This window comes from Pipistrellus hanaki, assembly GCF_964339955.1.
Source record: "Pipistrellus hanaki genome assembly, chromosome: 7".
Taxonomy (NCBI): domain Eukaryota; kingdom Metazoa; phylum Chordata; class Mammalia; order Chiroptera; family Vespertilionidae; genus Pipistrellus; species Pipistrellus hanaki.
Window position 1 is genome coordinate 46596379 of NC_140509.1, and position 144179 is coordinate 46740557.

The 144179-nt window shown below is 37.6% G+C and overlaps 2 protein-coding genes across 2 annotated transcripts; both read left to right on the top strand.

The window, feature by feature from the left end:
- Positions 1-36543: 36543 nt before the first annotated feature.
- Positions 36544-63826, top strand: UFL1 (UFM1 specific ligase 1). Its single transcript, XM_084890804.1, has 19 exons — positions 36544-36701; positions 37825-37970; positions 39262-39290; positions 39967-40064; positions 40603-40717; positions 41478-41608; positions 41927-41985; positions 44611-44757; positions 46748-46923; positions 48069-48248; positions 50507-50627; positions 53159-53275; positions 56898-57015; positions 58266-58429; positions 58514-58644; positions 59368-59448; positions 59774-59859; positions 61128-61308; positions 61924-63826. The coding sequence occupies exons 1-19, from the start codon at positions 36625-36627 to the stop codon at positions 62140-62142; spliced, it is 2376 nt and encodes a 791-aa protein (XP_084746930.1). The 5' UTR covers positions 36544-36624; the 3' UTR covers positions 62143-63826.
- A 1866-nt stretch (positions 63827-65692) lies between these two features.
- On the top strand, positions 65693-97890 carry FHL5 (four and a half LIM domains 5). Its single transcript, XM_084890805.1, has 6 exons — positions 65693-65926; positions 86152-86322; positions 87534-87708; positions 88566-88735; positions 92776-92962; positions 97255-97890. The coding sequence occupies exons 2-6, from the start codon at positions 86164-86166 to the stop codon at positions 97416-97418; spliced, it is 855 nt and encodes a 284-aa protein (XP_084746931.1). The 5' UTR covers positions 65693-65926; positions 86152-86163; the 3' UTR covers positions 97419-97890.
- Positions 97891-144179: the final 46289 nt, after the last annotated feature.

The following is a 144179-nucleotide window of genomic DNA, read 5'->3' on the forward strand; positions in this document are numbered from 1 at the left end:
AACAATATCTGAGGAAAAGGTACACAGATGGATGTGGTGTCCATGAAAATGCATTCCTCAGCTCTCCTGCTTTAGGAAACGTAGTTGACTGACCAATCAAGCTATTGGTCTTCTGGATCCACCACTATATTTTTGTCCAGGCCACAAGTCCAATGGGCTGCACCAACCCAATGCCTTTGCAGATGAATTTATTGATGCAGATCCATTCCTGCAGACATAGACTTTTCCAGTAGAATATTTTGACTTGAGGACTTCCCATCAGCTTGGGAAAACTATCCTGTAATTATATTGCAGCCTGAAACACTTCATACATTGCCCTTCCAGCAGCCCCCAGAACTACATTGAAGGCTTTCCTCATCATCTCTCATTCACTCCCCATTTTTCTTCACAGGTATTCTCCCAATAAATCTTGTACATGTTGTGAGAGGCAATATTTTAATATACAATGATATCAGGTCATAGTTTCTAAAATCCATAAATGTACCTTATTTGGACAATGGATCTTTCCAGATGTAGTTGGTTAAGGATATGGGGATGAAGAGATTATCCTGGATTTCCTAAATGCTATCATTAATGCCCTTATGAGAGGCTGAGCAAAATTTGATTTAAACACAGCAGAGGAGAGGGCAGTGTGAAAACCAGCAGCGAGAGAGACATTTGAAGATGGTGATGTGAAGGTAAGCCAGCAGCTCCCAGAAGCTGGAAGAGGCAAATAACAGATTCTACCCTAAAGCATCTGGAGGGAGTGAGGTCCTGCCAATAGCTGATTTCAGCTCACTGAAACTGATTTTGGAACTACCGGCCTCTAGATCTTTAAGAGAAAAAAATGTGTGTTGCTGTTTGAAACTACTACATTTATGTAATTTGTTGGAGCCACCTTAGAACCTGCAGTAAGATAAATGGTGACACTTGCCCAAGAAAAGAGGCAATGAGATAGGTTTGAGGATGCGTTCACTCCAACAGACTAGGATGATCCCATTCTGAGTGATATATGGGGCATGGATAGTCCTTGCTCCATACATCACAAGGCAGCCCACTTGCTAAGGTCATCAATGGTGACCGGGAAAGCATTTGGAAGACAAAAAGGAACAGTACCCACAAAGGACAGCAGAGTTGGCTGGTTACCGATAAATTGTATTGCTAACTACAAAGGAACAACAAGAAACCCAGTGCTCCTAAAAAGCTATTAAAGGTTCAGTGTGAGAGCACTGGGAAGTTTAATAGCTTACAAAGTGGAAAAGACACAGCTGAGCAGCAAATGAAAGGCCTGAAAGTTAAAGTTGCAGAGTTCCAGATGATTCAATACTTAGTCAAGGAAGGTCTGTGGTCCTAAGGTCAGAGCCCTGGGAGGAAAATCCTGGAGCCCTGAGCCACACATTCCCATGCTGGAAGATGTTGCAGAGGCCTTTCTTATGTAAAGCAAGACACTCCTCTCAGAAGCTGCTGCAGTTCCTCTCCTGGTCGTCAGCCTGATGACCAGTATTAAATCCCAGCATTAACTGCATGGGGCTGTGCTGTGCCCAACAAAGGAGGAAGGAGACTAAATAACCAAGGAGTTGCACAAATACCTACCTCACAACAGCAGGAGCTGGGGAAGTGTATTGGATTTAAAGAGAACTTCATCAAAGGGACAAGAATATACAGTTTGATGAACAAGGATTTATTGACGTAGGCTGGAATACCCATCAGATTATGTTCCTCCGAAAGAAGAGGCCAACAATTAAGGTCCCATTCAGCATGGTCATGAGAGAGGAGCACTAGCATCACTGGGAAGTTCTATAGTGGCCTTTTCCTCAGGCCAGGGCTGACTATGGGAGAGGTGACCACGGTGCTGAGTGTGTTAATATCAACGGAGATGAGAGTGCTGGTGGTGTTGTTTAGCACCAGAAGCCACGAGCCAACATTACCTCAACAACTGGCAAGGCCAGATGGGCAACCCAAGAGCTTTGACTTGGTTGGAGTTAATAGAGCTTGACACTTCTAGGGGTCAAACAGACATGCAGCCAACTTTGATGCTACTTAACCTGTACAACCAGGTAATAACTCAAAACGCAAAAAGCAGGAAGGTGAGAGTGGTCACTTCATTAAGAAGTCACAATCCCACTCAGTCCCCAAATATAAGCCATTTTTCAGACTCAGAACACATTAACTAAACAGATGAACTGGGTCATTTCAACTTTAAAGAAACTGAGACACAGCCAAGATAAACATGTTGTCCAAGATGACACATCTAGTGTCAAGCAATAAGCTCAAGAAAATATATTTGTAAAATCTGTGGCAAAATGTTATTATGTAGAATGAATTAATAAAGTATATGAAGATGCATGCAAAATGTGCAAAGGACTAGAGGTGATTAATAAATATACAAAAATTTTAGTAAACAAAAGAACAAATGAAAACAATGTGCTATCATATTAAGCTTGATTAATATATATTTTAAAACAATAATATGCTTAGCTAAAATTCAAGAGTATATCAACTGCCATAATCATGTCTGGAGGTAATTTTTATTGCATTTATAAAACAGTTAAATTTGGAGAATCATTTGACCTATTAATTATACATTTAGGAAATTTATTATACATGCACCATCAGATTTGGAAGAGGAGTTTATTTACAAAGACAATAATTGAGCATAAAAAATAACATAAAATTAGGGGAAAAAAGCCTTAATTAAAAAAAAAATTCGTCAAATCTTTGATATAATCATATAATAGAATAATATATGCCATTAAAAGCATATTATTGAATAATATTTAAATGACACATAAATGTTCACAAAACATTGTTAGGTATGAAATAAGGGTTTCAAAATAATTTTTATATTGGTATGTGTGAGTTTTCATACAAAGAATAAATGAAATTTTAATAAAATTTCAAAGATTTAAGGGAGCCAGATCTCAGAGATCAATTACAGCAACACCCTCATTTTTTATGAATTACAAAAACCCCCAAAAGTTAATATTTAAAGTAGAAACAAAAGAAATAGATGAGAGCAATTTTGAATCCAGAAAAAAAAGTTTGTGTGCATAAAAGAATTATGAAAGTGTATGGCAAAACATTATTGAAATTTATCTACTTGTGGTATAAGTATAGATAAATATTTCATATATTAAGTTTTCCTCTATTTTCATTACTTTCACAATGAACAAGTAGGAACAAACAAGAAATGTTATTTTTAAAATGCTTTCCAAAGAACCAGTTTGTGATTAACCCTCTATTCCAAACTTCTCAAGATCTGTCTGTGGTGGGGGCAATGGTATATGTACAAAGATAATTTTAAAAATTTTTTTAAAAAAGAAAAAAGATCTTCCTGTGGAGATCAGGTGGGCACAAATTCTTTAAGCTCAAAATCACCTTGGTCAGGGTGCAATTTATTTATTTATTTGTTTATTTGTTTATTTGTTTATTTATTTATTTATTTTACATCTGAAGCAACAATCCCATCACATGAGTATAGGGCTAGACTATATGAGCAATGGTGAATACATTAGTAAAATGAAATATTAGAATCAATAAAACTTAGAGTTTATGTGATGCATTTAGCTATGTGCATAATTGTTATTTTGGTGCTCAATAAATAAACCAAAGTTAAAATTAGATTACAAAAGTATTGTAAGTCAGGTTGTTGGTTTGTTTTTCATAAACTAAAATTTGAAATTTCCCTCCTTATGTTGTCTCTATGAGTACAGATATATAGTTTTTCCCAATGGCATTTACTATTTAGTTTTCTTCAGCATCATCGTCAGTATGATTACCCTTACACTGCACTAACATGGCACATTTGGAAAGCCTGGATCTGGGAATCCAGCCCCACTGGCTCCCATCTCAAACCCCATCAGTGCACTCCCAGTCTTATCACCACAATCTAAGAAGTCTTTGGGCAGGAACTGGACCGCCCCTGACATACCCAAGAACAACATGGAACTTTAAGGCTCTACCAGGGGTCCTCAAACTTTTTAAAGTGGGGGCCAGATCACGGTCCCTCAGAGAGCTGGAGGGCCGGACTATATGAACTACTAATTCCTACTGTAACACCTTGGCTGCGCTCACTGCCCAAAAAACCTGGCGGGCCGGATCAGACTCCTCTGTGGGCCGCATGTGGCCCGCGGGCCGTAGTTTGAAGACCCCTGCGTAGCCTGTAGATTATCTAACCACTTCTGCTTAAATCATAATGGCACCAAAGTTGGAGAGTGAGCCTGTAGATTATCCAGAGTATCAGTTCAGGGAGGCATGTGTAATGGGAGAAGATAGAATGAGGAATAGCTCTCCATCTCTGGCACCTGCAAATCGGAAGACTGAGAGATCAGAAACAAGAGACTTGCATTGAAGAACATGAAAGACAGAGGCTAGCTCAGTAACCATACTTCTAATGCAAACAACAGAGGCTTTACCTTCAGGGTCATTCTTAAACATAATTTAATTTAAGGATTAAGAGGCCACTTGCCAAAAAATATTTCTAACCACTCATGCTCAGTATTATTTTACATACACAGAGAAACGCAATGAAATACAAATACCCAGAAGAGTTCATCAGAAGAATAAATGGAAATTGTATGTAGATTAATAGCATTTTAAGGCCAGACTATAGAGATTAATTATAGCAACATCCTCATTGTATAACAAGCCTACTGGAACTCAGAAAAGTTATATTATGAACATTATAAGTAAATCTCACAATAATGTAGTAAATTCCCAAGCACTGGAACTAGAAATAAGCTTGAAATGTTAAAGAGATTGTTCTAAGACAAAAATAAAAATGCAAATTTTGTGTAGTGGTACATTAATCTAATTGAACTTGTAATCATGCAAATGTCTTTGGAAAACAGGGTTTACATAACTTAAAAAAAAAATAGACCTCCAGTGGATTATTAGGAAAGTTTGGTGCTACTATGATATAATCTAAAGACATCTGGACAGAGGTGAGAAGATATGCACTTTCTTCCTATTCCACTCACCCACTATATGGTCCTCAACAGGATAATGGACCTCTTAGGGGCTCCTCCAGGCACTCAAGTGTAAGAGACCAGGAGAAATGCATGATCTGTAAAGCCCAAATTCCACACAATACTATGAAAATCACACCTTCTGATAATTTCTTGAAGACTGTGTCAAGAAATACTACACCTTTGCATTTATTCACTATGAATCTCTCATGAATCCCACATAAACAAAAAACTTATATCATTCAATCAATAGACCAGTGCTATTCCTTTTTATTAAAATTGCCTTGATCTCCTATAGCATATCCTAAAATGATGCATAGTCCAAATATCTGACACCAACTTAATAAATACTAGAATGATAAAATTCTAAGAAAAATGTTAAAATGTGTCCCACAAAAAAAGAGACAACAAAAAAACACAATAACCATGTACCCCAATGAATGATGAGCTTATAAAGTATAGAACAGGCCTGATAAAGCCTATGAACATTTTCATAATTAAAGATTAAAAATAATAAAAAAGTAATTCTCTCTGTTATTATAACTGATAAGAAAAGCTTCTAAGTCAACACCAACTTCAAGTAAGTACTATGTATTGGTTCTTCAGATATCCAGTCAATTAAAGCATTTCTTTAAAATCACTACTTCTGCTTAAATTCTATGACTATCTCAAGACTTAGAAGATGATTTTTTAAATATATTTTATTGATTTTTTACAGAGAGGAAGGGAGAGAGATAGAGAGCTAGAAACATCGATGAGAGAGAAACATCGACCAGCTGCCTCTTACACATCCCCTACCAGAGATGTGCCCGCAACCAATGTACATGCTCTTGACCGGAATCGAACCTGAGACCTTTCAGTCCCCAGACCGACGCTCTACCACTGAACCAAACCGGTTCGGGAAGATGATTTTTAATTACTCCTTGTCTCTTCATGTAAAAATACTTTATAAATGGTTTTAAAAAGCTTAACATTGCTAAATGTCTCACCTCCCTTCCTCACCCTCTTCTAAGTCATGGAGAGAAGTACAGTGGTTGGTGTAGTGCTTGTTAAACTACTCCTCATACTCCAGAAACAGGAGTGCTCAGAAGTTAACCTCTGACACACAGGTTAAATGTAAGCCTAACAGGAAAAAAATGTTTTTCTAAAATTATTGGAATAGAAAAAGAGTCCAGTCTGATACCATTTTTTCAAGAAGTATTTTTCATTAAAATACTCAACCATCTGGAAAAATAAAAACTGAACAACTTCTGAGGGCAATTTAAAATTATCTCATGTTTATAGAAAGATAGTAAATAAAATTCTCTCTTTTTTGTTAATTTATCCAGCAATATTAGAGTCTCGGGCACATTCATTCCCATCAAATGCCTAACCTCCCTGAGGGGCTGGCGCACTCCCAGACATTTATCAAGAAAGGATTCAGATTTTTGAGCTTGCCTCATTTACAGTGTCAGGGAAAGATCCTGACATAGATTTTGTGGTCACTCTGATTGACTCCAGTTGAAGTCCTGCACACAATGCGGTAGTATAACCTGATCCCTCACTTAGCAGTCTCTCCCATAGAGGTATTTTATAGTTTCCATTCCTAAGTTTCTATTTTCTGAATCCTTTGCTCAGATCTACAGTGTTTTCTCCCTAACCCCTCTAATATCATAAAGCATGAAGTTCAAAATTTGGGCAAACCACTTTTAGTTTAATCTTAATTTAATATTTACTACACAGTCTCCATGCACTCAAGTGCCTACAAAGTTCAAACACTGTTACTGGCACTATCTTTCCAAAAGAAAAATTATCAATTATAATAATCTGAAGACTAACTTAGTTTATAGCACTACTATTAATAGCAGTTGTATATTTTTATTTTGTTGCTAATAGGAATAAACATTTTGTTTTCCACAGGAATTTGTCATTTAGAAAAAGTTCTGCTTCATGTAACAAAATGTATGAATTAATATGGCTTGTATTTTAAGGGCATTTTAGTATCAAGATTCCTTGAAATTTCAAAGTTGGCTACTTTAGCTGCTCAAACATGTCAGGGATCTGGGTTGGCACTTGCCTCATGGTGACAAATGGCTGCAGCACCTCCAAGCATCTTGCTCTCACACCACATCTTCCAATGCATGAAAGAAGATTGTGAGCTTCACATTATAATTTATTTCCCAGAGCTAATGGGCACGAATAAAATTTCATCTCACCTGCTCGCATTTCTGTCATACACTGAAACAAACTCATGGTTTTGCTTTCAATGAAGTGGAAAGAAGAAACCTAGGACAGCCGGTCAGTAATGTCTCTAGCTGGAACTTCTTGCTCTAATGCCACATTATCAGTTAATCTGTGTGAATTCTCTTGGGGTAGTCATATATGTACAGGAAGTTCCCAATAAACATACAGAGTATATACCGTATTTTTCGGACCATAAGAGGCACTTTTTTCCCCCCAGAAGTGGGGGGAAAAAGTCCCTGCGTCTTATGGTCCAAATATAGCCTACACATATACTTTTAAAAAAAAGTTTTTTTACTTGCCCGGCACTGTGTGGTCTCTGTGTGCTTGCCCGGCTCTGTGTGCTTGCTGCAGCCACTGTCCATTCCTCCGTGCCCAGAGTGTCTGCCCCGCTCTGTAAACCCCGAGTGGTAGAGGAGTTCCCATGTATGGTAGTCAGCCTCCATGCCCTCGCTGCAGCCATATCTCCATGTCAGCCCAGGTGCGGTGTACGGTAACTGCGTAATCCAAACCGTAATCATCGCCTGTACCCCTTGCTGGCCCGTACTCTGTGCCCGGAAGAATGCCGCGTCTATTCCCCCAATCATTCCTCTCCGCCCTCTGTTGCTGTGCTTGACTACTGGGTAGGCGTACTGTAGATCTCAGCAGAACCTTTACCATAAATCTTCAACTTTATTCTAATTTATTACTGAAGTCTCTCGTTATTGTGTTTTACAGTACATTTTGTCTTTTGCTGACTGTATTTGTTAATGATGGTTCTAAATGGTTCTAAATGCTGCTGTTTACTTTACAGGGTTGATTACATGTGTTTATGACTGTGATGTTGGGTTTTAATGCACATAAAATATTTTAGGACACTATTTGTTTCAGAATCTTTTTTTCTTCATTTCCCTTCTCAAAAAACTGGTGCGTCTTATGGTCCGGTGCGTCTTATGGTCCGAAAAATATGGTATGTAGAGTGGGGTGGTGCTCAGCCACTCAACATACTTTTTTGCCAATCAAGGACCCCATTTTTAGATAAAGCACCATAGTCAGAGATGTTGAGATAAGTTACCAATTCAAAAATACCTAATTACCTTTACTGTGTCATTAACCATTAGCATATATTTTATTTAACTGTGCATCCATTCATACGAGTAATAAAGGTATAGACTTTGAAAAATATTTAATACACTTGCAATGAGCAAATTATAGAGTGTGTAAGTTGTAACTTTATAAAACTCTAAAAAGGTAATGAAGTTTTTGTGTTGGTGTCTCTCTTTGGAATATGTGCCTTAGGAGCCAGTCACCATATTGTAAGAAAGCCCAGGACTGATGGAGAGGCTACATATATAGATGGCCCAACCACAGCCCCAGGTAGGCCCTCAGCTGACAGCCAACATCAACTGCCAGAGAATGAGCAAGCCGGCTGATAATTGCAGCCCAACTGAGGCTTAAGGCAACCTAGAGCTCTATCTTAATTCCTGAGCCATGGAAACCATGAGAGATAATAAGTTATGATTGCCGCATTAAGCCACAGAGCTTTGAAGTAATTTGTTACATCAATAGATAGCTAACACTGACACTAATTAAACCACAACACAAATGAGTGCAAAGTGATGACTATGGCAAGTTGTAAAAATGAAAAGGTGAAAGTGTATGATTGGGGGATGAATTTATTTCTCACAGTAAATTTTTAAAATTTAGGAAGTCAGGAAGGGCTTACATCTGTGATATGCTGAATGACTAGGCACCAACTGAATTCATTAAGTAAAATGGCTGTTAGAGAGTACATGAAACTTAGCATAGTACCACACTTAATAAATGTTGGTTATTTTTGTTAATATCATGAAATACCTGGGGTGCCACCAATAGAATGGCCTCAAATTATCTCTACCTACAAAGTTGCTATGTAACCCATGGATTTCAGAGACATGGAAATAATAACTCTCTGAAGTCTTTCTGGACATATTACTTGTTAGTTTAAGAATCTTCACATTTTCTAATTCCAATTAATTGATTAAAGTCCCTTGTAGAGCCGAAACCGGTTTGGCTCAATGGATAGAGTGTCGGCTTGGGGACTGAAGGGACCCGGGTTCGATTCCGGTCGAGGGCATGTACCTTGGTTGCGGGCATATCCCCAGTAGGGGGTGTGCAAGAGGCAGCTGATTGATGACTCTCTCTCATCGATGTTTCTAACTCTCTATCTCTCTCCCTTTCTCTCTGTACAAAATCAATAAAATAAAATAAAATAAAATAAAAAAAACTATTGAAAAAAAATAGAGTCACTTGTAGAAAATAATCATGGGATCAAGAATTGCAGCTGTTGCTAAACAGCTGAAGAATGAGCTTTCCACATATTTATTGTATGTAATTCATGGAATCAGATGGTAGTAAACATAACTTCAGATGATGACTTCATTGATAGAGAGGCAGTATTGCCACTTCAGTGTTTGCATGACTATTCTATCATGTGATGCCTTTCTCTACATGCTAGTTATGCTATTTAAGAGAACAAGTGAAGTCAGGAGCCTAAACAAAGATCGCTAAACTGTGTCAATCCACTTCTTCAAGGACATCAGCAGGAAGGACTTGCTCTCTGAGGACATTTATAAAATAAAGAACATTTTTCTATGATTTAGTGTAGTCTTACTGTCTTCTGCCTGTCTTTCTGCCCCTGCACCTTATATGCTATCTAGATAATAAGAAGTACTCAGTAAATGTTGCTGACCTGAATTCAAGTACCAGGCAAAAAGTAGACTCAAAGCTTCAGAAGGATACCCCACAAAGCCTTCAGCATAAAGAAGTGATATTTCCCCTCAGCCCCGTAAAGCTGCACTAGACCTTCTGCTGGACTTATCTCACTCTCTCCATGCTTTTCTCTGGCTAGGACTATAGACTAGTACAGGGGTCTGCAACCTTTAAGACATAAAGAGCCACTTGGACCCGTTTCCGAAGGAAAAAAAAACCTGGGAGCTGCAAAACCATTGCGACATTTAAAACAAATATAACACTGCATATATTGTTTCTTACCTTAATGCTATATACCAGATTGTGCAGTTAGCTGTCAATCTGAAGAAAAAAAGGACTTTTTCACTTAACAATGTAAAATATATTTTTGCAAATTAATAGCTAATTAAAATATTTAATTTACCTGGTTAATGGGATTTTTGCTCCTGAACCTCAGTGCACAGTGTCAGCACATCAGGGCTGTAAGATGTTACCTTCATTTTCACACAGGCTTGCAAGTTGTCGGAGCCACAGTAAAGCTTCAAAAGAGCCGCATGGGGCTCTGGAGCCACAGGTTGCCGACACCTGGGCTAGTAGATAAGTGCAGAATCTCTGGAGCATGATGGATGAATTCAAGTCGCAGTTCTGCCACTTTTTTAGTTCTGTTACCTTAGACCACGTCACTTACCCTCTCTAAATCAAGAGGCCTGTGGTGGTTTGCAGGCCAGCCATGCCCCCCGGCGATCCAAGTGGAGGCTCTGGTATCTGACGTATATTTACTTCTACAATTGAAACTTTGTAGTCTGGAGTGGAGCCAAGCCTTCTGCTGGCTCCATGGCAGCAGACATTTCTGTTGGGGTTTATTCACCTTCTATAATTGAAACTTTGTAGCCTGGAGTGGAGGCCTAGGTTGGCTAGGGCAGGTGGAAAGCTTGGCTTCCTTCAGATGCAAAATGGAGAATAGCAGTGCCATCGGTTAGGGTTGTTGTGAGGAATAAATCCATAAGCATATGTTATGTAAATAGATTCAAACTGACCCATAAACAGTCAATAAATGTTTGTTGCAACGAATAGGCATCCAATCTGGTATTGTCTGGTGCATGCCTTAACTCCTTCCCTTTGCTAGACTGGTCAGGGAGCCACTCAGATGCTGCAGGAGAGATGCTCTTTGCACTCTCACACTCTAAGAAGGATGGCTAGGAGAGTTTTCTTCCCACCAGTGCTCTAGTGAGCATGATGGATGGGGAATCATACTGATGACCCTTGGAAAGCCCAACTCTGAGTAAAAACATTCTTATTTTATTTTGTGGTCAAGCACTTTCCTTTCTGTACCATTTCAATTAATGCCAAATATGTCTTGAAAATTCAACAAGTCCTTGATTTTTCTCAGCATATTAGGGAGCCTTATCAAGCTTCCTCCAAATCATTACTAGTCACATTCAAGTAGGACACCTATCATAAAGGCTTGAAATGCTGCCACCTACAGACAACTATTTCAAAAAGAAAATCAAGGCAGTGAAAGACTGCTAAAATAGAACTCAGACATGCATTGTAACTGTCATTTTAAAATTCTATAATGCAAACTGGTAATTTACCTGTTCTATATAAAATAAATAGGATCCAGTTAGATGGATTGTCTACAGTATAATAAGAATGGAATAAAACAGAACCATGGAAATATGAGATGTATTTTTTGATCATTAGATAGAAAAATACCACAGTTAGAAAAACATATGAATAATTTGAATTTCCAAGCAATGTTCTAGCGTTAGTCCAACAGATACTGAAAGAATAAAAGCCAGCATGCCTTTTATTAGACACTTGGCCAAGTAACAACCAAATTTACCAATTATCCATACTCACTGCTTAGTGGCTGAAATCTCATATAATACATAATGCATTCAGATGTGAGATATAAACTTAGATTTCACTGTGCACAACAGGATAGGGTTTGATTGCACATCTTAGTGCAGCCACAATAAAAATTATAGATCAGTTGAGAACAGGCAATACAATAAGATGATACTATATCACATTTGTCTGGAACCCTAGATCAAGGATTAAAAAATAATGTATGTAATGAGAGGTTCAGCTAATGTTTTTTCTACCAATCTTATCATGGTTTTGCTTGTTACAGTCAATCTTGAGACTATTCCACTCATTTGAAGAGAATGCAAATTAGGTTCTGGTTTCCATGCAAACTCCATGCTGAATAGATTACTTGAAACTACTTTATAATATCTTTTTTTTAAAAAAATATATTTTATTGATTTTTTACAGAGAGGAAGGGAGAGAGATAGAGAGCCAGAAACGTCAATGAGAGAGAAACATCGACCAGCTGCCTCTTGCACACCCCCACAACCAACGTACATGCCCCTGACCAAAATCGAACCTGGGACCCTTAAGTCCGCAGACCGACGCTCTACCACTGAACCAAACCAGTTTTGGCTATAATATCTTTTATAAGTAATGCTTTTGAATGCCTTTTGTTAATATTTTACTTCTAATATGCATGAGGAAAGGATTCGTAAACCATGGAAATTACAAAAAGGGAGAAAACATATGAAAGCACACCAAAGCATTCCTGAGATAAAAAAAACCCTGACACATATACACTCTCTCTTTCTCTTAATATTACTCTAACTCAACTCCCAAAAATACAAGTGAATGTAATCAGAAATAGAGAGGCATGAAAGTAAGACATCTCTAAGCCACTGAGAGATGCAGATAAAAGTCAACATGCCTGCCATATTCATTCCTCATATTCCTAAGTGAGAGGCTTCTATTGTACTTTGTAGAAATTAATACTTTACTGATGTGAAATTTCAGAACAAGAAGAGATAGAGGATGGAGTAAAACTTTTTCCTCTCCACACTCCTTAAAGGTTAGCAGATATTAATTATCCCAGAGTTTATTAATAGTGAGAATGTCCTGGCCAAGTATTTGTCCATATTCTAACAAGAAGGATACTCATATGACAGATTTTTTTTTCTGATTTATTTTAACTGTTCCTTTAAAACTAGATCTTGGGAGATGGAAAATAATTCAAAAGCTATGCTTGAAAATTAGTGAATGTTCTTCAGGTAAAAGCACTTTGAAGCATACAATGATTTGTTCATTAAACAGTCAGGGATTCTGACCATCTACAATTAATCTAATATATTGGGCTTGTATAATAGAATTCTGGACAATATTAAATGATCTCCACATTCACCAAATCCTAATGACACATGTGAGTCAAACAATATATAAATGCTAGAAATTAAAATAAGTCAGAATTCACTGTTTTCCTAGTATTTTCTTCCATCATAAACAAAAAATCATATCCAGCCTAATTATTACCAAATTTTTCCTGAAATAACCTAATGTGTAGTGTCATTATGCTATCAAATTGAGAAGTCCTATTCCATCTTGCTCCCAGGCCCTGCTTTGATAAATATAGCTTCCTTGATATACCAGGGTGACTTAAGGAAGGCAGAGTAGAATTTAAGGAAATGTCATTGACTTTGCTGCCCACCAACATCATGGGTGCAGATGCTAGTATCACACAAAAAATAGCTCAAAAGAATGCATTTTTCTCTAAAGTTTTTTTCCACGTTAAAATATCTTCTCCAATCCCCTCCCAATTCAGTCCCTAACTCAATTCCCAACATTTTATAATAAAGAAAGAAAAGCACCTGAGATACTTTTTTATAAAGGTTCCATCTGATGCGCTTATCTGGTGGTGCACCATTTTGCCAACTAGTATATAGAGTTTCCAGACTCATGCAGGTGCTCCAGATATTTTGGTGCCTGAGTTACATACATCTTTCATAGCAAATAAGTAAAGATTAAAATGTGCTTCCACTTTATCAGAAAGAGGATTGAAACAAGCCTGAAGCTAAAATGAAATGCAGAATGAAAGCCCTTATGGATGCATTATTAATTCGTTTTTATTAATAAAAAAGTAAGTTGTTTTTTTTTTATAGAAAGCTTCTATCCCCAAGAGCAAAGGAGAGCTAATAAAGTCATGCCAAGATTCATTTTTAAATTCTGAGCCACTCCTCCTGGGGACTCACAGCTATTCATCCAACTTGAGTTCTAATCTATTAGGAAAAACAACTATATGATTACTAAAATGTCACAACTGGGGTCACATACATTTTCTTGAGCAACATTTCACAGATGCTCAGTAACATGTAATCTTCTCATTGAAATAGTTACACAATTAATAATATTAGCATTTATCTGCTTTATAAAGTTGGACTAGAGTAAATACGCCTATTCTTTCTCACATACAACTCTGCTTTCCTCAAGTCCTTCTCTGACTGTTCTAAAGGCAAAATGAAAGGAATTTTTATGATTAAAAATTATTTAATTGGCTTTATTCAGTCATTCAATTGGGAAGCATCCAATATAGAAGGCAGAAAGAAGCTCCAATGAATTGTACAATTATTGTTTTATAGATCAAATGAGCAAAAAGTAGGAAGTTACATAGTTTTGGTTTTCTGGTGTGGAGCTTAGCATAAACAAACCCATTTTGGGCTTAATCTGGTTACTTAACACTCCAAGTAGGCTGATAATTTTAAAATGATCCAATCAAAGTAATTTTATAAGAAATAAATGAATATTGGATTTTATTCTAAAAGTTAAAAATAGCATGAGTCCCCTCCTTTTTTTTTTTTATTTTTTTTTATTTTTAGGTTGTATTCATGCAAATAGTAAACAAATAGTTGATGGAATAAAACCTTTATTCAGAGTATGGTCCAGCCACTGAAGACAACTGTTAGCACTTTGCTTGAAAAACCTTCATATTCAGCCTGTTTGGGGTCTGAAATGATAGGTAGTATATTATTTTATTTAAAAAGTTGGACTATGGCTCGACCAGGGTGTTCAGTGGTTGAGTGGCAACCTATGAACCATCAAGGGCTCCTTGATCATCATAGCTGACACAACCCTGAATTCACAGCTTCCCATAATCTTGGCCCCGCCTGCTTTTCCTGTCTTAGGCACTGGTGTGTGGCCACTCAAACCCTCTGCGCCAGTTGGGCTCGTCAGCCCTTCGTTTTCAAGCACAATAATTTACTGGGCACAACAGTGTCCCCAGTTTCCTTCCCTTGGAAGGAGCTCTCATCCATTTCTCTACCAGAGCTCTCATCCATTTCTCTACCAGTCTGAGCCTTAGCCTTCCAGGCGCAGGGAAAGTCTCACGTTCTCTGCAGAGTTGTTCCCGATCAGTCCATCTCACAGTGGTCTATACTTCCTAGGGGCTTGTATTGCATTTATGGTCTTTGCTAGCTAATTAATATGTATCATATTCCCCGTGTTTTTTTTATTAACTACTTGAATTGTTATGTATCTCTTTCCACACGTTTAAATTTAATAAGGATGGACACTTCTTAATGCTGTTTTGCCTTTAATTATCCTCCTCCAGTGTACTGCATATTGCAAGTGTCCAACAAATTTTGAATTGATTTAGATAAACACTAAAAGCAACACAAGTGAGTCATGCTAATAAATAACATTCCTTTCCAGAGAAACCTGCTAAACATTGCTCTAAGTTGCCAAGAAGAATCTTATCTCCTGGGTGTCATTAAAAATAGATGCACACTATTGTGCTGAATGATATAGAGGAAAGCAATAACTTGGGGGAAAAATAACCAGGCTGTATCGGCCCCAGTTCTCTTGTTTCATTATTTTTTAGATATTTCAATGCCTTCCAGACTGTAAACATCCAAAAAAAGGTAATTTAGTACCTGGATAGGTGCTGCAGTCCCCAGTGGATGGAGAAAATGCAGTAACCCTTTGATGGTGAGTCCTATTTTTGACTCTAAAGTTAAGCCTGACAAATCTATGAAAGTTCTAGAATAAGCTATGTAGCAATATCACATTATATCAGATAATTTTCACAATATATAGCTTCTACTGAATAACATTAGTCAGAATCTACTATCAATGCATCTCTGTTTCATCCTTTTAAATCCATCTCTGTTGTCATCAATCTTGCCTTTGATTGGTCAGCTAGACCATTTAAATTTAATGTCATTATTGATTAGGATCCTTTTAAATACATCAGTTTGCTGCTTGAATTTATTTGTCCCATTTTTTTTTTCACTTCCTCCTTCCCTGCCTTTACTTGGGGGAGAAGGTTAACCAAATAAGTTTTAGAATTTCATTTTAATTCACATGTTTTCTTTTGAGCTATACTTTTTTAAAAAATTATTTTGGGTGGCCATCCTATAGATTAATTTACCACAGTGTAGTTAGACTTAATAATGTATTAATTCATGTAAAATCAAGAATCTTGCAACAGCCAAAACTGGTTTGGCTCAGTGGTAGAGCGTCGGCCTGCGGACTGAAGGGTCCCAGGTTCGATTCCAGTCAAGGGCATGTACATTGGTTGCGGGCACATCCCTGGCAGGGGCTGTGCAAGAGGCAGCTGGTCGATGTTTCTCTCTCACCGACGTTTCTAGCTCTCTATCTTTCTCCCTTCCTCTCTGTAAAAAAATCAATAAAAATATATTTTTTAAAAAAAAGAATCTTGCAACAGTAAAATTCCATTTAACTACCTCTTATTCGTTTGTTATTATTGTCATATATTTTACTTGTGTTATAAATGTTCTATAAACCTTAGTCAGGTTGTTTTTTTTTTAAAAAAAGACAAGAAAAAAATAACATTTTATGTTTATGTACATGTTTTGCCATTTCTTGTGCTTTTTTTTTTTTTTTTTTTTTTTTTTGCAGTAGCTCCAGTTTTCAGCAGGTGCTTTTTCTTCTGGCCTGAAGAACACCCTGCAGTATTTCTTGAAAGCACATATACTTTCAGTTTCCATTTATCTGAAATTATCTTTCTTTTGCCCTCATTTTTAAAAAATATTTTCACTGACTATAGAATCCCAGATTTATGATTGTTTGTGGGCTTTCTTCAATACCTTGATGATGCCATTCTACTGTCTTCAGTCCTCCCATGTTTCTGATGAACATTTCATATCTCTAGTCCCCTGTATGTTATATGTCTTGTTTCTCTGACTACTTTCAAAATTTAAACTTATGTTTCCTTCAGCATCACAGAGAGGTGCCAAAGATGTGGTTCCCTTTGTATTTATCCTGTTTGGAATATACTGAGCTTCATAAATTTGTAAGTTGATGTTTTTCACTTAATTTAGGCCATTGCTTCTTTAAATATTTTTATTTCCCATTCCATCTTTTTTTAAAATTTAAATTAGACATATATTACACCATTTGATATCATCCCATAGGCCATTAAAGCTGTGCTAATTTTCCCCCCAGTCTTAATATTCCTTTCTCCTTCAGACTGGATAATTTTCATTGCCCTGTCTCCTGCTTCATTTAATCTACTATTTAGCCCATTCAGTGATTTTTATCATTAGAGACACTGCACTACTCAATTCGACAATTTCTAGGTTTTTGGGTTTTTGTTTTTGTTTTTTTTTGAGATTTCCTTTTTTTTACTATTGCAGGAGGTTACCAAGAGGACATGACTGCCAGTTGACCTGCCAACTGGACACAAACAATCAGTGGTTCTTATCCCTTCCCTGTCCTTAGAATACATGTCCCACCCACCATTCTGCACTAGGAACCCTTTCAAGGATGCAGCCTTCAGAGAGCAATGTGTTGTTGAGACCATCTGAACTGTATACCCTGAGTGGCAGATTATTATGATCTCTGAATGCATAATAATCTGGCCACTCAATATATATATTTCCCCCTCGACCAGAAGTTATATGTATATTAGAGGCCCAGTGCATGGGTGGGGTTTGGCCAGCCTGGCCAGGGAGAAGGGATATGGACAATTGGCCAGTACTTCCTGCTGGTCGAAATTCTGGTTGAGGGAGAAATTTGCATATTAGCCTTTTATTATATAGGATATACACTGAGTGGCCAGATTGTTATGTGTTCAGAGATCATAATAATCTGGCCACTCAGTGTATGTGACTGAATTCCATTAAAGCCTCCATGTAAGATTTTGGCAAGTAGGTTTATAAATTTATGTGTGTTGCGGCCGCCCAACACTTATCAACTCATAGGTAATTTCCCTTGCTTATTAAAACTGACACCTACCAATCCAGAGAGGTCTGCCTCTTACTTTGGATTCACTTTGCCTTCCACAGACAAGAGCCCATTTTGAATTTCATCTGGGAAACTTGCTAGGTTGAAAACTAACATTTACTGAAATTTTTCATCTGTTTACTCTTTATAACCATTATTTCATTTAAGTCATTTAACATATTTATAAAATTTAAAGTTCTTATATGCTATTTTTGATATGTGATTCATCTTTTTAGTCTTAATTATGGACCACATCCTTTTGACTTTGCATATCTAGAAACTTGTATTATATGTCAGATACTGTGTTTTATTGTACAAATGCTGGAATCTATTATCTTCCCCCCAAAAAAGTGGTGTTTTTTTTCTGGAAAAGAATTAAATTACCTATGACTTGTGGAGACTTGATAGAGGGCATGAGTGGAAAACCCATGAGATTTACAAAGTCCCCAATTTAAAAGGACTCAAACTCCAAACAGCCTTCTTTGCCTTGTGAAGTATCTAAAACCCTATTCAATTTTCCATCCTTTCAATTATTACTTTTTAAGGGACTTTTTGGAGTTTCCCCATACATAATAAAAAGTCAGCCAAGAATTTGAAAAAAATTCATCTTCATATTTTGATTCTTGGTTTTCATCTCTCTTTCTATGAGTCCTCCTTTATGGAGTGTCCTAAATTTTCAATCACTCTGGCATCTTTGAGCTCCATCCTCTAATTTCAAGCCAATTAAGATTCTGACTTTTAGTCAGCTTTCAGCATCTTACTCTGAAATGTGAGCAGATTATCAGGGACCACCAGACTATTGACAAATGAGACTGGAATGAAGGAAAGAGAGCAAAATACCCTGTAAAAAGAAATTTGCAGGAAACAAGAATTCCAGATTTATTTTAAAAAATACTTTTTAAAGCCTCTGTAATTAATATCTCATAGAGCTAAGCTACACTTCTATAACAGTATTTAATAGAAAATTTAACTGAGGCACAAATATAGGTTGAATACTGAATATTAAAATGAGTTGAAAAACATTCAGTAAAATTTAAACATTTTAAAGGGGTGTGGTTGAGAACTAGACAACTCTACAATCCACACAGAGAGTATTAACAGGTTAACAGAGAAAGGATTTGGGAGGAGGGTTATGCTGGGGATGGTTACTGGGGAAACAGAGAATCTTCAGTAGAAGCACTAAGAAAGCCTGATCTCTGTCCCAGAATTAGGAGGACTCAGTGGCTATTGACTGACTCTTGCCCAAGAACTCTGGGGCCAGAGCATGCTGGCAGGTTGCTTTGGAGGTGGCCAGAAGGAAAAATATAACTGCTTTAGGCTTAGCTTCATGAAGATCATGTCTGATTTCTTTGGACAGATGTGGCCACATTAGAAAGGACAAGCTGGGAGCTATCCTAGGTGCCGTACAAAAATGTTATCTAAGAGGGAAAACAGGCCTCAGCAGAAGAGAAGTTGGGGATGGATAGTTAAACCTCTAGAGGTTGACTATTTTATTTGAAGGTGTGACAGCTCGAATGCAATATATTAATTAGTCTAAACCAAGAGAGAGCCACACCAAAAACTTTGTCTTCAAATAATCCGTTAAATTATTGGGTGTGTTGGGGAAGCAACATTAAATATCTTCCAGGTCCACTTAGGACAGGACCAGCAGTAAAATGATTGCCTATTGCACAGCAAATACAGCCAAGGGGCTGGTAATCTTAGATGTGTTGGTGATGCGTATTTGAAGCAATTAGAGACTCTGCAGTTTGTAAATAATGATTAAAGTTCTGTGTTACTTACTAGTATTGGAAAGGATAGCACTAATTATATCCCAAGCACTTTTTTTTTAACTTTATATTAATTCATTTGATCTTCTCAACATCTGTATTAAATAGATAATATTATTACCACCATTTTACAGATGAACAGTCTAAATCCAAGAAAGATTAAGTATTACTAAAGTCATACAGATGCTAAATAGCCTGGCATTAAGCACCTTAGTCTGGCTCCAGAGTTTGTGCTCCTAATCCATATGTTTGATGGACAGCCTTCTCATTCTAGGTAAATGGATTATTCCCTGTCACATTCCTGATTATAACACATACAAAAATATTATCCTGACATGTTTTCAAATTCATTTTAAACCACATTCTACGGGAGTAGCTTTCTATTGTTTTCAGTTGCCTTGATATTTTTTTTCATTTTTCTTCAGAAATAGAAGCAGAGGAATCTACTCAAGGACTTTTGCTGCATGGGATTAGCCACTGAATGCAGAAACACCAGCCAATAAGTACTTTGTTACTTTGATCAAACATTTCTTGGTTGAGACAATATTTAGATTATATGCATAATAATTTAGAGTTAATTTTGATAAGGGCTGTGTTTTAAACATGTGAACACATTAAAAATAAGCCTGGCTTAAAAAAAAAAAAAGCAAGCAAATAAAGGATATCAATTTTCTACTTGGAGTTCATATTTTTAATATGGCTGAGTTTGTTTTCAATCCAAGTAGTTGATAACTTTCTCAGTAATAAATTTCACAGTTCAAGTCATTCAAGACAAAGCTAACAGACCTCAGAATAAAAGTGAAATAGTTTCTAATCTTCAATTATCTCTAAAAGACAACACAGCATCACAACTGGGATTTTCAGGTTTCTCGGGATATTACATATCTGGTCCCTAGGAAAAAGATCTAGGTTTTCTGACAACCCTAATTAATTTTCATTCACTCATTTATTCAACAAACATGTCTTGTGCTTCTCCCATATGGTAGCATATGCTGGTCACTGGGAATGAAAATTTAAAAAGATCAACATGGTCTCTGCCCTTGTGGAGACTGCAGTCTAGTGGATTTCTCAGAGTTCGCTAGATTCGCCCGTTCCAAATACCTCTTGTAAGTTGAAAAAGTAGATAGTCAGGCATGTAGGAATGTTATATAAAATGCAGTAAGTAGCTTCTGAATGAGCACCCGAGAGGATTTCCTAGAAAATAAAGCACATGAGCTTTATGACATGAAGTTTAAATCCTGAAGTGCTTATTTTCTTTTCTCTTCAGAGTCTCTATTTTTATTTTATACCATTATCATTTTGTAAGAAGCAGTAACATTTGTCACACTCATAAATTAAAAACTTTCTGTAGCCATATTTTCAGCGAGCGGGTTTCTATTGATTTTGTTACCTGGCACTAGGTGCTTCCTTTGCCCCCGGCACAAACAGAAGCAGGGCATAGATGAACTGAAGCAGCAGGCGCTCAAGGGATTAGCATGTAACAACTGGGTGGGTTGGAATTGCTACCTTCCTTGAGCTTCCTAGATTGAGTCAAAATAATGAGTTTCAAAGATTTTTGGTAAGAAGTGTATTAATCCTAAAAATACTTTAGTCTGAAATACATCTAAATTTGGCCTGAAATTCATTTCTTCTAATTCTCCCTGTCTTTTAAAACAAACATCACAATGTTAAGATAACAGAAAGGAAATATTGGCAACCTATGAAACCCCTTAGTAACAAAACTGATTGTAGCTACTAAGTTATACAGGACTCTGTATTACCTAATGTTTTTCATGAACCTCCAGAGACTTGCTTGCCAAGAGCTGTGAGTTGCCCAAACCACTGGCATTAGATCAATTCCTTCCTTCCTTACTTCCTTTCATTCTGGGTACTTCCTATGTCTAACTCCTTCACCAAACCATATTGGAGGGGCTCTCTCTTCTTATTATCTTTGAATTTTACATTTTTAAAAAAACTTTTATCTTGTTTACTTTTTCCAATTCATTTTTTCCTTTTGTTGTTTCAGATCCCCTCCTTTTTCTTATTTTATGTTATTTCAGAATCTCCTGAACCAAAGTTTTGTTTCTGTTTTTTGTTGTTTTTTTGTGTTTGTTGTTGTTGTTGTTGTTTTCATGCGGAACATGCTAGGAGTGAAATCAACAAGGATCTGTCATCCATGCCTCATTTTCTTCACAGCAGGTACTGTGGTGGAGAGCATTCTGCATAGAAATGTGGTAAGGCTTTTGTGGCAGCTGCCGTGCTAGTTACCACAAAATCAATAAATGATTAGAACATCTAGCACAGTAAATGACTCCAGGGGCAGCATTGAAATGATGATACAGGAAACACCTAAAATCCACACAGGCACTGTTCTCTGGTTGTCAAGATTTCAAACTTGGCATGCAGTTCCTGCATATATTATTTGAAGGAGTTTTAATGTTGATTTTTCGTGTTCCCAGCCTTTCTATACACATTTAGAGAAAGAGGAAAAGCTATTTCAATATTCTGACAATCAATTTAATTAGGTAAAAAGGTAAAGAAATTCGGCAGAGTTATTTGTCCAGTATTTGTCTATGTAAGGAAATTTTCTACGTAGCTAATGTTTACTCTTTCTAGCACAAAAACTTTAAAATTTATAATCATTTCAACTTCAACGAAAGCTTTCAAAATGCCTATACTCAATTCCTTTCTTTCTTGAGATTTGAATATTGAATAGAATTTCATCTTTTTCTTGATGCACGATTCCAATTACTCATTTTCCCATGCTCTAAATGTGCCTTTAGTTTTAATCGTGATTTTTACAGTTTTTCCATCTTTCTATGCCTGAAAGAAAATGCCACAACCCCACAAAATAAATATGGTTCACATTGTCATCCACACTAAGGCTCTCAACACTGATTAGCATTCCTTGTTTTTCTTGATTACCTTCCTCTCTTTTTCCATGCAAAACCTAAAGTTTTACCCATGTCCTCAACTTCCAATTTCACTATCTTCTCTTCTTACCTCTTTGGTCTTCCTATTACATTGAAAAAATTGAACCACGAATTTGTCACAACCTTGTCCATTCTGAATTCAACATTTCAACATCAGCTTTCCTTCCTCAGGGGATAAATGGGCCTTTTCCCTCAACCTCTGCTCTTTTTGTTGTTGTTGTTGTTGTTAAATATATTTTTATTGATTTCAGAGGAAAGGAGAGGGAGACGGAGAGAGATAGAAAAATTATGATGAGAGAGAATCATTGATTAGCTGCCTCCCGTATGCCCCACACTTGGTATAGAGCCTGAAACCCAGGCATGTGTCCTGACCAGAAATTGAGCTGTGACCTCCTGGTTCACAGGTCAACTCTCAACCACTGAGCCATGCCAGGTTCAACCTCTGCTCTTGATCTTCCTTTTGATGTACTCCTGAATTTCCATCAGTTACATTCCCTTACCTTTCCAAATTAGATCTGCTTTTTCTCTTGACCTAGAAACATACTTGAAATGAATAAAACAAACCAACAAAGCAAAACAAAAACTCCCATTGATGCTGTACCACATTTTAAATTCTATTGTTTGGTGTCCATACCGATTCACTCATCGTGGTGGCTTATTTCTTGAGTATTCTGTAATTTTGAATTTTGATCCTAGTTAATTTAAATTTATGAAAATACTGGGCATCTGAGTTAAATATGGATTTTTCTAGAGTAATTTTATTTGCTTCTGCCACACACCCTGAGCATTATTTTAACCCTTAAAATTGGGATTATATAAGTCCAAGTACCAATTCCATATGAGGTCAAGGTTATATTTAGGAATTCTTAAGAAATACATTATTTTTTTTTATCGCTTCTCGGCCTTTTGGCTAAGATCAAGTGAAGAAATACATTATTTTTGCCTTGCCAAGTGTCAAAGCCAAGGACAAACAAGTAACCTCATCATATATGTTTGCTGGTGGGAAGATATTTTTCCCCTTAGCTTGTCTTTTCGCTGAGAAAACACCACTGAAGAAACTGGTAGTAGGAATCACTTTGCACAGGAACAAGGTATTATTAAGTCTTGAAAATACAAGTCTCCCTGTATCAGATAATACCTTCACCCATCCACAAATCTGTTATTTGCTTATCACACAAGATTCCTGATACTTCTTTATTTTTGGAAAAATTAGGAATTCTTCTTGTAAACTTTTAAAAAGTTGTGAGATTATATCCAACTCCTTCTCCTTCTGTTAGTGGTGATCTAGCCCTTTACTTTGCTGAAAGCAAAATCCTCAAGTTTCTCTAGCAGTAAAGATCTGAGTCCTGTTTGTCAAGGGGGTGCTACACTGAATCATTGTGATTACAGGAAGCTCCAAAATACCAGATTTGGTATACCTACAAAACAAAACATTTATATTATAACATTTTTTAATCGAATGCAAAAAAATTAGCCCAAGCTTCCTCACCTTTATATTACCGGGATAGGTAACACTAAAAATCTACATTGCACTACTAACCATGGAAATTGTATCTGACATAATTTCCATCTCAAACAGATAAGAAAAAATGAAACCTTAAAAATTAGCAAAGTGCCTCAAGTCTTACAACAATTAAGAAATAAATCTACAATAGTATGCCAATCCAGAGTTCCTCTTTTAAAAATTCATAACGAGCAAAAAGATTACATCATAAGAACTTCTACAATAATATTGCAGTAATTAAATAAACACTGTAAAACCATCTCTAGAATAAAAATAAAAGGATTATGACATACTAAAAAGTCTTTATAGAAAAATTTTAAATGTAGCCAAATTTTACAAAGAATAAAATAGAACTCATAAAAATGAAAAACCCAGTACTTGCTTCTGGTTTTCATATCCAGTAACTCCAAGCAAAGTTCTAACCTCATTCTAAAAATAACTTTTAAAGCTGGCAAATATTTTTTTAATCTGCTTGATTTCATTTGAGGATTAAAGAGACAGGAATGACTTAAATGACAAGACCTAGAATGATGTAGACAAGAAGAGCTCTGCATGTGGGGCCACTTTGCCTTGATGGGGTTAGAACATGATGCCATAGTGTATGTTTAGGATATTTACTTGTTTAAGATGACAACATATCAAATTTCTGAAACCAAACCACATACATAAGTAGTAATACCTTATGGACTTCTTAACATGTTTTTTATGTTGTTTTTCTCTACCAATTATCCAAAAGAAAGCTATCATAGACAGAAGTAAAATGTGCGATGCCTCCATATGGCTATTCTGGCTTTCCAAAGTATAGCTATAGAGTTGGATCTCAATTCTGCCTTTAGTGTTAGAATCATGGTCTCGAGTAGAACTACTGAATTTTTTCCCCTCCCGTATCTCCATCTATTCTAGTGTGTATCATTTGTGTGAAAGATAAATATCTCATATAGCAAGGAGCACAGATGTGCCTCTCCTTCTAGGATATAATGATGAAAAACTCCAGTAAGTAATCAGTTTGGGAATGGATTTTACAGAATACCAACTCATATTGAAAAACTAACATATTCTTCTGTGAACAGCAAACATTCACCCAAATTTTCCCCCGTGCGAGGATATATATTGTAACAAATGTAATATTTTAGAAAAACATGTATTTACCAAGTTCTGGAGCAATGTTCAATCATAGCAATACTATGGATTTTTTATGAGGAAAATCCATTACTTTAATGTGTTGCAGTATCTCCTAATCTAGAACATTGGACTGCTACAGCATTTCAAAGAAGCAATCTTGTTATGAAATTTGTTTTGGCCTCAGGGAAGCAATAGGAAACCTCTAACCTAACTTATGAGACATTATCCATACCTGTGGTGCTGGGTATTTCATTTCTGACCTTTGGCTTATTGTTTGCTTTTGTTTATTTGTAATTAAGTACTTACAGAAGAAATTTAAGCTTTACTGTTTGTCAGTGTAAAAGATTAAAACATTTGGAAAAAAAGCCTCCATTATATGTTTCCCATTATATTTGGGGTTTGATCTAATTTCTGGGTTCTTTCCAAATTAAAAAAAAAAAAAATCATTGCAAACGGGAGAGTCTCTAAATGCTTCACATACTGCATCACCTCACCTCCAAGATAATCAGCTTGTAAACAGCCTGACTTTTGTAACTCCCATCTGAAAACATCCCTTTTGGTTCCAAGTTTACCATCTTTATTAGTTTTCTGTGGCTGCTTTAAGACTAATGTGTGGCTTACAGGAACAGCAATTTGTCTTCCCCAGTCTCTTCCAAGGTCTGGTAGCTCCAGGTCTTTGACTTGAGGTTGTATCACATTACCTTCTTTTCTTGGAGTCTGCCTCTCTCTCAATAAGGATACATGGGATTGTGGTGAAGGCCCCCAACGTCAACTTTTCATCTGAAGAGCTTTATTTTTATCACATCTTTTGTCGTGCGAAGTAATATGCACAGGTTTCAGGAAACTGAGATGTCTATCTTTGGTGCTATTTTTCAGCCCAGCACACCTCATCTGTGATTTTAATCTCATTCTTTCCTGCCACTTCGGAGATTTTTCTCCCTCTGATAGCCATCCTTCCCACTGCCTCCTCCCTCTCCCTCTTTCATGACGCCTTATTCAGTGATTCCTTCCTCTCATCCTACAATCATAATGTATTCATTTTCTAGAGTTGCCATGACACAGTACCAGAGATTTGAGTGGTTTAAAAAACAGATATTTATTTTCTCACAATTCTGGAGGCTAAAAGTCTGAGATCCAAGTGTTGGCATGCTTGGTTCTTTTGTGGCCTCTCCTCTTGGCTTGTAGGTGGCTGGCTTTTCTCTGTACTCATACGATCTTCTCTCTGTGCATGTCTGCCCCTAATTCCCTTCTCTTATAAGGACACCAGTTATACTGGATGAAGGTCCACCCTCCTGACCTCATTTTATCTTAACTACCTCTTTACAGACCTTACCTCCAAGGACAGTCACATTCTGAGGTCCTGGGGATTAAGACTTCCACACATAAATATGAGGAACACAGTTTACCCCAGACACAGACCATCCCTTCCCGTTCTGAAAAAACCAAAAACCTTCCACCTAAAGAACTACTCCCTCTAAGTACCAGCTGTAGCAGGCATTTACTTCCCATCAAATCCGCTATGCTCCTCCACACTCCCTGTTCCTCCTGCTGTCGGGAGGAGCCTTGGGACTAATTTCCGGGAGGCAGTGCTACAGTTCTAATGGACCATCGGGACTAGGACTATGAAAATGTGGCTATAAAAAAAGAAAAGTAATTTCATTCTAGAGCCACAGTCTTGTAAGACTGGCAGCAAATGGATTCTAATGTTTGCTTCACAAAAACCATTTCTGTGGTAGTCTCAGTTGCATTTTGTTCTCCTGTCTTCAGTTTTTATCAATGGAGGCTATAAGAAACAGTCTTATGACATCCATTATGCCATTTGGTTTGGGGAAACTATTCAATGCATCTGCAAATTTCTTTGCTGCCCCCGAGGGTCCCTTTTCATCTTTTGGTCAATGGTAGTCTTTGTAAATGGGGTGTTTGTTTATTTTTTGTTTGTATGTTTGTTTGTTTTTGTTTTGCTTAAAAGCCATATTTGGGATGCCAGTTATAGAATGTTAAGTTCAATGAGGGTAACAACTAGGGCTGTCTTGGCCATTCATGTATCCCCGATGCCCAGACAGGTGCTCAATAAACATTTATTGAGTAAGTGAACGAGCCAACTTTATAAGGCAATGTGGTCTCAATATCTGCAGTTATTTTGTCCCCAAATCTGCACTTTTTTAGAGAGAGATTCTTTTTTAAATTATCTTTTTATTGATTTCAGAGAAGAAGGAAGAGGGAGAGAGAGAGAGAGAAACATTAGTGATGAGAGAGAATCATTGATCAGCTGCCTCCTGCACTCCCCACACTGGGGATTGGGGGGATTGAGCCACAACCTGGGCATATGCCCTGACCATGAATAGAACCCTGACCTCCTGGTTCATAGGTTGACGGTCAACCACTGAGCAACAGTGGCCAGGCCAGATGTGCACTTTCTATTCTTACTTGTGTTTCTTGGCACATAATTATTTTGTTTATCCTTGATACAACAATGATTTCTGTATCAATAATTCTGGCATGTACTTTCTTTCAATTACAAATGTATTTATTGCAAATGTTATAAAATATATTTAATAAACATTTAATTGACTGAAACATTTAATGGTTTGATATATATTATTTCCACAAACTGGATGCTTTTTGAATGCTGCAATGCTGAGGATAGTGCTAAGAAGAGACTTTCTGCATTCATTTTACAGCAGACATCCCAGCATGGGTTAAGGAAGAGGTTCTGAAAGTGTCAGTCAGAAACCTCCCCAAAATCTTCCAAGGGGGACTGTGAGATCAAAGCTATTTTTAAAATAGTACTAAGACATTATTTGCCTTTTTCACACTTATTTTCTCCTGACATATAGTGAAGTTTTCCAGAGACTACATTATGTGTGATAACATAATAAGTTGAATCAAGAAGGTAACTCTATTCTATTAAGCCTGTGGGGGGAAAAAACCAAGATGAAACCACAATTTGAATGTGCCCCCTAAACCAAACAGAGACACATAATTACATTTTAAAATTGTCCTGATTTCCATGAAATGCTCTGTCCTTAAACAAAACTTAAGCTTTCTCCATATTAGCATGAACTTATAGCTCCCTTGCCAATCAAGTACGGGTATTTACAAACAATTCAGTTTATACAGTGCCACTGCTGTAACAATCACAATAGAAGCAATGCACTTCTGCATTCATGCTTTATAACCTACACTTTAACTGCTGAAAACCCAGCTTCCACCACTTTCAACTTGAAAGTTTCTTTCTTGCTGAATAAAATATTCATATCAAGGGAAGTTCTCTGTGTTTCCTTTAGACAAATCTATTGTTAAAAAGATTTGCAAAAACCTGAAACAATGCCAGTCTTCTCACTAAAAATTGTTTTTGTTCTAGATTAATTTAACCAAAAAAAAATGTTATTTATGCTAACAGGCTCTTACTATAGTCATTTTCAATAGCTATTTTAATTTATTCATTTTAATTTTTAAAATATTGATAGATATAGCCTATATACAAAAGCTTTTTGGGAGATCCTCAAAATGTTTAAGACCACAAAGTTTCCTGAGACCAAGATGTGAGGATCACCGAGTTAAAAGAAGTAGCTCCTTCCTCGATGTTGTAGGAAAACAAAACAAAAAACAAGTTTCCTCTTTCACTCCTCCTTTGGACCACTACCTCCATGGAACACCTATGATGTCACAAAAAGGCAACATCTTGAAACAAGAGGAATCTAAGTGAAGGATACACAATAGACAATCGATGGGTCTACAGATACACCCCAAAGTGTTTTTTATTTTCACTTCCACCCTACATTTACTCCAAATTTAAACCAGAATTATCTTCTCTCAATTCCTGAGAAATTAAAATATTTACCTGATTCTCCTGGTACAATTCCCTATTCAAAAAGGTTTCTGACATACTCCTTTGTGAACCTTATATTTTTGATGCCGCAACCTAGAGATATTTTTTTATTTTTAATATATTTTTATTGATTTTAGAGAAGAAGGGAGAGGGAGAGAGAGAGAAAAACATCAATGATGAGAAATAATTATTTATCAGCTGCTTCCTGCATACCCTTCACCAAGGATCAAGCCTGCAACCTGGCCATGTCCCCTGACCAGAAATGGAACTATGACCTTCTGGTTCATAAGTCGATGCTCAACTACTGAGTCACTGTGGCCGGGCTCACAGATCTTTTTACATATGGCTTATTTCTTAGCAGTATGGCCTTTCTCCGGAATGACAAATATATTTTCTAGAAATGCCAACTCTGATATATTATTAGTGGTTAGCTGAAACATTGTTTGAAAAGGATTCTCAGGCATTTCCAGGCTTAGCAAGATAAATACCATAATTGATTACTCTGGGTAGACTGCGGGTGCTAGAAAAAAGAGTGTTAACTTATGTTCTGTGTATTTATTTACCGTGTGAAGTCAATTGGAATTGCTATAGTCAAACAGATATAGAGTGAAACAATTTTTAGTCCAAGTAAAAATTACACAGAAATATAGTTACTATGACCAGGTAAAACCAATAATGTCACCTGCATAAGCAAACTCAATCCACTTAAAATATAAGCATAGATTTTAAGATTCAAAGAAACAAATTGATAAGAATATAAGAATTGCCTTAAAGGTTTGCAATAACATAGCATGTGCATCTATATAACAGAATTTTTTTTTTTTTTACCTTTCTATTAGGATAGATGCCAACTACCCTTGACTTTGGCACTTTTACAACTTTGACCAGAACTTACATTCAGAAACAATCTCCTCAGAATGAAATTTCAGAAGGTGAATTTTAGAGATGCCAGCTATGGCTCTTTACAACTTCCAGATGTTGTGACTGCTGCTGCTAAGTGTGGCACCTGCTACAAGTTCTTGCTTTCTTTACACTGTATCATCTTGTTGGTATAATTAATTAATACGTGGAGAACAAAAACCCCATACTTACAGAGAACAGGCTGGTGGTGATCAGAGGTGAGGGGGTGTAGGTGGGCAAAATGGGTGAAGGTAGGCGAAAGATACAAAAAGAAAACAGAATAAGAGGAAAAAGAAAGATCAAGTTGTTGCTGGAGATTTGAGCCAGTCTGACTTTTCCCTTGCTTGGAAGGAAGCACAGATAACTATATATTTCTTTAGAATATGTTTCTATGAGTATTAATTCTACACACCACTGCCTTAGCGATGATACAAGCTGGCAATATATTCTTTTAAATCACATTCTGTTGATAAAATAGAAGAATTTTCAGCTTCTTTGAGAACAAGGCCCAAGCACTGACAAGAACACTAAGTTGCTCCTTTGCGGATTTGCCTTCTTGTCATTATGCCTGGGGATTATACTGTGAAGAAGTATACACAGGGAAGCAAGTGAAGCCTGGAGCTAATAAATCTGGCTCTAAATATAGCATTGTGAAGAAATTGGGGGGAGGGAGACCTGAAAAGACTAATGTAGAGTTTGTTCCCTTGGAAACAAGAATACTTATTGCTTTAGAAATATATATATATTTGTAGCACAGTTTTCCCAATGAGGCGGCTCCATAATAAATTTCTGACAATATAATCACAAAGAACACCAGTGAGAAGTAAATTGGGGGCATAAACATATACATAATTTTATAGTTTACATTTGTAGGCATTAACTCCATAGGTCAGACAACAGAGATTATGTACCAAAGATAAAGTGATGTGAACCAGAAGCAATGCCAGTTATTACTTCACTGATGAATGTGGAAGGTCACAATGAGTAGAAATTTGCTCTTTCAATTTCCAACAAAACATACAAATAATGTCAAAATGGAGTTTTAAACCTCATTTTGGAATAAAAATAAATAAAAATATATATATATATATATATATATATATGTGTGTGTGTGTGTGTGTGTGTGTGTGTGTGTGTGTGTGTGTATACACACAGTATATATGAAAACAGGAACATTACAAAATAGATAATAAATAGATGAACCTGTAGGATTTAAATAAAGAAGATGGTGATTATTAGGAGATAGCATGAGTTCCTTAAGAGTAAGTCTTGAAAAAATTTACTTCTTCTAGGAGCAATAAATTTGAATTCTGAAATTCCATAAATAAGGTAGCATTCCATGATTCCTCTTAAACAAGTGGAGAAATGTGGTATTTAAGCCAATCATATTCAAAGGTATGTTAAGCCTCTTTTATAAAACAAATTAATTAGACATAGATGTCCCTAAAGTCCCCTCTAAATATTTTAAATCTAGGATCCTAAAGGAAAAATAGGATCATCAGCTTATCAAAGGAACATATCCTTTATTCTCTCTTAATCAATTTTGTTAACTTGAATAAAATCTTGTTTGTTCTGTTTTGTTAATCCTCACCTGAGAATATTTTTCCATTGATTTTTAGAGAGAATGGAAAGGAGGTAGAGAGGGAGAAAGGGGGAGGGAGAGAGAGAGAAACACTGATGAGAGAGAGACAACTTGGTTGGTTGCCTCCTACACACATTCCTGCCAGGGTCTAAGATGGAGGCTGCAACCAAGGTGCATGCTTTTGACTGGAATCAAACCTAGGACCCTTCAGTCCATGGGCAGCCCCTCTACCCACTGAGCCCAACTGGTTAGAGCAATAAAGTCTTAACCATATTTTTCAAACTGATAGATGACAGGTAATCACAGAAATAACATTGTTTAATTACGCATTTAATTTTTTAAATAATCTCAACCGGTTAGGACATTTTGTACTTCTTGATATTCTCAGGGCATATCACCAAGGCTGGCATATAGTAGACCTCAAACACTATTTGCTGAAAGAATAATGAATAAATGAATAAATGGGTCAAACTAACAAGGTGAAATTTATCAAATAAAATTAATTTGTTCAGGTACAGAATAGACTAAACCGGGTTTGATAGCAATTTAGATAAATACCAGTCAGATGCAGTTCATTACCAGCTCAATTTAAGCCAAGAGTCCAATTAACAGAAGTATAATACCTAGGGAAATTAATCTCACTGTCATCTGCTCTAGTCAGACTAAGTGTAAAATACTAAATTCCTTCTGGGCATCACTTTCTAAGGCTGACCTTGGCAAACTAGAGTTCAATGAGAGAGGATAGCCAGGCTCTTTAGAGGTCCAGGAATCTTGTCAGAAGATATAATTGAAGGATCTGAGATGTTTAATGTGGAAAAGAAAAACAGGAGAGATATGCTTTGAATATTTGGAGAGTTGTCATGAGAAAGATATATTAGAGTCATTCTGTGGATCACCCAAGGAAAGAATATGAAAGCCACAGGGAACCAGATCTTGCTTTAGTATAAAGAAGGAATTTCTAACAGATCTGTCCAAAAACAAATTAATCTACCTTGCAAGGAAGGGAACACTTCATCATTTTAAGTGTTCAAGCAAAACGTATAGTCTACCAGGACCTTGCAGAAAAATTATTGCTGCGGATGAATATTACCATGAATGATCTGAAGAGGCTTTCCTGAGTTGATGTTCTGTGTGATTTGCTGCCTACCTCTTCAACATTATCATAATCTCCCTTTTCACTGACTACCTTCCTTTTATTTAATACCTTATCAGGTCTCTCTTTGTACCATCTATCATTATTCTTACTTATTCAGGAGGTAGTCTTACAATCTGACTTCCTTTGCAAAGATAGAGGAGAGATGACTTCTTAAAATCACAACATCTTTGCTCAAATAACTAATGGGCTTACAGTTATTTTCATTCTCTTTGACTGTTGAAGTATTGTTAATTATTCTATCCTATACCTTCTTATATCCCTTAGTGTTCTTTTTTTCCCCCCCTCTTCTTCTACCCATGAATAATAGTGATTTCTTAAGGAATTGATATTTTCTAGGTATAGGATTTACTGCCATTTTTTTGAGGTGGGATTAAGGTACTGTTAAATCTCTCACCACAATAACATGAGCAATATAATTTACATGGTCTCTGATTTGTAATTTCTTTACAATGACAAATAGTAAAGACAATTGCAAATAGTAAAGAGTTTCCCCACTTATCTGTGGTATATACCTTCCAATACTACCAGTTGACGCTTGAAACCATGGATAGTACCTGACCTTACATAAATACTATGTTTTTTTCTATACATGCATACCTATGACAAAGTTTAATTTATAAACAATGCACAGTAAGAGATTAACAACAATAACCAATGATAATATAGACCAATAATAACATACTATATAAAAGTTATGAATGTGATCTCTTTCTGAAATTATCTTATATACTGTACTCACCATTCTCCTTGTGGTCTGTTGGTGGAACCATTCCATAAATAAGATGGCTGTCATCCATGTTTTCTTACTATGTTGCCAGAGCACAGGCAAATAATTTTGTCTTTATTTTTGAGAGGACATGGTCTCTTCATTCTGTGTACTGCACTTGGCTTTATCATGTGCCCTACAGCATTGCCACATAGTGCCAGAATTCATCTGTCCTTCCATGTTTTATGCCCTGGTGCCTCCTTTGCACTTATGAATGTAGGTTCTATTGGGCATCTTCTTCCAGAAGAGCCTGGTTTCCTTGTAACTGAAGACTTGCTTTGAATGGTATCTTTTCTCCTTGATCAACTTCAACTCTCCTAGAAATGTGACAGCTTCTCCATTAGCAGATGCAGTTCTTCAGTCATTTTTATATTTTTTTAGTCCAAACCTACTCCTGAATCTGTGTAACCATCCCTTACTTGCAGTACATGGTTTGGTGTCACTCGTTTCAGAAAATCCCTTGTGGAAGTCTTCCGTTTATGCTCAATGCTTTCTGGTCCAACACATTGCCATCAGTCAGGACACATTTTCTGTGTTATGTTTTCCACCCACATATATAATGCCTTTTCCATTTTAACTAAGCACTTATCATGCACTGTGGCTATAATTTTTGCAGGTTGGGGTGAAACAGCAAAACTGAATTTACTTTTCCTCTTTTATAATTTCACGGATAAAGGATTCTTTCTTACCTTAGATCTTAGCAACCTCAGCATAAATTTTTTTGCCACATCAAGTTGAGAAAGTTCTTTTCACTTGAAGAAAGAATTTATGGCTTCTCTTTGACATATCTGAACTGCAGCACAACTACTCTTGTGCTCTGGGGCCATTTTAAGAAAAGTAAGGTTGCCTGAAAAGAAACACTGTGATAGCCCAACCGTCCATCAGGTGACCTTAAGTGATGCCAGCTCCATCTCGAGATGGCGGGAAAATGCAAGATTTCATCACTCTTTTAACAACCCAAAATTTAAAACTTATAAATGGTTTCTTTCTGGAATTTCCCATTTAATATTTTCGTTCTGCAGATGACCGCTGTAACTGAAACCACAGAAAGCAAAACTGCAGATAAGGAGGACTAGTATATTGACTTGTTGGACAATACCTATTTTACAGTCGTTTAGTTTTAAATTCCCAGTTGAGCTGAAAAAAAAAATACTTCAAATTTTATTGTTTAATTTTCCTGGTAAACAAGAGAAAATGCTTCAAATTTCATTAAAAGAAAGGTTTATCTTGGAGAAACTTTACAGGATCACACATCTTATATCGGTGAAACCATCAATCCACATTATAGATGTTAGAATATTAACCTTTGAATTTAAAATATACCTAAGGATACCCTGTGGAACCACACCACCTGCCTTCAACCAAATCACCTCTGTGACTTGATTTCTGCTGTTCCCCCTCCTGGCTGCCAATCACATTGCCTGTGGCAGTCCTTAGTTACAGGTTTTATGACTATGTTCTTTGCATTTTAAATAAAGTTGGGAACTTTACCTGGAAAGTGCATTTGTGGTATTGGGTTACAGTCATCCAGAATAAGATATTTTGATTGAAAAGAACCTGAAATTGCCCTCTTCACAAACATTATAGGGCTGGGGTTAAAAGGATTTTTTTTTTTTCCAGTGAAGAGTCAGTTCTAAAAGTAAAAGAGAATGAGAAAGGTACTGCTGAGTAAGTATCTATTGATTTCAGAGTAAAGTAAAGCACATAAAACATGCCCCCTTCTTGCCTCCATTTCATCCATAGCCATATACACTTATTTTTTTTTTTTAAATTCTCAGAAATGTTTAATATATTTTATATGTATCAGAGAGGAAGGGAGAGGTAAAGAGAGATAGAACATCAATAATGAGTGAGAATCATTTATCAGCTGCCTCCTGCACGCCTCCTACTGGGGATGAGCCCACACCCTGGACATGTGCCCTTGACCCTAATCCAACCTGGGTCCCTTCAGAGCGCAAGCGGAGGTTCTATCCACTGAGCCATTACCTCTATCCACTGGTTTGGCTTAGTGGATAGAGGTAATAAATGTATGTGGATAAGGTAATAAATGTATGTGGCCCCAATGCAATGTAGGGCCACATACATTTATTACCTTATGTTTATATTTCTTCATCATTTGATGGGACTAATCAACTCCACTGGAGAAATAGGAAAGGCTCTAGAATTAGAATGCATGGAAGTAATTCCCAGCCTTTATGGTATCCGAATTATTCATCCTTGTGCAAACAAATTATCTCCAGTAGTGTCTCCTAAATATATATACCGTGTTTCCCCGAAAATAAGACATCCTTCGAAAATAAGACCTACTTACAGGTTTTCTTCTGAGTGAAATATAAGGCATCCCCCCGAAAATAAGGCCCCCCCTAGGCTAAACATGAGAGATTTGGTCCACTGATTCTGAAAGAAATGGACAAGAAATTCACCAGGAAATTCAGGAATTGGATTGTTATTGATGATGTTCCAGAAGATGATGACATGATTGTCATTGAATAAATGAGTAAATTCTTGATACTGTAGGATTCACAGTTTGTCTGGTTTGTGTTGACAACTACCGTACTGCCGTACCGTATACAGGTAATAAATTTCCTTTATTTTCATTTAACAATAAATGTGTACTGTATTCTTCTTCATGGAAAAATAAGACATCCCCTGAAAATAAGACCTAGCGCATCTTTGGGAGCAAAAATTAATATAAGACACTGTCTTATTTTCAGGGAAACAGGATATATATATATATATATATATATATATATATAATCTGAGCCCATATGAAAATTAAACACGACTCCCTATAGAGAAGATGCTAATACGGCCCCGGGCAGAAGAAAAAGAAAAGGGTTAATTTGATTATCACTGCCCGGGAATATTAGGGATGATGCAAACCCAGACTGAAGTAACACCTAACCCTGTTGGCCCCTCCATCCCGCTTCTGCAATTTACAGAATCCCGGGCAGGCGGCCCCGGGGGACACGCCCCCGCGCGGGGTGGGCGGGGCCGCGGCTCTCGGCCAGTCCCTCCCCCGCCGGCGCGCGCGTTCGGTAATTGCTTGGGCGGCGGAGCCTCTTGTCCCTCCGTGCGGCCCGTTCCGCAGGCTCCCGCCGCCCGCCCTGGGCTGACGTGTCTGCTGTGTCCCGGCGGCTCCACCAGGAGGGCCGTGATGGCGGATGCCTGGGAGGAGATCAGGCGGTTGGCGGCCGACTTCCAGCGGGCGCAGTTCGCCGAGGCCACGCAGAGGTGCCCGACCCTCCCTCTCCTTTGGGGGGCGTCCAAAATAGCCCCTGGGCAGCCACCCCCACGATCCGAGGCCACTGGCCCCCGGTCTTCCCCAGGCTCCGTCGCCATCCCTGCCTCACCCCCCACTCCTCCGGCCGGGATGGTGGCTCCGAGTGTAGTTCTTGGCTCCGGGTTCCATACAAACCCGGCCTAGTGCGAGCGCGCCCCGCTCCACGAGGGCCTGGCTGCCGGCGGGCGGGGGGCTTGCTTCGCGCCCTGTCCACCCTCCCCGCCATCCGGCCCCTGTCATCGTTGCCTTTGGTGCAGCTCCCCGCCTAGAATGGGCGTGAGAGACGAGGGAACCCCCTCGCACAGTACTTTGCAAATACTGTGTTGACTCTTTAACGTGTTGCTTTTCTGCCCATCAGACCAGACGTGCCCCTAGGCCAGACCCATGGTCCCATCTGTCATTTTGAGGGACTCCTGGATACTCACATTTCCTACCAAGCCCCTAATTTTTTTTTTTGGGGGGGGATATGTCCAGAGCTCCCTAACTGTGCTTGTCTAACAGAACACACGTATAATGCTCATAGAATCCTTGTCTGTTTCTTGCCATTGATGTTTTTGTTCCTTCTGGGGAACAAAATCCCTTGATGCTGTGTTTTGTAGCACAAAGCAAACGAGTGCGCCTACTGTGTGCTTCAGTGCTTGGGTAGCAAAGGGTTGCAGTTCTGGTTTCCCTAGGCCAGATCTGCCTGCAGACCAATTAATTGTATGAAGTGCCACAGTTTGGTTTTTTCCTACCTAAATTATGGGTCCTCATCTTCCTATTCATTTGCACATTAGAAGCTGGCCTAAGAGAGAGAAAACTTGAAATCCATACTGGAGTGATTTGTACCAATTAAGTACATGATTTAAGTGCATGTGAACCTGCTTACGCCCAAGTGTTGTTTTTTTTAACTCATTGAATTAGAATTATTATACTAGTAAAAGGTAGATATAATATAGAGCCTAATGATTCTTTACCCAAATGTTAGTTTTGTGTTTTTTTTTTACTTTTAAAAAGCCCCTATTCATACATTAATTTAATTTTATTGAGCACCAACTGTAACAAGTGATTTTAAAAACTTCTTGTTTCCCTCAGGTTGTCAGAGCGGAACTGCATTGAGATTGTAACTAAATTGATTGCTCAGAAACAGCTAGAAGTAGTTCATACACTTGATGGGAAGGAATATGTTACTCCAGCCCAAATTAGTAAAGAAATGAGAGATGAGCTACATATCCGAGGTGGTAAGTAATTCCTTAGTGGTGTTGTGTGTGGTTTTTTTTTCCTTTTGGTTTTTTGGAAGAGAAGGAAAAAAACAAAAAACAAAAAAAAACACACCTTAAAACTATGAATAATACATTATTCCGAGGTTTTAAGACACCCATCTCAATAGTCAATATGGTGATATCTTTAATATTTTAATTCAATCAGGTAACATGATCATATAATTAAGTCAGATATTGTCATTTTACAAAATAATATTTTGAGTTATTTTTCTGTATGTGACTTAATAAGTTGTTTCTTTTCACAGTTCCTGAATTTATTGCATGACTGAGGGGAGGGTACTTAGCTGCCTAGTAGAGTGGTAATTATCAGGGGGAAACAGATTTTAAAGGATTATAGATAGTTGAAAACCAAAGCTGTGCTACCATGCCTTTTTATTAAAACTTACCTTTAAGTAGTTGCAAATTAGGAAACAATTCAATATGATGCTACACATATTGTATTGTAGGAAATGCTTTTACAAGCACACACAGAAAGTTTTTGTTTTCCTTTGTCTTTAAAAATTTGAACAAACTACACAGAGCTAACTTGAATGCGGATTAAAATAGAAAAAAAGCTAAGAACAACTCTTCATTGGATATTATAGTATACCCTCCTTGTTTGTTTTCTTTATTTTCCTACATAGTTCTCATAAAGTATTAGCCATTATTTAGAACTAGAGGCCCAATGCATGAAAATTCGTGCAAGAGTAGACCTCCCTTTACCCTGCAGGCACCTGGGACCCAGGCTGCTTCCCTCCTCCAGCCACCTACAGGAACCGGGGACCAGGCTGTCTTCCCCCTGGCCCCAGCTTGGTCAGGAAGGACATCCGGAACAATTAGCATATTATCCTTTTATTATTATAGATACTTAACAGATTTTTTTTTTCTAATGGGTGGGAGTCTACCAATTTTAAATAATTGAAAAAAGTTCATCTAAATTTACTGTAATTGTCAATATCTCTTTGGTCATAGTAGATAATTGTGAAGGGAGATAAATAGCCTCCTTAGGTCTGGTCAACTTGTGTATCAGTTGGTGCTCATAATTGGCCTCATGTGACAAATGATACATTGAAAATAAATTATAAGCATGAAGACTTACACATATGGTTTAAGACTTACAGCTAATGGTTTATTATTATTGCAGCCATATGTCTTTTGTAGGAGGACTTCTTCTGTCCAAAATGTAAATCTGTTGGAATTTACAGTTTCTGGCTAGTGTGTAGTTCTACATAATTAAGAATAAATGAATGTGTTGTGTGTTTTTTTAAAGGTCGGGTAAACATTGTTGATCTGCAACAGGTAAATTTTTAATTCATGAAATTTTTTCCTATGATTTGTCCATTTTTTGATACTGTGAATTTTTTCAATGTTTAAAGTATTTACTAGTTACAGGTATCAGATTTAGTATAATGTTATGAAGAATTAATGATATTTCTCACTAATACATGGAATCAGTTTAATAAGTCCAGATATATTTAATCAATTTAATAAGTTCTTTCTCAGTTCACTTACTTATTCTTTATTTTTACCAAATAAACTCAAAATTGTCATTTTATATAATTACAGGATTTATGTAATTTGGGGAGAAAAACTCACCAGTTTCATGTTTTTAGTATGTGTAAGTAATAGACATATTTAAAAAAGTAGAAGATGTTTTTAGAAAATGTAAGTGCACACACGTCATCACCAAGGTATACTGTATACAAAAAGCTGGTGAATCTTGTGTGAAATGATGCCTATTATATGAAAATGTCACTTCTTAACACAGACTTCCCTAGCAAGTATCAGTGTAATTGTTCAGAAATAAAAATAAATAAGCCATAAGCCTCTGCTTTTTTATTTGACTAAGACTTTTACAATATTTCAAATAAATTTAAAATCTAAGGCTAAGTTTTTAAAAAGGTAGTTCTAAATATATAATTTTGAACTTAAGAAACAATATGAACTTATCACTAATAGAATTTATATTTTCCAGGTAATTAATGTGGATCTGACTCATATTGAAAATAGAATTAGTGACATTGTTAAATCAGAAAAGCATGTTCAGCTAGTGTTGGGTCAGCTGATAGATGAGTAAGTACGATATTTAAGAGCACTCTGTTGTGTGTGTGTTTTTTTAATAGTGTTAATATTTAAATTTAGAATAATTGTGGCTAATTCAGTATTTTGTTTAGAACTCTTATAATGCTAATTTTCACTGTAAGGATCATTGTACTTGAAAAGTAAGTGCTTAATAATGTGGAGTACTTGGAATAAAGATAAACCTTAATTTTTTTTTCCTAATTAAAGCAACACAAAACATAATTTTTACAATCTTCCTGTATGTAAAGCAAATTTGTTCCAAAAATATTAATGAAAAATGACTGCAGAATTTCCATTGTTTAAAGAAATCCCAGCATTTATCATTTGATTAATTTTATATTTAGCTACATTGATAAGGAAAAAAAATTTCCAAATATGAGTAATGAATAGTTTTTACCTAAACATACTCTATTAATTTGGTGCATACATTCTTGCAACAGAAATTAAACATAAAAGATAGGAAAAGACCATTTCATTATTCCTAATTGTGTGTTTTTGTTTGTTTGTTTTGCTTGTTTTTATTGTTTAGAAACTATCTGGATCGGTTAGCAGAAGAGGTAAATGATAAATTGCAAGAAAGTGGTCAGATAACCATATCAGAACTGTGTAAAACCTATGATCTTCCTGGGAACTTTCTCACACAGGTAACTTTTCCTAGTAGTAAATTGTGTCTTTAGAAAAATAAAGAATCTTAATGTTTTTCAGTTCTAATTTTTCTGAATATCTCAAACAGTATTATGAAAGCTTGTTAAGAAATTGATTGAAACGTATTTTTCTATAACATAAAAATATCAGCTAGGCTGACTTGAGTAGATGTAACTTATCTTGGGATGTGAAATATATCCAGACTTATTTCCAGACTCCAGTCATATGCTCGCTGTGGAAAAATACTCTCGGGGGGCTACTAAGAAATCAGGGTTCCTGCCAGTGGAGATTTCTGGGCACAGATAAATTGTTAATACTTGCATCAAAGAAGATAACTTTTCAGGTCTTGGGTTTGCCTAGCTTGTAAATTTTTGTAATATTTCTCTCTTCTCTGTTAGTGTTAGAAGCTGCAGAGAAGGTATTTTCTAAGACTCATGTATTTGTCTTGGCTGTATATCTTTCACATTGCCTATAACTAGAAAAAGTGGTTAATTATTTTTATGTTACATTAGAAATAGCCCTTATTAGCATGTAACTAAGCCTTTTAACATATCAGCCACTTGACTCATTCAATTCTTATGATATTTCCTAAAGCCTGAATCTTGACTTTGACTTATATACCTGTTTATGTTTGTTGGAATTTCTCAATTATATGATTTATCCAATGTCAGCATGCAGCATGACTTTAAGACTATAAAAATGTGTTTGTATGATTTTTTTCTCTCAAATTTATAAAAAAATTTGCATTTTTATTCTCAGGCACTAACTCAGCGACTAGGTAGAATTATTAATGGACACATTGATCTTGATAATAGAGGAGTAATATTTACTGAAGCTTTTGTAGCTCGACATAAAGCACGCATCCGTGGACTGTTCAGTGCTATTACCCGGTAAGCATGTATAAAGTCTGAATATTTCTTTAATCATGGTTTGCATCAAACACAATACAGGCAGGGCAGATAGTTAAGTATTACTAAAACTGAGGTAAGAATTTTGGTGGGAAGGTAAATTGATCCTGAATTGGGGAGGCAAATCCATTCCCTTGCTATTTCAGTGGTATAATTCTTATTAAGGGTATAGAACTTGATGCAGTTTTTGCCCAATTATTTTAAATTAATTGATATTTTTCATAAACTATCCTACTTATTTTTAATTTATAAATATGTATATCAAGTAAGACTTTTTTTGTTTGCTTTCTTTCCCTAAAGGCCTACAGCAGTGAATTCTTTGATATCAAAATATGGATTTCAGGAGCAGCTTCTTTACTGTAAGTTTTGTTTATAAATTTTGTCAGTTAATTAGCTGCTGAATAGACTGTTAATATAAAACTTACTAATTATAATTTTACCTCTTTTAATCTTAAAACTTATATAACTAAAATACTATATCTGGCTGGAAAATTTATTTGTACCAGTTTTCATGTATGTGTCTGTTACATCCATGAAACATTTATTGTTGGCTGCCACCAAGAGAATAGGATGGAAAAAATGTGTGTGTGTGTGCTCGCGCACATGTGTGCACTCTGGTACACGTATACATATATAGAGAGATTTTGAATTGTAGTATTAAGAATAATTTTTACTATGTTTGTTACAGATTTTTGCTACATTTTCTAATATTGGAGTAAACAGTGTTTGTCTAAAAGTTTATAGTGGTTAAAAATACATTCTTAGCCTTCAAACAGACTTGGAATATCTCCAAAATCATCGTGGTTCATTATCTATTTTGTGTGTGTTTATGAAGCTTTGCAGGGTTTGAGAATTTTTTTAAAGCTTTGCTGGAATAATTTTAAAAAGCAATGGCTTTATCTTTTGCATCAGATATCTGTGCAAATATAAGAATTAAACTGAAGAATGGAAAATCAAGTATAGTACCAAAAATTAATTTTTATTCCCTATATTTTTCAGAATATGGAGTTAAATTTAAATTTTTAAATATTTATTTAAAGTTAAAATGACATACTTAGGAGTCTACGTAAATGGGGATTGGTGGGGTTCCATTATAATACATAGTTCTTGAAGTAATTCTTGGCAGTTAGATAACTTTGGTCTGAATTTAGCATTTAAAATTATATGCTGCAGTCTATTGAGAAGTCTAGACTTTTCTGATGAATTCTAGTTTATTCAGTTTTAAATTCTGAATTCATATGTAAACTGATGTTTATTTCTGTTAAAGGCTAATTTTCATAAACCTTTGTGCAAGGTATCTTTTGAATGTGCTTGTTGATTCACTTAGAAATAATTCCTTCATAACTGTTTTTGTTTTTTGTTTTTTTTTTGTTTTTTTAGGGAATGTTGATATTTAGTCTATTTAATGTTATTAAGTAAAAACTATAAATTTGGTGTTAGTTATAGCACTACCCACTTCTCAGACTGGCATCAGTCTTTTGATGTTGATGATTGTAGTGATGGAGGTGGGGGTAATCATATACAGTTAACATTTATTGAGTGCTTATAATATACTAGAGGCCCAGTGCATGAAAAATGAAAATACATGCACTAGAGGGGGGTCCCTCACCCCATCCTGCCCCCTTCACAGTCCAGGAGCCCTCAGAGGTGGGAGGCGACGCGGTGATCAGTGGAAGGCAACGCCCCCATTACACCTCTGCTGCTGTCACTGCCGGCAGCGCAAGCCTCAGCCGGCCCTGGTTACCTGCACCTCAGGCCCATCCTGAGTCACTGGGCAGCTAACATCCAAGGCTTGCCTGCGCCTCAGACCAGCCCTGGGCATCTAGGGGGCTGAGGAAAATGGAAGACTCCAAAGGCAGGTGCATGGAGTAGCCAGACCCACCTGAGGGCAGGCTCAGCCATGCCGCGCACCTGCCACCCCAGTGGAGCTGAGGGGACTGGATGCCGCCATCATGTGGCTGTGGGCACCACCATCTTTGAGGGCATGGCAGTCAAGTACATATTCCCTCCTATTGGCTGTGGGCACCGCCATCTTTGTGAGGGTGTGACAGTCAATTAGCATATCCTGTCTTTATTAGATAGGACTAGTGATGGATCCAAGAATTTTATGTGAATACAACTACTGTATGAAATAGATGTTATTATTATCCCCATTTCACACATGAGAAAATGAAAACAGTAAAATGACTTGCCCAGTTTTTGTCAGCTAGTGGGTGTCAGAATTGAGATTTGGACTTAAGCTGTCTGCATCTGGAACCATCCTCTTAACCATGGCATTATACTTCTCTTTATAGATAGGGTTAAAATGTGTTGCTTCAATTTAAACAGTAAAAATGTAATAATTTATAATTTTTTTTAAAAGAGAGGAAGGGAGAGAGAGAGGGAGAGAAACATTGATGTGATAGTGACACATTGATGTGATAGTGTGTGTCTCCTGCACACTCCACACCAGGGATCCGATACACCCACCTGGGAATCCAACCAGCAACCCCTTGGGGAGAGGACAACACCTCAACCAACTGAGCCACACTGGCCAGGGCACTTATAAAAATGTTTATAGCTTAATTTTACACTGTTGTTTATAATATGATCTAGGTATCTTGACTTTTCTAAATACGAGAAAATTGAATTTGGTAACATCTATTCTCAAAGTATTTAGTCATTTCCTTTTAAGCAAATCATGAGATTAAATAATGGCATGTTTTTCCCCCCAAAAAATCACTCAAACTAAAAACTTAGTGTTATTGACTAGTTTTTACAAGTTGTGGATCTTTACCTACTTGCAAATTTTTCTGAATTTATGACCTGAATAGTCTCATAAATGTCAGGAAAATTTTGTCTGAAACATAAGTTAGTCAATTTAAACTTTAAATTGTGTTTTTAAATGGTAAGAATAACTAAATTGTAAAATAGTGAAGTTTTGGGGTTTTATTGAGATCTATACCTGCTCTCATTTATTTCTATTTGTTTTGTTTTGTTTTAAGCTGTCCTTGAAGAACTTGTCAATAGTGGACGCTTACGAGGCACTGTGGTTGGTGGGAGACAAGATAAGGCCGTGTTTCTACCTGACATTTATTCCAGAACACAGAGTACTTGGGTGGATTCCTTTTTCAGGCAGAATGGCTATCTAGGTAACATTTTTTTTCTTTGAAACTGAAACTTCTTTCTAATACTATCCACTGTAGAGAGGGATTCCTTTTCCAAGTCCAGCATGGATAGAAGGCGATCCAGTTCCTGAGTAGGGGTGATGGGGGATTGAGAAAATGAAAGGAAGAAACAGACACAGATACACTAGGGAAAACTGGGACCAGGTGGGAGCACTTTTCTCTGATGGAGAGACAGGGACCAGAGCCAATACAGAGTGTTTATTTTATACCCCAAAATACCAGAAAGTTTTATCAAAGGCAAGACAAAGAGATTATGCACATTCTTGGTAAATCCTCACTTCTTTGTAAATCCTCATTCCAGGTATCTGGCTGGATTTACATAATAAAACCTACTTTCCAGCACCTGGGCTGAAGGTCCAGCTGAAAACACCCTTGCCTTTTGGCAAAATGTGTCTCCAGGATGAGGCTCTGCTGCCGTCACTGGACTCAGCTGGCAATAATTAAGAAATGCCCAATGTGCCTACCCAGGTGCTCTCCACAGTCCACATTCTTATAACTTTTGAATTAGCCTTGGGTGTACAAACATACTTTACTGTTGACCAGCAAATTATAACGGTTCTCTTTGTGTGTGAAAGTAGCCATACTGCAGGTTTTTGTGGGTCTTAGAAACTGAGTATTGAACTATTGTAGAAAGACCAAAAGCTGGCACTTATTACCATCCTTCCAGTGATATACTATTATAGCTTCAATATTTTTTAATACATAGAAAGGAATTATATTTATTATTGTGTATGAAGTTGCCCAGTTTTTCAGGTTATTATACCTGATAATATTAGAAATATTTTTATTGGCTGTTAACTTTATAATGTTCATTTTTATTAGTTTTTTAATACTTCAGAAACATAGATGTTACTCTAAATTTGGTTTCTTAGGTTATGTCATTTTGATAAAATAAATTGATCGAATTTAATCATTAAAGCAATTAACAAAAATATATATCTCACTTTAATTTTATAACCCAAGTCAGACCACGTAAGAGATCAGTTTCATTCTCAGTAATAAACTTGTATGTAAGTCATTAGTTTTCAAACACTTTAAATGCATTCTAGAAATAGGGTTTAGCTTATGTTTTCTTGACTTTCTGTAATATACTTCCCAGTTTCTTCAACCATGGACTTTGATTAGAATGTTGTTATAATTAGTTTTCTTAAACATCATTACTTGAGGATGGAGAAAGGATAGTAGATATGATACTTTCACTAACTTTAATGGTTTAAGTCTTCATTTTTTATTTTTGTTTTATATGCTCCCATACTAGTTTAAATTAGACTGGAGAATTACTCTGTCCTAATTTGTCTAATGAAACATTTGAAAAATAGCCGAAACCGGTTTGGCTCAATGGATAGAGCGTCGGTTTGGGGACTGAGAGGTCCCGGGTTCGATTCCGGTCAAGGGCATGTACCTTGGTTGTGGGCATATCCCTGGTAGGGGATGTGCAAAAGGCAGCTGATCGATGACTCTCTCTCATCGATGTTTCTAGCTCTCTATCTCTCTCCCTTCCTCTCTGTACAAAATCAATAAAAATATATTTTAAAAAAAAAGAAACATTTGAAAAATATATTCCACTCCTTTATTTAACTATAATAAGCAAAAGAAATTTCTTATTATACTTAAATCATTACATTTTCCTTTATTCTCCCTTTCTACTTTAATTTCTCTACAGTTCTCATGTTTCCCTTTGACCCCCTCAGTTAAAGAGAGAGTAAAGCAGCTGGAATTGGGGAAGTACTTGAACTCATTTTTCTACAAATATGTTTAGTAGTAAAAATTTGGGAAAGTGACATAAGCAGGGAATATGCTGTGGTACATATTTGTGCTTTAATCTTTACAAAAAAAGATATAAGAATACAGTGCATTCACAAAGAATAGGGTTTGGTAGAAGTTAACTTTTTCTAAGATTTCTGAAAAGTGTGAAGATTGACAGTTCTGTTCCAACTTTGGAATGTATTTCTAGAATTCGATGCTTTGTCCAGACTGGGAATTCCAGATGCTGTGAGCTACATAAGGAAAAGATACAAGACTACACAACTCCTATTTTTGAAAGCAGCTTGTGTTGGTCAAGGACTTGTGGATCAGGTGGAAGCATCGGTAGAGGAAGCCATCAGCTCTGGAACTTGGGTTGATATTGCAGTATGTTGTTTTCTTAATTTTTCTTTAAACCAATGATACTGATATTTCACTAGTATATGGCCATTTTAAGAATTAGGATGCATAAAGTTCTTGGCCTTAGAGTCAAACTATAACAGTCATTGTTTCAATAAAAACAATCTTAATTATTTTACGCTTAAAGATTTTCTAGCTTTTGTAGTAAGGTAACTTCTTTATATGGATAGTTAACATCCAGAATTCTGTAAATCTCAAACAAACAATATAATCCTCTTATAAGTCCTGCCATACAGAAACTAATAAGACTTATCTGAGCATTTACAACTTCACTGGCATCAGGAATCATGTTGCTTTCGTTTATCACTTATCCGTTAATCTCTGCTAATATATTAACACAAGCTGCTTTAGCACTGATAGTCTTTTACTTAAGTTTTCAGTATTGACTTGCCCTTATTATGCCAAGAAGGTGAGTGTGGGTATAAAGAATAAATTTTTCATGTATCTAAAAAATTCCTTGTTTTAGATACATAAGCTCCCAGAGATTCTAGATATAAGTATTTGTTTAGTGAACAAATTTTATTAAATGCCTTCTGTGTGCCAGGCACCATTTTACTTGCCGGGAATGTGGTATTCAAATAAGTTTCCTGCTCTCAGGTAGGGGTACTTTCATTGGGGGCAAATAGTTAATGAAAATGATATTAACTAAGATACTAAAAAGAGCTAAAATGAAATATATTTTGGAGGTAAAGTTATCAAGACTTGTTAGAGGATTGTTTGTAGGTTTATAAGAGGAACTGAGTGTGACTTGTAGGTTTGGGACCTGATCAACTGAGTGGAGAATGGTGCCATTTATTAATTTGGGGAAGCAGTTGGGAGGGGTAGATGGAGCTGGGAGTCTGGAACTGGTGCTGCAAGTCAGTGTTTTGGACATGTGAAATTTGCAATTTCTTTTAGGCATAGGAATGGGAAGGTTAGGGAAGCGGTAGGATATACAATTCCAGAACTCAGAGGGATGTTGAAAGCAGAAATGTAACTTGGGAGGTTATCAGCATATAGATGGTTCCAAAGCCATTGCACTTAATGAGATCTAGAGAGAGCACATATAAAACAAATGGTTTATCTGGATTATATTACATTTATGCATTGTTCATTTTGTTTTGTAATTCCAGCCTCTGCTACCCAGTTCTTTATCAGTTGAAGATGCTGCAATGTTGCTTCAACAAGTGATGAGAAGATTCAGCAAACAGCCTTCAGCTGTAGTCTTTAGTGACACTGTTGCAGTCAGTGAAAAATTTATAAATGACTGTACAGAACTCTTCAGTGAACTGATGCACCAAAAAGCTGAAAAGGTATGCCAGGTTTCCTTTTACCTAGTATTAATAGTATTTCACATTAGAATCATCTGGTTATCTTTTTAAAAAGTGAAGTAACTTTTATACCCAAAAAGGAACACTGTTTTATACATTACTAGAATCCCAGTGCATGAAAATTCATGGGGGGGGGGGGGGAGGTGAGGGGTGTCCCTCAGCCCGGCCTGCCCCTTCTCACAATCAGGGAACCCTCAGGGGCGGAAGGCAACCTGACAGTTGGGAAGGCGATGCCCCCATCACACCTCTGCTGCTGCCACTGCCAGCAGCACAAGCCTTGGCTAGCCCTGGTTACCTGGGCAGCCGCCATCCAAGGCTTGCCTGTGCCTAGGGCTGGGCCTGGGTGGTTGCGGGGGCTTAGGGTACTGGGGGACTCCCTGGTTGGGCTGAGGGGACCGGGTACCGCTATCTTGTGGCTGTGGGCACCACCATCTTGAGGGCGTGACAGTCAATTAGTATTTCCCCCTTATTGGCTGTGTGTGCCACCATCTTTGAGGGAGGGGCAGTCAATTAGCATATTCCCTCCTTATTGGCTGAGGGCCACCATCTTTTTGACAGCATGAAGGTCAATTAGCATATCCCTTTTTTATTAGATAGGATTTTCTCTTATTGCATCATTCTTTTTATTTTCTCTCCTGGATTTGTTTTTCTCCTTCTTTATTCCCATTAGCACATAGAAATTAGAATTTAGGGAGCTGATTTTATGAATTAAAATCATATAAATGAAATTATACACTTCACAATTAAGTTTTATGAGGGTATTGGTCCAACATTAGAATCCATAAATATATAGTGGTTTTTATCTATTACTACACAGTATATTTACTAAATCTGTTAGAGCCTCATTAATTTTACCTATTTGGGTGCACAAACTGGAAAAGTTAACTGAGGAAAGAAAGTGTTTGCTATTATTAAAATTGATTAGTTCCTCAGAGCAATTGCTGTCAAAGTGTTTAGAAGTAGAGATCATGCCATGGCTGTTTTAAGGATATTCAATTCATGTTTCTAGTTAGCAGCACCATCTACCTATAAAACCTACTCACAAATAGGTAGAACAAATCCATTTATCTTAGACTGTTAATTTATGAGAGCTTATTAAATATTTAAATAATTTGTATTTATCTATATTCCTTTTAAACTCTTTAATAATCTAAAAAAAATGAGATAATTTTCTACAATCGGCCTGCTAAGCATTAGAGAGGTGTAACCTACTCTCAAAAGGATAAATGGATGGTGGCTGAATCATTTGGAGTATTCCATGCATCAGAAAATTGTGGGTTCAATTCCCAGTCAGGGTGCATACCGAGGTTAGGAGTTCAGTCCCCAGTTAGAACATGTACAAGAGGAAAGTGATCAATGTTTCTCTCACATCAATGTTTCTCTCTCAAATCAATAAAAACATATCCTTGGGAGAGAATTTAAAAAAAAAGATAAATGTAAATGTAAATAAAGGAAGGATGCTATATAAAATGTTTGCTACGTGTTAGCAGTTACTAAATGCTTATATTATTATTTTTTTATTTGTGAACTTTTGCTAAAATAAAAACTTAATGTGGTCATCACTGTTTTCTTTGTGTTCTGCCTCTAAACACAAATTCAGAAAAAATGGTGATTCTATCATTTGAACTGTTAGCATTTAGACATTTTTCTTGGAAAACCAAAAGGGAAATATTTTTAACATGAAAATGGACTTTTGTCACTACAGATTTACAATTCTTTTTCATAATAAAGAATCAGTTCATTGGAATAGTTAATTATTCTTAACATAAAAATTTTAAAAGCAGAAATCAAGAATGAGTCCAGGAGGAGTTTATATGATAAGTGTGCAATTCATTTATATATGCTTATTCATTATGGTGGAGGGGGATAGGGGGAGATTTTTTAAATCTTTCTAGTAATCCTAGGTCTCCAAGTATGGGATTGGACTTGGGAGTCTCAAAAAGAAAGGGAGTAAGAGTCAATAACAGCTAAAGAAGATTGTATTTGATGCTGTATCATCACTTGTTCAGAGACCAGATAGGATTTCTCATTAGCTGGTAATAGATAGAAAAATCCAAGAATAGCAAAGAAAGAGACTGATTTTTTGACTAAGAAAAACAGTCTTAGTGGCAACTGTCAAACAGATCTCTGTAATCCGCAGAAATGAAACCAAACAAGAATAATTATGAGTATATAAACAACTTTTGTTTTGTGCTATACTGTATATTTTTGCCTACCAAAAAAAGCATGTTTTATTTTAGGAAATGAAAAATAACCCAGTTCATTTAATCACTGAAGAAGATCTGAAACAAGCCTCCATTTTAGAAAGTAGTAATACAAGTAAGAAGGATAAAAAAGATGAACGAAGAAGGAAAGCAACAGGTAATAAATTATTAACAGAAGATTCAAAGATGAGATTTTTATTTGTTGCAATAAATTCTGTTTTTGCTGGGCACATTGAAATGCCTTTTATTTGTTCAATTCACCTTTGATTGCAAATACTAACTAAGTTTTCTGCTAATGAATTAAATATTGATTATAAAAATGGAAATATTGGAGATGATTTATTCTGTGTTTTATTTGTGAGAGCTAAGTTATTTTATGCTTGGTCCATATCCTGTTCTCCCCTCATCTTTTATGTTTCAGCCCAATAGCCTTTCTTTTTATTCTGAGTTGGCAAGTTCATGTTTGCCTCAAGGTCTTTGTACTAGTTATTCTTTCTGTCTGGAATGTTCTCTCCTGAATTTTCAGTAACAGGTTCCTTTTTGTCATTTAGAGATCAACTTTAAATGTAAGTTCCTGAGAGAGGCCTCCCTAATTACCCAGAATAGTGGACACAGTCACTCTCCATCATATTATCTTGCCATTTTTCCCCCTTCACTTTTATCGTTGTTTGGAAAACTTGTCCATCTCATTTTTTTGTCTTTTATCCCTAGTACTTAGAGCCCTCCTTGACATATTTTAGGTGGTCTGTAAATACTTATTGAATGAATGTATTTTCCAAGGAGATATTACTTTTTTAGATTTTTCTTTTTTAATTTAAAGTCACTGGAAATTATAATAGGTAGCACCACTATACTAGTAACTTGCTTTCGGAAACTAGCATGTATTTTCTACAACTTTTATTTTATGTGGAAATTCACTCATATTTCTTTGAGGTTGTTTTCTTTCCTCTTCAAAAGCCTTTTTCCTCAATTTTTCAAAAATGATATTTTGAAATTTTTCTCTATTCTTCTAGGAAAACTATATATATAGTAAATTACTCCAATAAATCATAGTAGTATTCACAGCCATGGATATTTTATCATATGTGAAGATATAGTTATAAATTCACCTTAATTAATTGGTTGCACTGTGTCAATATAAGTAGTCTATTTTTCTCCTAAAAACTCAGTCTTTTGATGTTTTCTCTCTGGTAGTATTATTGTATTGTAATAGTTGAATTACAGTGCATGGAATAATACCAGATATGAATGTCTTCCCATAAAACAACTTATTACCAATGCAATAAAAAGTACATTCACTTTAGATTGGTGCTTTTTAAAAAATTGTATTTTTCTATCATAAAAGTAAGGAAAAATAAATTATAACTTAGAAGTATCTGATATGATGAAATTTAAGGTAATTTTACTTAGAATTAAAAAAAATCTATATAAATTATTTAATTTTATTGAAAAATGAATTTTTATGAAGAAATATATTTTCAGTAGTTTTCAATGTTTCAGTCCCACTATTATATAAGCATTACATTTTGTTGAATACATATTTTAAGTGTAAATATCTAATAAACACCTCAATAACATTTTTTACTTTTATTTACAGTGTTTTAGTTTGTTTCATAATTTGTGTTTTTTTAGTCTTTATTTAACTAGTAGATGATTGGAATCTATATTTTTCTACTAAATCAATTTAATATTAATGGTCCATATTTTTAGGTGCTCTATAAATACAGGAGTGGGCAAAAGTAGGTTTATATATATACTATATGTAAATAATACAACGATAAATCCTATATAATAAAAGGCTAATATGCAAATCTACTGAACTGACCACCAGGCGGCAGATGCTTCAATGCAGGCGCACCGCTCAGCCAGAAGCCAGGATCATGGGTGGCTAACACAGCAGCAGTGGTGGGAGCCTCTCCCGCCTCTGTGGCAGTGCTAAGGATGTCTGACTGGTGACTCCTAGACTGCAAGAGAGTGCAGTCCGGGCTGAGAGACACCCTCCTCCTCTCCCTCCCTCCCAGTGCACGAATTCCTGCTCTGGGCCAGTAGTAATAATATAAGAGTACACCCTGCAGTTTGCATACTCACAATTGCAAACCTACATTTTCCAACTGCTGTTTTATTGAGTAGTTATATGTGAAATATTGCTTTAACCCCAAGATACAAATATTAGTGAGAGATACTTTAAGAAGTTTATCTTGTTGGATTGTGGAAGAATCAGAATGTCTCCTGTAAATATGGATAATGATTTTTCAACTAAGAAGACAAAACCAAGTATAATTAAATTGTGAAGTACTATAATAGGGAATATTCATGAGGCTGTGGTAACAGAGGGTCAAAATGAGGGCACATTTCTTTTGGGCATGATAAGAAAGGAGGTAAATGAATGGGTTTGGCAAAGGAAAAGCTACAGAAAAGTGTCATTAAGAGAAGAAGGAAGAGACTGCATTTAGAGCACGGGGACTATCTAATATCTGAATTGCTCAAATTCAAGAAATTTTACATTTTTATTTATTGAATTTATAAAACTTTTGTTTTAATAAAGACATTTGGGCATTAAAAAGTGACTAAAAGTTTAATTATTTGACTTTTATCTTTCTGCTGTAAAGTATGATAACATAGTGTCATTATTTTCTTAAAATGGTAATTAAGTTATTAGGGAATACTAACTAATGTCATTTCCACCAGAGGGCAGTGGAAGTGTGAGAGGAGGAGGTGGGAGCAATGCCAGAGAGTACAAAATTAAAAAAACCAAGAAGAAAGGAAGAAAAGATGATGATAGTGACGATGAGTCATCTCACACTGGTTTGTAGCATTGTTTCACTCTTTCTTTGTATATGCATGCTTTTTTTTTTTTTTTTTTTAACATTTTCTTAAGGTGCATACAGTTAGGTGAATATCCTTATACAGGAAGCCCTTGCTATGCACAATGTCAGTGGTCATAAATTTCAGTTACAACTGTTTAGTAAAATGACATTAGTCCCCCAACAAATGTGGTTCAAGGTATGAGAAATCAACATGGTTCAGTGGCCAAGGTATATTAGCTGTGAGTAATTGCATAAAGTACTAACTTTACCGCTAGCTCCTGAACCCACAGATCAGCACATGAATAACAGATGTGTCATGATCTATGACAGTCACATCACATTTCAGTTTATTAGCAATTGATTACTACCCTGTTCCCCCGAAAATATACAGTGTCTTATATTAATTTTTGCTCCCAAAGATGTGCTAGGTCTTATTTTCAGGGGATGTCTTATTTTTCCATGAAGAAGAATACAGTACACATTTATTGTTAAATGAAAATAAAGGAAATTTATTACCTGTATACGGTACGGTAGTACGGTAGTTGTCAACACAAACCAGACAAACTATGAATCAATCCTACAGTATCAAGAATTTACTCATTTATTCGATGACAATCATGTCATCATCTTCTGGAACATCATCATACCAACCCAATTCCTGAATTTCCTGGTGAATTTCTTGTGACTCCATTTCTTTCAGAATCAGTGGACCAAATCTCTCATGTTTAGCAATAGCATTCTGAGACAGAGCCTAGGGGGAGGGGGGCCTTATTTTCGGGGGATACCTTATATTTCACTCAGAAGGAAACCTGTAAGTAGGTCTTATTTTCGGAGGATGTCTTATTTTCGGGGAAAGACAGTATGTGTCTCTATTCACTTTATGCACAAAGCATGTAGTTGTGTTGCCTCATTGTTTCCCAGTGATAAATCCATGTGACATTTTTCAAAAATGGATAATCAAAAGAGAATTGGCTGTCAGAGATGAAAGTGCAGCAAATAAATAAAAAGTGATAACACTGGAAATAAACTGTGAATCAAGAATAAATGAAGTTGTAGAAAAAGTAGCTGGCTATGGGAATTGACAGTGCCACTGTTCAAGGGACTCCAGCTATGCAGCCAGAAGAACTTGGTAAAGGTGCACTTGACATAAATAAAGAAAGTGGAAAAACCTTTACATTAAAGAAATTCTCAGAGATGTTTCACAATGTTGAAAGGGCAAAGTATAAAATGTTGTAAAGTTAAAAATGGAATTGGGCAGTGGATAGCAAACTCTGGTCAACAGAGCCAAAAAACAATTGAAATTTCTTTTGAGAGACAAATTTTTTAAACTTAAACTTCTTCTATTGCCACTTCTTCAAAATAGACTCTCCCAGGCTGTGGTATTTTGTGGAAGAGCCACATTCAAGGGGCCCAAGAGCCTCATGTGGCTCGCGAGCCACAGTTTGCCTACCACTGGGATTGGGCAACTTGCCAAAGCATAGTAAAGATATTTGATTGGTATTACAAATTACAGATGAGAGGGAGCAAATGTTTAAACTATTCTTGATTTGTTTGTTTTTTTCTGAGAAATAAAACTTCCATTCTCAGTGTTTGTAATGAGTTAAATTACAGTGTACTAAATTAGTTTTGTTTTTCTCTTCCCTATACGCCAATAAGAACTTTTAATATTTTCACAAACATTTTTAAAAGGTCACAGAACAATTGTAAATTTTCCCATTTTTTATTAAGAACACTTTGCATAGTTTTGGTTAGCATAGTCATTTTTATGGTCTTGCATTGCTTTGCAAAACCAATTATGCTATTTTGTGGACAATGTATTTCTGCAAATTTAAGTAAGAATCTAATTGGTTAGTTGCTTCTACCTAAGGGGGAGAATTAAGTATATGTATCTTTCTTTCCCTACAATTCTTGGTGTTTGATGTGGTTAAGTTAGCAAGCGACATCTTACTTTATTTTTCTAAATAAAATTAAGATACTTTGTTTCTGTTTAAAAAAAATAAACTATGATACCGCACATCTCTTTCCAAATAAAAAGAGAATAAAAATTGAAGTAATAATTTGAGATTTTTTATTTTAGTTCTTCCATAGAGTTCATTATGTATGGGTTAGAGCTGGGAGATATAGACATCAAGTGACATGGCTTCAGCTATTAATGTGCTACTACTTGTAACAAACAGTTGCTTAAACTGTCTTTAAAGTATCCTAAGATAGGTTAAAAAAAAAAAAAAATTTGTTGGCCTTGTTGCATAAAACAATGTTGATTAAAGGAAAAGTATCTTCATAGAAACTACTAGCTCTACCCTTATTTTTGATGTTGAGACTGTTCTATGTGGATTTTTAGTTTTCATTGTTAAATAGATTTCCCCTTTCCCCAGATGCAGTAGAAGTAGGAGTGAAAGTGCATTTAAGAAAAAATTTCTCTAATATCTGTGGGCTTAAATAATTATTAAATGAGGCATGTGATATGCCTTTTAAATGTAGATTATGAAAAGGGTCTATAAAGTATAGATAAATCATTTCTACTTAAAAAAAAGTGCTTTATTGCTTTTGGAAAAGGGTTATATTGTAATCTCTGAAATCAGGATATGATTAGGTTCTAGCTAATATATAGAGTCAATCAATGTGAAAGATTATTAGAAGGAAACACAATGTAATAACTTTAGATGCCTGCAGGAAGCAAATGAAGAAATTAGACACTATTTGGTGTGAAAAAACAAATAGCAGATCTTAGAAAGAAAGGATAGTACTCATCTATTTTAAAGTTGTGATCTCAACTACTTATATCTTGATGCATAGTAAAAATTGATTTTTGAGCTATTTTATTTTTTGCTAAGATTTTATTTTTTAGAATCAGTATCTAATTTAGCTGAAAGTAGTCACTTTTTTTACTTTCTTTAATTAATAAGGGAAATACTATTAGCTTTCTTTGTCTACAGCCTATACTTTTCCAAGTAAATGAATAAGCATGACATTTCCACAATTAACAATCATTTTCATTACAGTAGCTACATACAAATTTTCCTTGGCAGATAATTATTTTTGAGTTAAAAAATAAATTATGGGAGTAAAGTTATGAGGTTTCTTTTTAATCTATGCCTTTGGGGGGAAAAAAGACAATTTTCAGCTTAATTCAACTTCAGTTGTAGTTCACGTGATTATAAAGAGTTTTTTTCTGAAGATCTTAGGTAAATTATAAAGATGATTTGACTTTTAGTAAATATTCATTTTCATAAAAAAGGAAATTTTGTTCAGTATCCATTGTTCAACAAAGAGAATTTATCTTTTTCTAAAAGATTTCCATTCATTTATTGACTGGATTTCTAACTATTTTTTAGGTCAAGGAAAAATTATCTTTATTGTTTTCTGACTGACTTGTAGAAAACAGTCATTAAATGAAGTTAGTAAAATAATTCAAAAGAAATACCACTATATTTTTAAAGTTACTTTTGTAAGTTATTGTATTGAACATTGGCAATTGGTGACAAAAAAATATCAGAGTCTGTAGTGGGCAATGAATTAATTACCACTTTATTAAATATGTTAGTGAAAGTAATTTCCTTTATGTTGCTCATTTGTTTGTTTTGTTGTTATTCTTTTCCTTATTGCTCATTTCTTTATAGGAAAGAAGAAGCCAGAGGTCACTTTTATGTTCCAAGATGAGATTGAAGATTTTTTAAGAAAACGCATACAAGATGCGCCTGAGGAGTTTCTTTCTGAACTAGCTGAGTACTTAATAAAGCAAGTATAAAACACATTTTTTCTGTTTGATGATAGAAATTGAGTTATTAAATTAAATTTTTACCAATATGATAGAAAACATATATTTTAGGTGGGTTTTTCCCCCCAAAGCTTAGAATATAATCTAGTCACCAAATTACAGACTTTGCCTGCAGAGGAATTCAATTAACATTTAAATGCTTTGGGCAAGGCAGTGGGAAATAAAAGACAGGAACGTGGAGGTGTCCTTGTGCACTGATCTTACAGTCCTATTTGGGTGGAAACCACCAGCAGTAATCATTGGTCTCTTCCATGGCATGAAAGGTAACATCTAAAAGGAAGAAAGGACCATTTGTATCTAGATTTGACAGGAAGTACACAGTGCACTATAAGGGAGAAAATAAAGAAATAAACTGCCTTCAAAGAGAATAAATTTAGCCCTGGCTCTGTTGGTTGAGCGTTGTCCCATGCTGTGAAGGGTCACTGGTTTAAACAACCAATGTTTCTCTCTCATATTGATGTTTCTCTCCCTCTCTCTCCTTCCCTTTCTCTAAAATCAATAAAAACATATTTTTAAAAAAGAATAAATTTGACCACACTAACTTAAAATGAACTAGGCTAAATTTATATTGTTATAGAAGTCAAAGAAACTGAGGCCTACTTAACCATTAATAATTAATGTGATCTTTCCTCAGATTGGTAGTCCCAATGTGTAAGGTTATATAAATACAATCCAGGAGCCCAGTGCATCTAACTTTTTGAACTTAGAAATTCACCTTTTGTAATGAATTTTTTTTTGTTCAGGAATTTATTACATAATCTTATTTTTATGTAAAAAGCTGAAATAGATACTATTTACCATTCTTTAAATAATATTTTCTGAATTGAACATCAAAAGTTTTTTTTAGTACACGAATAAATTGGGGACTTTAAGGTATTATCTGTAAGGATGAGGAACAGATTTAGAGTCTAGTATTCTCCAAATTAAATTTGAGAAGCTGCTCTGAATTTGAATTGAAGCTTTTGTAGTTTTTATTGTCCTTAACACAATAACTTTGAGCACTTAAAAACTGAGAAAAACAAACCATTTAAGTTATAATTTCTGGGATGGAGGACAGATTCTTATAAACTATTCTCCAAATTAATCTTATTTGTTTAAAAAAAAAATAGAGATATTTTCATAAACCTTATTTCCATAGAATCAAAAATTTGTATACATGTAAACCCAGTATGTTTTTAAGAAACTGAATATATTTATCTTAAATTCACAGACCTCTTAATAAAATTTACCTTGAGGTGGTACGTTCAGTATTCATGTCTTCAACAACTGCCTCTGGAACTGGCAGAAAGCGCACAATCAAGGACTTGCAAGAAGAGGTTTCAAACCTATACAATAATATTCGATTATTTGAAAAAGGGATGAAGTTCTTTACAGGTATACTTAATGCTATATTTTCATTCATTGATTTTCATAATTTTTCTTGTACATTCATTTTAATAAAACACCTTTGTTTTTCAGATGATACCCAGACTGCCCTTACCAGGCACTTGCTAAAGACAGTCTGTACTGATGTCACCAATCTCATTTTCAACTTCTTAGCTTCGGATTTAATGATGGCAGTTGATGATCCTGCAGCCATTACAAGTGAAGTATGTTAGTGATTTTCTTGCCACTCTTGATGTGTTTTGTTTTGAAATCTGAGCATATTTTATTTTCTCATATCTGAAATAATTTAAAAAGATAATAAAATACAGGAAAAAATTTTAGGAAAAAAAAAATCGGTGAGGTTTTAGGTCAAGTTCAGTACAGTGTATATACAGTTCAGGATTGGCAATGTAACCAGTCTATTAAAAGTAATTCTGCTTAATTACTTGGGAACCAGCATTTTATTTTTTCCTAGTTATTATGCCACATTCCTTTTTCCTGCTGAGTTACAAGTTTCTTAATAATGTTCATATTAGATTCCATAAATTTGCAGTCATTTTCATTTAGGGACACCACTTATTTCAATATTTACACTGATTCTGAAGAGAATATTAGAGTCTCTAAAGAGGGTGTATGTACTCACTCACCCCCCGCTATCCCAAATCTCTCTCTGTCTTTCTCTCATTTCTCTTATCCTGCTGACACATGGAAGGAGTAAAGCTGTAGCTGCTCTCTTTGGCTGACCACTATTGGCTAGCTCTCTGATTTGAGAATATTTTTAGCATATTATTGTCCCTAGTTTGAGCTATAAAATTCAAGAACAAAGATAAATTCCTTTTTACATTGTCATAGTAATAAATGTGTGTTGTTGTTTTTTTTTCATTTTGTTTGATCTTCTATCTACCACCTGTTAAAAACACAATGCCGAAATAATTTTTCCCCCATAGGTAAGAAAAAAAATTTTGAGTAAATTAACAGAAGAAACTAAAGTAGTCCTCACAAAACTTCATAGCTCCTTGAATGAAAAGGTAAGTAAGGTTTGATTTTATTTAGATATATATTGGAGCTAGCATTTGTGATATTTGAATAAATTTTTAAAAAATATAATTATGAATTAAGTCTGAAACTAGTATTTTGCATTCAGATATCTTTTTGGGAGGTGAAGGGGGAGACCAAGCCAGGGGCAATTTACCCTCTTTAAAGTGCTAAGTCACAATTTCACATTTAATGACAAAATAACCTTTTTTTTTTAAATTGCATTTAGGGTGTAAAATTATAAAACAGTATTAAATGGCTGTATTTTCTTTAAGTAACTTATATAAAAGTTAATTATGGTACTTAACACCTTTTCAGAGCATAGAAGACTTTCTTTCTTGTCTGGATTCCGCAGCAGAAACTTGTGATATTATGGTGAAAAGGGGAGACAAAAAAAGGGAAAGGTAACACTGAATTAATCTCTTATTAATAAACTAGAGGCCTGGTGCACAAATTTGTACACAGATGGGGTTCCTCTGGGTGGCCTGTTGGGATCGGGCCTAAGTCTGCAGTCCAACACCACCTGCAGCTCCCACCTGCTGCTCTCCCTCATGCCAGCCCCACTGCGCCTGCTGTGGGCTCGTGCCCAATCAGTCCCAATCGGGAGAGCCTCGCACAGCCACAGTAGTGTTTGCCAGCCGTGAGCCCTACATTTGACACCCTTCCAAGGGAAGTGGCCTGCAGGATCAGGCCAAAACTGGCTCTCTGACATTCCCCAAGGGGTCCCGGATTGCAAGAAGGTGCAGGCCAGCCTGAGGGACCCCATCAGTGCACATCGGGGCTGAGGAGGGACTGCAGAGGGCTCCAGGGCATGTCCTGCCCCGCCTCACCCAGTCTTGATCAGGGCTGATTGGAGCCGGCTGGCCCAGAAGGGACAGGGAGGTTGGCCAGCCGGGGAGAGACCAAGAAAGGGCTCCAGAGCATGTGCAGCCCATCTTGCTCAGTTCCAATCAGCCAGACCCCAGCAGCAAGCTAGGTGGTCAGTGCATGTCATAGCAGCAAGATGGTCAGTGCATGTCATAGTGACTGGTTGACAGGTTGACTGTCTGCCCCCTGGTGGTCAGTGGACATCATAGTGAGTGGTTGAGTGGTCTTAGCATACATTAGCATATTACGCTTTGATTGGTTAAACAGTTGACCGGTCACCGGATGACCAGACACTTAGCATATTAGGCTTTTATTATATATGATTCTTAGATGTATTATATCTGAAATTGGAATTTGACTATCTGAGTCTTATATTGAGAACTGTTGTGTGTAAATTGTTGTATACCTTGAAGCATTTTGGTCTTAATAAACTTCAGTATTCCTCTGACTCATCTTGATAAGGTAGCAGAGTTGTCTAATCCCATAGTTCATCAAGCCTGGCAACTTTTTATTACGTTTGTGACTTTCTTTACAGGAAACCTATTTAAATCAGTGTTCTTTTGTTTGATCCCCTGCAACTCAAAATCATACTTTGAATAAACTAGCTATATTGTTTTTTTTCTATCTTTTTCTAACACATTAGTTTATTCATGCCATTTAGAGTTATAAGTATCTGAATCCCATATTTAAAGAGGTCCCTTCAAATATTTATTTAACTAGATAATTAAATTAGAGAAGTTAAAAATGAATACAGAAGGGAAGAACTGAAATTAGTGAGAATTTGTGTGTTTTTATTTTTGTTTAGACAGATTCTGTTCCAGCATCGACAAGCACTGGCTGAACAGCTAAAAGTCACAGAAGACCCTGCTCTTATCCTGCATCTCACATCAGTGCTTTTGTTTCAATCCTCAACCCACAGCATGCTCCATGCACCTGGAAGATGTGTCCCACAGATCATCACTCTTCTTAAGAGTAAAATTCCAGAGGTATTACATTTTCAGTGCTCTTGGAACTTTTAAAACTTTTAGATTGCAAGTATTCTTAATGGATGGATGTGAATCATTGTGACACCAAGACATATTCATCTTCCTGTTTCCACAAATGCAAACAATGAATTAGGAGATTGATTTTAAGGATACTCTTTTAGGATCCTATCTGATCCATGGTAAAGAATATTTTGAATTTGAAAATTAAGCTTTTGGAAAAGTTACAATAATGTTCAGTCTTTTATCTCAGCTTATTCAGATTTAACCTGTCCTTCAAGGGTCTCTTAAAATTCTGCATAAATTTTGCATAAATTCTTCTGAGAAACTCCTCAACTAAAAGTAATTTTGGCTTCTTTGAACTTCCATATCACTTCGATTATATCTTTGGTGATAGAACCTAGCCAAATTAACTATTAAAGTAACCTGCATTCGTGTTTTTTGTCTCCTAAAATGTAAACTCCTTGAGAGCAAGGACCTTGAAATTTAGCTTTCAATTTACATGGCCAGTGATTTGTAAAGATGAAGACCTTCAGTGTGTATTGGTTGAACAAATCCTACTTTGTTCCACAAAAATTAAATCATGTTTCTTAGCTTTTCTTCTCTCCCTTTTCACAGGACCAGCATACACTTTTGGTAAAGTATCAAGGACTGGTTGTAAAGCATTTAGTTCATCAGAATAAGAAGACTGGGCAGGAAGAGGATTCCTTGAGTGATGAATTAGACAATGAAGAAGAAGATAGCACCAGTACTACTCGTAAAGAGCTTCAAGAACTTTCTTCATCCATTAAAGACCTTGTTCTCAAATCCAGGAAATCATCTATGACAGAAGAGTAATGAACTTAATTTACTTTTGCCATGTAGTAAACATTTCCCCCCAAAGTTATTGCTGAGTTATAAATAATGTTTATTTCACAATCTCCAGCCTCCCATTTGCCCACAATTTAGTTAAAACAGTCGTGTTGTATTCATTGTAAATTTTATAAATATGTGAATTTTTGTAAATTGAGTTCTCCATAGAAGATTTCTTTAAACATTATAATTCTAAAAATTATACATTTATTTTCTTTCCCCCATGTACTGAATGAAGAATAAATTTTCTGATGTCTTTCATTTCTAGGAAAGATTTCGTTTTGTTGTGTTGTTATAGTTCGAGTGACATTATCATATTTTTACATTATAGGCAGAAATTTAAGATGTGGTCATGTTTTTTAAAAGAGAAAAATATCCCTCTGCTTTCACAAGTGAAAATTGTGTATTTTATTTTAAAGTCAATATAAAATGCTACAAAACTAACAGAAATTTGCAAAATATTATTTTATTGCTGAGCCCTTGCTCTTATTTCTGTCGGATAGAGGTTCTTCCATCTTCCCCACAGGAGAAATCTTTAGGGATGCTTTTACAGCTTCAGGACATCTGAGTGACCCATGTGTTCCTGTGTTCTATTCTAAAACAAGATGCTAACAAGAGTAAGAAAGAATAAAATTTGCTGCTAATAGGTATGTCAGAAGTTACCAATGGAATAACTAAAAGTATTATGCAAATATTTTTCCTATGTCATTTATTTAATCAGTAGTCACTCTAGAAACTAATACTTTGTTGTGGAGAGATTTCTAAGTGCATTTACATCATTGCAAACTTTAAAAAAAATAAAAATAAAAACGCTTATAAAAAAGTAGGTATTCTTGTTTTTCTAAAGATTATTAGTAATTAAAACTAATTAAATTAAGCTAATTAAAACTAAAATAGTTCCTTGGAGTAATCATTTTAATCTAAGCAACAATTTATTATATATCAAAAGGAATTTATTTTGAATATAATAGTAAATTAAATCTCAAATATTAAAAAGTACTGTTGTATATAATTCCTTGTGTGGCATTTAAAATTATATGTTTTAAAATGTTTGAATACAAAGATGAGTCTACCTACCTCTACTCTAATTCTAGATAAAGTAATAGTAACTGATTGAAAGGAATTATATATTTACAGACTAATTATTATTATTAAAGTTGATAGGAATGTAATGTAAATTTTAAAATGTTTTTCCATTGGCATTTTTTATTAATATATTTTCAGAAAAATGAAAATCAACTGACCATGAACCCCAATAAGTTTTATGTGCTTATTCAGCTTTCAAAATATTGAACACACAACATATTCTTTTATTCAATCTTTGCGTAAGGACTTTATCATTTGTTTTAGCAGATACCAAAGTAATCTTTGTTTTTGTCAAACCAGAGAGTAGTTTGTGAAAATAAAAATGAAAAAAATAATGAAGCAAATAAAAAAATCATTCTTTGTAGTCATTAAATATTTTTCATTTATCAAAATAGTTCTTATTTTTTCATAGTAAATAAGAACAGCTTTGTTTTTGTAAATAAATTATATGGCTGATTTTTTATGTAAAAATCTAATTTGTTAATTAAATTGTTCAATGTTTACTATGATCTTCATTGGCAAATTGAAGAATCTTATTTAAAATAAAATTGCCTGTTGTTTCTATTAAATATTATGGTACTTTAAAGCTTCTATTATTTTTATTATTACTAGTTCAATTAATGCATATATTATATGTATTTATATTTTTAACTGTTATTCTGAATATTTTAAACATAGTTTAATCTATTTTTTTATATAAAAAGCTTCATAGTCCTCAGTGTCCTTCATTCCTTGAAACTTTGCCATTCATGAACCATTTCACCATAGTAAACCTTTTCATTGAGCTAGATTTCAGCATCAGACTAACAGGTTACAAGTGGGAAGAAGAAGAAGAGGTTTATCTGGGACTGAGTTTGAAATGCCTGTGAATCTCTAAACAAAGATGTCCAATAGACAACAGGATACAGGCCTAGAATCTTTGAGAGTGGTAACAGTTGAGAACAAAGGGTAATAACAGTTTGGGAGTCATAATACATAATTGTTTGTTGTTGTTGTTACAACCCATAGAGGGTGTACAAAGAAGCATTCTGAACTGAGCATGAAGCTCTGGGCAATGATTAGGTGAAAAGGGGGAGGAGCCTGAGTAAGAGCTAGGAGGAAATAAAAAACAAAATAACTTAGTAAATCAAGAGAAGAGAATTTCAAAAAGAAATAAACATAGCCAGAGATGAGAAATTTCTGGCGAGATGAAAAACAGTGCTCTTTGGAGTTGTTAATATCTTTTATGAGCTTAATGAAGCATTTTTCTTTTTTTTTTCTTTTTTGTGAAGTGGTTCAATTGGAAGATAGATTGGAATATCTTGAGGAGTAACAGGAAGATCAGAAGTGGAATCAGTGAATGTAGATTACCCTCTCAGAAAGCATAGTGTAAACAAAGAGGGTAATGGCCCCATAACTAGATGGGGACTTAGGCATTTTGTATATCCTAAGCTCCACTTCCTCATTTATGAAAGGAGAAAAATAAAGCCTGGTTAGTATTATTATGAGGATTAAAATTTATTACCAATTTAATGCTCTTGGGTCCTTTTCCTAGCTCAAGTTTTTTTTGGTTTTTTTAATGTTGTATTTCTGTTTTGTTTTGTTTTTGTACATACCTGAGTTTGACCTCAGGAAATACTAACCATTCCTTTAGCGCTTAGAACAAGGACAGTTTAAGTTTGGTCTGGGAATTAATGTAATGAAGGCAAAATATTTCTTATCCCACCTTACACACTAAAGAAATGGCCGCCAATCCAGATTATAGGAGCAAATGCCACTTGCTTTGTGAGTCAGTTTGACCCACTAAGAGTTCCTGTTATGGATTACTTCAACATTTAAACATTTCTTTAAATTCAATTCTTGAAATTTCTTGCCACTTTTCATGTTTTGAATTGAAGATTTCAAAAAGCCAAATGAGCCTGTGCTTAAAAGGACATGACATAACAATCGCTGCCAGCTCATAGGGACATAGGCAGAAACAGGGAAAGCTCAGTCCACACTGCAGGTTGCAGGAAGCAGGTAACAACCTTGAGTTACTCTATCAAATTCAAGGTTTGGAGTTCCCAGATTTCCTAAGAAGACAGTGATAGAGGCCACAACCAAAGGCTCATCTCAAGTTACCAACTCTGCAGGTGAGAACAGAAAAGCTCTGTGGTTCAGCCATTTCTTCTGTGTAAAACAAGGGTTCTGTTAGTCACCAGGAAACAGAACCAACAAAACGGATTAATCAAAGAAACAGAAAATACATTATCCTCTTAGAAATTTTTAAAATTTGAATGTGCCCTTAATTTACCCTCTAGGCAGTGAGAATTTCTTGAGAGTGTATGTGCGGTTTGTATTCTAAACTTTTTGGAGCTTATCCAGATCCTACTTCACATACAAATCCAGGATTGCCCTTTAAGGATGTCCTGCACAGAACTTACTACTTGTAATTTTAAGTAAAACTTGACAAGGAGTGCTTTTTCAGCCCAGTAGGAGTCAGCTCTGTGCACGTCACCAGACTTGGAGGAAACCCTTTTAACCCTCCCATTTTCTTCTACAAAGCTGGAAAAGCTGCAGTTGGGAGGGACCCTCAGATAGCTCTGGTGGCTCCTTCTGTTCCTTTTGGAGTTGACCTATGAATGTGTTGGAAGAAAATAAAAACCCATCAGATTGTCTCCTTTCAGACTGTTTAAATTACAGGAAGAAGCAGCTTTAAGAGAAAGTAAGTTTTGTTTTCTTTCCCTTAATGTTTCCTACATGTTTTTTTATGTGGTGTTTTGGCTTCTTAAATACAAGAAATTCCTATAAACTTTTTAGTGACTGCATAAGAGAAAACTTATCCTTGGCAGATAAGTATAGATCTTAAAGTTTCTAAGAAACTTTTAAAAAGCCATTTGAGCCAACAGTTATCAAACTTTATGTGCTGAGCTGTTCAGATTTCTCATTTTGATGATATGCATGTGGAAGCAATATAGTGTCCAGCTAGCTCTGTGGAGCTGCCTCCTGAGTTCTGAAAATAGTCTTTATTCAGGAGGCATAGTTTCATAAAGGGGTGGCGGGTTTTATTTGACTTAACTTATTTGAATGACTAATTTTATCACTGAGGTTTATGGTGGATTTATGTATCCAGAGCACACTTAGAAGTCTTCTACATATTTTAAGTGCGATTCCTATTTTCAAGAAAAATCTGCCTACTTTCCAGTAGCAGGGATAGAGACAATTTCTAATTTTAGGTGTTCTAAGATTAAATTAAAATGTCTGTGTGTCTAGCCCACACATATATAATATGCTTCATGTATCTAAAGCATTGCTTCCTGGAACTGAGATAGCGTTACTTAAGCAAAAGAATGTATCCCATGTTTATGCTTCCTCCTTCACTGTTTTAATCAGACCCTCTTTTGTGTCTATCAGCCATTTGAAAACCAAATGCAACTTCGCAGTTAACAATTTGGATTTCAGGATTGTGGAAACTATTTTTAAAAAGTCATTAATAAAATGCATAATTCTCATAAGTAAAATGTGTAAGAAAACCTGCAAGTCATTTTAGCCTTCATTTCACATCAATACTATGGCATACTCGCATTTTTATTAGCCAAGTATATGGATTAAAATACAACACAAATATTGTGAGCATATGTCATACAAGAGATTTCTTAGCATATTTATTGTGATTTATGCCTAAATCCATAATCCAAATTGCTTGATGGGGAAGGTAAACGCTGATGTCTGTTTTCTACGCTTGTTCTATTTATTCCCACATGTTATCATTAGTTGCCAATTCTGGGGCCGTTCTACCTAAACAAGAGCAGCAGACTTGTGCTTTAATGTAGCATCACCTCACTGACAAGTTTACTTCTTATTTTTATTATACTTGCCAACAACATTTTGAATAACGCTGGATTAATTTGGGTTCCTTAGGCAAGACTAATAACTTTCTACTATATAACATTGAAAATAAATGGTTTTCTGGAATATGTTAGAGAAACCTTAATTTGTTTTTTGTTTTCAATCTAGGAAATGTGATCTCTTTAGAATTGAAAACCAGATACTTGGGTTCACATGGGAAGCTCTGAGTCAGATGTCAGTTAAACAATCTTGTATTTCCATGTTCTTGTAAATTGACTTTTTTTCCTGTCCTATTGTTATCATTTTTCTTTACCTTTTGGTACCCTCAGAGGGCTGGAGGAGAGGAAGAGGAAAGGGGGGGGGGGGGGACGGACCTCTTTCTGCCATAATACCTTGAATCCCTCCAAAATGATCAGCTTGAGCATTTTATCTATCCTACGTCTTTGGGATTATAGATCTCCATAATATAATAGGATCAATTGACCCTCTTCTCAGAAAAACCCATTGCAAATACGTAGATATTTCATTGACATTTCTGGGATTGAGAGACTCCTGAAATCTGTCCTTGAGTGTCCCCTGCAGTCCTTATCATGAACCACTATTCTCCATGAAGCCATACAACTCAGCTTCAAATGCATCCTGGGGCAGTGGGTTCACCAACTTGCCAAAAGGCTCGGGGAGGAAGGAAGCCTAAACTGTTTCTCTACACTTCCCTCACCTGAGGACACGTAAGGTTTAGGCAAGAATTATAGCTGAAGATGAAGTTCAGAGGTTAACTTTCAAAGCAGGTCCTTATTTAATTCATGGCCACCCTTGTTCTGGGCACGTCATGGGAAGAACAATGGAAGATTCAAGTAGCACAACAGTTTCTTTTGTGGAAACAAGGCTTAGGATGGAAGGTGAGAAAGTGTTGAGCCTCTCAAGATCCCAGAAAGTAGAAAGGATGGCTGCAGCGGACCTCCCTGTTTCTCTGGCCATCCTCCCGAATCCCTGTGCCCACCGAGCTGTGGATTGGAAGACAAAAGGGAAAAATCTAAACTAATGCCCATTATCTTATGCCCTCCACTTCAGGGGTCGCAGTCTCTCATTTTTCCCCCCTTCTGTATTGTCCCCTTCCATCAGCATTTAACCATGTTCAAAATTTCCTATCTTGAAAAATGTCCCCATTATTGAGCTTCTCCGGTGACCCTCATTCCTCAGCCTCACAGATGAATCTCCTGAAGAACCTCCACTTCCTCAGCCCATACTTCTCAATCTACTGCACTCTGGCTTTGGTCCTCATCAGTTTCCCTCCGTGCTCATTGAGGATATCAATTACTAGTGCATTGCTAAGTCCAACAGCCATTTCTTATTCTCCATCCACTTGGTGTCTCAAAAGCATTTTACCCTATTCTCTACTTTCCCCATCTTGAAACACCCTTTACCCAGGATTTCCATGATCAGCAACTCCCAGGTTTCCTCCACCTCTTGGACCACGATTCTCAGTCTGTTTTGCAGAGTCCCTTTCTCCCCCACTTTCTAGACTCCCTTTCTCTTTCTTGGCAATTGCATTGCTTATCATCCATTCCATATGCTTATGAATACAAAATTTTTTTTTTCTGAGCTACAGATCTAATTCTGCTGAGTACAGGACTGCCCAGAGCAGGATTGGACCCCAGTGAATTTGATGGGGGGGGGGGGGGGAGACACAAGACACATCAGAGACAAGCCAGGAAAATGTTCTTATTGATTTCAGAGAGAAAGGGAGAGAGAGAGAAACATTAATGATGAGAGAGAATTTGATCAGCTGCCTCCTGCATGTCCTACACTTGGTATTGACCTCACACTGGAATCAAGCCCACAACCCAGGCACATGCCCTGACTGGGAATCAAACCGTGACCTTCTGGTTTATAGGTCAACACTCAAGCGCTGAGCTACCCTGGCGTGGCCAGGTAAAATTTTTGACATGGGATTTGCCATAGGACTCCTTCCAAAATGCCCAAGTAACTTATATGGTTTCTCTGTCCCATCTCTAACTCTCAGCTGATCAGCTCTACTTGGCTGTTTCTCACTCCTCTCAAATGTTATCCTTTTTAAAATATAAAAGTAATTGTATTATTTCCCTCTCCTATTTCCACCCTGCTTCTTTCAAGCATATTATTGTATAATAAATGACACCATGATGCAACCAGAAACTTAAGAAGAATAACTCTTCTCCTTCAATCGTATATCCAAAGAATGTCTAAGTTCTGTGGTCACCCTTGTACATTCATCTACTTCTCTCCTTTGTCACTGCCATCACCCTATAAAGGTCTGCCATCTCCCTTTATTTGCCTAAGAGTAGCTTTTCACTGGCCTCCCTGCATCCAGAATTATTGCCCTCTTCTGCATCCCGGGTATTGAGGCCAGAGTGATTGACCTAAAACAAATGGTCTAAAAACACTTGATTTTTTGCCGAAACCGGTTTGGTTCAATGGATAGAGCATCAGCTTGGGGACTGAAGGGTCCCGGGTTCAATTCTAGTCAAAGGCATGTACCTTGGTTGCGGGCATATCCCCAGGAGGGGGTGTGCAAGAGGCAGCTGATCGATGACTCTCTCTATCGATGTTTCTAACTCTCTATCTCTCTCCCTTCCTCTCTGTAAAAAATCAATAAAATATATTTAAAATAAATAAATAAAAACACTTGATTTTGCCAACCTCTTACTTCAAACCTTTCCCTGACTCTCCACAGGCCTTTCGATACTAGCCAGATTCCTTCTCCAGGTTAAGAAGTAGCACAGTGAGTTATAGCCCATCTCTTCTACCTTGAAGGTGCTCAGGAACCAGCTCTGGGTCTTTGTAAAAATGCAGATTCTGGTTCTGTAGTTCTGGCTTGGGCTGGCGCCTGTGTTTTTAAATTTTAATAAGCTTTCAGATGATGCTGGTAATAGTGGACACGGACCATACTTTTTATGCCAAATTGGCTGAAGCTCAGATTTCAATTGTGTCACTCACTAGGTCTGGGAATTTAGAAAGGTCACTAGCCTCTGTGTTTAGTTTTCCTTGTATATAAAGTGATCATAATTGTGTACCTTCTTCTTAGGTTTGTTTTGAAAAAGAAACATGTTACATTAAAAGTAGAGGCCTGGTGCATGAAATTTGTGCATCGGGGAGGGGGATGTCCCTCAGCCCAGCCTGTACCTACTCCAATCTGGGATCCCTCTCACAATTAGGACTGCTGGCTCTCAGTTGCTCACCTCCCTGCCTACTTGCCTGATTGCCCCTAAGTGCTTCTGCCTGCCAGCATGATCACCCCAAATCACACCCCTGCTGGCCTGCCCCTCCCCCCAACTGCGCTCCTCTTCAGGCCTGATTGCCCACAACTTCCCTCCCCTGCCAGCCATCTTGTGTCCACATGGGGGCAGCCATCTTTGACCACATGGGAGTGGCCATCTTGTGTGTTGGAGTGATGGTCAATTTGCATATTACTTTTATTAGATTTATTAGGTAGGATACATGCAACAGAATAAGTGTTAAGTGCTAAGTATTATTACTAGTTAAAATCTTAAGTAATTTAGCCTCTATATTCTTCTCTAAGCCACACACATATACAGTCTACTAATTAATAGAAATAAATGAATGTCATTATCAAAAATCCACCTGGGAAACTGATACATGAAATCCAAAAATCTTATAAACTATAACCTAAAGAAAAAATAGATAAGTTAAATTCCTAAAAGCATTTAAAACAAGAATCAATGGTTATTTTGATCAACGTATTTATATAGAATATTGTCTTGTTTTATTAACCAAGAGCTTAGACATGATGCTGTTCATTCCTTCATTGTAAACTACAGAGCTAGCACACAGTCATTTAACATCGTGGTTAATAAAAGCTTATCTATCTATCTATCTATCTATCTATCTATCTATCTATCTATATCAGTCTCTCTTTCTTTTCCCTTCCCCCCACTTATACAGTACAACAGACTAAAGAATAAAACCACCTTGATTGGAACAGGTGTGTGATTTTGAAAGTTCCAGTTAACCATGTGCCCCCTCCTTCCAGAGTTCTAAGACAATTGCAAAATAGACACAGGTATTTTATCGGGGTCAATTTGTCATCAATTATATCACATGTGTCAAACACAAGGCCAAATCCAGCCCGCCAGGCCTTGCAATGTGGCCCGCACCGCGCTGTCATCACTGCACTCCGCTGTCAGTTTATGACATTGTCAGTTTATGACTGTTCAGTAAACCATTCGGCCCGCGATTTAGGCTGGATTTTAGATTTTGGCCCCTTCTCTGATTGAGTTCGACACCCCTAAATTATATTATTGTTAAAGCTGGATTTGAAAACAAAGCCTTTTCTAAAGACTGCACCACCCAACCTGACCCCAGCAGCTTTTTCCCAGGGGTGTGTGTGTGTGTGTGAGTGTGTGTGTGTGTGTGTGTGTGTGTGTGTGTGTGTGTGTGTGTGAAGCTGGTAGGCGTGGTAGAACATCTTGGACCCCTGCAGCACTCCTTGCGGGGTGGGGAGCTGCAGGGGACTCCCTCCAGGGAGGAGAGGAGAGTTTGGGGCCCTGCACTAGCATTTCCACTGAAAGTGAGGGGGGTAACACTTTGCGCAGTTACTTATCACTCCTCAGTGGAGTAGAACCAGTGAGCCCAAGGGAGGGGCATTGTATCCCCAATACTTTCAAAAGAGAGATAATTTTTTTTAATGACAAGTATAGAAATCTGGGAGAAATTAGAGGTTCCCCCATATAATTGTTTTAAGTATTCATCTTTAGAATTTTTTAAATTATTATTTTCAATTACAGTTTACAGTCAATATTATTTTGTATTAGTTTCGGTGTACACCATAGTGGTTAGACAATCACACACTTTACAGAGTATTTCCCCTGCTATTTCATATAATTTTTAATTTAAAAAAATCCTGGTTTCTTATAAATTTATCATCAGTATAAATTGTTGAAATGCCAAGTAGGAGAGATTTTAGTTGACAGCGTACATCACAGACCTACTTTTACAATGTGCCCTTCAGTTGGCCAAGAAGTGAACTAAATATATTCATAGCAATGTGTAGCTGAATTTTTAAGGCTCTGACAGGTAGAAGTATTATGTTCCATATGTGGCCTTCCTATTACCCATGTACGAAACGCTGCCCTCCCGGTGTGACCCCTCCAACCCCTCCAGCAATGCTCTCTGCTGTGGCCCACCCCCTTGGCATGCTGTTTGACCACTTGCACAGGTCTGTGGACTCCCCAGTGCTTAGGAACCTCCCCCCACCCTATCTTCCTTAGAGACTTTTTTCAAGTTATAGCTCCAGAGAACGCTTTACCTGAAAGTTTTCTAGAAATTTACTAAATTTTCCAGAACACCCTATGTGTATGTTCATATATGTCCGTATGTCCTCTTCCTTTCTTCCCTCACCTCCTTCCATCCACAGTATTTACTGAGTGCTCAACATATGCTAGTAATACTCGAGACACCAGCAGCCTGGAGGTAACAGCACCTGCTGTGGAAGCCTATTGTTGAGCGGGAACAATGGTTAGGGCTAATGGGCTGTATGTGTGCTCAAGTACCAAGGGCCACGAGAGTTTACAGCCACGGTCCTAATCTGGCAGAAATTACGTGTGAGTCTCTCCCGTGCTGGCATGAGTGCTTCCCATGGGTAGATAACTGGTCTCACCTGCCAACCCCCGTGATGGCCCAAAGCTGGCCTTTGAGAGCTCTTTGTGAAACCCACAGAACCACAGTCCACTGCGTTCAGAGCGCTAGCTGCTTATGCTGTTGAGATTAAAAGTAAAAAAGAGCCAGGTCCAGGCTGATGACTGCTTGTGAAAGCTAAAGAGCATGGAGCAGGTGCATCACAGAAAGTAGCATGATTCAAAGGCTGGGTGGGCCTCTATTTATAAAATGAAAAGGAAGGGACTGTTTGGCTCTAAACCTTTAATATCCTATCACCAGATATCTGACCTTCTTCCTCCTGCATTCACTCGATATTCACTTGTGCTAGGCTCGGTTTTAGGTGCCAGGGACACAGCCCTGAGCAAGGTCGGAAAGGTCTCTGCTCCCGTGTGTGTGACACGTTCCTATGCCTTAAAAATCCACACACGGAGTGATGCTTAGGGTGAACATTTAAAAAACACTAAAACGTATTTGTCAAGGCACACTGCGAACATTTGGTTTCCAAGAGAACAACAGATTGTCCCCTTTCCTTTACACGCCAAACTAGCACAAACAACCCGAGATTGACACGTTGTGTTTCCCGATAAAACACAACTATGAAAACACAACTGCTGAGTGAAAGCTGTGAGTACTCACTACAATCACTTTCCTTTGATGGATGCTGAGGACCAGCTTTGAATCTCTTGAGACTGGGAACTGATAAAAATTAAATTAAAGCTGTTTTTAAGTATCAGCATGTGACGCTTTAAATCAGTGTTTCCCAAACTTCTCTCATGATGAGAATCACCTGGTGGAGTTGTTAAAACACAGATTCCTGAATCCCAACTAAGAAGTGCTAAACTAGAATTTTTGGGAACATATAGGTAAAATTGTATACTTAACTAGTGCTCTAACACAGATGTTATATACAGAGCACTAAGTTAGGTATGCAATTTTACCTATATGTTCCCAAAAATTCTAGTTTAGCACTTCTTAGTTGGGATTCAGGAATCTGTGTTTTAACAACTCCACCAGGTGATTCTCATCATGAGAGAAGTTTGGGAAACACTGCTTTAAATGGTCACTCTCCATCACAACAAATGTGAACTAAAAAAAAAAAAAAAAAAAAAAAATGTGTAGCTGACTTTTTAAAGCCCTGTCAGGTAAAAGTATTGTGTTTCATGTGGCTTTTATTCCCCAATCCAAGGAAGGTAAACCAAGAATAACCACAGTAAACAAAATCCTATAGAAAATGAGTAGCCTTGAATGTCGCAGGGGCCATGTTCTTGCTTTTGAGGATACGTGGTTCATTTTTACAGATCATGGCCAACGGCTTCGGGCATGGAAGGACTCTCCCTGTTCATGCATGTGAGGCTGTTACCTGGTCAGCAATTAAAACCCAGAGTGCCAGTTGGTAATAAGGAGAGGGTTTCTATATATATATATATATATATATATATATATATATATATATTTTTTTTTTTTTTTAATCACTGCAGGAACTTAAGTGGTCTTCCCATACAAGTTTTTTGCCCATTTATATAAGAAAACAACATCAAGAAAAGGCCCCTGTTAGGAGCCTGGAAATCTGAATTCAGGCTGAAGCTTTTTCACTAGCCACTTTATCAGCTTACAAGAAAAGCAACAACTCAATTTGCCCTTCTTAGGTGAGAGTAACAAACAAGACAATTTCAAAAGTCCCTCCCAGCTCCTACATTTAGTGATTCTGTGAGAGTGGGCCTAGATCAGAAGCATGTTTTATTTTTTAAAATATATTTTTATTGATTTCAAAGAGAAAGGGAGAGGGAGAGAGAGGTAGAAACATCAATGAAAGAGAATCATGGATCAGCTGCCTCCTCCATGCCCCATACTAGGGATCAAGCCTGCAACCAGGGCACATGCCTTGACTGGAAGTTGAGCCATGACCTCCTGGTTCATAGGTTGCCATTCCACCATTGAACCATTCCAGCCCAGCCGGGCAGAAGCATCCTTTTATAGCAAAGAAAAATGATCAGAATGACAGCGGGACTAGGAGGCTTTATTTCTAAATAGCTTCATGTATTCATAGGAGATTCCTTTTTCTGATTTTCCCTACAAGTTTCTTCTGTGCTTCCCCTTCTACCTCCTTTCTCTCATCTTTTTTAAGATTTAATTTTTTTAGTAACCTATTACAGAAAGGGCTGACTGTGCCACCAATATATTGAAGTGCAGAAGTCAGTTCCTTCTTTCTCCTTGAGAAAATGAGATCACACAGAGCAAAGCTGAGAAACAAATTATTCAAAATATGGTAAATGTAAGATTCTTTCAATGAATCACCAAACTCGCATCCACTTTGGCCAATCTTAAAGAAAAGCTCACTTTTACTTAACATTCTGGTCCAAAATAGATCACCATTTACAAACTAGTAATCTAGTCTAAAAAGATTTTGTCACAGTTTCTTTTGATTACCAATGTGGACATTTTCTGTTAAGTAGTTACAAAATTTTATTTAGAAGATAGATTCCACTTTTCTGAATTTTTTAGGAAAGGAATTAGCTGACTAATACCCTCTTGGGAATTTAGTTTCAATCTGTGTAAAATGAAGAGTTGACACGGATACATCTCTCCTACTTCTTATGTGCTATGATCAAGAACAAGAGATTCAGGAAAATAAATTCAATCTTTTGTTTGCGTTGATGTTGTCTAACTTAGAAAATAGGCCACGCATTCATTTCGTGCACAATTCAAAAGCTATAAAAGGACACACAGTCCCACTCCCTTCCCTGTCCCTTCATCACACGCTCTGCAAGAGGAACCCGGAGGTTTTAAGCTCAATGTCAGTTCATGAGAAGCCCAGTTTAGTTTTGATCAGTACCAAATTTTACAGCACATAAAAATATTATGTACATATATTTTAAATTTTTATCACTATCCATGTACCATTGCTTTAATTTCCATGTACTCTCCCCCTCAGCAATGTTTATACATAAGTAACTCATAGTGGTTTTTTAAGATATTTCGATATGCATCATCTCATTTGCTCTAATGTACCATCTATAGAGATAATTTAAAATATTCTACCTTGCAAGGCAGAATATAAATGTCATGGGGGTTTTTTGTTTTGTTTTGTTTTATAACATACATATTTAGATGCTTCCAAAATGCTTAATGAGATGCTGATAATAGAGTGGTTTTATAAAATGTTACTGTGACCTCTCCCCAAAAACCATGAAAATGACCAACAGACATAAGAATTTGGAGACTAATTATAAATTGATGCGTATGACAGGGGTACATATGCATTATGACCAACCATTAGTGATAAGATGCTGGACCTCACAAAAGTTCCTGGGATTGCCCTCCCCACCTCCAGGTCTGTGATGGGCCAGGGAGTGCTTCTTCTATCAGAAGTCCAACTCAGCCAGTGTGGCTCAGTGGTTGAAATCAGCCTGTGAACCAGAGGTCTCAGTTGGATTCCCGGTCCAGGCACATGCCTAGGTTGCAGGTTTGATTTCCATTGGGGATCATGTAGGGGGATGGTTGATCAGTGATCAACATCATTGATGTTTCTATCTCTCTCCCTCTCCCTTCCTCTCTGAAATAAATTATATATATATATATATATATATATATATATATATATATATATATATATATATATATATGTTCCAGCTCTTCCCTCCCTAGCCCTCTACAGGCTCAGCAGATATCTAAAAGCTGCAATGAACACTAATTTTTTTCATTGATTTGAGAGAGAGGGAGAAAGAGAGAGAGAGAAAGAGAGAGAGATGAGAGAGAGAGAGGTTGATTTGTTGTTCCACTTATTTATGGATTCATTGATTGATTCTTGTATGTACCCTCTCCAGGGATCAAACCCACAACCTTAGTATATGGGGACCACATCTAACCAACTGAGCTACCTGGCCAGGGCCAATGACAACTAGTTTTGAAAATAAAATAGAAAGGTCCAAAGAGATAGGTAGCAAACACCCACTTCACACCTGCATCCAAATGCAACCTGCTGGTAAACTTGCAAAGAGAAAGGATACTTGTTATCACTTGACTTGGCCTTCCAGTTCAGGGGACAAGGAAGGGGATCTGGCATCCTCCCTAGAAATCACGGAAAGAATGCTCACCTGGAGCATGCTCAGTGGCTCCCAGTCATGTAGGGAATCATAATGATGCCTCCCAACAGGAAATCCCAAGACTAGGGGTGCTTCTGCTTATTTTCCTGGTCTTGAGCCATCATCATTTTCAATGAAATATAAATCCTTTGAAAATTATCGCCAGTTTTATTTGAGCCATTCTTCAAGGTCACCCAGTAAGTGTTTCAATTGAACTACAGAAATTAAGAAACAAAGCTTGCTCTTGTGAGCTTGCATTATGATTATAAGGAATACAACAAATCCCCAAAACATTTATAATACATCATAACACAACTTATAAACATGCCCTCAGATACCTTAAAATTAAAAAAAAAAAAAAAACTTTTAAAGGTGAAATAGAACTTGTTGACAGACTTGCTTTAGTTCAGAAAGCCCAGAAATAAGCTCTTCTTTCATTATTGTGTTTTATGGCTTTGAAGAAGATTATAAACCAACAGAATCTATAATACCCATTAACGTCAGAACACAGGAAAGTCAATATATTACACAGTTAGACTTGGCTTCGTCTCAGGAAAAGAGGATGTGGTTGACTGTGAAATCTTATTTATTGCTCTATGTTGAATGCTTGAGAGGTCTTTCTAATGAATTTGTTTAACTGGAGTTGTCATTAGGCTAGTCATGGATTTAAAAAACTACTGGATAGATTCCATTAGATAAAGAGTACATCTATCAGATTATATTGGTTACCTGCCAAATAAAGCACACTCTTCATTTTATCGGACAGTTTCTAGTACAATCTATGTGTTTTCAGAATGCAATTGATTTGTTCCTTATATTTGAAAATGTTTAAGAGAAAATTATAGAAAATAATTTTTGCTTGATTCTCCTGCATTATGAAGAGCATGTACTTTTAGTATTTCATGATTATGTAGGGTTAAGATAAGTCAACAGTACCATGATGGTTGGAGCACAGCACTTCTAAATTCCCGGATCCATGGTTAACCTGACATGCTCTCAAGCCACTGTTTGAAAATGTTTGTCATCCTCTTAAAGTAAATTAATTAAGGATTGAGTTTCCTAATCACTCCTTATGGAAGAAAATTGGACAATAAAATATGGTGGTTATAGTGATCAAGTTATAATCTTATATCATAGGATATTGAACTCAAAAATGAAAAAAAAGTTACAAAAGATATTGTCTTTTCTCTCTGATAAAGAGTATCTGCCTAGAATATGCTCCCAGACAGCATATTTTTCTTGTGATCTTGTGCACTCAGATACCTGATCTTTGTGGGTTTTCAGCTGATTAGCATGTGTTATAGATGTGGCCCAGGTTGCAGATTTAGTCCTTCCTCACTAGACTTAGTTTTCATAATGACTAAATAAGCTTGAGTTTGCTATTAGACACAAGGGAAAGCAGGTTGAAACGGTGTTAACCAGAGGGACCCATGGAGCTCCCTCTCCCTATTAAGAAAACTACTAGGGTTCAAATACTGATAGTAGTTAAGGAGCATGATGAATAAGGTGACCTTCAAATACAAAGGAAAACTGAAAATAAGCAACAAATTATACAATTACTACCCTTAAGAAATTCCATAAGGCACTTGTTGGATTTTCCAAGAATCAAGAGTCAGGAGAAATACTTTTTGATATTTATATTACATCTCCAGTGACCTCACAGACTCCATCTCTAGAAAATGGGATTGATTTGGGGTATTCATATATGAGAAACACTTACCCTGCCCCTACCATGAGCTGAACCTATCTATACTAAATAGTTTTAGATAATTTTTCTCTTTCAGTTCAGTCCTTATATGTACCAAACCCTAGCACTAAATCAGAGCCTCAAACAAGACTTTGAGGAGACCCTGAGGCAACATAGGAACTACATTTGCCCTTCCAGGATGCCTTTTACAGACAGAAGTTTTCAAGGATACACAGGAAGATTAGACTTATACCTACTGAAATGAGGGTGGTTCCTTTGGAATAAAGTTGTAGAAGGGAGCCAAAAAAAAAAAAAAAACGGTTTAAAAAATTTATATTAAAAGCCAATACTCTTTTTGTCTTGTACATTTTCATATATCCAAATGATGAAAAAAACAGAATGGTATTAAACCTACATATATTTTATTTTAAGAGTCCTGCTTTTTAAAAATGCCATAAAGTATACCATGTTTGATAAAATATGGTTATACTTACACATTACCATGAGCTGTACCTATTTCAGTACTAGCTGCCAAAATTACATGGTTCTGAATGTAATCCCTCCAAGAAAATCATACAAAGCACTTTTTTCTTTGCTTAGCATCTTCAGAACAAATTAACCACATGGAAAGCTCTAGTCAGCTGTTTCTGTTTCATGGGAGAATAATTCATCAGCTCTCAGGGGGATTCATATTTGGCCTCTCCACACAAGACATTCAGCTTCCAACAAACAGGGCTTATGAATGTGTCCCTAGAGATGAATACCAAAAATTCCACCACAATTCTACAGTGCTTGTTTTAGGTTATTTTTGATTAATGGCCTGAAGTTATGGCTTTACTTATTTTTAACATTGTTGAGTTTTTAAAATATCATGTGTAGGTTTGTTTGTTATTGGTTTTTTTTGTTTGTTTGTTTTTTTGTGGGGAGGGGGTGGAGAATAGCCTCCTTCTTTAAAATGGGAACTGCAGTTTTAATTGCACATGGCCCTCCTCAAGTCCAGTACACCAACAGCTGACTTTTCCATTCGTGCATCTCACTTGATCCTAAAGCAGGATAATAAGCAGGTGATATTGTTCTCATTTCACAGTTAGGGAAAGTAAGGGCCATAACGGTTAAACAGGTTCTATAATAGTGGCTTAGTTATATGCCAACTGGTGCTACAGTGACCAGTGCAACAATCTACAGCTCTGGTTTCTAATCCAACACTCTTCTCATCTGTTATGTCTTTGTTTACAAGCAAACAACAGATAAGGAAGTGCACACAGGTCTGCTCAACTCCACCCTCAGAACCTGGAAAAGAAATGAAAGAAAATGTAATAATAATAGAGCTTCTTTACTAGTTATTCTAACTCTTTGATAGTTTCAAAATATGTGAATTTTAAATGTTTATGCTATAAAACATATACTTATTCCATCTGGTCTAGTTTATACAGACTTGAACAATATATATATCTTAACTCCTCTACATTTTGTCAAATTCAGTCAATCAAACAAAATTTCAGTCAAACAACACTTCAGGTAAGATTATAGATCTCAGCAGATAAAGACCATTCAATCTTGGTAAAGAAATGGTTTGTCTCAAAGTGTCATGTACACAGAACCAGAAGGCTGGTATAGCTTCCAGCAGAGAACTGAAGTATGTGATCAAACAGTTGCAAAACTGTTAGTGAAAGCTTTTTGGTGCCACTAGTTTCAAGTAAAACCTTTTAATAATGTCAACAGATTAAGCATCTACTTCTGCTGTTTCTTTGATATCCTCCTCAGCTGGTTTTCAAAGGCATCTAGCTGTCTTCTACTGCTATTCTCACAGGGAAAGTAAAAGGATTCTCCATGCCATGGACAAGCCCTTAGGGCCTCACCCTCTGTTCTCTAATCTTTATTCTCAGTCCTTTAACATATCTGCCACAGATACAATAGATGCAAATTAATTCACAACTCAAGAAATCATCTAGCATACACATTCTTAACTTTCTTATACTTGAGCCTTTATCCTTAATTCTGTTGATTGAATCTTCTTTGCATGTGTTTTCATTAGGAAAAGAGATGAAAGAAAAGTGTAGTAAAAGTAGAACTTCTTAACTAGTTATTATATTCACTAGAGGCCCGGTGCATGAAATTCATGCACAGGAGGGAGGGTGTCCCTCAGCCTGTACCCTCTCCAATCTGGGACTCCTTGAGGGATGTCTGACTGCCCGTTTAGGCCCGATCCAAGTAGGATAGGGCCTAAACGGGCAGTCAGATACCCCTCTCATGATCCAGGACTGCTGGCTCCCAACTACTCGCCTGCCTTCCTCCTGATTGCCCCTAAGCTCTTCTGCCTGTCAGCCTGATCACCCTCTAACCACTTCCCTGCCAGCCTGATTGAAGCCTAACTGCTCCACTGCCAGCCTGTTTGCCCCTAACTGCCCTCCCCTGCTGACCTGGTCACCCCTAACTGCCTTTCCCTGTAGGCCTGGTCCCCACAACTGCCCTTTTCTGCAGGCCCAGTCACCCTCTACTAATCACATGTGTCAAACACAAGGCCCTCGGGCCAAATCCAGCCCGCCAGGCCTTGCAATGTGGCCCGCACCGCGCTGTCATCACTGCACTCCGCTGTCAGTTTATGACATTGTCAGTTTATGACTGTTCAGTAAACCATTCGGCCCGCGATTTAGGCTGGATTTTAGATTTTGGCCCCTTCTCTGATTGAGTTCGACACCCCTACGTCTACTTCCTTCCTCTGCCAGCCTGGTCACCCCTAACTACCCTCCCCTGCAGGCTTGATCGCCCACAACTGCCCTCCTTTGCAGGCCTGGTCTCTCCCAACTGCCCTCCCTTGCTGGCCATCTTGTGGTGGCCATCTTGTGTCCACATGGGGGCAGCCATCTTAGACCACATGGGGGCAGCCATCTTGTGTGTTGGAGTGATGGTCAATTTGCATATTACTCTTTTATTAGATAGGATTTGTTTTCTCATTTATAAAGTATGTTCTGGAGACCTGCTATGCTCAGACCTGAGACATGCAGATGAAATAAGCAACATCCTTACTCTAGAGTAGTGTTTCCCAAACTTTTGACATATGTGTACCCCTTCTATAGTTTTCGTAATGCTGAGTACCCCTCGTACTCATGAGAACATAGAATTAGGCTCAGCTAAGCACTTTGCAGTGCATATCCCCACCAAGGTTCTGGTGCAAGGCATACTCCCACCAAACTCTTCCCGTACCACTGGGGGTACACGTAGCACACTTTGGGAAAGACTGCTCTAGAGGAGCTAAAAAGTGAGGAAGACACACAAGGGCAAAGCAACTAATACAAAGCCTGGTGCAAGAGAAAACGGGCATCTGTATGAACTAATGAGAACAGCTACTTCATCCAGCTAGATATGAGAAAGTTACTGAGAGAAGGATTTTTAACTGGACTTTGACTAATGAGGAAAATCATCAAGTGGACAAACTCAGTGGAGGACAAGGAGAAGGGCATTAGAGATCAAAGAAAAGTCATGTTTCAAAGGCATGAAAAGACATAATGTTTTTAAAGAATAAGAAATCATGAGAGGTGTCTAAAGCATAGGTGGGGTGTGTGAATGTGTTGCACAGTGTAGGGTTAGGAAAGGGATAGAAAAATAGTAGGAAAAAGAGAAAAGCTAGTACAGGGTTTTTAAGCTAAGTAATAGGGTTTAGACTTTGACAAAGAAGAGCCATTGGGAGGTTTTCCATCAGGGAAAAGAGACCAAATAAGTCTGAGAAAGATTTTTCTTGAGCATTGTGGAGGACATTCTGGAACTCCCTGGGGATACTGAGCTTATCATCAGAGAACAGAAGTCATGTAGTAATGTGCTTGGTTCCACTCCAGAGAGTAAGACATCTTTAATAATATCTTCAGCTTGATATAAGCCACTGTAATCCATCAGAGATATGTGAAGAGTCTAAATTAAGACTTAAGTGTGTTGCCTTGCTGGCGTGGCTCAGTGGCTGAGCATGGACCTATGAACCAGGAGGTCACAGTTCCATTTCCAGTCAGGGCACATGCCTGAGTTTTAAGCTTGATCCCAAGTGTGAGATATGCAGGAAGCAGCCGATCAATGGTTCTTTCTCATCATTGATGTTTCTACATCTCTCTTTCCCTTCCTCTCTGAAATCAATAACAAATGTTAAGATAAAAAAAGAAAAGATTTAAGGAATGCTTCTTAAGTGGAATCAATAGGATATGCAATATCCAATAAACATGTAAGGGTGCAGGCAGTGAAGGAAGAGAAGAGAATGATGGAACAGTTACCTTAGGAGACTAGGCCAGTGGTCGGCAAACTGCGGCTGGCGAGCCACATGCGGCTTGTGAGTCGCGGTTTGCCGCTCTGTTGACTAATGAGTTTGCCGACCACTGCCTTAGGGAAAAACACTTAAAAACATTTTCATAATGTACTAATGTCTTTAACCTGAAGTCAAAACTTCTGGGTAAGGGTAATTAATGCCTGGCTTGGATAACTAAGCACTATCAATGGTTTCTGTAACTCTGTATAAAGCATAGAGCACTATACCTTGTTCAGTGAGGCTTCCAAAATGCTCTTGACTGGCCATCAACCCCTTGCCTACCCTCAGAACAGCAATCCTAATTATAATCCTGAATGGGAAAATGACCACGGGTAAATTCAGTTAAGTATAGTTCAAATTAAGATTCTGCATCCGGAGTCTGTCTCCATCCAAGTTTGGTATATCAATCAGATATGTTTCAAAGACTTCAACATTTTGCAGTAACATTTCCCAAGAGCAACTTATTATTCCTTATGCCATTTATATTTAAATTCTTTCAAGTTCTTTCCTGAAGAAAAACAGAGTCAAATTTGCTTTACAAAATCAAGGAAAGACCTGAATGGGCAATTGAAATAGTCCTGTGGCACTTTCAGATGAGCAGAGCTGTATTTATGCAGGCAGTGTGAGGCTACTGTGAGTAACCAGATGAAAATTAAGCCGGAAGTCAAACTGTGCAGAACAGTGCACTTGGGCATATGTGCAAAAGTAGTGGTTATGGCGTCACTTGCATCTACTTAGCAAAACTTACAGAGATAGAAGTAATCTTAGTTATCACTCACTGTATATCCTTTATTTTAATACATGTAAACAATGTGATGATTTTACATAGTATTATCAGCCTTATTGGGAAAAGGCTGTAATCAAATCAATGTAGTAATTTATAATTGATATTTATAATATAGGGTATATGGTCATTTAATTCCCTCAAGTAAATAAAATTCCTCTAAAGCACATTCACATAGACACATTGGAAATCAGAGTGCCCACATTATCATCTAGTACATTTCAACTCCATCTTAAGATGGTAGAGTCCTCTCATTTTTGAAACTTGCAATCTATGGCAGGAAAGTAATAGGACATGTACAGATTGTTCTTGTGCAATGCTCATGTATGAAGCTCATGTATATTGGAACCATGTCCTTGCTTTGCACATTTCCATGGTAACTGAGTACTGAGAGATAGAGAGGGAGAACTTTATTGTCTCCTTCCCTCTCCTGCATCTCAAATGGTCCCCCTCAGCAGTCGACCCTTTGCATCAGCCTACAGCCTAGATCTTCCTTTTCTGGACAACTTCCATGCCTACCATCAGCTCACAAAACCCTTCTCTGGTTATGCTACACCCATCTGGATTATTTCTCTGTTGATAAACATAAGGAAAGGACATATTACTTCTACTTATTTGTCATCCTCTTATTTTAAAAACCCTGTAGAAATTAAAACATGACATGTAGAAAACAATGTCTCTAATATATGTAAAGGATAAGAAATTACAATTTGACTTAAGAAATTAAACACTTCCTATATATTTCAAACTATTTACCAATCTTTTAATCTTTTTGTTGTTTCTTCATTTTATAATATACTAAAAGCCTTGCAAAGTGGAAGTACTTTGGGAGTTCCCAGTTCTAAGGGGCTATGCTTCAGGGTGCTATTCTATACATCTAAGGTTAAATATGTATCATGATGAAAATGACATTTTTCATATTAAGTGATAAAAGTTAGAAGTATATGCCCTATTTCACTATTAAACACTAAGAGATAAACACTTCATCATTGTGAATGAGAATAAAACTTACATTTTAAAGTCTTTCAAGGGAATCAGCTCTATTTCTTCCTGTCTCCACTCCCTCAGTAACACATTGAATGTACTTGTACTCAAGAGGAAAGGGCATTTCTGGGAAATTAATCAAATACAGAATTCAATGTTCCTTGCAGATAGATAATTTTGGGATGTTCCATTGGGAACTTCCTAGTCTGAATTTTCATATTCCTTGGGGAAAGACTCACTTGTTCCAAATCCTCAGTGTTTCCTCTATTAGTGAATAACACTATAGCAAAACTACTATATACAGAATCAGTGGATATGCAGAAAGACACTCTGCTGGAAAGGTCATCATTAAAATGAAAGAAGGCAAAATGTGTGGGAATACAATTTAAATGTAGCAAATAAAAACTAGCATATATGATACTGTAAAACGCATTATACTAATTAATTTACTTTCTGATTTAGCTAAAATTAAAAAAAAAATCTGAGGTGAAAATTTTAAAAATATTCATAGCTCTTAATCTAGTAAATCCAGAAATGACAAATCTCACTTAAGAATAAAATTGGTGCTACTGCTTTTGATGACAATGAAACACACATGTACAATGCATAATTACATCTTTTGACATCTTCAGGTTTTGTTCTTTAATGTTTTCTTAGATTTATAAAATAACTCAAATTCTTATTCTGGCTTTGGATTTATATTTCATATCAGTGTTTCATCCTGTAAGATGATGCACTGCTATTTGTTCTGTATACATGTTAGTTTAGCCCTAAAGTCTAAAGAGGGCTATGGCTCTTTCTATCATTGATGCTTCTATCTGCACTTCCGCATCTGGGCAATTGCTCAACTACAGTCACAAAGACATGGTGCTTGGACTGCATCCTCCCAGCTGAGGAGTTTTATTTGGTCATCTTGGTATTGGGGTGGGCCACTTAAATGAGATGTCCAGGAAGCAAGTCATAAACAGGCCAAAGCTATAGATTTTGGAGTCAATGGAATATTTGAAGCCACAAGTAGGTAGCATATCCCAAAGGAGAATATATGGTACAGGAAGATCTTAGGACTAATGTGTCCAAATCATTAGGTACCCAACAAAGATTTAAGAACTAAAAGAATGGCCTAGAAAATGTCCTGTACTTGATTAATGACTTCTATTGCAGTATGAGTAAAAAAGACTTCTTATTTCCATGGAACTCTGCCTCCAGACCTCTCCAGCAAAAAAAAATAAAAAAGTAAGTGATGACAGCTAGCGAAAGCCCTATCAACAGTTTCTATTTATATCCCTGAGGTGGAACCATCCTATTTCAACACATAGCACATTCTCATTGAATTCCACCTTGAGTGAATGATGAATGCAAGAGGTTTTCCACAAACTGGCTGCCCACTTGATGCACTTTGTTAGTAAAACACACAGGAGCTGCCAGCATCGGAGAGTAGCCTTTTCCAAATCCCTCTGTGTCAGCACGGCTACCGCATACATTCCTAAATTGGTGAATTTTCTCTTAAGAAAACTCAAATTCAGTTCAGTGCTTGACTCACATTGTATTGAGGCTTTACAATCTCTCTCATCAACAAAATTTGCTTTTATATATAATACATGGATCATTTTCTTATTTACAGGATTGAAGCAAAATGACAGCTTCTCAATTTGACTGTCAATACTGCTCAGTATCACTTCTTGGGAAGAAATTTATGCTGAAGGATGGCAATCCATACTGCCTCAAATGTTATGATCGTGTCATTTGTAACTATTGTGAGGAGTGCAAAGAAGCAATTGAATCAGGTTCCAAGGTAGGTTCTTCCGTCAGTTCACAGAATTATTGCATATGAGCAGACAAATGCTTTGGAATGCCTCTTTTTCCTTTAGTTAACTGTTAATACTCTACTGCTCTGCTGCTGGGTATAAGGATCTTCAAAGTTACCATCAACCAAGTTCCAGGCACTATGCTTAGCACTATTAAATATAACATATACTTTAATCCTTGCAATGATTTTAGGAGATAGTTTAGGATGCTAAATGTTAAAAAGGCTATTTGTCCAAAGTTACACCAATAAAATGTGTTATTTATGAAATCAAAAGAATATAAATGAATAAATATATAGATAATAGGATGTGTAAAGATTCAAGAATCTATTTTCTGGCTTCATCTCAGTCTCTTCTCCACACCCATTGTGCGCCGATGCCTATCTCACATGAAGCTCATTCCTCCTACAAAGCAAATTATTGCATTTTTTCTTTTTCTATTATTTTGCCTTTATTTTATCTAGGTGGTGTTGAGATTTTGTTTAGTCAAATCTCAAATAATAAATTATAATAATAAAATCATAATATGCCAATTAGACCAGGTATTCTTCCAGATGAAGCCGGGACTGCAAGAGAAGCCCGGGTCCATGTGCCAGAGGGAAGCCAGTGCTGGCAGCCACAGGAAGGAAGGCCTACTCTTGCACGAATTTTGTGCATTGGGCCTCTAGTAAGATATAACATCCTAAAAGTAAAGACTGTCTCTAGCCAGTGTAGGTCAATGGTTGGACGGCATCTATGCACTGAGAGGTTGCTGGTTTGATTCCAGGTCAGGGCACATGCCTAGGTTTTGACCTTGATCTCTGGTAGGGGGTGTACAGCAGTGACCAGTGTTTCACTCTCACATTGATGTTTCTCTTTTTCTCCCTTCTTCTCTCTCTAAAAAACAATAAAAATATTTAAAAATAAAATAAAAGTAAAGATTATTCCATGACAAGCCTCTCTTGTTTATAAAAGGAAGGTAGAGGAAATTTGAAGAAATAGGAGAGTCTCCACTTATTTTCCAACCAACAAAATCCCAGGCTCTAACTCTTAATTGCCCCAATCTCCTCTCAATGGGTAATAGTATCAATAACAACTTTCCCTCAAGCTACCAACACAACCTACTGGCACCAGAGTCCCAGGAGTGTTTAGTTTTGTCTTATAAAACGTCTTGTTTTGTTGAAGCGCATTTAATTAACTTTTATTCACTGTCTCCGAGGATCTTTGTTACAAAGGCCGGCACTGGCATGAAATATGCTTCAACTGTGCCAAATGCAATCACTCTTTGGTGGAAAAGCCTTTTGCTGCCAAGGATGAGCGCCTGCTATGCTCAGAGTGCTATTCTGATGAGTGCTCCTCCAAGTGCTTCCACTGCAAGAAGACCATCATGCCTGGTAAGATCAACAGGGAGTGCTGGTCACTAACCGAAGTCACCGTGCTTTCAACTAAACCCAAGCACAGAAGAGTATACTAGTTAACAACAAAAACATGCTTCTGAGAAAAATACCTTTCCAGCTATCCCTTGATCTCACTTAGTGTACTGTAGAAATAAGTCATTATTATTTCTGTCTTGAATGGGCAAACTAAACCTAGGTCATAGAACATTTTGAATGAGAATGTGAGCCGTAGATTAAAGATAGAATCTATACCAATAATGCTAACATTGCATTACACGCCCTGTCCTAGATATAACCAGTGGCAGTTTTGTTCTCTCTTAAGGAAGACAAGGATCCATGTAATCATTACACTTTTAGGCAAGCACTAAATTCTCTTTGATTTTGAGCCTCTTCTCAATCTGTACAGACAGCAGCATAAGAACATGACTCGCTTATTTTCTTATTATGGATTCAAATATTTTCTAGTTGATCATAACTGCACAGCATCAATCTTAATGAGTTTGTGCCCTTGGCATTCCCAATAGTCCTGTAAGGATGATTATGGCCTAATTTATCTAAACTATGTGCAGCCTCTCGGAGTCTCTGCTTATAACACCTACACATTTCAAAATTGTAGCTTCCAAAGCACAGGACTTTTCAGTGAAAGAGTGAATAACCATCATCATGTCTGAATTCTTTGCTTCCCCCCTCCCCCAGATAAATATTTTGGAAGCCATCAAAACGTTATTTTTTATAAGGATAATTAATTTATCACCTTAACTTTAAAATAGTTAAGCAATTTGACATATCTTCGCTTAAAAGGCTATAAAGTGATGCTTGATTTATACTAACAGGCTATTACTTTTGGGGTACAGGTTCCCGCAAAATGGAATTTAAAGGAAACTACTGGCATGAAACCTGTTTTGTGTGTGAGCATTGCCGACAGCCAATAGGAACTAAACCTTTGATTTCCAAAGAGAGTGGCAATTACTGTGTGCGGTGTTTTCAGAAGGAGTTTGCTCCCTCCTGCAACTTTTGTAAGAAGGTAATTATCTAAAGTAGATAAAGTTTGTGGAATCTTCCAGACCGCTGCCTTTTAGCTGTATTATATAGTGGAAGTGCACTGATACTACCAGGTAACATTTGTGTTTAGTGTGAATTCCAACATGTCCAAAGCACTACCTGTCACATTGAGGATGGCCATCTATTTCTTCTCACCATAAAATTCCACCCAGAACATTAATTTAACATTCCAACATCTCAAGTGACTCGATATTCCAGTTCCATTCACTGCTTTTAACTAATTTCATGTATTCCAGTAGAGAACACGCCCCCCCCCTTTAACAAAATATTGCAAAGAAAATAATTTTTGATCCATTTCATTTCAGAAAAATATGGGTTTGTCTCACGGAGTGATAAAGTGAACCAATTTAAGCAAGATGTTTAACTTCTCACATTATGTCTCAGCAATACCAATGTCTTCTGGCTTGAAGCTTTTATGTTTCTAAAGAGTAGATAGGAGGCTCAAGGGAGATCATTAGGGAAATTCATTGAACACAAAGACAGAAGACTAAGATCTTTGAGTGGCTGCCTTCACTTCCTTTAACTTTGATATTCATTCCAAAAATTTTTTTCCAATAGAAAAAAAAAGTCATTTTTTTCGAGTAAACTTTGCCCAATTCTTTTTTATTCTCTAAGCTTATTTTGTGAAAAAGTTGCTCATCTTTGTCACCTTTACAAAACCTGTCTATAGTCTATAAAATATATATTGATGTTCTCGAAGAAATCCTTGACCCTGAGGCATCATAAGTTTAAAATAGCACTATAAATTATGATGAGAGAGCTGAATCATGAGAATACATTGGATTACTGCAGTGATTCCTCAACACTTTTGATATATGGGCTACTTTGGCAGCTCTCTTAGGACCTTTTGTATTCTTGCATCTGGAAAGCTAGAGGTCTCATTACCACTTTCTACAAATGCATAAACAAACACACATGCATACAAACACACACAGTATTTTTTTAAATATATTTTATTGATTTTTTTGACCCCCTCCCTCTCTCCTACACATCCCCTCCCTCCCCAGAGTTTTGTGTCCATTGGTTGTACTTATATGCATGTATACAAGTCCTTCGGTTGACCTATTATCTCCCACAGATCTTCCACCCCTCCCCGCTGTAATTTGACAGTCTACTTGTTGATATACTGTCTCTATATCTATCTTTTGGTTCATCAGTTTATAATGTTCTTTATTATCCACAAATGAGTGAGGTCATGTGGTGTTTCTCTTTCATTGATTGGCTTATTTCACTCAGCATGATGTTCTCCAATTCCATCCAGGTTGCTGCAAATGATGAGAATTCCTTCTTTTTTATGGCAGCATAGTATTCCATTGCAAACACACACAGTAATTTTTTAGGCATATTTAAAATACTACTACTGCATCTGAGGTGGCATCAATAAACCCCTAAATTATCATTCTTAAATTACACTATAATGATGTCTGAAACTTACAAGTGATAGAACATGACATCCTCTACCTGGAGACTTCCATTACTCTACCAGAAACATTGACTTGAAAAATGGCTTCAAAAGATATAGACCCAATGACCCTGTAACATGTGAAGCTCCAAAGAATTATCAAAGTCAATGACATACATTTAGAAACAGATGTTGGAAATAAAAATGAATAGATCTATCTCACTATTTTGAGGGGCAACGAAGTTAGCCATTTTTTTTTTTTTTTACTGTTTCTTAAAGATTTATTTTAAAATAGTAATGAGACTTATGGGAATTATCTTAATGTCATCTGTTGGGGACACAATATAAAGTTTGTTCGAATACTGTAAAGATTCAAGAAGGGAACTACACTAGTACATCAGCTGCTGAGCACTGCCTGGGGCCAAACCTCTGGCATTTCCCAGGTTATAGGAACCTATCCTATATTTAGGACATGGCTTGAAGTCACTAAAAATTTATGGAATGTTTATATTGGATAGTAGACAGATCATGACAAGCCACATTATTTCCTGTTTAATTTTTTAAGCCATAAGTCCTTTAAGGAAAGCTGGATATAAGCATTTCTCATCAAAATGATCCTATCTGAAGAAAAACAATTTGTTTCAATCTAATCAAATATCAAGTACTTTTTTTAAAACTTAGGCAAAACTACTTGGCAATCAGGCACTTAGAAGTTTTTTTCAGAGAAATTTTATTTTGTGAAACTAAATTTTGTTTTCTACCCAACAGCAGGTAACCTCAAACCACAAGTCCTTTGAATTCAAACTTCTCAAGGTTCAAATAGAGTATTCTGCAATTTATCAGCTGTCATATACTAAATGTAAAATTATTATTGCCTCCACTTTGTCAGAGAAGAAGCATGATCTAAATCCTGGCATCTATCAGTGGCAAAAACTGAGCTTACATATTAGACTTCATTTTAGCCCACCTGCCTCTTCAAAAGGGACATGATCACAAGCAATCTGTTTTAATATCCCGGGGTGTCTTCTCCCTAATTAAACAGTCTTTGCTGTACATATCAAGTTTTACTTTGCTGTGAACACATTTTTTTTCAAGTTTGAATCTTTTAAGCATTCCCTGCTAATCATTTAACCAAACAAATCAAAGGAATCATGAATTCCACTGTGCCTGCTCTAAGGCATTTCAAGTCAGTAGGGAATATTTGAAATTGCTTGTTTTCACACACATCATCATGTATCCTGTTTACTTATTTTAGAATAGTTTTCTTTTTTTCCTTTTAGGATCAATAACTTTTCTTCATAATACCTTTAATTTTTAAGATGTTTTGTTATATTTTAAAATATCTTTAGAAAAATCATTTTAAAACCCTATATTACAGGCAAATAACATTTTAATAGCTTATCTACTTCATTGAAATACAAAGGTTATAAGAACCATCTCAGCTACAACGTTGCTTCAGTCATTTTAAGACACTTACATTAACACATGCCAAGTTCCACAGCTACTGCAGGTCAATAGCCATGGTTCTGAAAGGTGCTATGACTTAAAAATTGTTACATAGTTTTTACCTCTATTATCCCAAAGAAAGATGTCTCTGCCTTCTAAAAAGTAGAACCCAAGGAGTAAACTGGTATAGAAAAAAAACATTATGGAGGAATAATAACCATCTCTGACAAAAGCACATCACACATCAATGTACAACCAGTGCTCTTAGAGTCTTAAAGCTGAAAACTTACACTGTTGCCCACAGTATCCTATTTGTGCTAGATACAATATTGGAATTGCTTCACAAACACTCTTCCCCTTGGTGTTTATTCACTCATTCAACAAGGACTTATCAACTGATTACCATTGCAATGTTATCTTGCCTCAATATTGTATTCATGTTTAAACACATGGGTTCTGGGATCAGACTGTGCAGGCTTGAATGCTAGCTCTAGGTCTGTGTGACCCTGGCAAGGAACAACCACTCTACCCCCAAGTACTTACTCATCTCATAAGGGGGAAAGATAAAACTGCATTGGCATGTTGAGAATAGTAAGAGGATGCCACCCACTTAGCACAGGGCTGAAGAAAAAACAAAACAAAAATACTTAAGAAGTTTAGCTCGTTACTAACAGATGATGGTACTTACCCATTCCATTCAGGGCTGTTACTGCTGGATATTCTTGAGCTTGGAGGAAAGCCTTTAGGAAAGAAAGTGTCCTATTCCGCATCCTTAAAAGGCAAACATGGAAATAAGAACAGAGCATAGGAAATATGTTAGATCTACTGGCAGCTCTTTGAAGACCAACATGAAAGTCATAGGAAGATAAGCAAAGAAATCAACAACCGACTTCTTTTCATTTTTTATGGGTCCATTATAGCCCTGTTTCCTTTCTGCTCCATTATGGGAGAAAAATTAGGATGTGTATCCCCAGTTCATATCTCTATAGCCTTTTGCTTCTCATATCCATCCAAAAAAATCTTAGGAAAAGGACAGCCTGACACAACATGACCAAGTAGCCCAAAGAATCACCTGTGGACATAGAAGAGAATCACACAAGGTCTGAATTCTCACAGCTCCCACGGTCATTACTTTTTTTGTGATCCTTTGGCAGGTGATAACTTCGGGTTGGATAACATTTCATGACCAGCCGTGGCATAAAGAGTGTTTTCTGTGTAGCGGCTGCAGGAAAGAGCTCTGTGATGAAGAGTTTATGTCCAGAGATGATTATCCATTCTGCTTGGACTGCTACAACCATCTTTATGCCAAAAAGTGTGTAGCCTGCACCAAACCCATTACTGGTGAGTTCTTTAGTTGAATACAGTCCTTCCATGAGATAGTTATGGCTACATAAGTGCTATATAGTTCACTCTGGGGGGAAAAAGGGGGGGTGGGGGGTGTTAATATTTTTCTTGTGTTTTTTTTTCTAGATAGACACAAATATATAAGCATTATTATTACACAGACCCTTCCACACAAATATAGATTATAATTAGGGTAGCTATGCGCTAGAGGCCTGTGAAATTATTTGGTATAAGGCCAATGAAATCATTTGGTTTGGCCTTGTCAAGGCATTAGGGGTGAGTTAAGTATATGTTTGACCAAATATAGCAGGCTAATTTTTAAGTTGATAATTTTGTATGGCCTGTGAATGATGTTATAAATATCTAAATGGCTCTTGGCAGAAAAAAGGTTCCCCACCCTTGCTCTAGAGGATTATTAATGCTAACTGTAATGGTACTGACTCTCAATAAAAGAAAAGTTCAGAGGAAGAGGAGAACAGAATGAGCTGAGACATAGACACCTTGATGAGGAGGCCTGGTCTGAGCTGGACCTTTAAGGATTCGACTGGAAGGAAGGGATATTTGAAAATAAAAATCCTGCTTAATTCCAAACAAGGATGAAAGGGCCTTAAAAATGGGAAAAGTTTTAATTAAATGTAAGTATTGTACCGAAACCCAAAGCTGTACTAATTAGGGTAGCGTAGGTTACGAATTAATTATACTTCATTTTAAAATGTTTCTAACAAGTGTACTATTCTCTTTTCCCATGCATTAAGTTTTAATCATGAATAGATAAAATAAAACCAGATAGTATTCTGCCGCAGAAACAAAAGTACACATGGCATGATTTGAAAATAACATAAGTGGTAAACAATCTGTGTTAAATATAGGCTTTCAAGGCAACAAACAAAGCATTGCCTTTTCCTCAGAGACCCTTCTAACATGCTTACCCTGTAGTTAAAGAACTAAGGCTAGCACGGCCTCTGAGAAGACCCACCATCACTCTGCTGGGTAATTTATAGTCACTGAATGATGTGGGAGAACTCTCCATGCCTAGTATTCTTAGACAATATTTCATATTTTTGCTCAGTTTATGTAACATGGAATTAAAGTTTACTGTATCCCTCTCCCTCTCCTCCATCTTCAGATGTTTCACAAAATAAAAGTTGAATCTTCATGAATGTTTTACACATCAGACAACTCCTGAAGTTAAGAGAAAAAGCCATTATTGCCCTGATTTTATCTAGAAAATGGGTCTTATAGAAATGTAATAGTACCTGGAGCTCCAAAACCTCCTTCGTGGATTCTGCCATCACAACCCAACAGATTCAGTTGACTTATTCTAGAACACTTTTCTTGAACTAGTCAAAAAAAAAAAAAAAGGGGAGGGGGGGGAGCTTCCATGAGAAAATTAGAAAATCACACAACTCAAAATAGATTTGAAAACTTTGGGGGAACCCAACTGGCCAATACTAGTTTGTAAAGAGCCTACACAAGCCCTGAACTTGATCAGTTTCAGTTCTGATCCATAACAGATTCATGTGACTAGGAAATTTTTTTCTGATGGATTGTAGCAAGTTGATCACTGAACTCAGCTTTTTAAGGTTCAAACAGAAAAACCAGTTTTCTGGATGTCACATAAGGATGATCAGGAACCAGAGATTTGACCCAAAAGTAATCCAAGATTATCTATTTAATGTAGAATAACTCATCTTTTGATAATTATCTTAATCTCCTTTTGGCTCTGTAACTGAGAGATACTAGGTAATAAAATTCCAACTTGCTTTAATATTTTTTTTTATCTAATTCTTATACTTATTATATATGTCCTAGAGTAGTGCTTCTTTTAAATTGAGCTATTTGAACTAACATTCCATAGAGAATTCTTATACTATCATCTCTTCTGAAAGTTGCACATTCAAGCAAACAATATATCACTGTAAGGAACTATCGTATGTTAGAATGCTTTAAAAATACTATTTTATGTTAACTAAATCTCTAAGGCATCTGGTAAAAATTTTTAACCCCATCACAACAAATTTGAGCCATCTGAACAAACCCAATGTAAAAATATATTTTTTCTTCCTCTAAGATAAGAGTAACCTTTCAAACTTTTGGGGATAAATGAAGTAACTTGGTGTAGTGCAAAGTACTTTGGACTAGAGAGTAAATCACATACCTTAGTCTTGCCTCTGCTCCTGACTATTGTGTGAAAATGGGTAAACAATTCACCTCTGAGGTCCTCATTGGCCTTATTTTCAAAATAAGGAGTTGAGCAGGATTACATTTTAGCTTTCTTTCACTTCTGTTTATTTTAACTAAAAGGGGTTTCAAATATTATGATTTCTTCAGAAAGGGATGCTAATGTTTCAGATTATGTTTTTTTTTTTTTACAAAAGATAAATTCAGGCTTAATTTAGTGGGGTTAAAAGCATACATAGGCTCTGAAACCAGGGGGCCTTGGATTAAATCCAAATCTGCCACTTGCGAGCTGGGTGATTTGGGCAAAGAGTTGAACCCCTCTGTCAATTTCTGTATGCAAAGTAGGGTTGGTGATAACATCTTCCCCATAAAGGTGAGGTGAGAGTTATATGAAGTAATACATGGAAAGGGCTTAGAATATTGATGGGTTCATCTTTAAGTGTTCAATCAATGTTAGTTCTTATTTTACTGAATTTTTTGAAGTAAATGAAGCCAGATAAAAACAAGTGCTGGAGACCTGTTTCCTGTATGACTCTCTTACTGCAGACAACCCTCATGGCCTGAGGGCGTAAGCATATCTAAAATTGAAACAATTTATAAACATAACAGGATCAGTCAGGCCTTTCTTAAATTCCTGCTACCAAATGCTCCTGATTTTTCCCCTCTTTGTTAAATTCTAGAATTGTTTTTACTTTTGCCACTGTACAGGCTTACTAATAAACTCAAGAAAACCTCATGAGCATCACAATTCTAAATGTGTAATAATTAGTTTTATGAACAGAGATGATTTATATTTATAGAGAACATCATTCTTGCAATCAGCTTATCAATGTTTTGGATAACATTAAAGGAATTAATTGGTTCATTATTGATTTACTCTTATTAGAAAGTGATGATAGCATCAAAAATAGCAAGCTATAAATTTATTTAATCAAGGAAAGTAGAATAATTTTATATAAATCTATCTATGAATTAGTAAATTATATGTAAAGACATCAAATAATGTTTCTAGGGTGGAAATAGAAGTTCATTATAATATTAAGGAGAGTTTATCTGAAATAGAATGCTTATTCACTCTTTCTGCTTTACCATCCCAAATGGACTATTTAGAAATTATATGTGAATAAGCACATGGACTGTTTTAGCTTCATTCTATAATACAAATCACAGGAAGTTCACAGTTTTAAGGTCACTTGGAAAAAAAAAAAAACTTGGCAAATAAATAAAGACCCAAGCTTAGGGATATTCCAATTCCTACCTTTCTTCTTTTCTATAACTTCTCAAAACTAATTCCTTGAACTCTGTCTTGGATTCATATTAAGGATATAGAGATAGTGTCCACTGAAGACTCAAATTCTACCTTTCTTCAAACACTATGGCTCCAGAGAGGCCCAACAGGTTGAAGGATGACAAGGCACTTCTTAAAAGCTAATCATGGGATAGCATGGTTTCAGAGTGATCAGATCCACAGATCTTTGTCACAAGCTGAAGTTATCTCTGGGCAAGATAATGAGATCATCATGTTAGGCTAGCTACCTGATAATCTGGATAAAGGTCTAGATTTGGGGCATTTGGAAATTGTATCCCAAACCACAATATAAGCATAGAACTTTATCCTAAGTAAAATTTAAATGTGGAAAAAGAAGGAGGAGAACTAAAAGTCATCAAGAACTAAAGTCATCAGGCTATGAAGTACAATTTTATTTCATTTTATACAAATATTGTCTCTAAGAAAGCAAGGGCACAACAAGAGAAAAGAACAAGATATCTCTATTTGAATATTTATTCCCAGTGCACTACTGTATTTCCTTACCTGTCTTAGCAGTCCTTATCTGCTTCCAAAATTATGTGCTTTTTATATCCAAATTCTACCTACTTGTGTAGATAACGGAAAGCTTTCACTTGGAATCCGACTGGATCTCTTCTGGGGAACTTGTTGTCTGGGTGACATTCCCAGATGGATACAGAGCAATGGGAGCAGCATTCCTTTTTGGAGTTACTTGCCTCAGTGTAATCTTACTGCATCTCTAGTTCCTAAAAGAGGTCCCGATTGAATGCTCCATCTATTCATTGAAGGAATAGATTATTCTTTTTCTCTATTTTTACAGGTCTCAGAGGTGCCAAGTTTATCTGCTTTCAAGACCGTCAGTGGCACAGCGAATGCTTTAACTGTGGGAAGTGCTCGGTCTCCTTGGTGGGGGAAGGCTTCCTGACCCAGGACAAGGAAATCTTCTGCCGCAAATGTGGCTCAGGCATGGAGACCGACATCTAGACGGGGACCGTCCTTCCCTACCTAACATCCACCTTGCTTTTGTTCTCACTAAATCCGGAACTTGGTTGAAGTCGTATCTCTGACTTGAGTTTTAGGAAACATTAATGTAAACTGCAGAGCAGAAGGGTTTTGCACGCATTCTGATTGAACTGTATTATAAGAGCTCAAAAAAAAAAAAAAAGCACAGAAATGAATATATACTAAATCACAAAAGGAACCTCTGCTTGCAAAATACTGCACTCTGCTGTTAGAAGTAATAGGAGAATATTGTAACCAAGTAGAGCACCTGTACATAGAAGTCATGGATGTTGGTACTGAAGACAGATGTCATTCAAAACTACAGAATAAAAAGGAATTAAGAGATCAAATTAAAAGGCATACATAAGACTGATGTTTGTGCTCCTGGCAAGCTAGTGATAAGTATGGTGATATGAATAATAAAACAGTGATCCGGGAAAACTGATCAGCAATCAGCACATTTAAGGATTCTGTCATTTTATTATTCTTTTTCCACTCGCACATACTGGCTTTGAAAAACAAAACTGCAATTTGCCCTCATCCACACTGCTTCCGCAGCTCGTTGCTTCCCGTGGCTAATCAACGGCTCTGATACGCTATATAAATATAATGGGTTCTCTCTACCTGGGGATAGTCAAAACATGTTTTATTAAATGTATTTTCAAAGCCCACATAATTTTTCTAAAGACTTACATATTTCATGAGAGAAAATGTCTATTCTTTCAAGCTAGCTAACCAGAATAATCATTGTCCCCAAGGCAAACCTTTAAAGTAAATAGATCATTAAATCATCACTTGTGGAAATTAGTTTTAGGGAAGGGATTGGGTGTTGGAACATGACTTTCATCCAGATATCTAAAGGCATAATAGAATGCATAATTAGCTCTGAGCCTCATGCATTTTGACTTCTAAAATTACATAGATGATTAATGGAAAGACATAAAAGCAGGCTTTAAAGAAATCTAATATTAATAACTGAAAAGGAATAACTCACCGCTGGTAATTCAGGACCTGTAACTCAGTGGAGTAGAGCAATGTGGGCTACGGAGGAGCCCTTTCACTGTTCCTCCTCACCTGTGCCCCCCACCTCACCCATGCCAGCCACACCCCAGAGCTTCAGTCTCTGGCATGACCAAAGGGTGCACTCTCACCCCTAAGCAGTCATTCTACAAATAAGTCTGTTTTCTTTGGTTGGTCATAAGGGCAATAGCGGCCTTAGTGAAAAGTCTAGCTGCCCTGGACAACACTTTCCACGCCGTGTGGGACAAGTGAAAGCAAGCTCTGCTCTCTGTGATTAATTACCAACCTTTTTACGTGCACTTGCGTGGGAAGCGGGGAGGTCTGGAGAAGAAGCCCACCTAGATGTAACTTTTATGCATCTACTCCCATATTACTCCATAGCATCAGCGTCTCTGATGGAAATCTAATTATATGCTGTGGCTGATTACCATGATTAAAATGGCATCCCAGGAGATTCAATTAAAATTGTTATGGAAAGACAAGTTTTGAAATAGTTTAAAATGCAAGGACATTTGAGATGCTAACAACTTGGAGATACTAATAAAAGGTCAAGCTGCAAAGGCTATGTGAAAGTAATAATTGTCTCCCCTTTATATTAACAATGCCAAGATATTTGCTTACTTTTACATTATAAAATGTAGAAAAACCCATCCATATTTTTCCCGATTTGTTTAAAATTTCACATAACAGGTAAGGAACAAAATATGCCAATTTGTTCTAGGATCTAGAAAATAAGAGTACATTACATATTTAGAAAACCAAGTCATTCTAAGTCTGGAGAGAGATACAGCATTGTAACATTTTCTCAGTTAACCAATTACATGTAAATATGCAAAATGTAATGTTTTCTTGTTTAAACAATTGGTAATATGAAGGCATTTTGCTGGGTGTCTATGGGATTGGTGAGTGATCAGGCTTGTATTCTATCTGTACAATTAAAATTCACAGAACCATTGCTGAGGCAGAGATGTTATCATTCTCTGGTATATATACTTCTGCATATTAATAATTCTATATTTAGAATGTAGTTCAGTCATCAAATATGTATTAGGCATGTCTGTGCACAAAGGTAGAGTTTGAGCTGTTGTGGTTCTGGGATGAGGGATGGGGAGGTCAGGTTATGGAAATGTGGGAATGTCAGATAGAAAGATCCTTCCCTACAGCTTATAAAAGGTGCCATGTAGACACAACACACATATGCAAAACAACCAAGAAGGAAGGCCTCATTAGACTGATATGCATGCAATGGTAACAGTAAAAACTTTATACTATCATTGAGTTCGGATACAACATGCAATAGAAAGTTACTAACTATTCTTAATAGAGGAGAAAGCATCACAACAGTATTTGAGAAAGATCATACTGATGATTCTGTGTGGCCTGGAATTGAAGAGGACAAGGTCCAAAGGCTAGGCATCTTAATGCAATGATATGTGTGGTTAGTGGCAAAAGAAGTGAAAAGATAAAAACAGTAAGTAATGCAGGCCAAGGGATCCTCTCTCTGTCAATATAAATGTGTATGCAAGACAACAAATCAAAATATTTTATGTTGTCATGTTGAGATTAAAGATGACAAAAAAGGCAGAAAAGAATTTCTGCTTCCATGATAACTGGTAGAGTGCCCACGGATTCAATTTTTTTCTCAAACCAATGGACATTGGAACAATCCAGGCCCATTGGTTAAATGAAGTGTGATAATGCTACCATCATCAGTTCAAAACTTACATAGTCACTATAACTGTAAAAAAAAATCTTCCAACTCTGTTGTGCATTGGAGATACTGATCATAATGGTCATTGTTAAAAACCATCACAACATTTAGTACCACAAATGAAAAATCAACCCAAAAAGATGACTGATGTTAGTGACACCATTTTTTAACTTAAGGAAAAAATACTTATTATTCTAACTGACATAGTAATAACACTTCATATTTTAAATAATAAAATGATTGTTATAATATGTTTTAGATATATTTGATTGAGCACATAAATTATTCTCAAATACATTTATCAGCAGGTGTTTTTAAAAAAATATATTTTATTGATTTTTTACAGAGAGGAAGGGAGAGAGATAGTTAGAAACATCGATGAGAGAAAGTCATCGATCAGCTGCCTCTTGCACATCTCCTACTTGGGGATGTGCCCACAACCAAGGTATATGCCCTTGACCGGAATCGAACCCGGGACCCTTCAGTCAGCAGGCCGACGCTCTATCCACTGAGCCAAACTAGTTTCAGCAATCAGCAGGTGTTTGTTATTGCAATAAAACAGTTTTTACTTATTTTACATATTGTGGTTTTCAGACTATTTATGCTAAATAAATTTGCATAATACATATTTCTCAAGTTTTTAATCTATGTTTTTTTGCATTATCTGTGCAGTAAACAGGAAGGTTATGAAATAATTTATAGTGTTTTTACTTCTCTTACATAAGGGAGCCTGATGACTTTTACCTTCTTGTCCCAGCCATTTTTAAAAATATATATAACTTTTTATTGATTTCAGAGAGGACAAGAGAGGGAGAGAAAGATAGAAACATCAATGATGAGAGAGAATCATTGATCGGCTGCCTTGTACACACCTCCCACCGGGGATAGAGCCCACAACCCGGGCATATGCCCTGACCAGGAATCCAACCATAACCTCCTGGGTCATAGGTTGCTGCTCAATCACTGAGCCATTTTTACAACACCCAAATTAACTACCTGTTTAGATATTATTTCAGGGCATTAATATGAAAAAAGACATAATTGAATTCTGTCTGACCCAAACAGTAATGCTTGTCCAGTGAACCTCATCTGTGCTCTTTCTTACAGCAATCAACTTTCTAGATATTCTAAACTAAGAAGAATTATTTTATCGCTAATTATCATTCATATGAGTCTAAATATATCACAAGTAGCTCACTTCAATTGAATTTTCCTGTTTTGACTGAGATAATCTTAGCTAATTTCTTATTTGTATATTGGGGGAATTGTTAAGTCTTATTTAATCTAAAGTAAAATATGTGCCTGCAATACAAGTCTTTGTGAAACTTTAGCTAATCCACATTCAGTAGGTTATCTACAGAGTTGCATAGATTATGAATTCATTGAAGGTCAGAACATGTTTCATGAAGAAATATTTTGAAGAACATATCTCACCAAACATTTCTAGTTTATTTTTAAAATCACATGGCTTGGACATATAATGAAATTCTAATGGGTACTCAAAAGGTAAACTTTATGTCCTGGAATTAATGTTTCTTCAATGAAGGAGTCAGAAAAGCAATAGAAATTATACTTGCTCAGATAGTACTTTTATCCTGCACCTTTTCACTGGAAACATCAGACCTTTGGGTCATGATTCTACCAGAAATAGTTCAAGAGTCACCAGGGATAAGTGTAAAGGAACTTTGGAGGAACTTGAGATTCTCCTTCCAAGAGACCTATCAATATTTGGGGGAAATGTCATAAGGTAAATTTACCTTACAACTTCTCCAAAGTCAATGTATGTGGACTTTATTATCCCAACATCATACGGTACAGGGATACCAGGAGTCTTCCTTTGAACCATCCAATTCAAGAGAACTTAAGAAATCAGCCCATCCACTCAGTCACCTATGTGGCTTCCTAGATGTTCCTAAAAATGCATCATCCCAAGAGAATTAGAGAAGTTCTTTTTCAGAATTATGAACAATCTAAACTTTCCCAGATGACTAAGATTTAGGACCAGATATATTGTTAAAAATGGGGTTGGGGAAAATATTTCTCAAATGGGGAAATAAAAAAGAGGAAAAAGAAACAAAAAAGATTCATGCTCAAGTTTGAGTCTATAAAAGAAATAACAGGATTTATGTGTCTTTGGAATGACTGGATTATATATATTTGTGGTTGAGAAAAGGAACAGCTCACTGTGATAGAATTATGATCCATGTCACAGAGAGCAGAGAGTATTTGGGTCAAATATTTTCCCACGAATGGTAATAAACTTATAAAGTGGATGTCCATAAAGGGTTCTCTGAATGAGAGGCATTAATGAGCTCAACAGACATCCATTCCATGACTCAAACAGTGACATTAAATGCTATTCCCACCACACATAAAAACAAAAAATCAACTTTGATATTTATGGAAGTCCACACACAATCCAAAGGCTTATTTTTTCTTTATACACATAACAGCCTATCCCTGATTTGTCTCTGTAGCATCATTTATAAAGATGTCTATCTAAAAATTCCAACCCAAGCTTTCAAACAGGAAATAATTGAGGGAGGATAGATAGAGGAAAGATGGAAGAAAAAAAGTAGTGATGATCCCTGGATAGATAACTCACTTCGTCAGAGTACGGGTTCAGTCCTTGGTTAGGGCACATTCAAGAATCAACCAAAGAATGCAGAAATAAGTGGGACAACAATCCATCTCTCTCTCTCTCTCTCTCTCTCTCTCTCTCTCTCTCTCTCTCTCTCTCTCTCTCTCCTCTCTTTCTCTTTCTCTCTTTCTCTGTCTCTCTGGTTCTCTCTCAGAACACAAATTTTCTAAAAATTAAAGAGTGGTATAACAAAAATTGACATTGCTGAAAAGGAAGAAACAAATTGATTTTAAAAAATATTTTTCATATATATATTTTTTCAAAACTACAGGATTTTTCAAAGGAAGCAAAATAAGTGGACAAAATAAAAAATTTGATAAAATTATGGATTTAGGAACTATAACTTGGTATCTGTTACCTCCCCTCAAGGAAAATTACTTTTCAGTCACCAATGGATATGTAGTCACCAGAATCAACAATCTCCAACCTCCTATGCTGCTGTGAGGTATTTTGCTATTGTTGACTTTCCCTCGTTCCTTCAAAATTTGACTGTAGTAATCATTTTACTATGATACATATATCAAATCATCATGTTGTACACCTTAAGTATACACAATTTTCATTTTTTAAAATAATTTTAAAATTAAAAATAGCAAAGTGCTCACAGGCAATTGCAATTGGGTGGTTGTCAAAGCAATCTTAAAAAACAGATCCTCTCCGATAGTTATGATGTTCAATTTTTTCCTTACGTTTATAAAAAAAATTATGTTCAGTATATATGTCTCATTATTTTCATACACTGCTGGGTAGAGAAAAGTATTTCTAAAAGGCAATTTGAGAGCCTTAAATTTTTTTCCTGCACTTTGACCAAGAAAATTCAATTTATAGGAATTTATACTGGGAAAATCATTGGTAAGCCATACAATTTATTTCAGTACTGGAATGTTTATTGAAGTACTGTGCGTGTTTTTAAAACTCCAAACAAGAAATCAACTTAAAAATCCAAAATAAAAGAAAATAAATTCATTCTGGCACCTATTTACGATGCAATATTTTAAAAGCAGCCATTATTTTTTTTTTAACCTTACTCAGTTTTACTCAGTGGATGGAGCATTGGTCTGCGGACTGAAGGGTGCGAGGTTCAATTCCAGTCAAGGGTACATGCCTGGGTTGCAGGTCCATCCCCAATGTGGGGTGGGCAGGAGCCAATGATTCTCTCTCATCACTGATATTTCTATCTCTATCTTCCTTTTTCTTCTTCTCTGAAATTAATAAAAATATATTTTAGAAACTTTTAAGACTACTTAGTGGCATGAAAAAACTATAAATGATATAAGGTTGAGTGGAAATATAATGTTAGAAAATATGTATGATATCCCAAGTGGCTAAATTTATTACAATAATTTGTGTGTAAAGAAAAAAGTGCCAAAAAGTACAATAGCATATTAGCATTAGCTAAACAAAAAAATTTCCCCCCAATGGCATCCATAATACCAGTCTCTCCTTGTCTCCTGAAGTGCACCATCCTTTACCTATTTCTTTGAAACAGATATTCCTAAATATTCTCTCCTCAAGCTTCTTGCTCTACATTTTCCCTACCAGAGAACTCATCTCGTTTCATGATTTCAACTGCCTGTTTATGTAGATGGGCCTAAATCTTTGTGTTCTGCCTTAAATTCTTTTCTGAGTTCCAGATGCAAATTTCTCTGTTTCCTGGACAACTGCCACTCAGAATAATGTGGACAGCTCACAACAACTTTATTATTTTCCCTACGAATTCCGCTTATCTCCTTATTTCCTCTGCCGTAGTTAAAGCATAATCCAAACGGAGCCTTTAGAATTTATGTCCTGGGCACATAAAAAGATGCTCAACACCGTCCATTCATTATTAGGGAAATGCAAATGACCACCACCACGAGCTAGCATTTCATACCAATTATAATGGCTATAATATATAGGGCAAGCAATAACAAGTGCTGTTAGACACAGAGAAATAGTAACCCTCATAAATTGCTGGCATGGGGCCTCCACTTTAGAAAACAGTTTGGCAGTTTCTCAAAAAGCTAAATATGAAACTACCATGCAACCCAGCATTTCCACTCCTAGGTATCTACCCAACGGAGTGAAATGAAAGCACATGCCCACATAAATATTCATGTCAGCGTTATTCATAATCACCAAGAAATGGACAACCCAAGTGATCAGTTGATGAATAGGTATAATACCAAACACACAATGGAATATGATTCGCTCATTAAAGAGAATGAAGTACTGCTGTGTGCCGCCACATGGATGAACTTTAAAAACATGATAAGCAAAAAAAGCCAGAGAAAAAAGAAGGCTACATCTTGTATAATTCCACTTATCTGAAATGTTCCAAAGAGGCGAATTGATGGAGACAGGAAAATGTGTGGTTTCCTGGGGCTGAGTGGGAATGGGGGTGCATTGTAAATGGGCATGAGGGTCTCTATGGAGGGATGACAGTTGTCTGCAACTGGTTGATGGTGATAGTTGCATGACGAGGCAAAATTACTAAAGATCCTTGCATTGTATAAATTGAAGTTAGTGAATTATATGATACCCAAAGTGAATCTTAATAAAGTTGAGTGTGTTTTTAATCTGTCCTGGTTCCCCTCTCTCCTCAATCCCTTATATCTAAATCCTATTCTAAAAGCCGTAATTTTAAAAAGTTGCCTTGCAAGCTTTTTTTTTGTTTCCCAAGAACACTATTCCTTTTTTATTTTTCTGTAACTAGGATTCTCCTCTTACCTGCTTGTCAAGTTTTTAATCAACCTCTAAAGTCCAGATCAAAGTTACCTTCTGTGTGAAATCTTTACTAATATCTCTTAGAAAAAAAGTTGATAATTTTCTTCACCTTTTTTTTTTCAATTCTGTGAGCAGTTTAAACAACTTGATGTCTATTACAACTGTGAATGGGGAGACAATCTAATTAGAGTATGATGGTATCGAGAGCCAGAAAAGCGGGGTTCGGTTCCAAGGTGTGCCACTTTTTTTTGGTGTGTGACATCTGGTGGTTACTAAACTATCGGAGCCTCAGTGTTTCAACCTTTAATTGGGGTCTATAATATAAATTTCAAAAAGCTCCTGTGAATAGTAAATGAAATAAAAGCAATTTGCCTCACATCTACCTAGAACGTATTAACTTACTAAAAAGTTATTAAATGTTGATTACCTTATCCTTTCTTTTGCACCCCTACTCAACCTCTACAACCTCTAGATAATGCATTTATTCAACTTTTATAAATCCAACTCCTACCAAAATGTCTGGCACTTAGTAGACAACCAGTAAGTACTTGCTGAATTAAATTCTCATTGTAAAAGTGTTCTTGCTATAATAATACCCTCCCTATATTGGTTGCCAATAACCATGATAAATATATAAATCACTTTTGCTACTCACCTTGACGGTGTTATATGGAATTGCCCATGCAGGAAGCAACTATTGATAGATGGAAAATCAACACCTGCGATTTTAAGCATCTGCTTTAAAGTTTGGAATTTGAAATCACTGTTTTCCTGTCCACAGACTATTAATCTGTAGAGTGTGCTTCTCTCAACCAGCATTCGCATGGATGTCTTGAGACACTTGATTTTCAGGTTTTCTGTGCAATAATTGTCTAGTCTGAAGTTTCTCCTCTTGGGCCCCCAAAGTAGATTCTTGCACGCATTCATACCAGTACCTCTTGGGTTAAACCAGGCCATCTCAAATGTGCCTGCCAAATTCGGAGTCAATCTGTGCTACCAGTTTTTTTTTTTTTTGTTTTTTTTTTTATCCCGTACTTACATTAGAAGTGTAATTGTACTTACTTTTCTTAAACTGAAAAATACATCCTCTCTGTCTCTCAAAAATGCAGACAATTTAACCTATTGCTGAGTATGTGTAGCTTTGGGCATCTTAAATTCTCTTATCATACCGGAACAGCATCCATGGGCTGTCTCAGTCCTTCCGGGGTACAGCATTTCTCTGTTCCTCCTTATTAAGTTTCCTCTTTTCTTGACAATTTCACCTCTCCTACTTCAGTGTCCTCTTTCTCTTAATTAGCATTAATTTCCTCTGGACATTAATTCAGACTATTCACATAATTACTTTAGAAGGAGTTCCAAAAAGTAAACATCTAGGCACATGTTTTAAATCTACATAGCATGGTCCTAACCAGCACCCAATTGTGCTGCCTGTGACACCATACTGAACTCTCTATGTGGCTTCTCAGGATGGGATAAATGTCTACAGCTAGCATTTATTCAGAAACAGGTCCTGAGATCAGGGAAATGAAACACCGGGGTATTGAAACATCAGTCTAATTTGCATTTTTAGGTTCTTCATAAAATCTCTCTTTATCCCTCCTAAGAGGTACCTTTCTACCTCCTGAAATGAAGCCTTTGCCATTTTATGAGGAGAATCATAGCAAAACGCAGCACTGTTTTGACTCCCAAATGCAACATATGGTTCTTTAATTTGTGGTTTTTTCTTTTTTTTTTTTTAATTGTAAATATTTTTAAATTTATTTTTCAATTACAGTTGGCATACAATATTTTATTAGTCTCTGGTGTACAGCATAGTCATTAGACATTTATATACCTTACAAAGTGATCATTTCAATAAGTCTAGTACCCATCTGCCACCGTACATAGTTATTACAATATTATTGACTATATTCACTTTGCTGTATTTTATATCCCCATGACTATTTTCATAACTGGCAATTTGTGGTTCATTTTCTTTTTTTAAATATATATTTTATTGACTTCAGAGAGGGAGGAAAAGGGAGAGAGAGATAGAAACATCAGGGATGAGAAAAATTATTGATCTACTGCCTCCTGCATGCTTTCTACTGGGGATTGAGCCCACAACTCAGGCTTGTGCCCTTGACTGGAATCGAACCTGGGACCCTTCAGTCCACAGGCCAACACTCTAGCCACTGAGCCAAACCAGCTAAGGCTTGTGGTTAATTTTCTAAGGTGAAGTAATTGTTGAAAAATTCTCAGCTAATTATCTTATTGTGAATAATTGCCAACCTTAGGGTGGGAGCCACCTCTCCTCCAAATACATCTAACTCCAAATGCAGGAAGTGTGTGTGACTGTCTTACGTTCTTTACATTCCCCAATACAGCCTCAAAGCTCAGCCTCAAGGGTTGAGAGCTCTCCACGTCCCTAGTAATAGACTAGCATGTGTCCATATTTTCCACACCAGCCTAATAAATGGTACTTTTAATTATTCCCATTGTACTAATGAGGAAATTGAGGTTTAAAGAGATAAAATGGTTGCTTTGGTGGGTCTGACTCAGGAGTCTATGCTGCGCCTTTGCTAACAATTCACTGGATCCACTTGCTTCCTGTCTGTGCAGCAAGCCTAGCGTCACCATTTCCCACAGGCCCACTTCCTGCCGGCACCAAGCACTGCTCTACGCCTGTCTGTTCCTCCCTTTTCACTTTCACAGTTTAAGGCTTCATTACCTCTCACCTGGATTCATTACCTCCTATTGAAATATTTTCTATCCCTCCAAGGCCAGGGTCCTTCTATCTATCCTTCACACTCCCTCCACCAGATAAAATATTTCTTAGGTAGTGCCTGATCATAGCTCCAGCTTAGTCAGCAGCCTCTGTGGGTTCTCCATTAGGTCCCCTCCAAAATCTAGCCCTGCCCTCTCTTCCCAGTTATCTCTCTCCAGATTCCTCCCGCACTGGAATAGACGTCCTTGGGAAGAGAGTTTTTGTCTGTTCTACTCACCATCATATATGTACTACATAGAACGGAGCCTGGCACCGAGCAGGTGCTTAGACAATGTTAGGTGAAAGAATGAAGAATTATGGTTTAGCAAGATCTTATTACTGATTGCATCCAAAATAAATAAATCCTAGGTTGTTTCCAATCTGATTTCTTTGCTTAAAATACCTCCTGGTGGAGTCCTCCCTGTCATCTCCACTTATGCAATTTAATTTCCATGAAAACTTGTCCATTACTTCAGTTACAACGCATAAGTCAATTATTCCAGGTAAGAACATCCTTGCCCTTATATGCACTTTGTTTTTGATAACTCTGGCCTCACACATTATCTTTGCTTTGAATTATAGTGAATCCTCCCCCATTAGTTTATGGGAACAGTTACTCAAGAAACGGGGCAAAGTCTTACTCAGCTTTGAATTACCCATGATGTCGAGTATAAAACTAGCTTAAAAAAATGCTTGTTAATTTTTAAATCGAATTGAATCTCAGAAGCCACTTCTGAACTCCTTCCTCATAATTAGTATATACTGAAACACATGTAAGCAACAACAATGATAAAAATAATAAGACATTAAACACTAAGAGCTTTGCCAGGATTTAATCCCTCCAAAGCCCTCTGAGGCAGGTTTTATCATTATCAAACGGGAGGAAAGGCTGAGTTCTCCAAGTTCCCACTGGTAGTACAAGGAAAAACCCAAGGTTTGGCTTTGCTGTTCAGGCTCTTAACCTTGGATACTAGTGCCTCCTGCATTTCAAATAAAACATTTTTTATAAAGCCAAATATAAACACTTTTGTGTATGTCACAGACCTATATGTACGCAAACTTTTATGAATTGATCACATTGGCATTTATACTTTGTGGGTTCACAAATTTCTTGACAACTTTAAGAAAAATAACAGAATACGATGACATTTTTACAAAAAAAAAAAGTCAAATAAATCAAAAAAGGAAGAGTACATTTGAAAAGAAGGATCTCTCACCCTTTGGGACAACATGGAAGGACCTGGAGAGTATTATGCTAAGCAAAAAAGGCAGATCAGAGAAAGACAAGTATCATATAATCTCACTCATATGTGGAAGCTAATGTACAAAGTAAACAAACAAAGTAGATTCAAAGACATAGAAACATGGAACAGACCTATAAATCTCAGAGGAAATGAGGCAAGGACAGTGGGAAGAGATTAACCAAAGAATTTATATGCATATATACATAGCCTATGGACACAGACAACAGTGCAGTGAAGGCCTGGGGGAGGGGGGACGTGGAGGAATCAATGGAGGAAAAAGGGGACATCTGTAATACTTCCAACAATGATGAGTTAAAAAGAAATAAAAGGAAGAGTACATTTGAGACACAGCTTGTGGAATACTAGTTGTCTTACTGTGGGAACAATGCCAGGTCCCTGGATAGTCAAGGCTGGTAGGAGCACAGAGGCCTTGTTATCAATACACCAGAATGGCCAAAGGCCGCTCTGGCCACGTACCTAAATGGGATGTCCATGGACTCTGAGCCTGGAAATCCAAGATACCATGAGTGGGTGCAAGGACACACGATACACACTGCCCTTCTGCAATCAGTATGATTGATATAACTATTGGCACCAAGCCTTCTTCGTCTAAATGGTATAAAAGTAGGCTACTGACCAGTCTAGTTGGCTGAGGCGGGAGTGAGGAGAAGTCTGCTAGAATATGGAGAAGGAGAAGCTAGGGGGGAGTGTGTAAGGAAGTCTGCTAGAGAAAGCAGCTGGGCCGCACAGCTTAGGCACTGCTGCAATGTGAGGCAGTGAGTCAAGGAGGCAGCATGTGCTGCTCAGATAATAGATGTGGGCTCAGAGACTGATGCTGCTTTATGGGAAAGATATGTGTTCACCAGCTGGTGGCCAGCTGCCTGCCTGTATGGGCTTCGCTGTGAGGACTGTTCCTGTGGCTATGTGACCACTTCTGCAATGAAGATTCATTCTTATACACCGTAACCTCTCATGGCTTCTCCATCTAAGACCCGGCATCCTAGGAGGTCCAGCCCCAGGCAGGGGGCCTCGAACCCAACACCTGTTACTAGTGAGCAGAGGATAAAGGAGGAACTTGGACTAAATTTCCCCACAGTTAGTACAGGGGGCAGGGTTCAGCAGGAACCAGCCCTCGTGTCTTCGAATGGGAGAATGTAGAATACATGGACTCACAGCCACTCAGAACAACTCAGAGCACCAGACCTGGGGCAGGGCTCCTCGTGTGTGCTCTGACACTTACTAACACAGAAACTGTAAGGTTTGAGGCACAGAAAACTGACCACAAAGGCATGTTAAAGTAAAGTTTATTCCCCAGTAATGAGCAGGACTCATTATGGAGGTAGAGAAATCAGAATTGAAGGAGTGGGGAGGGGAGAAGGGACCAAGCCAGGCTGCCTCCAGATGGACATGGAGGAAAAGCAACACGTGGCTGGTCTGAGGATCTTTTTATTTTTATTCTTATTTATTTATTTTTTTAAATATATTTTATTGATTTTTTATAGAGAGGAAGAGAGAGGGATAGAGAGTTAGAAACATCGATATGAGAGAAACACCGTTCAGCTGCCTCCTGCACACCCCCTCCTGTGGATATGCCCGCAACCAAGGTACATGCCCCCGATCGGAATTGAACCTGGGACCTTTCAGTTCGCAGGCCGACGCTCTATCCACTGAGCCAAACCGGTTTTGGCTGGGGGTCTTTTTAAGGGGAGGAGCAGGAGGGGGTGGGCTCCAGGGCACTTTGGCAGGCGCTGAATGGTGGTTCGATGTCTTGGGGATGTCTCTGTGGCAGATGCCAGTAATGTCATAACTCCACCCACCAGTTGGGGGGAGGGAGAATCTCACAAAAACATTTCCTTCAGTAGCAGGAGACTTAAAAGTCTTGGTGTTGTGATAATGTTAGCTTTAAACCATAAAGATATGGTTTATTCTTTGAATCCTCCACTAGATGGCAGGAAATTGTTACTGTCCAAAGTAACATTACTGGATTAGTCCAGGTTCTCCAAGGTTCAAATTGATGCAAATTACTTTCACCTCAACCTCTAGCAATGCTGGCCTTTTCCCACAAGCCATTTAAAAACAAATGACTATTTTTAAGCTGGGAAAGAAAAAAATCAGGTTTTCACAGGAATAAATAGTAAGTATCAGTAAGCTAATTATGTTTGTGTTGCTCTGCTTGAACATAGTAGGAACAATTTTCTTGACAACTGTACAGACAGGCTGGGAGAAGGGTTGAGAAGGGAAAATGTTCCGTTCAGATGTCAGATATTAGAGAACAGATTTCAGTCACTTTCAAGTCACAGTTCTCCTCCCTGGCCACACATTAGACTCACCTGGGGGCCCTCCCGCAAACCTCAGTCCTCTGATGATAGAACCTAGACATTGGCATTTCTTTAAGCCTACTCAACTATAAAATAAAATGATTAGATGGACATCTTAGCCTTTTTCCAGAGCTAACATTCTAGTATTGAAGTCTAACAGCTAACCTGTTACTATAAGCTTCATGAGAGAAAGAGCTAATTCTGCTCTAGATCCTTTATGACTATTCACTTAGTGAATCCACAGCACTAGGGCAGGCTGGGGGAAGGTGAGACACAACTTGCCCGAGGCCACCCAGTAAGGAGGAAAGTTGAGACTCAATCCAGAGTTTGTCTCTAGACTAGTCTGAGTATACCACACGAGGCCATAATTCCTTCATTAATAGCTGATTCATGAAAGAACTACATCCATCTCCCTATCTAACTTTCTACCTATATCTAATTTTTTCCTGCACTAACATAATGGTTTCTACATTGTTATGTAAGCCATTGCTGCCAGCTGGGTTAGAAAATTAGCACAGCATATTCTGGGAACAGCTATAGCAAAGGCCAATTCTTTTTTTTTTAAGTCAGTACCTTTGGGAGAGATATTGTTTTTCTGGATGAAATTGTAATTGAATTCAGTAACTTTGCAAAAGAGCATTTGAAATGCACTTATTAGAGTTTTCAGGAAAACTAATTGAGCAAATCTTATAAGCATCGATTGACATGGGTTGGACTCCAGGGCTCCTGGAGACTAATAAAAACTAGATTCTGTGCACACTCTGTCCTCCTGTTTTAAACTTCGTTTTTTGGTTTGTTGTTTTTTTCTGGAATCTAAGCAGGTAGGTCTCCTGACCCAGCAGGGACAGCTTTAGAAACATAGGCGGATGTGGTATAGATTCTTCCACACAGGAAAGATAAAGCTGGATTCTCTGGGGCTTCTCTCTGAAAAGTCAGTGATACTTTTTATCAGCATTGCTGGCTAAATAAAGACCTAGGGGACAGAGCACAGCGTGAGCCTGAAGGACAGTGGCGATGAACTTCTGGATGACTTGTCTCTGAGGAGAGTTATCATGTTCACAGGAACTTAATGCCTCTGAGGGTGATCATTATAAACATATGCAAAAGTATAGTAAGCACTCTTGTATCCATCACCCAAATTCATCAATTATTAACTCCCAGCCAACCTTTTATCTGTACCTCTACCCAGTCCCTTCTCCTCACACATGGATCATTTTGAAACAAATCCCAGACACCCTAATGCTTCATCTGTAAATATTTAGTATGAATCTCTTAAAGAAAAGGACGTTTTAAAGAAAGCATGACCATTATATAATATTTAAAGTAATAATTAAATTTTAGAGCCTGTTTTATCTACATTTCATTCTTTATTAAAAGCCCTTGCCCTGAGGAGGGTAGGTGAATATTGAGGAATTAAATTTTTATTTCCAGGAAGTAGTTCATCGGGCCAATTTTAACCCAGAAAAATATTAAGGGCCTCAATACTGCACCAGACATTACCTTATTTTTCCCCTACCTTTGCTCAGACTTTACACTATATTTGGTTCTTCTCAAATAGTTGTAATTTCCTTAGTAACCATTTACTTTAGGGAAAAAAAATGTTTCATTTTTTCCTTTTGTTTCCATCACTATTTTTTAAATTTTTATTTATTTTAAATATATTTTTATTGATTGCAGAAAGGAAGGGAGAAAGAGAGATAGAAACATCAATGATGAGAGAGAATCATTGATTGGCTGCCTCCCGCATGCACCCACTGGGATGGAGGCTGAAACCCAGACATGTACCCAGACCGGGAATTGAACTATGACATCCTGGTAAATAGGTTTCTGCTCAGCCACTGAGCCACACCAGCTGGGCTCCATCACTACCTATTCCCCCTATACCTTCTTCCACCTCCACCAACCTCCTAACCCCACAATCACCACACTGTTGTCTGTGTCCATCAGTTCTTTCTCTTCCTTTTTTTTTTTTTCTCAACCCCTCCACCCACCCCTAACACCCACACTCCCTACCAGAGCTGTCTGCCTGCTCTCTTTGTGTGTGTGTGTGTGTGTGTGTGTCTGTGTGTGTGTGTGTGTGTGTGTTCGTTGTCTAAACTTTTACATATGTCTCCTTTCTTCCCCAATTGAACCCCCACCCCCAGCCATTCCCATCCCGGGCAAGCCCCCACCATCCCAGTTCTGTGTTCATTGGTTATTCTAATATGCATGCATACTCGGCTTATCAGTCCTTTGGTTGTTCTCTAACTGCTCCTCCCCTGCCATTTCTCTCTGGATCTATTCTTGTTCATCAAATTATGTTGATCATTATTTCCCACATATGAGTGAGATCATGTGATATTTCTCTTTCTCTGACTGGCTTATTTCACTTAGCATAATACTCTCCAGTTCTATCCATGCTGTTGCAAATGGTAAAAGTTCCTTCTTTTTATAGCAACATAGTATTCCATTGTATAGATGTACCACTGTTTTTTAATTCACTCATCTGCTGATGGGTACTTAAGTTGTTTCCAAATCTTAGCTATTGTAAATTGTGCTGCTATGAACATAGGGGTGCATATAACTTTTCTGATTGGTGTTTCTGGTTTCTTGGAATATAGTCCTAGAAGTGGGATCACTAGATCAAATGGAAGTTCCATCTTTAACTTTTTGAGGAAACTCCATACTGTTTTCTATAGTGGTTGCACCAGTCTGCATTCCTACCAGCAGTGCACAAGGGTTCCTTTTTCTCCACATCCACCCCAGCACTTGTAGTTTGTTGATTTATTGATGATGCCTGCCCTCTTATCTATGAGTCTGTCTCTACTTATTAGTTCAGTTTGTTTATTAGATTCTATATATGAGTGAAAACATATGGTACTTGTCTTTCTCTGACTGGTTCATTTCACTTAATATAATACTCTCCAGTTCCATCCATGCTGTTGGTAACATTTTCTTCCTTTTTATGGCTAAGTAGTTTTCCATTGTGTAAACATATTACAGCTTTCTTATCTACTCATCTACTGATTAACACTTGGCCTGCTTGGCTATTATAAATAATGCTGTGATGAACATAGGGATGTATATATTATTTTGAATTAGTGTTTCAAGTTTCTTTAGATAAATTCCCAGAAATGGAATAGCTGGGTCATAAGGCAGTTCCATTTCTAATTTTTTTTGAGGTAACTCCACACTGCCACTGTAGAAAGCAGTATGGAATTACCTCGAAAAAATCATTCCTATGGGTTAAATATCAGTAGCATAAGTTGTGTGAAATACTGGGACATGGTGATTTAACAAACCACAGAAGTTTACTGAATATCCCCCAAACTGAGGATTGGGTGATCATTTTTAAGCGATGGAGAGACTTTTATTAACGACTGGACAGTGCAATGAAGTGGGGCTGACTTCACAAGAAGCTCTCACCAAGAAGATGGATCTTGACAACAGCCCTTTGGGCACAGACTTTCTCCCTCGAAGACAACATGGGTGTCTTCCCAGACAGAACTTCTTATGTGCAATCACGTGGTCCTCAAAGTCCTGAGCATGGGTCATAGCAGGGAGTATTTCTCCATGGTCTGTTCAAACTCCTTGAAATCAATGGGAGAGAGTCTTTTTCTAAACCATCGTCCTGGCTCAGACTGGCAGCCACCCAATCCTTATCTGGAAGAGCCAGGTATAAATTCAGGCCTCATTAAGTGAAGAGGTGCAGGAAGGAAATGAGACAATTTACAATTGAAGACTCTATCTTTGAGATTCCCAAAGGGCCATAACAGTTATCCTAGAGTTAGAATGGAACTTAGCACTAATATGCTCTGGTTCCCGGAGTGCACTCTCAGCAGAAACCCAAATATGAGGAGAAGCGAAACAGAGCAAGCTACATGAAAGCCATATTTTCTTTCAGCCTAGAATTAACTGAAAATTAGGCACTGATATAATTCAGCAAACACAGGGAAACGTTCTTCACAAACAGATATACAAAACACACCAGGTATTTTCTTTCAAAGACCTGTTTCAATCTATCAGTCTATCACCAAACTGATTTAAGGTCAATTCTCCTCAGCTTTTTGTCTGTGTTAGGAGTCTGGTTTCCTTAATCTTTGTTCTGCACTGTACTTTTTTCCCCAAGTATGCCAGCTTTTTCAGCCACAAGGCTGGAATAGAAGAGGCACAAAGAAAACACAGTAAAAATCACCACCTTGTGTTTCCAGGGTCATAGATTCTTCAATGGTCTGATGTGCCTTCTGTCCACCCTTCAGACTCTTCTTGTGTATTTGTTTGCTTACTTATATAATGTCCAGGATTTTTATTTGTATTTAAAAGAGGAATAGGAAAAAAATTACATCTGTACTATCTTCCTGGAAAGTGTACCTTAACTTCTCAATTAAATATCAAGAGATATACATAAAGACTTTCTCAGCTTTACAGCTACAGGCTATCCTTTTGCAAGTACCAGAATTCATTCAGCCCTAATTTTTGAACCTTTTAGCAATCATCTACAATCATTAACAATTTTCTACAAGTAATACATAATACGTGTTATTTTGCATGCACACAACATATATCTGTTGGACAAGTAGAATTATGAGGTTCAGAGGGTATATGCATTTGTGATTTTGTTAGTTATTGCCAAACTACCCTCCATAGGAATGGTACCAATTTACACTTCAACCTTCAGTATGAGAATACCGGTTTTCCCATGCAATGTGTTTGTTATCAATTATTTGGCCCAGATTTATAGGTGACAAAACTATCTCAAGTTGTTTTAATTTGCCTTTCCTTTATTTTGAAAGGAGTCTAGCATTGCTATAGTTTTGTTTTGTTTTTTCAGTATCACTTGTATTTCCTTTTTTTTGTGAATTGACTGCTCATAGTCTTTAAAGACCAGTCTACCAGTTAGCTGGGTTTTACATTAATGTCTTTATAAATTAAGGGCAAGTTATGATTTAAATATAAAAAAAAACAACACATCTGTGATTTGTTTTGACAAATGTATTCACTCATGTAGCCACCAGCCCAATCAACATATAGGACATTACCACACCCAGAAAGTCCCCTTGGGCCGTTTTATAATCAATTGCTCCTCCTCAAAACATTCTCAAATATCATCTATTTTTTTTTTTTAATCTTACTTAAGAATGACAAGCAAGCCGAAGCCGGTTTGGCTCAGTGGTAGAGCGTTGGTCTGCGGACTGAAAGGTCCCAGGTTCGATTCTGGTCAAGAGCATGTACCTTGGTTGCGGGCACGTCCCCGGTAGGGGGTGTGCAAGAGGCAGCTGGTCGATGTTTCTCTCTCATCGACGTTTCTAGCTCTCTATCTATCTCCCTTTCTCTCTGTTAAAAACCAATAAAATATATTTTTTTTAAAAAAAAGATTGAGAACCGCTAAAAAAAAATAAAATAAAAATAAAAAAGAATGACGAGCAAATGTATTGTTTTGCTCACAGCCTAACTGTCACTCTCCATTGGCTCCAGTGAGTCAGTAGGCAAAACTATCTTATTGTCTTAGAGCAGGAGCTGGTAGATGACAGGAAACATGGCTCCCATGTGTTTTATATCGCACTTAGCATTTGCAAGTGTTTAATGTCTATTATCTATCAACACTTGCTTCTATCTTGAAAGTAGTCATCAATTGGTCATAAAAATGAGGAAATAACTGACTCACAGCCTGTAATATTAAAAAAATTGCCTACTTACCTGATGCTTTGTCCCTGACCAAACCATTGTGAGTAAATTGTTAGTAAATTCTAACAAAGAAAAAGGATGACAGCAACAGTATACAGGCAAAAACCCTCTCATTAAAATGAGTGGGAGCAATGTGCCAGGATCTGTCATCCTCATACGGAAGCCTGCTGGTGCAGAGCTGATGTGAAATCACTGATCCGCAGCCAGCTTTGCCGGGTTGAACAGGAAAGCCATTATGCACCCTCAGCCCAGAGTGGCAGCTTTCACTTACTGAAACTTGACTTATTTTTTTAGATTATTTGTCTCCATGTGGGGAGAATGGAAGCGTAGCATTTGGAGACAGATGAAGGTTGTCTGAACTCATTTTCTATACACAGCATACAGATATTGAACCTTTTGTACCAGTTATCCTGGTACATAAATGGGAACCGACTGTAGGGTACTGTGTTTCCAACACCATCATTTCAAATAGATTCCTCTAAAATTAAAAGCAAACCAACAAGAACTATTCTCCGTTAAAAAGATCTAAATATGATTAAAACGAGGTGCCCCTCACCACCATATTTAAGGTGAAGTTCTATATCAGTGCGGCATTCATCATCTGAAATAACAATTTGCAGATTCAAATAAACCTCCTTCAAATAGAGAGTCAAGGCTATTTTATAAAATTACCACAGAACCAAATAAGGACATAGAGTTTCTGGAGAAAATACTTCTCCATGCAGCATAATCTCTTATTTGGGCTACCTTCCAAGACATTGATTTTAGTCACTATTGATTTTGTATATTTTAATGATCAAATTCCATGTTTTGAGGAAGTATTTTTTATTTTATTGAACTAAATTGTAAGATTCTTAAATTGTATATCATGATGTTTTGATAAGATGGAAATTTCTTAGACATAAACAGCCTCCCCTACATGAGGATATTTTCCTCCTATCTTCATTGCTCCAAAGTATCACACAATTTTTAAACTGCTAGAAAGACTGGTCTCCCACTCGAAGCTTTAAATCCTATACAACAAATCTCAAGATGTAGGATAGTCATTTAGTTGAGACTTGAATTCCTTCTCTTCTAAAGAAACTAGTCTCTATGGCAAGGGATTGTAATTATTAAACCTTTTTAAATGCTTTTGAAGTGAGTAGCACGATGCCTGAGCAATAATCAGAGTTTACATGAAGAACCCAAATCATAGTATTTTTGCCTAGAAGGACATGTGCTTAGTGATCATGAAGTCCATTTTTTACTGGCCTTTTAATTCGTTCTCTCTGAGTGATCTATGTAAATAACCTTTTCCTTACATGCCAAGCTACATGTGCATTGAAAACTTACTCAAAATAATTAAAAGATAATCATCTAATTCTTGTCCTCAGCTTGAATGGCCGTTCATCTCCTGGGATCAGTCGGATGCTGAAGCAGAAAAGCATATCGGTTGTCCGTAGGGCGCTGCTGTTGTGCGCAGTGCAGGCTGTGAAACAGCCCTGTGGGAGCGGCACTCCGAGCTGGAGTGCCTTCCAGGGGCTGCCTGCACTCACTGCTGGTTCCGAGGAAGGCCTGGGTCACATCCTCAGACCAAATGCTGCATCTTAGTATATTGTGATTGTTTTCACTGAAAGTTTTAAAAGTAGATCTTTCATTATTTGAGTTTTATTTCAACCCCCAAGATTCTTGAGAGAGAGAGAGAGAGAGAGAGAGAGAGAGAGAGAGAGAGAGACTGCTACCTCTACAGACAGATGAAATCACTCAATTACCTTCCTCTTGGAGACTTTTCTGACTGAGAGGCACAGCACTTTTTTGTTCTTCCTAGAGGTGGTATGTTAATAGGAAAAGCTATCAAAAAGAGCTGTTTCTGTTTGGCACAGAGAATGACCCCTAGACATGTGATGTTTCTGTCTCAGTGTTCCCTTGCATATGTCATTATTTAAGAAAAAAATACACAAAAAGGTGTATATAGCAGACAAAACACATTCCCTTGTGGAGGCATGAAAGCAGATTTTATGTAAGAAAGTGCCAAAATAATAATTCATTATTATTTGGATTTACAATTTTGGGATTTACAATTCCTACTTACCTTAGATGTCAAAATAGAAAAATCAAAGGGGAACTTATCCTCAGAGACCTGCTTTTTCATATCTATTCTTTCTCCTCTATCTTATCTCTCTTCCTTTCTGAAACTTAATTTATGCGTATGTATAAACATTCCCAAATCTCTCCCAGTTCCCCAGTCCCAAGCAAGCTTCTAGAAACAGTGGCCCACACCCAGAGGCCCAGTTTGTTCCTCATGTGGCAGCCCCTCTGCTTCTGGCCCTTCGGCTCCTGTGCTTCATGAACTAAGGTTGGCATCAGTCCCTTAGGTGCTAAAGCCAATGGGCATGTCTGTCTAACAGCTGTGTTCTGTGTGAGCATGCTGGATCCGCTCCTCGAAATAGATACTTCCCTATGTTCCCAACTCGTTTTCCTCCCAAATTTCTGATTTCTCATTCTTACTTTTTTGAAGCTGCCTCGTTTCATAAATATTGGTGTTCCTCCTTCCCCCCCCCCTTTCTCTCAATACATTAATTTTACATGTAGAACTAATTAACTCCCATAGCTTCAAATTCCACTTGGATACCAATGACTCCTGTTTGCAGCCCAATTTCTCTCTTATGAACCCTCTTTTTTGGACAAATTACTTAGAGCTGGTAGCTCAAACTCCACATTCCAGAACAGAGTGTAAGATCTTCTCACTCCCCACTTTGAGATTTCCCCTGATTTGCCTCTTCTCTGTGAATGTATCAACCTAGAGTGATCATCACAGCTTCCATTCCAGTCTGCACTGGGAAGATTGCTAAGTTCTCCATTATGTGCTTTTGCATATACTGTATGATGTTCACTACAACTCTAAAAAGGAGGTGCTATTATTACACTCATTTAATTCATGGGGAATGGGAAGCACAGCAGCATCACAGAACCTCGTCAAAGTCAACATGGACTGACAGACTCTGACGGCAGCCCCAGAGATGGAGTCTTCACCTTGTGTGGCACTGCCTCTCCTCCATGCCTCAGTCTCTCCTTGTGTATATAAGCCCTGCCCTCCCCAACATACCCGTTGGAGGCAGAGAATTAAACAAGCAAAAGCCATAAAATGAGATAAGTACTGAAGGCAGTGAGGAGGCAGAAATAAGATTCCTTTGAGGTTTTAGTCAGACTAATCCACTTTGCCAGGAACAGACGTCCTTATCTAAGGTGCAGGTATCATTGCCACTGCCATATCTCTGGAGGCTACCATAACATTTTCCTTTCTGTGAGATTCTTTTGGCTCAATGGAGAAAATGATTCGCAGAATAAATGAGGGTATGGTCTTTTTATTTTACATTGGTAAGAATAAGGGGTGCTTTGAATGACAGATATTGAAATGAGAAGTCTCTACACCAAGTTTTCACTCATTTATTTTCTCAAGAGCTCTACAGTTCCACTCTCAAAATGGGACCAGAAGTGCTCAGAAGTAGCTCAGCCAACAGGTACTGAACACTCTTCAACTGAACATAGATAGTTTACACATGCACTCATTCTGTCAAACAAAATATAAAGTGGAAGAATGACCCAAACTCCTCCTTTCCTCAAGGCAATAAGCAATGTGATGACATATTCCCTAACTGGCTTTTTACTAACATATTAGATACATTTTAGTATATTTTTAAAAAGTACAATATATCACTAATATTATTGAATTGTAAAAAGGAACTAATTATTTTACAGATTATGATCATATTTAAAATGGATTTTCTGCCAAAACTGGTTTGGCTCAGTGGATAAAGCGTTGGCCTAAGGAATGAAAGGTCCCAGGTTCGATTCTGGTCAAGAGGCAGCTGATCAATGATTCTCATCGATGTTTCTAACTCTCTATCTCTCTCTCTTCCTCTCTGTAAAAAAATCAATAAAATATATTTTTTTTTAAATACACAAAAAAATGGATTTTCTTTTTCTCCTCTTCCTTACACCAACACATACAACTATCAAAGAATCCAGCTTTTTGAAAGAGAAAAAAAAGAAATATGACTAGACATCGGAAATGGAAATTAAATTAATAAGTGTAGGAACTTCGCTGCAAGCCTCTTGTTATTACTGTGAATTTCTGAAGAGATTACCTTAAAAGGCACCAAAACATGTTTCTGTGTTATCATTTTTTCATTAAAATGTTTTTCTTTTTACAAGAATGGTAGAAAATAACCTAACCAAAACTAAAGTCCCTGGTCCAAAGGGTAGGAACTGATGCTTCAGTAGCTACGATGTATTTCTTTTGAAATAGTCAAATATAACCCTTTAAGTTACAAACCAATAAGAAATATAACTGAACATATTTCTTCACTCTGAAATAACTAAATAACTTAACATACTGAAATAAGTATTTTGTACTCCAATTGCTATAGCATTTTATACATTTTTCTCTCCCCAAATTTCAGACTCATTTCTGACCACTGAAATCTTTTCATACTGCTATTTGAACATTAACAGAAGATCTTTTAACCCAGTTCTTTCTTTTATCACCCTCCCTGCCATGTCAAATCGTTTGTTCCACATTCCTGAGTCCTAAAGATGAGAGGTTCACTGCTTGTCAGGGTGCTAACAAGATCATCTAAAATAAACCTAGTGGGTCGCACTTACAGATAAAATACAGCATCATGAATATGGATGGACAGGCACATTTGAAACCTTAGAATTTCACCAGTGCTACAGTCAAATCTTAAACTTAAAAAAATTTTTTTTAGTATTTTGCTGCTTCTGTTTTTTAATGAGCTAAATACTCTTCAACTCTGCTGTAGTAACATTTCTCATACATTTTAAAATGGCAGCTGAAAATTCCCCACTCATGATCATCTGACTCGTTACCATAAAATCCACCAACACTGGTGCATCTGTACGTTCTCATTCTCAGAATGGAAAGCTTCTCCTCCTCTTTACCACATAACTGGTGATCCAGGTAACTGGGAATGTGGTTCTGACTCATCGCTGTTATAATTGCCTCCTCTAATCCCAATGGAAAGTAAGGACATCCTCTGAGATACTTTCATGGGTACGGAGTCGTAAAGGTACCAGACTGCAAAAATTTCATTTCACAGATAAAGAAACTAAGAGCCAAATATGTCATTACACTTGCCCCCCCTCAAAAAAAAAACAAAAACAAACAAAAAAAAAAACACAGATGAATAAACATTACCAAAAACTGTCATGATTTAATTAACCTCTCATTAGTTCCTTATTCCACCTTACTCCATGAGAGTATATTTTCTCAAAACAGCAATTAGTTTTGGCTTGAATGTAGTGAACTAATATCAGTACTCTGTAATCCAGACATGCCAAAGATAAGAAAATAGACCAGAAAACTGAAAAACATTTTCTGTTTCTGAAATTACATTGAGTGGGGATCTGCATAACTTGCTATTTTAAAGGTACAATTTTTATACTCAGGAAAATGATTATAAAATGAATGGTTAAATCATGAATTCCTTTTTTTTTTATCTCTTTTCACAGAAATGTTCAAGTTCTTCTTATGAATCACAGAGCAATCTATGCTTTTTTTCTTTTTTTCCAGTTAGAAATGGATTTACTCATTTCAATTCCAAGCTGCTTATCTGTGCCTGCTATTGGTTCGCCTTATAAGCCTTTATCTTGTTGCCTCACAGAGCCAAATCCACCTGTCTCTTCCCTCCTTTATAATGCTGGATCAGAACTCTGCAAACTACTTTTCTTCTTTGCCAGCTAACTTCATGTTAGGCTCTGCCAATAGCAGGTGTTGGAGGAGACAAGACTAGAGAAGAAGACTTGTTTTCCAGCAATATCTGCCACAAAACTTCAAGAAATTAAAGATTTCTTTAGAAATGCTATGGAACTCTTTGGTCCTCAATCTGTGACTTGAGTTGATCTTGTCATTTTCTTTATGCAAAACCTCCAGTGGACTCAACAGAATCTGTCACACATCTGAGTCCGTGTTGTTTACCATCATTACCACCATCATGTCTTTACATTGCTCCTTTAACTTCAACATCAACTTTGCGTCAGTGTTTTAGCAAATGGTTTTGTAATTTATGTTCTGTAATAGTCAGAATCTGGTCAGGAGACAGAGATCACACCAGTAATCATATGAACTGGAAAATTTTAATTTAAATAATTAACTAAAATTAAATACAAAATGTAATATCTGGTTACAAAAGTGGAATTTGAAGCTTTACCAACTTTCTCGTGTAAAATTTATGGCACTATTTGGTGAGGAATAGGACCTTGAACCAGTTAATGGGATATCTGGCTCCATTCAGACAAAACTGAGAATCTCCAAATCCTGAGTCAATCATCCTCTCTTATCAGGAGAATGAACTTGCTCTCCTGTGTAAGGAGACTGTCCTTCCTTTACTTATAAATCCTATAATAAGCTCACCTGAGACAGATATCTTACTAGGGATGCTCATTCTTCTCAAGATGCACCTAAACCATCCCCTTGCCACAAGATGAAATACAAATTTACAGACTCCAGAGCAGGGGTCTTCAAACTACGGCTCGCGGGCCACATGCGGCCCGCAGAGGAGTCTGATCCGGCCCGCCAGGTTTTTTGGGCAGTGAGCGCAGCCGAGGTGTTACAGTAGGAATTAGTAGTTCATATAGTCCGGCCCTCCAGCTCTCTGAGGGACCGTGATCTGGCCCCCACTTTAAAAAGTTTGAGGACCCCTGCTCCAGAGGGTCAAATATAAGCATGACCAAAGAGAAAGTAGTAGTACACCGTAAGAATTGCAATAGTATTTTGCTAATGTACATTGGGGAATCTTGGGGAATATGTATGTGAATAATTTTTTAGGTTATTATACCTAGGAGGACAAATATATATATATATATATATATATATATATATATATATATATATATATATATATATATATATATATATATATATATATATGGCCAGCGACAGAATGCCATAATGACTAGAATGACAGGTCGCTATGATGCCCAATGTGGCCAGTGAACTGACTGGATCTGGAGGTAGGGCCAGCCAGCCAAATCCCCCCCCCTGCAGTCTCTCCCCCTGGCCGTCCCTGCCCCTGGTCAGCCCCCACCACTTTGATCAGCCCACAGCCCCTTCCCCCAGCCAGCTCCACCCTTGATTACCCCCCTCACACACACACACACACACACACACACACACACACACACACACCAATTGGGAGCAGAGCCAGACAGCCCACTGCCTTCAGCCCCTCCCACTATCTCCTACTCCCAACAGGCCCCACCCCATCTGCTCTGATTGGGGCTGGGCCAGCCAGATCGCACCCATGCATGAATTCATGCACTGGAACTCTAGTAATTCTATATCAGGCTGATATAGAATTTGATATGAGTACATTTACTAGATATACTGGTTTCAATGCTAGCTTGCATGGCTAGAATGTGCTCTAACAGTTTAATTGGTTGACTGAAACTTGGACTCAGTGATGACTTAAGTTTAATGAAGTTGAGATGCTAGTGTTTTCCCAGCACACTATAGAGAAAGGTGTGGGGAGCTGATCAAAGTGGTACAACATTCCAAAAAAGCAAAAAAATTTATAGATCATGAACATCATCTCATATTTTAAGTGCGTTCAATTCTTAGAAGACAGCTGACAGAGATTTCCAGCAACTTAAAAGATAGACCTCTAATTTATTTCTCCTATGGTTGGAAATTCTCATCTGGCACTGCCTCTTCATTCCAGCAGCCAATCGATGCTGCTGCCAACATTGCAGAGTTTTCTTAATCTGACATACCTACCTATCTATCACCCCCACTCCGATGTGATCCTACTCACTTCCAAAGCTTATACCTCCATCCACTCTCTTGCAGCTCAGGGAATCAGTGAGGTGGCAGTGACAGAGCATGGTGACCCCCACTCCCTGCTGCTTCCTTCTCTCCCCTTCCCCTGCTGGAAGGGAGAGCTGTTTATTTCTAGGATTATAGTTTCATTCAGATTATTCAATACTTTAAAGTCTCTCTATGTATGTGGTTGATTTCTCCTGTTATCTGCTGTTCTGTGTTGAGAGCTTATCTTCCACAGAGCTAAAGTATTTCCTGGGTCTTTTTCACACATGTACTAGTAAGGCACATGGGAGATGCAATATAAACATGCCTCAGAAGACCTTTCCTTCATGACTGAGGGAAAGACAAAAAACAAAACAAAACTGGGTATAGCAAGAGAGAAGCATGTATACATTTAAAGACAAAGCAAAGATGGATTGAATAACACAACAAACTCTAAAGAAATAAGATTTCAAGATATTGTGAAGAGCAACTGGTGTACAACTTCAAAGTACTTGTTTGCAAATTAACAAATAGAAATAAATTGAAAGCAATTAGAGAACAGAAAGTTTACAGCCTAAGCACAGTTTGGTGAGGATTATTTTGGCAGCTGTATCCAATACCAATTCTACAGGGGTGATGGGCGGATGTAGGAAATTCAGCCAAAGATGTGAGAAGTGGTCTAAATGAAGCGTGGTGAGTGCTCAGACAGGGGGGTAGGATGCAGAGAAAAAAGGAGCAGTCAGAGCAGAGTAGTTTTTCCACAAATAGTTGAGTGCCTATAACATGCCAGGCTCTCAATAGAATACTGGGCAAAACTAACCATGGCCTCTGCACATAAAAAGCTTCAAACATAAGTAGCATGAAAAAGGCTTCCTTGAGAAATTCCCTTTCCTGAAGGATAAGTCAGAGTTATCCGAACAGGTTGGAGGTGAGGAGAACATACACAGAACTTAGAAAATACTAATTTTCATCAGACTAAGTCTGTAAATTTTTGGTTACCTCACTATCATTGGTGTTCCACAGATGACCTCATGGCTTACTTAAGACCTCATCATTCACTCATACGTCAAATATTTATTGAATGCTGCACTCTGTATGGGTCAGAGTGCCAGATGCTTGGGATACATATCATTTCAAATACAGAATAAAATCACTTAAGAAACAAATCTTAAAATATGGTGGAGGAGATAAAGTAAAATAACCATTTCAACCCACTCTAATAAGTGCTGTGTAATTCTAAGAAAATGATAGGCTTAATAGTAGTAACAGCATCTCCAATTACAGAGTAATAACTATTATTACCTAGTTCTTGAGAATCATCCTCACCGTCGATTTTTAAGTTGCATTAAACACCTTACACGAGAGCACACAGTCCCAGGGAGGCAAATGATGATTAGAACATTTGCATGTCCTTCCCTGCCTCGGTTGGTGCGTGGGCACTGTCATCTCAGACAGGAAGGGGCCCGGGTAAGGTTAGAAGCACCTTTTCTTTGTCTCAGCTTTGTGACTCCTGCTGTCTTCATTTCAAATACAGAATAAAATCCCATAAGAAACCTTTTCATAAACAGCAGGGGGAAAATGAAGGAGAGCTAAAGCTAATGTAAAGCTGATGCTACCCTAGGCAATTCATTTAAGCGGCTTATCCTCTGAGAGAAACAGTTGTTTTGCCAGCAATCACCCTTATCACGGCGAGTGGACGTGCTGAGCGACCACAGGCCTCCTGGACGATGGAGGCAGCAGGCAGGTAGGAGCCTGTTTCCTGAGTCCGGCCTCCTGGGCCCCACATACAGGGAGAGCTCAGAGAGGGAATTTTTGCATATCACGAGGATTATTTGGGCATCTTCCATCACCAGAATTGTGATGTCTCACATTTCACTTATTTAGCAATAACACATTGAAGGCGCCAACTTCAGACTTCTCAGGAAACTGCAGTGTTCGTGGAATTCTGCCAACAGCCTACCAAGGTTTTAAAGGGCTTGGCTGAGAAAAGGAATCGTGTCAGAATAATCCAGCGTGAAAGGTCACACGAGTCAGTCTGTTGCCAAAATGCTGCTGCTGAGGATTAATTAATATCAATGGAACAACCAAGAGTGTCTGGCATTTTACCAAGACTGAGTTTCTCAGCCCTCCCCTCCACGGAAAATGATTATGGAGATTAAAGCTGGCAGGGCCAATAGACCATCACCTCTCTGGCCATAATGGAATGAAAAAGAAGGGTTGACAAAAGATCAATGTTGTCATCACTTATCCAGGAGTGTTTCTTTTTTTTTTTTCAGATAAACAAAGAAACAAACAAACAAACAAACAAAAAACTAAAAAAAAAATCACGTTCTAAATATATGTCAAACCCTGAGTCGGGCCCATATTTATGTTTAATCGTTAGCCTTCACAATAACCCTGAAAAGTATTATTATCCTCATTTTGCAGATGAGGGAGGGAACTGATGATTTAAGTATGGGCCAAAAACACAAACCACACAGGTATTCTCTCCCTGCAAAGCTGATGCCTCCCACCCCACCATGCTGCATGAGTCTTGTGGGGCCTAAGAAATTCATGCTTTGCTGCAAAAAAAAACAACTTTGCATGATGACCAAAATAGTGTCTATTCTGTTGACTAGCTTAGAGTGGGCCACATCTCTTTGGAACATTGAATGATTAGTGTGGGATCATTAGGGTGGAGTGTTGGCTTAACAGTTTTCCTAGAACCAGACGAATCCTTGCCAGTAGCCATAAGCAGGGGTCTTCAAACTACGGCCCGCGGGCCACATGCGGCCCACAGAGGAGTCTGATCCTGCCCCCCAGGTTTTTTGGGCAGTGAGCGCAGCCAAGGTGTTACAGTAGGAATTAGTAGTTCATATAGTCCGGCCCTCCAGCTCTCTGAGGGACCGTGATCTGGCCCCCACTTTAAAAAGTTTGAGGACCCCTGGTCTAGAGCATAAATAGAGCATAAATTCCACACCTTGGAATTCTACCGTGGTTCACTGGAAGCAGAAACATGCAGAACTTAGTTTTTCGGTGGGCAACGAAGCTTTAAGTGCCTCACTTTGTCTGCCTCTCTTGGTCTGCCTCTCTTGCTCTAAGACTGGCCCATTTAATGTGACACATGAAGGATTTGGGGGTGGGTGGGTGTTCTTTCCACTTCTGCAAAGGCACCATGTCAGAGCACAGAATTCTAATTACATGGGCATTTTGGAGGGTGCAATAGATATTCATTTTGGAGGGTGCAATAGAATTGTGCTCAATTTCTTGGATGTACATTTTTTAATGATGAAGTAGTACACATAACATTTCAAAGAAGCATGAAATAATCAAAAAAAAGATGGAATGGCTAAGATATTGATTAGGACGGGATCATGGATATGCCATAAAACTAGTGTAAGTCTAACTTCTGGTTAGTTATCACTGTGTCAATCAATCTCAAGGACTCTGTTGTATTTGTTTTTATTTTTGTCATCTAATTTTTTTTTCTGCTTTCCTCAAGCACAGAGACCAATGCTTTGGATTGTAGAGAGAATGGGCATTCAACAAAACAAACATGTTTATTGAACTCCTGTTTTTCCTCCTTTTTTTGCAGCCAAGCTCTACATAGCTAGTAAATGGGCTGGGAGAATGAGGTTTGCTGGTATTTGAACCTGAGTGACTCAGCTCCAGAGCCCGGGTTCTTCACCACTAAGCTCCACTGCTTCCCCCGCTTCAAAGGTAGGGACACAGCAACCCGTGAAGGTTGGGTGGTCTGCTCAGGACCATTGATACAAAGAGGCGGAGTCAGGGTCTTTACAAGTCATTATATTTCTGCTATGTTCTATTAGCTCCCTTTACCTGCCCCCATTATAACTCCTGTCTCTCTGGATTTCCTAATTCTGTTGGTAACTTTATTGTCCTCTGTTACCCTGGCTGAAACCCCTGACAGTCTTTTTCCTACTCTTTCCTTATCCAACCAGTTGCCCAGTCCCATAGACTTAATTTTACAGCTCTCGTCTAGTCTAAATCTCCTTTCGTCACTGCTCCTGCCTCAACTCACATTCAGCTAATTTTAGACTTCCTCCCACTTCCTTTTCCTGATCCCCAGAGCCAACTATTTTCAGTTCTTCTAAATCTTCTCCAAAAATGTATTATTCTTTGTTGAAAATGCTATATATGCTGGAATTCTAAGCTGCAACTATGAATGACTTTGGTTTAGGCTTCTCCTGTGTTAATAAACTGTTGTTTTTCTCTTTTTAGTCTTTTTGTTAGAGTCCCTGCTGAAAACCTAAAATGGGTAGCGGTTTAAAAAAAAAAAAAAATTGCCTCCCCTGTCTTCTACCTAAAAAAAAACAAACAAAAACTTTCAATTAATTCTTCCGTTTATAGCCCCCAATTCACTTACATTCACAGAGTCACCTGATGCCACCATTCTCTCTTGAGAATTGTGTAATGTAACTTGGTTATTTTTCACCTCTTCATATTCCTCAGGTCTGCTAATTCAGTTTTTGTTCATCCGTCTACTTTGCCAGCTTCTAAATTGTTGCTATTGGCTCCTTTCCATTGCCCTTTGTCATTTTAGGTTTAAAAACTAAAATCTCTTTACTGTCACTGTAATGCGGTTTGGAAGAGAGAGCAGAGGTTCAGTTAATGTGTTTAGCTGCAGTGTGTAACTAGACACTTGCCTTCATTTCCTCGTGTGCAGTAAGTTACTAGAGTCTCCGTACTCCCTGATCATGTCAATTCTCTGCTTAGAAACAGTCAGCTTTTCTGTTGACTAAAGCAACTATTTCCGGTGACAGAGCAGTTGTTCCCAACCCGTCTGCGGTCTCCACCTCTATTCAGATGAACAATTTTTCCATCAGGATTACCTCCAATACGATGATTCATTTGCTTACAACCCCTGAAGTTATGATGCCTCATGTGTGTCCTTAGCCTGCCATTATCACTTCCTACATATGATTCCTGGTACCCTCCCCCTTGCTCTAGCCAAAATTGGCTACTTTTTGTTGTTGTTGTTTTCCCAACTACCAAATATTTTCTTCTCTCTGTGACTTTGCCGATGTCTTTTCTGAAAAGTGGGATGCCCATTTCTAGAATGCAGATTCTTCTGAGCCTCCAAAGCACAGGTCAGATGTGTCTGTGTACTTTAACATAGCACTTTATACATCTCCTTTTCTTGTAATAAAAATTTTAATTATATCACTTTCATTCCTTTATACAAACTCCTTGAGAGGTGGAATTAGGTTTCATCCTCATGTCTTAGCCAATGCAGCAAACACATTGGCTCATTTCATCACAGTAAGCCTTTCCAAACTATAATATGCAAAAATGCGTAAGAATTTCTATAAACCTTAAAACATTTTTCCTAACTCTTATATTGTATTCACTGGAAAAGCAGCAGCATTTTAAGAAAAGAAAAAGAAAGCAAGGAAACAACAAAGAAAGAAAAACAACAACAACATTCATTTCTTCATCTCTGGTATTTCATTGACCCCAAGCAATTGTATCGTTCTGAGCATGATCTGAAACTTGATTGCAAGTTGTATACCTGTGAGGGGAAACTCATTATCTAAAAATGTAATTTTCCCCTTAAAATATATTGATCAAAATTTCTGTGCAGCTTGCTGCTGAGAATTTGCACATGACTCACTAAAGCAATTTCCTCAGATAAAAGAACATTGCTGGCTGGAGGTGTTCATGTGTATTATTGTAGTGACTTCAGAAAGATCCTAAGCATCCACCCTTGAAACATTTTTAAAATCTACTTCAGCACCTAAAATATTGTGTGTCAGCAGAAAGAAAGTTGATTGACATTAGTACATACTGCAGTAGAAATATCTACAGTGTTGTCAAAATAAATTCAGTTTTAGACTCAACATCCTCCCAATTTTTATTTTCAGGGCCACATTTTAATAACATTTCTGATTAACCATTAGTCATTCCATATTACTCCATTTAACATAAACAGTTCCTCTTCATTGAGCATTCGTTTTGTGTTAAGCACTTTATATACATTTTCTTATTTAATGGTTACATAATCCCGTTGGGTGCTATTGTTCCCATTTTTACACATATGTAACTAAGGCTTAAGAGGAAGCTGAGTAAATTGCCTAGGGTCAGATAGCAGGTGAATAGTTCTTTCTCTTACTAAATAGTTTTTACTTTGCGGTTATTTTTAGATGCTATTATCAGTTTGTCTATATAATTTTGCTACTAGATGTTTACACTTTGGCTTTTATCCAAGAATCAGTGGAAAAGGAATTATGCATAAAGGTCATCTGGAGTGAACAAGTAAAAGGAAAACTATCACCCTAGCTGGTTTGGCTCATATAGAGCTTCAGCCTGCGGACTGAAGAGTTCCGGGTTTGATTCTGGTCAAAGGCACATGCCTGGGTTGTGAGCTCAATACCCAGGCAGTCAATCTATGAATCTATTGATACTACATCTGCCTTATTTTTGAACTTCCCAGACTCCAGAACTGTGAGAAATAAATGTCTGCTGTGTATAAAACATTCATTCTGTTACAGCCACCCAAAGGGACTAAGACACAAACAAAGGAAACACAGGTGGTGGGAAAAGAATGTTCGTTGGAAGGCAGTTGGAGAGAGAGAAAAGGGTAGATTTATTTCTTTGCCTTAGCAATGGTTCTCAAACGCTAGCATCTAACAAAATTGCCTAGCGAGTGTCTCATACCTCCTCCCCTGCACATGCAGTGTGTCTGGCACAGATTTGGCATTTAGCACACCTCCCAGGAGAGTCTGATGCATGCAGCTCTGGGAAAGACTTCTTCTGAGAAACCTGTTTCATAAATAGGAGGAGGGTTTTCTTTTACCTAATTGATTAATAAGTTCCCAAGAATTGAATCCAACTATATCCCGTCTAGACCCTCCCCCCTAGTCACATCTACTTCCTACTGAGTTTACCACATCAGTGTTCAGATTCATCAAGGAGTAATATGTAGGTGTTCGGCTGTCTTTGGATAGAGGTGTTGGTTATGATGAGGACGTGAGATCCAGGGAAAGACTGGGAGGAAAATTCACAGTCTTGATTGGAGAATGAATGTCTATGAATATTGGGTTGTTGCAGACTCTGCAAATTTGTAGCCCACGTGCTATTGAGAGAAGTTAGCTTGAAACGTTGGCAGACAGGGCAGGGGTCCAGTGGGAAACAAAGGCAGGTGGAGCATAGGCAGAGGCTGACACTGCAGTTTGAGCAGCCTAACCACAGAAACCAACCAAGCAGAAATAATAAAATGTTTCTGGACTCAAAATGAGAAACCAAGGGAAGGCCTGCAACAAATAAGATGTACGGACGCATAGAAATAGAACGTTCATCATAGAAACGGAAAGTTCAGCATAGGAACAGAGAACGAACACAGAGAAACAGGGAACGATCAGGTCTGTTGCTGGGCAAGAACAATTGAAGGTATCAATCAGGTGACAACACAGGAAGACATAGAGCAGGCTTATAGCAAACATATATCCTGGACTACAATGGGCAGCCCATTATTAAGCCCCTCCTCTCTCGCGGAGAGTCTGAATCTGCTGTGATACATTTTCCGCATTTCTGCTTAAATCTTCTGGTCCACACACAGAGCTCATTCTTCGGCTTCAGGAGACACGACCCCGGGAAGAAACCCTCAGCTCACCATTCCAGTCATCACTATTAATCAACTACATTCTTCTTCCCAAATATTTCCAGTGACTGGCATCTACATTTATAGCTTCCATAGAGTGGTCAGAGCAAATAACAATTTTGCTCCGTAGAACAGCTCAGGATAGCTCAGCTCTAAGGCCCATCATAGCTATTGCAACCCAAGTCTAAATTTCACACATTGTCTTTAGTCTGGAGGCTCGTTTATTGGATCCGTATCCCTAGTTTGCATGTAAGTGCAGCTTTGCAAGTTTCGCTGGGGAATGGCACAAGAATAAAAATAGAAGTGTCTGAGCCGCCTCAATGTGAGCCTGGATCTCACAGGACATTGTATGAGGAGCCAAAAGACTCCTCCGGGGATTTCTTGCCACATCCACATCCTCTCACTCTGCAGGGCTTGCAACTGCCCCCCTCACCTCCATTTGGTAGTACCACTGGGAAGCAATCAGGAAAGCAGCATCTGACTTACAGGAGGAAAATGTGTGTTAGAAGAAAGGAGATCTTTAATTTTGATTAGTTTTTTTCAAATATACCGTTTGGAATATGAAGCTCAGGGAGGTTTGGAGTAAGAGTTAATTATGATTAGTTTTTTTCAAATATACCATTTGGAATATGAAGCTCAGGGAGGTTTGGGGTAAGGGATAACAGAAGAAAATGGATTAAAGCTTACTTGCAAGGCTGTTTTAAAGAAATAGTCGAGTCTGTGTTTTTCTGTTCTGTGCCCATATGCAGTGAGTCATTTACAGGAGAGCTTAGAATGAATCCTCTGAGGTCATTAGCGCCCGAATGTGCTTCTGTGAATGACCGGTTCAGATTGCAGACATACACTTTTGTGGAAAGAGTTGTAGCTTACTCCCTTCATTATGTTTTGAGACTTCAAAGTTGTGCACCTTTTGGGGGGCACTGTAGATGGATGGTATATTTTGTTATTTTTTATATATATTTTATTGATTTTTTACAGAGAGGAATAGAGAGTTAGAAACATCGATGCAAGAGAAACATCGATCAGTTGCCTCTTGCACACCCCCTATTGGGGATGTGCCCGCAACCAAGGTACATGCCCTTGACCGGAATCGAACCTAGGACCTTTCGGTCTGTAGGCTGATGCTCTATCCACTGAGCCAAACCGGTTTTGGTGGATGGTATATTTTGAAAGAGCATGAGTTCCGTGTCTACTTGTTCTACTTGACCTTGACTAACTCACATCCTCTTTCGCTGTGATACACACACACACACACACACACACACACACACACACCACACACCTTGACATCTTCCAGTTCCTCCAAGTACAAATTCTTTCCTGCCTCAGGGCTTTTCTGTGCTGCAGCCTCTGCCTCGAATGCTCTTTTTTTGCCACAGTTTTTTATTTGCTTTGTCCCAGCTTTATTAAGATACCAGAGGCCTGATGCACTAGAGGCCCCCTAACCATTCCCCTACTGGCCTGATTTACACCTAACTGCCCTCTCCTGCCAGCCCGATTGCCCCCAACTGCCTCCCCCTGCTGGCCCAATCGCCCACAACTGCCCTCTCCTGCTGGACCATTTGCCCACAACTGCCCTTCCCTGCCAACCTGATCACCTCCAACTGTCCTCTCCTGCAGGCCTGATCACCCACAACTGCCCTCTCCTGCCATGACCGGCCTCCTCCGCCAAGATGGGCCTCCTCTGCACTGCATGGAGCCGGGGGACCCCCAGGTCTCACTGTGTGGAGTGGCATCCAGGCCCTACCTTCACTGTGTGTGTGGCCATCTTGTGGCGGCCATCTTGTGACAATGCTGTGCGCCAGGGTTTTATCTATATTTTTAATAGTATAGATAACTGACATCATCTCTCCTTGAGTCCCCATCATTCCCCCAGGCCCAGGTGACTACCATCCTACTTTCCATTTCTATGACTACCATTCTACTTTCCATTCCTATGACTTTGGCTTTTTATAATTCCACAAATTTTTATTATCTATTTCAATGCAACCTTCAAGTTTTGGCTTAAATATCACCTTCTCTGACAGGCCTATCTTGCTTATGTAATTTGAAGTTGTCCCAGAATATATCCCGTGTGTGTGTGTGTGTGTGTGTGTGTGTGTACAAAACTGTTACTGTCATGCTTTCCTTTACTTGTCTGCAAACTTACATACAAAAGAAATGTAAATTTTATCTTTTCTGAAACTGCTTTTTTTAGCCTCCAATCTTCAAAGTAGCAGAAACTTAATTTCAATTTGCCTAAAGTTGCATCTGTGTTCTGATGGAGTGTGGGGTGAGAGGGAGGCACCAGCTGGTCCTCAATACCATCATCTCTCCATACCGGGGTCTGGTAGAATGGATTTGTTCCCGGCTGATATTTAATCAATTTCATCCATTCCACTGCTGCCATCCTCCTTAATTTCCATTTGCAAGTTGTCTCAGACAATATCTTCAAAATTAAAGTTTCCCAAAAACCTGTTTATTCAATAACAGGCTACTAGATTGGGAAGGGGACCATCCAGTACATCATGAAAATTATTTTCTGTCTTTGAATGACTGAGAGTTCACACCGTGAATAGAGATGTGGTAGTGCTGAGTGGATGGGGGTTAGATCAGTACAAGAGTTTGTCCACAGATTGCATTTATAACACTGAAATCCTATAATTTTTACTAAAGCAAAATATTTTGAAAAACATATAAATTAGTATGAAAGCACCGTATGCAACTGTCAGTCGTAGCAATGACTTTAAGTATGTAGTGCTCCTGAATGTAATTTCATATAACCTAAATTTCTTTTAATCAATAAGCTATTTAAATAGTTTATATTCACCTGCCTTGTATTGAATTATTTCTGACAGCAAGTTGCTATAATTAATTTGTTTTAATTAGGAAGAATAATGGCTGTCATTTTGCTTTTCATTTAAGCTTTAATCATGAGCATTTCTCCAAGTTTTAAATTTTTATTTAAAATTAATGTTAATGGCTACATAATATTCCATCATGCCTCATTAATTCACCAATTTCCCACAGTTGAGTATTGAGGTTATTATCCCATTTTTTATGGTATAAATTATATGGTAAGAAACATCTTTGTGCTTAAATATTTATCTATTTACTTAGGCTATATTTTGAGAACTGACATTTTTACATGAAAACACATTCAGCTCTTGATTGAAAAAGTTTTTGGAAATTCTGTAATTTCTTTTTACTTCTCTGGTGGAAAAACAGTATCTTATTCTTATTTTAAATTTGGATTATTCGACTACAAGTAGAATTGGGCAGTTTTTAAGCTTCTTAATTTTATTTTGGATTTCTTCTGTAAATTGTCTATGTTTTTTGGCTAATTTTCTATACAAATTATCTATTTTTTGTTTTTGTTAGCCTAATTAGTACTATTGTTAAGGTTTTCCTTATTGAATTATAAGTAGAGGAATGAACCTTTTTACTCCCGCTTGGTCTCTGTCGTAGTCCATTTGGACTGCTAGAAACAAATACTACACCCTGGGTGGCTTATGAACAACATAAATTTGTTGCCCATACTATGAAGGTTGGAATTCCAAGACTAAGGTACCAGCATGGTTGAAGAAGGGTGTTGGGGTTCTTTTCTCAGCCTTACAAAGGGTTCAGCATTCTGGAGAAAGGGGCTGTGTGTAGATTCCACAAGGAGTCCAAGGACAAAAGATAATTTTAAAAGACATTGGGGGTCAGAGGATCTCCAGCTAAAGGAGCTAAAGACTCTTTCTTGTCTAGGACCCAGTGCTATATATTTAACACAATTTGTCCTAAGGCAAGGTGGATATATACACTTCAAAGGGAAGGGTATCAAAAGGTAGAACAAAGAAGCATTATCAGTTTGGGGAATAGCCTACAGCTATTCAGGTGTTTGGCTAAAAGGAGGCCATAAAATGCCCTGAGCCGTCTGATAGTTAACAATTATCCTATTCAGGTTTGGGGGAAGTGCCCATTAGCCATTTCCAACAGGTATATTTACATATGTGGCTCACCCTTGTTGAGCCACCCAAGCTTCACCAACCTTTTGGTGAAACTCTTGTAATTATTACATGCTGGAATTGGTTCCCAGCAGGAGGGTCCTCTTACTGGTCTTCTATTCTTCCTTGTGTCCATTCTCACGTGGCAGAAGGAGCTCGGGGCTCCATGGGGTCTCTTTCATATGGGCACTAATTTCAGTCATGAGGTACCCACCCTCATGATCTTATCATCTCCCTTTTCTCCTCAGAGTTATTCTCTCCCAAATAAGAACATCCTGTTCTCTCAAAGCTCTGCGAACCTCCAGGGGGCGCAGTGACGCTTCTCGGGGAAACTCTTTTGTCCTTGGAATGAAGAGAGGGCCGACCATTGGTTTTGTTCGTCTGCTTGTTTGTTTGTTGCCATACTATGTGCGAGACTGACTCTGCATATCAATGTCTAGACTTCCCCTTACTTCTGACCTCCGCTTCCGATTCCTACAACTCTCGTGCGTGTGTGTGTGTGTGTGTGTGTGTGTGTGTGTGTGTAGTTGAAGTATTATAAATACTGTTATATTAGGTGTGAGAATGGACTATAAACTTCCCAGATATTTTCCAACAGTAACGTCCTATGAAAGTTTTAACGTTTCTACATAACACTACTACTGCACTTCCATATGTTAGTAAAATTATATATATATTTAGAAAGACTTCCCAGAGCTAAATTGGGAAACAGTAGTAAACAAGGCTTTGGTTTTGTTTTCCCTGTTCTCTGGATCTTTTATTCCGCATTATAAAGTGGGAACTATGGAAGCCTGTGTATTCGGAGCCGATAACTCATATCTTACACACAGGATCTGACGGGATGGAAGCCTCACCCCATCTGGCCCCTCAGCCCTGGCTCAACATCCTAACCGCTGGGCTCAGCTTTATTTTTATTAATTTATTTTTTAAATGTATTTTATTGTTTTTTTTACAGAGAGGGAGAGAGATAGAGAGCTAGAAACATCGATGAGAGAGAAACATCGATCAGCTGCCTCCTGCACACTCCTACTGGAAATATGCCCACAACCAGAGTACATGCCCTTGACTGGTATCGAACTCGGGACCCTTCAGTCTGCAGACTGATGCTCTATCCACTGAGCTAACCGATTTCAGCATGGGCTCAGCTTTAAATCAGTGCGGATGCAGGCCCATCAAACCTGATAGTTCTCAAAGCTCCTCAGATCCTTCCCCTGTGAAGCTCTCGGGGGGGCACAGCTCTTATAGATTCAATCCTAACCTGAGTGCATAAAGCGAAAAGCAGCAAGAAAAGGGTTAGAGACCCACATTCTTTAGTGCAGAGTTCTTTCAACTACAAGGACTATAGGACTGCAAAAGGTTTCCTAAGGACCACAGTCTATGTTCTGAATTTCTTTCAATTCAGCTCAGGTCGTGGAATTTGCAGGGCCCAATGCACAATAGAAATGTGAAGCCTCCTTTTCATAAGAACTTCAAAAGTTGGATCAGAGATTTAAATCAAGCGCAAGGCCCTTCTAAGACCAGGCCTGTTGTTACTGCGCAGGACACACACAGCCATGAGGCCGACTTTGGCCTGGATTTTGAAGATATTCTGTGTTCAAAGACAATATGTTAGCTAAAAAAAAATCTTTTTAAAGACTTCACAGAGATAAGTTGGGAAACAGTTCTGAACAAGTCTTTTGGTTTTGTTTTCCCAGTGCTTGTTTATTTTATTTCTTTAAAAAAAAAAAATTATCTTTATTGCCCAATGTGGCTAAGTGTTTGGGCATCTACCTATGAACCACAAAGTCACAGTTTATTTCTCTGTTAGGGCATATGCCTGGGTTGTGGGCTCCATTCCCAGTGTGGGATGTGCAGGAGGCAGCCGATCAATGATTCTCTCTCATCATTGATGTTTTTCTCTCTCTCCCTTTTCCTTTCTTTTCCTTTCCCTTTCTCTCTAAAATTAAAAAAAAAAAAAAAAAAAACCACAACAGTATCTTTATTGGTTGAAAGTATTACAGATGTTCCCTTTTGTTCCCCATTGACACCCTTCTCCCCACCCTCATCCCCGCCCCAGGCCTTCACTCCACTGTTGTCTGTGTCCATGGGTTATCTGGCCACTCTCTGTGTGTGTGTGTGTGTGTGTGTGTGTGTGTGTGTGTGTGTGTTAGAGGCCCAGTGCACGAATTCTTGCATGGGTGGGGTCCGGCCAGCCTGGCCAGGGGGAGGGAATATGGTGGTTGGACAGCCTGCCTGCTGGTTGAAATCCTGGTCAAGGGGACAATTTGCATATTGGCCTTTTATTATAAAGGATATACACTGAATGGCAAAATTATTATGCATTCAAAGATCATAATAATCTGGCCACTCAGTGTAAGTTCTTTGGTTGATCTCTCCCAATCCCACCCATTTCTCTCTGCGATTCCACACTCTGTTTATGCTTCCATGTCTCTGGATCCATTCTGTTTATCAGTTTATTTTGTTAATTGTATTCCACGTGAGATCCTGTGATACTTTTCTATCTCTGCCTGGCTTATTTCACACTACAGGCCAAGTGCAAAAATTCGTGTACAGGTGGGGTTTGATCAGGTGGATTGGGCCAGGTTAGTCAGGGGGAGGGGCTGCAAGTAGAGGGCCAGTGAGTCCTGTCCCCTGGTCATACTCCCAGTCGAACTCCCCATCAAACTCCTGGTGGAGGGGACAATTTGCATATTAGCCTTTTATTATATAAAATACCATAATACTCTTCAGATCCCTCCAGGCTGTCTCAAAGGGTAAGAGATCCTTCTTTTTCATAGCTGCACTAGAAGCTCAGTGCATGAAATTCAAGCACAGTAGGGGAAGAGTGTGTCCCTCAGCCCAGGCTGCACCCTCAAGGGATGTCCAAGAGACAGTCAGACATCCCTATCATGATCCTTACTGCTGGTTCCCAACCACTCACCTTCTTGCCTGCCTGATTGCCCCTAACCACTTCTGCCTGCCAGTCTGGTCACCCCCAACTGTCCTCCCCTGCTGCCTTGTCACTTCTAACTGCCCTCCCCTGCCAGCCTGGTTGCCCCCAACTGTCCTCCCCTGCTGGCCTGGTTGCCCCTAACTGTCCTCCCCTGTAGGACTGATCACCCCCAACTTTCCTCCCCTTCTGGTCTGTCACACCTAACTGCCCTCCCTTGCCATCCTGGTTGACCCTAAATACCCTCCCCTGCCGGCCAGGTCATCACCAACTGCCCTCTTCTGTAGGTCTGGTCATCCCTAACTGCCCTCCCCAGCTGGCCTGGTCACACCCAGTGCCCTCCCCTGCAGGCCTGCTACCCCCTCAACTGCCCTCCCCTGCCAGCCATCTTCTGGCTGCCATCTTGGGTCCACATGGGGGCACCCATCTTTGACTACAAGGGGGAGGCCATCTTTGTGTGTTGGAGTGATGGTCAATTTGCATATTACTCTTTTATTAGATAGAATAGTATTCCATGGTGTAAATATACTGCAGTTTTTTTTATCCATTCATCTACTGATGGGCACTGAGCTGTTTCCAGATGTTCAAGATTGTAAATACCACTGCTATTTACTTTTTTAAATGCAGGAGCTCTCAAGAAACGTGATAAGCTAACATTCATAGTGACTGCTTCAGCCTTCCTCTCCCTCCACCAGAAACAGAATCTGTGAGACAAGGGCTTTGATTTTGGGAAGTGATCCCAGAGAACCTGCCGAGGGGATGGGCAAGTAACACAGGAAAGGAGGAAATCAATACAGGGGTGTGTTTCCAGGCCTGCCATGGGGAAACCGGGCTCCCTCGCCCTGGAAGCCTCTGATAAACCACACAGACTGTGCCTCGGCAGCACACACCCCACCCGAGAGGCAGCAGGGGGAGCCCTTGTCCTCGGGGTCCCCTGTGGGCCTGTGAGGGGCTAACCCGCGGGCCTTTCTGATCACACGTGGAAGTGTCAGAGAGAGCAAGGATGTCTGTGCGCGTGGTGCCTGTGCCAACCTGGCTGCAGCCGTGCGGGCTGCCCGGCAGAGAGGCCCTCATGGCACGACCCTCCGAGCTGGGACTCAGCCAGGGCATGCCCAAACTGATAGAGTTGGGCTAAAACTCCTTCCTTCCCAGAATGCCTGTTAACATCTTTCTGGACACATGTGCCATCCACGGAACACAGTTTGGTACAAAGTAGAGACATTGCTTTTATTAGAGTTGGAGATTCCTTTTCAAATAAGTCACACACTGGGAAGGCCAGGGTAGGTGTCGGAAAGACCAAAGGAAAGGGTGGGACATGGAGAATGAAAGCCTGCCTCCAGCCTGAAGGTCACCAAGTGTTTAGAATGTCCTCCGACCGATATAAGCACAGGATTTGGCCCCACCGACTCTGCTCTGTGCCAGCCCTAAAGGCCTTCCATGGATAGCCAGAGAGTTTTAAGGCTGCTTCCAGGTTTATGCCATCCATTTTTTAAATGAATGCTAGATGAAACGAAAAATAGCACTTTCTGCCTGCAGACTGGTAATAGTAAACGGCTTAATGTGAATGTGGCTACAGCTAAAATTTACCCACAGAGAAGCCATGCCTTTGTTGAGTCAATGCCGAACACGCTCGCTCTTGTCCCTGAGACTTCTGCAGCAATGTGCACGGACATATTGTGCATAAGTGTCTTCTTACTACAATTGCTGAGCTGTGACGGCAGACTCTGAGCTATCTTAGAATTGAGAGGAAGCCGAAACCGGTTTGGCTCAGTGGATAGAGTGTCAGCCTAAGGACTCAAAGGTCCCAAGTTCAATTCTGATCAAGGGCATGTACCTTGGTTGCGGGCACATCCCCAGTGGGGGATGTACAAGAGGCAGCTGATCGATGTTTCTCTTGCATCGATGTTTCTAACTCTCTATCCCTCTCTCTTCCTCTCTGTAAAAATTCAATAGAATATATATAAAACAAAAAAAGAAGAAGAAGAAGAATTGAGAGGAAAAACACCCTAAATATGTTTGGTGTAGGTGTCCCCATAGACGTGATACAATTAACATGGAAAAGTGGCAAAACAAAAAAAGTATCTCTACATAATAATGTTATAATTTATACTTTCACTTAGGAACTCTGTATGCTAATTTCTAAGTTAACAAGTTTCTATTTAAAACATTCCTTTCAAACATCTTTTATTTTATGTCAGTCTGGCAACATTTATTCAGTGTTGATGATGTCCAGAGCCTTGAACCTGAGGTGTGTGTCAGCAAGATGCCTATGTATTTAGCCAAGTACAAAGAGCTGCCTCTCAGGGAAGCTATAACTGAGATACCAAAGTGACAAAATTTCCTGTGTTGCAGAACATTTCTTTCCATAGGTTTTCAAAAGCCAGATTTATCTGAGCAATTCAAATCTTTAGAAATAATGTGTTTATCGTAATTTTCAAAATGTAATTTCATATTCTTAAATATTGACTTAGAAAACATGACTTTATTTTTTAATTTGTCTTTATTGTTGAAAGTATTACAAATGCCCCCCTTTTTTTCCTGATTGACCTCCTCCATCCCACTCCCCCCGCCCTGGTCTTCACCACATTATTGTCTGTGTCCAAGGGTTATACATATATGCATATAAGTTCCTTGGTTTGATGGAAAACATGACTTTAAATATTTAATTTTCCATGTTTTAAAACATGACCACACCACCCACAAAATCTGTGTGTTGCTATTTTTTCCTACATTCCTTTTTATGGCCACACTTTTTTCCTGCATATACACCAGGAAACATCACACAAAATCAACTCACTAGCATGGACCTATGAAGTAAGGTAACTAAATCTGGTTCAAATGTGTATAAAAAACACTGCAAAAGTTATTTTTTTCCCAACACTGTATTGTACTTAACTTTATTCTGAGATATAAGGTTTCAATAAAAATCACCGTATACCAATAGGGGCATTGTTTTCAGGCCTCACACGAGCAGAAGTTTCCTTTAGTATAAAAGCTAAAGGTCATGAAAAATATTCAAGCTTATGTACCTGGAGTTCAGTGTTCTTCATACTCATATTGTTTATCATTTTATTTCTGTGCTTCCTATTTTCTCGTTGCCACATCTCTATTTGCCATTCCATAAGATAAAACCTTGAATTCTCTGATCCTGGGTTACTCTTAACTCAGCAAATCATAGTGTCTGCACTTCAGTTATTGGATATGTAAAATTGGGATGTTGAAACAAATAGCCAGTGTTCTCTTTAAATGTGATAACTAAATGTTGTCACTGTAGTTTTAGCGTAGGCTTTCTTGTGGAAGACATGTCCTGAATACCTTCCCATATGTTCCTTCCGTAAACCCCATTGCAGTAACTGCATATTTAAAGAAGAGGAGGCTGAAGAGTTAAGACAGAGTAAAAAACCCTGACTATAGGCAGAATAAGTAACTCCAAACCCCCTGAAAGTTGACTGCATAGCCCACCCGCCCTCTGATCCCACTGGGCTCACAGAGACTCCCGCAGCCTGGCACATGCTGCCCAGGCAGAGAATCTGACCTTTCCCAAAGGAAAGAATCATCTGTCACCATCTGGTTTGGGGTTGATTATCACCAGTGACATAATTACTTTACAGAATAAGACAAATTGCTGGTTAGAAAGCAGGTGACTCAGATGCCCAAAACGTGTAAAAATGGCCAGAGAGGATGTTTAGAAGGTTGAATATAGTTGGTAGTTACAAAAATAAAAAAGATAGTTACCCAGTGTCCATCATATGTTTCTAGGCTGTATTTGAGAATGTTGGGGAAATAGACTAAAAACCAAAACTTCCAACCCAGAAATATCTCCACAAAGTAAACAAAGAAAACACTCTCCAGAAAATAAAATCTTTATGTCAGAGAGTAGTTTTGCAGCTAGAGGCAAGGTGCCCGCTGCCGTTCGGCTCCCACCCTCCCACAGAGACCGGGGAGCAGCCATCCCCCTCGATGTTACATTTTAAGGAGGGATGGCTCTTGGAGCCTTGGCGATCATTCTTGGGTAACAGCTGAAAACAAAAAAGGCCTATCTCATCTTCAAAGGACATGTATTCATTTCAAAAAGAGGAAAAGGAGTTTAAATGTTCTAGTTTATTGTGCAATTACAATTTTCTAAAGTAAATGTCCTAAGAAAAAATAGGAAAGAGAAGTTTCTTTCCCTTTTTTCAACAGAATTGTGCTAATTGTTTTTAATTTTATTTGTCCTTAAAAAGACAAGTTCTCAACACAAACTCCAACTGCTTCCAGGGTCTTCTTATTGTCATGTAAATCTAAATTTTGTTCTCAAAGCCACATGTCTTCAGCCCTTCCCATTCAAATGTGTGCACTGTCATTGCCTTGGGGCCTTTATGCTGCCTGGCAAAACCCAGCAGTTGGCAGCTGCCA

Coding starts and splice junctions, on each gene's coding strand:
- UFL1 (XM_084890804.1), top strand. CDS start 36,625: ATGGCGGATGCCTGGGAGGAGATCAGGCGGTTGGCGGCCGACTTCCAG. Junction 40,065..40,602: donor TTGGGTCAGCTGATAGATGA/GTAAGTACGATA, acceptor TTTATTGTTTAG/AAACTATCTGGATCGGTTAG. Junction 58,645..59,367: donor CTGCAGCCATTACAAGTGAA/GTATGTTAGTGA, acceptor TTTCCCCCATAG/GTAAGAAAAAAAATTTTGAG.
- FHL5 (XM_084890805.1), top strand. CDS start 86,164: ATGACAGCTTCTCAATTTGACTGTCAATACTGCTCAGTATCACTTCTT. Junction 86,323..87,533: donor CAATTGAATCAGGTTCCAAG/GTAGGTTCTTCC, acceptor ACTGTCTCCGAG/GATCTTTGTTACAAAGGCCG. Junction 87,709..88,565: donor CAAGAAGACCATCATGCCTG/GTAAGATCAACA, acceptor TTTGGGGTACAG/GTTCCCGCAAAATGGAATTT.